At 32.4% G+C, this 138,365-nt stretch overlaps 9 protein-coding genes and 1 long non-coding RNA gene across 20 annotated transcripts; 5 read left to right on the forward strand and 5 right to left on the reverse strand.

The window, feature by feature from the left end:
• Positions 1-12,288: 12,288 nt before the first annotated feature.
• LOC114391426 lies at positions 12,289-14,236 on the reverse strand. The gene is made up of 3 exons (XR_003662163.1): positions 14,103-14,236; positions 13,039-13,186; positions 12,289-12,774 (listed from the first exon to the last, which is right to left on the reverse strand). It is a non-coding gene; the product is annotated as an uncharacterized LOC114391426 (long non-coding RNA).
• A 2,739-nt stretch (positions 14,237-16,975) lies between these two features.
• On the forward strand, positions 16,976-18,371 carry LOC114391425 (GDP-fucose transporter 1). The gene has a single exon (XM_028352432.1). The coding sequence runs from the start codon at positions 17,171-17,173 to the stop codon at positions 18,224-18,226; it is 1,056 nt and encodes a 351-aa protein (XP_028208233.1). The 5' UTR covers positions 16,976-17,170; the 3' UTR covers positions 18,227-18,371.
• A 3,146-nt stretch (positions 18,372-21,517) lies between these two features.
• LOC114391423 (protein argonaute PNH1-like) lies at positions 21,518-39,403 on the reverse strand. 5 transcript variants are annotated; one of them, XM_028352429.1, is made up of 24 exons: positions 39,182-39,403; positions 37,873-38,016; positions 28,449-28,718; positions 28,099-28,307; positions 27,809-27,955; positions 27,540-27,673; positions 27,288-27,397; positions 26,802-26,908; positions 26,573-26,711; positions 26,371-26,487; positions 26,034-26,141; positions 25,871-25,942; positions 25,637-25,759; positions 25,268-25,427; positions 24,789-24,910; positions 24,489-24,626; positions 24,277-24,419; positions 23,641-23,703; positions 23,416-23,479; positions 23,204-23,339; positions 22,744-22,817; positions 22,432-22,526; positions 22,319-22,350; positions 21,518-21,921 (listed from the first exon to the last, which is right to left on the reverse strand). In XM_028352429.1, the coding sequence occupies exons 3-24, from the start codon at positions 28,698-28,700 to the stop codon at positions 21,755-21,757; spliced, it is 2,712 nt and encodes a 903-aa protein (XP_028208230.1). In that variant the 5' UTR covers positions 28,701-28,718; positions 37,873-38,016; positions 39,182-39,403; the 3' UTR covers positions 21,518-21,754. The 5 variants fall into 5 exon arrangements, with proteins under 5 accessions (XP_028208230.1, XP_028208229.1, XP_028208228.1 ...); XM_028352428.1 differs by having other exon boundaries at positions 38,772-39,403; XM_028352427.1 differs by having other exon boundaries at positions 38,358-39,403.
• A 12,754-nt stretch (positions 39,404-52,157) lies between these two features.
• LOC114392138 (glycine-rich RNA-binding protein RZ1B-like) lies at positions 52,158-55,989 on the forward strand. The gene is made up of 9 exons (XM_028353177.1): positions 52,158-52,434; positions 52,575-52,673; positions 52,798-53,270; positions 53,381-53,447; positions 53,587-53,640; positions 53,964-54,032; positions 54,152-54,217; positions 54,310-54,378; positions 55,613-55,989. Exons 1-9 carry the CDS (start codon positions 52,324-52,326, stop codon positions 55,700-55,702), a joined length of 1,098 nt encoding a protein of 365 aa, XP_028208978.1. The 5' UTR covers positions 52,158-52,323; the 3' UTR covers positions 55,703-55,989.
• Positions 55,990-57,553: 1,564 nt separating this feature from the next.
• LOC114392940 (myb family transcription factor EFM-like) lies at positions 57,554-60,983 on the reverse strand. Its single transcript, XM_028354204.1, has 4 exons — positions 60,304-60,983; positions 59,185-59,814; positions 58,523-58,599; positions 57,554-58,308 (listed from the first exon to the last, which is right to left on the reverse strand). Exons 1-4 carry the CDS (start codon positions 60,491-60,493, stop codon positions 57,847-57,849), a joined length of 1,359 nt encoding a protein of 452 aa, XP_028210005.1. The 5' UTR covers positions 60,494-60,983; the 3' UTR covers positions 57,554-57,846.
• A 3,671-nt stretch (positions 60,984-64,654) lies between these two features.
• LOC114393290 (structural maintenance of chromosomes protein 1-like) lies at positions 64,655-68,906 on the forward strand. Of its 2 annotated transcripts, XR_003662524.1 has the most exons (7): positions 64,655-65,358; positions 65,666-65,737; positions 65,917-66,012; positions 67,145-67,234; positions 67,347-67,448; positions 67,681-67,793; positions 68,796-68,906. XR_003662524.1 is itself a non-coding variant. In XM_028354569.1 (6 exons), exons 1-6 carry the CDS (start codon positions 65,290-65,292, stop codon positions 67,690-67,692), a joined length of 441 nt encoding a protein of 146 aa, XP_028210370.1. In that variant the 5' UTR covers positions 64,655-65,289; the 3' UTR covers positions 67,693-67,812. The 2 variants fall into 2 exon arrangements, 1 of the variants encoding a protein (XP_028210370.1); XM_028354569.1 differs by lacking the exon at positions 68,796-68,906 and having other exon boundaries at positions 67,681-67,812.
• Positions 68,907-84,879: 15,973 nt separating this feature from the next.
• LOC114393282 (probable inactive receptor kinase At2g26730) lies at positions 84,880-88,931 on the reverse strand. Of its 2 annotated transcripts, XR_003662523.1 has the most exons (3): positions 87,485-88,931; positions 85,748-86,474; positions 84,880-85,617 (listed from the first exon to the last, which is right to left on the reverse strand). XR_003662523.1 is itself a non-coding variant. In XM_028354559.1 (2 exons), exons 1-2 carry the CDS (start codon positions 88,767-88,769, stop codon positions 85,807-85,809), a joined length of 1,953 nt encoding a protein of 650 aa, XP_028210360.1. In that variant the 5' UTR covers positions 88,770-88,931; the 3' UTR covers positions 85,477-85,806. The 2 variants fall into 2 exon arrangements, 1 of the variants encoding a protein (XP_028210360.1); XM_028354559.1 differs by having other exon boundaries at positions 85,477-86,474.
• Positions 88,932-92,541: 3,610 nt separating this feature from the next.
• On the forward strand, positions 92,542-99,274 carry LOC114393284 (sodium/pyruvate cotransporter BASS2, chloroplastic). Of its 2 annotated transcripts, XM_028354560.1 has the most exons (13): positions 92,542-93,021; positions 93,106-93,223; positions 94,540-94,660; positions 94,751-94,792; positions 94,878-94,991; positions 95,069-95,131; positions 96,128-96,255; positions 97,030-97,111; positions 97,433-97,484; positions 97,606-97,703; positions 97,835-97,993; positions 98,806-98,895; positions 99,002-99,274. In XM_028354560.1, the coding sequence occupies exons 1-13, from the start codon at positions 92,910-92,912 to the stop codon at positions 99,077-99,079; spliced, it is 1,257 nt and encodes a 418-aa protein (XP_028210361.1). In that variant the 5' UTR covers positions 92,542-92,909; the 3' UTR covers positions 99,080-99,274. The 2 variants fall into 2 exon arrangements, with proteins under 2 accessions (XP_028210361.1, XP_028210362.1); XM_028354561.1 differs by lacking the exons at positions 92,542-93,021; positions 93,106-93,223 and adding an exon at positions 94,235-94,311.
• Positions 99,275-103,784: 4,510 nt separating this feature from the next.
• Positions 103,785-112,757, forward strand: LOC114392967 (transcriptional corepressor LEUNIG-like). Of its 3 annotated transcripts, none has more exons than XM_028354224.1 (18): positions 103,785-103,934; positions 104,729-104,826; positions 104,932-105,062; positions 105,532-105,816; positions 105,905-105,996; positions 106,110-106,197; positions 106,291-106,366; positions 107,694-107,743; positions 108,410-108,709; positions 108,841-108,996; positions 109,086-109,325; positions 109,573-109,672; positions 109,824-109,933; positions 110,160-110,309; positions 110,667-110,819; positions 110,916-111,032; positions 111,743-111,946; positions 112,044-112,757. In XM_028354224.1, the coding sequence occupies exons 1-18, from the start codon at positions 103,903-103,905 to the stop codon at positions 112,185-112,187; spliced, it is 2,526 nt and encodes an 841-aa protein (XP_028210025.1). In that variant the 5' UTR covers positions 103,785-103,902; the 3' UTR covers positions 112,188-112,757. The 3 variants fall into 3 exon arrangements, with proteins under 3 accessions (XP_028210025.1, XP_028210027.1, XP_028210026.1); XM_028354226.1 differs by having other exon boundaries at positions 112,123-112,757; XM_028354225.1 differs by having other exon boundaries at positions 105,562-105,816.
• A 988-nt stretch (positions 112,758-113,745) lies between these two features.
• On the reverse strand, positions 113,746-124,960 carry LOC114393815 (ABC transporter G family member 32-like). Of its 2 annotated transcripts, XM_028355272.1 has the most exons (24): positions 124,495-124,959; positions 124,267-124,387; positions 124,072-124,160; positions 122,606-122,690; positions 121,642-121,801; positions 121,485-121,561; positions 121,351-121,404; positions 120,328-120,418; positions 119,937-120,238; positions 119,571-119,852; positions 118,964-119,280; positions 118,714-118,874; positions 118,524-118,627; positions 118,238-118,397; positions 117,989-118,108; positions 117,800-117,891; positions 117,384-117,716; positions 116,984-117,274; positions 116,564-116,647; positions 116,331-116,464; positions 116,029-116,256; positions 115,316-115,487; positions 114,969-115,223; positions 113,746-114,289 (listed from the first exon to the last, which is right to left on the reverse strand). In XM_028355272.1, exons 1-24 carry the CDS (start codon positions 124,767-124,769, stop codon positions 114,020-114,022), a joined length of 4,257 nt encoding a protein of 1,418 aa, XP_028211073.1. In that variant the 5' UTR covers positions 124,770-124,959; the 3' UTR covers positions 113,746-114,019. The 2 variants fall into 2 exon arrangements, 1 of the variants encoding a protein (XP_028211073.1); XR_003662609.1 differs by lacking the exons at positions 113,746-114,289; positions 114,969-115,223 and having other exon boundaries at positions 115,355-115,487; positions 115,923-116,256; positions 124,495-124,960.
• Between the last annotated feature and the right edge of the window lie 13,405 nt (positions 124,961-138,365).

Consider the following 138,365-nt stretch of genomic DNA (forward strand, 5'->3'; position numbering starts at 1 on the left):
TACCATTCTTAGTGTAAGAGGACATAATTCTCATCCGATCATGGCTCAATGTGTCAGAGGATGCAATCCTAGGAGTTGATCAATCATTAACCAAATATTGGTCAAGAATCAAAGATTCATATAATAACAACGAAAAATGCATCCAGTTTTCAAAGAGGGAAGATACATCATTAAAATCTAGATGGAATCAAATGCACCCTACAATTTAGAAGTTTATAGGCTGTTACAAACAAGCATTCGGTAAAAAAAGAAGTGAGAATTCAGAGAAGGACATTATGGCTTTTGCATGTAAGGTTTTCTAGCAGGATGTAGGTAAAAAATTTGAAATTGAGCATGCTTGGCTATGTTGAAAGGTGAACCAAAATAACATGCATAATTTATGGATAACTCTTAAAAAAGAAGCAAGGTTTATGCTCCGGGTGCATACTTGTCTTCTTTTAACCTGGAGATGCCCATTGAAGTCGATGAATATGATACAACATCACCAATATCCCACCCAACAGGACAAAAGACATAAAAAAGGAAGACTAAATCAAAAGAAGCTACAATCGCTAGTCCCAATCTCGATTTGTCTGGCATAGAAAGTGCAATGAAGGAGGAAAATTCCAAATACAACAAACTTATTGAGTTAAGGAGGCTCAAGAAAGGTGCATGGAGTATGAAATTCTCATGAAAGACAAGTCTAACATGTCTGAAAATCAACGCCAAGATCACAAAAAGTATTGTGACTATCTTAGGCAGAAACGAGGATTTTAAATGAATAATTAATTTTAGTTGTCTATGCTAATATTGTCTTTGTTAGTTATTTTTAGTTGTCTATGTTAATGTTGTTTTTTTTAGTTAATTTTAGTTGATTTAAATTTAGTTGTTATGTATTATGTACCTCTAGCTATTAATAAAACTAGCCGTTACAAAACTAGTCATTACTAAACTAATCATTACAAAACTAGCCGCTATAAAACTAGCCAATACAAAACTAGTCGTTGTGAATGATGGTATATAATTTTTCAATCTTTTCTCATTCTCGCATCTTATCCTAAAATTACACAATCTTCTTAACTGATTTCCAACATGTAAGTTAGCCATACAATGGATTCAAACATCAATTTTGATACGCTTTTGGATCAAATCATAGATGAAGAACTTGAAGACAACACCGATGAAGAAGTCATAAGGTTGATACTTCAGAGCCAGCAATAAGTTGACACCACTTGGCGTAGACAAAGAAGAAGAGTGGTGAATCAGAATCGCAATAAAGGATATAATCGATTGTTCAGTGATTATTTCTCACCAAATTCTGTATACACAAATACTCAATTCTGAAGAAGGTTTTGCATGCAAAGGTATCTGTTTCTTCGATTTGTGGAGGCCTTCACCAATCATGATGAGTATTTCCAAATGAGGGTAGATGCAAAGCGTAGAAACGACTTATCACCGTTGCAGAAGTGCATTGGTGTTCTTCGTATATTAGCTTATGGCTTACCCGTTGACAGTGTGAATGAGTATATTCAGATTGCTGAAATTACTGTTGTGGAGTGCTTACAGAGATTTGTATCAGACATCTGTGCAATATTTGGGGATGAATACCTAAGGAGGCCAAATGACGAAGACACTAGAAGACTACTACAAATGGGAGCAATATGTGGCTTTTCAGGTATGTTAGGTTCCATTGATTATATGCACTGTGAATGGAAAAATTATCCAGTTGCATAGAAAGTTCAATTTTGTCATGGTGATCATGACATCCAATAATTATTCTTGAAATCGTGACATCACAAGACTTGTGGATTTGACATACATGTTTTGGTACCATGAGTTCAAATAATGTCATTACTGTGTTAAATGCATCTAATGTGTTTGATGAAGTTTTGTTAGGATGCACGCTTGCGATGCAATATGCAGTGAATGAAACCTAGTATGACATGGGGTACTATCTAGCGGATGACATTTACCTAGAATTTGCTACATTTGTGAATACCATCTCAATGCCAAAAGGAGAAAAGAGAAAATTATTTGTAGAACGACAAGAATCAATAAGAAAGGATGTAGAGTGCTCCAATCTCGATTCATAATTATATGTGGTTTGTCAAGTTTTTGGGATGCTCATACAATGAAGAATATAATTTATGCATGTATCATATTACATAACATGATTGTCGAGAACGAATGACACACATATCAAAATCATATTGATTACGATAGTGAAGGTAATGACATGTCGACAAATAAAATATATTCGGGTGCTTACCCTAATTTCATATTGACATACCTCCAAAGGAGAGCAAATGTTCGTCATAGAAAAAAATAGTGTCAACTTTAGGTAGATTTGGTTAAACATATTTGAGAACGTTTTAGAAAACAAAATAATGAAAAATTAGTTTTATGTAATGTTATGTATTTCCCATCGTTATGTTTTATCTTCAATATGATTGTGTTTAATTATTTAAAAGTGTGAGTTTAATAATTTAATAATTCAAAATTTGAATTAACTATTTTATTTCAACCATAATTAAGTGAAAATAAAGAAAATATATAAGTGTAAGTTTAATTATTTAATAATTTAAAATTTGAATTTATTATTTTATTTCAACCATAATTAAGTGAAAATAAGAAAATATAAAAGTGTAAGTTTGATTATTTAATAATTCAAAATTTGAATTAATTATTTTATTTCAACCATAATTAATTAAAAATAAAAAAATATAAAAGTGTGAGTTTCTTAAAGTTTCTTAAAATTTCTTATCATTATAATAAAATTATGTATAGATTTCTTATAATGACATGACAATATGCGGATCACAAAAAATACTTTGAGAACAAAAAAGTAACTTAATAAATTCACTTAAAAAATTATCATTAAAAATGTTTTTAACTGAGTTTAATTTCTTGATCTGCTCACTTAATTTTGGTATGAATGAATGTGAATTTAAATATTCAATTACAATATATGTATTGTTTTTTTTTAATGAAAGATGTAATGATGCAGCTTTATTGATAACGACAACAAACTTTTAAAGTGCAATATGTATTAAATTAAAAAATTTGTTAACAAGCACTTTAAGGTATTAATGAGAAGATCTTGAGCAAAAACTAAAAGTCATGTTAAAATATAATGGAGGGAGTATATTAATAATATATTTTTATAAAAATGATTTTAAATATCTTAATTAATATTTAAGACAGTAAATAACAAATACTTCAAGGTAATGGTGGTAGTTGTTATTGTATGTGTTAGCATGTGGCATTATATTATATTTGCAGTAACCTGTTTTTATAACTGGTATCTAATTAATCTTTTCTTAGAGCATCTTCATCCTAATATCAATTATTTGGTTGGGTTTTACATGTAAACATAGCTCATTTTTACTCTTCTCAATAAAAAAAAAACTCATATTTATATTTCTATTTTTTTAACCAAAAAATTAACATGGCCCCACCATTTTCAATTTGAAAATCTGTGCTAATTTGAGAAACTCCAAAGAGAACCAATATCGCTGCATCCCTGGTATCAGTTTGGAATCAATACTTGTTTCCTCAAATACCGTGCACAGATTGTCAATGCATATATTCTTACTGTCGACTCTCTTTTTTTAAATAAAATAATATTTTAGATAATGATTTCATGTTTTAGCCAAAGATAAATTTTATATATTGATTAAGAAATTCAAATATCAAATTAAATCAAATCACTTATATCAAAACTTATGAAACATGAACAACAAACATGACATGAATACAAATATATTGAAACATGACTGGAGTTTAAAATATAGAATATGGTCGGGAACACCACACATATAATCAATATGATAAAAATCTAAATTAATAATCTTTTTATTTAGATCACTTGTATCATATATATTAAATAATTATATTCAAGTCGAATAAAATTATTATAGGTGACAATCTTTCAAGTATTTTAATATTTATATATTTATCTTAAAATAAATTGTTATTTATAATTTTCAAATGATAATAAGTCTAAAATAAAAATACAAAGAGACATTACTCTACAATCCAAGAACTTTCAATAATACCAAATAAACCTACTCATAAAAAAATACCAAAAAACCTGATTTAAGGAACATATATAAGGACACAACAATAGAAAAAGAAGCGTTGGAAACACATGGTGGGTTGCTAATCCATCCTTGCTATAGGATCACGTATCTTCTTGTTTTTCTAGATTTAACTTCATATATATATCTTCCTACTCCACATTGTTTTATACAAAAGGAGTACCACTTTTTATTTTTGGCGATAGCATAGGCACAAAAATATCGTAGCACGGGACAAATAACTACTAGTAATTGGTAAGAAAAATAACATAGCACGAATATGCGAAGTGTGGCTTGCGATCGATCTTTTACGTTGGGGACCTTAACGTACCCTTTCTGCTGTAGATGTAGACTCAAATGTCCTCACGCTTCTTCTCCCATTAGCTCCCAAACCATTTCATGTTTACATAGATTCGATATTGTTAACTTTATGAGATTTAGCATGTGCTTCGTAAGCTGCCACTTAGGCATCCAACTAGGATTTGTTCTCTCGTGTCTGACGCACACTCATCAACGTTTGGCCGAATTTATCCACGTGCCTATCTCCTGCATTCAAAAGCATCAAAGCATATCCAAATTTGTTGGCATAAATGGTTTGACTTTTTGTTCTTTTAACCAAGATGTGTAGTTGGATTTTCAACTTAGACATAATGTCACAATCAATGGTATCGTTTTATTTCAAAATGGATCAATTCAATAGAAGAAAGATTAATTAAATATTAAATAAGAAGTCTTATATATCTCCGGATTAGACTATAATTAAAAAAAAAAGCATCAAAGCATTTAACCTTAACATTTCCAATCACTATATATACTACAACAGCCTCTGCCCTTTCATTCATCGATTAATTAATAAGAAAGTGAACCCATATTTTAATTTGGTACTTTAATATCCTTTCTATTTTAAACCATCCTTTTGCTTTTACTTTTCTTTTTTTAGTAGGAAGTAAAAATGGGGCCTCTGGTTCACACAAATTTGCATGACGAAGATGTTGTTTACTATGATCAAGAATGGTGTGCTTACCAACCCATAACTCTGTTCGACGGAGAACGATGACGATAATGGTTACGATGATTATGCTCCTGCAGCATCAAAGATATTTAAGATCAGATATTTGTGACATGCACCAGTCACGACTGAAGCTGTCTGTATGAAAACCCTAGCTAGCCTGTGTCTTTAATTAGATCGAGTTAGGTAGAGGAAGAACTAAGAAGAAACATATATATGTAGAAGTTTTCTAAAGATCGGGTTAGTAATTCTAGTTATTGCCATAGTTTATAGTGTGCCTTAATGCAATTAATTATAAAATAATCATATCAGATTAGTGAGTCATTTGGCCGAGAAGGAGTTATGTTACTTGTATACTGAAGTTATACCATGATAGTTAGTACTATATAGTACGGATATGAGAAAGAATTACAAATAATTGATAATGCATGCATGTTTGACTGCTTAAGTTTTCATCAAATAGTTACAATGTGCGAGAAATAATTTGAAAGTGAGGTGATTAATTACCATGATATCATTGATCTAACTAAAAAAATCACGAAATCACACCTGGAAAGCATTATGGACGTGCATAAGGTTACCGACTTTTTTTAATTTCCTTATGCAGGGTGGTTGAATAAACTAATTAATAAACTATAAACTAATTATGTAATTCAGCTATACTAATTTAATACTGTTTTTAGTTTATCGAATCATTAACAATATACTCGTATAATTTTTCAAGAGTAATATTATATAATTATTAATTGTTGCATTGATAAGATATATTTAATAAAATCATAAATATTTCTAAGAAAACCAACAACTAATGAATGCTTGATAACTGATCACCCCAAATATATAATAACTATCGCATAATGTCGCCATTCATTTTATTTATAAACTAGTAGACGTCTCCACAATCGCAGTAAAAAAAAACAGAAGAAGACACCACAATCATCTTTACTCACAGAATATTTATTGTTTTGGGTGTTGTAAGCTAGCTTTCGTTTTTATATTATATTATGCATAAATCTAATAGCTAGGATTAATTAGTTTAATAATCAAAACAGTTAGCTAGTGCTCATAAGGTCAGGTACTTGTCTTTTTCGACGAGAACGAACCCTTTAATAATGTTTTTCATGTTGATGTACTTACATCAAATATTTTTATTTTATCATTTAATTTTGTTTATAATAAGCTTTACTTTACTAACAAATACATAAGATTTTTTTTTTTATGGAAACAAATGCATAAGTTATATCACCTTTTTTTGGAAGCAAAATATATATCACTCAAGAGTAAAACAATTTACCCTAATGTAATAAAATGAGTTTCATATATAATTAATGTTAAAAGTTAGCATCAATAAAGAACATAATTTTTTTAAAACATATTTAGTGTCTTTGAATCTTTAGGTATCCTTACAAACTTTAATCTTTTTAATCAAGTCTTTATATTACAAATTAACATTAAGAATAAAATACTTAATTAAGCATGTTAGTAATTAAGTTCAACTTATCCTCGATCTCTTTTAAGATAAATATATGAGTTTATTGATGAGAACATTTATTAAAAGAAATAAGTATTAATGGTTGTTTTTTTTTTCTTAGGTTGCAAAATGGTTTAGAAATTTGAATATACAATATTAGTTCTTCCCATATCTTGTGCCACATTAAGTTACTGTATCCCAAAGTTTGTAAAGTTGTTTGAACAATTAAAAGCTAATTTGATGTTTAGATTTTAATTTTTCAAATCAACAATTGGTGGTCTAGTTAAGTTCCCAATTCTTCCTAGTGGCAAAGGTATTGTCAATGCAAGAAACACTCTGAAACAAGCAATTTGATGAGTTCGAGAGAACAGCTTAATAGGCACAAACTTACCAATTAGGATGTCTCGTTTCATGTTTGTAGTAAGGATCGTTATCAGGTTATTTTCGAGATGAATTTGATTGGTAAGTGCCTAAATTTTCTATGATCGTGGGATGCAATTATTAACCTGCCGTTAGATTCTCTTCAAAATCACTGTTTAATTTCCACCACTACTCTTCATGCTGTCCTTTACTTTTTGTATCATGTTTGATAATGGAACTTACTTTTGTTCTCTGTTTTCCCCGGCCATCAGCAACACGCTGAAGCCTTTTCTAAGTTATATTTGAACTTACAAATTAAGGAATGCAACACGAATTCAACATCAAGGTAGGCAGATGAGACTTTTCTTGATGAGGATGTTGCAATTAGAGATGTTAGGAACCAAATAACGCCAACATGGTCAAAATAGTCCCTGTTTTATATATATATATATATATATATATAAGTCCAAAGTCTAATATTGTGTATTTGGAAGCCATTGAGAAGTAAAGAATCATGTCTGAAATTAAAAGTTATAACTACTAGTACTAGCCCTCCCTCCAGTAAACTTATACATGAAAAAACTACATCTTAGATGTGGAACCAAATAAGTTGTAAAAATATCAGGTGACATACCTTTCCAACGCAATTAATAATAATAATAATAATAACTTGCTTAAAAAACTCACTAGGATAAGAACCTTGTTAATTAATTCCAACATGATACTTTTGGTGCAGATAACAAATGATCAAATCGAACTAATTCCTCTTGTCGCCGCATTCCACTGGCTACAGAAACAGGCCGAAAAGGGAAGGAAAGAAACAATATATATAAAAAAAAAAACCCACTAATTCACCTAAAGAAAGATTCCATGCTAATTAATTAATATAGGCATAGAGCTAAATACAACATTAAAAGGCAAGCCACTAGTCTAAACTCAAAATCATCCCCTTGCTGCCCCTAATCTTACACTTTAAATGACCCAACCTTTCGTTGAAGGATTCGCTATGCTATTGCTACCATGCAAGGCTCCAACACCACCATTATGTTGACATTCCTGGCTGGTATCTCCAACAATTTTGCTGAGTTGTGTCAATTGGATTTCCTACGTGGCTGGAAAATATAGCACCACACATCCTGGGACAGGGTCATGCTCACACCCCAAGCATAAATCCACACACTTCCCTCGTGCCTTGCTTGTGCCAAAACGAGGTCCACACTAACCATTCCCCTTCCCCTTATATAAACATCGACTCTCTTCCCTACACTCTAACTCAACTTACACCACTAGTCTCTCATTCCTTCCATTTCTTCTATCCTAGCCCCTAGTTCAAAATTCCAATCCATCACACTAGTCTAAAAAAATGTCATTCACTTCCAAGGTCATTGCCCCGTGGTGCAAGAAACATGGGAATGATGATGTTGTCGATGCTCCTGCTGCCACAACTTTCATTGGAGGAAATGTTTGCAATTGGCATGGAGATTTTGTAAGTTTTGTCCCTATTGCATACATGGAGGGCGACGACGATGACGACGGTGGTTATGACTATGCTCCAGCAGCATAAGCTACATATATGTTTGGTTACCTAGTACGCTATCCAACTTGTACTGACTGACATATTATAATAGAATGTCTGCTTCTATTCTTAATTATAAGTTTGGTGCCAATTGAAAGCGGTTAAGTCAGAAAATTACGTGTTAGGTGACTTTATGTTGATGTGTAGGCATGCACTATCAATTATTTAACAGCTAGGTTTGTTATCCAGAATGAGACACTGAGATGTCGATTAAATATGAATGTGTTGCTGATGAAATGTAGTTGATTAATTTATGTTATCCACCATAACTTGCATCGTCGTCTTGATTTGACAATCTAGATGCCATAAATTAGCTAATTTAGTTTCCTTTCCGTCTTAAGTTTCTCAACCATTAATTTGTTTTTCATTATGCATGAATATGAAGTTGCTTTTAAAGGAACTTCTAATATACACTCTTTTTCATTTTATTTTTACCCTGTTTCGATATTTTTATTTCCATCCCTTTATCAGATGAAAAAGATTTTCAATATATACTAATAATTAAAATTACGATAAAATAATACCTATTTGTACAATAAAATATAAATTATTAAGCCTTAATTGTTAATTTTCAAGTCATCTAGCAAGAATTTACTTTATATATCAAGGAGTGGAACGCTTGTAACCAAATGAAATGCTTTTATTTATTTTTAAATGCAATGTTTTAAAAATCAAACCAAAATGGTGAAGACACTAGTTTATGATTTTTTGGTTAAATTACGGTCGAATTGATAGTAATTGAATTTATATTTTTTAATATTATAGTAGTAAAACATTTTAATTAATAAAATAATATAAGATTATGAGAATTTAGGATCTAATGTATTGTAAATTAATATAGATTATTAAATTATATGTTTTATAAAATAAAGTTATAATAATTGAAAATAATTTATACTTATATGAAATTTTTAAATGCATGTTTTAAATTATTTTAAAAATATTTTATATTGTATTAAAAAAATAATAAAGCAAATCGGTTTTATGTACGGTTTTTTTATTGGTTTAAGACTAATTTTATTTACCTGTTCTTACCAGCTATGAGATGCTTAGTTTTTTTTTAATCATCCAGCTAGTCACTAAATAAGTTATTAGTTTGATTAAATAAATCGATCAGTCTAATGTGATTTTTAAAACAATAATCAATAAAAAAATATGCTAGAATGTTACAGCCGCCATTGACAAATAATAACATGTACATGATATTTGATCTTGGTTTAATGACTTAATTCTTCAACAAAATAATGTTGGCAAAGGAAAAATAAGCTAATGTCACCAATCGTATGAGTTATGAAAGACCTGAATAGTAGCGTGGCCTATTTTTCTTGTAGAAAACTGAAAAGGAACATACTAAAAGTACATATAAAATTATGAGCAGAAAGAAGAGAAAAATATAAAGAATACAAATGATGAGATTAAAAAAAAAAAATAGAGAAACTAAATAAATTAGAAAGAATCGTTGAAATTGGAGCGTCATGAGTTGTGAGTTGTAGCAACGTTCCCGTGGTTGCGAAACAAGTACGGCAAGCACGACGTCGTGCTTAAGTTAGAAGATATAAAGACCTTGTTTGGCAAGAGAAAAAAGGCAAAAAAAGATCGACACGAAGTCAAAAGCACTTCGTTAACGCAACGAAAATTATTTAGATCTAAATTTGAAACTTGAAAGTATAAATATTTTAAAAGATTATATACAATGTATAACAGTTTTATAGGATTAATAAGTTATAAATATACATACTACAATATTTTAAATTATTGATAATATAAAGTTTTTATTCTAATAAAGTATAATCATTAAACTCTAAATTTAATTTAAAAAAATTTCTAATTATATTAATAAATAAAAATATTTTAAATATATATTATTTAAATAGACACAATAGTAAATAAAATTAACAGCACTTTTGATTTATCAATTCAATCTCTCCAAGTATTATAATTGTACAACTTTAATATATTTATGGATTAACATTTATTAATCACTACTATAATAACATTTTTTAACGATGGTAATTTGGACTTTCAATGACGATTTTTTACCATCATTATAATCAACTTCATTAAAAGTAAATTTCAATTAATGACGATTCTAAAAAACATCATCGTCAAAAATGTAAATTTTGTAGACAATTCTAATATAATAACCATCTTAGAAAGTTTGTTAGACTTTGTATTCTAAGATGACCATGATATAATAATCGTCTTAAGCTGACATTCTTAGACGATTGTTTAAGAATTGTCTTAGAAGAACAGATATTCTAAAACGGTTGTTTAAGAATTGTCTAAAAAGGTATGAAGTCTTTTTTTACACCTCTAAAGCACACTTGAGACACTCAATGTAGCTAGAGCATAAAAACAAATAATATGCTAAAAAGTTGATATCATAAATGTATTGATTATCATAGCATCATTCCATGAATGTGAGCCAAACATAACACAACTTTCTTACTTTTCAACCCAATATTGTTGTAAACTTCTAATAACTCTACTTTAAAGGGACCAAAATAAAATCATCCAAATAAACTCTACTTTAGTCATATCTATAATGGATATGGGATTTCAACAACAATTAATGATGAGAAATTTATTCACAAAATTTATCATGCACCAAAGGAAATAACACTAAAACCAATTTCTCATCTTATGTTGAAGACAAACTTCTATAATGATGAGTAATTTATTCACAAAATTTATCATGCACCAAAAATTGCAAAATCATCTAATGAATTTCAAAACATTTTCTCCTTTATTCTTCCTTAATAAAGCCACTCAAATTCTTTCTCCCTTTTTTTTTACCCTTAGAGTTAATTTTTGTTTCACAGTGACTCATGGTTTTATTCCGGGGACAAACATCGTTATTTCGGTTGTGCTAGACTTTTGTTGCCACCTACAACGTGCACATGGTGCTCTTTCAATTGTTATATTGGTAGGTCAGCCCTTGTAGAAATTAATGTCTATGATTAATACCCCCCAAAAAAACACTACTAGGTTAATCTCTACTAGGTTTGAAGACCCTAAACTTTCTCACCAACCAACCAAACACAAACACTGTTTTAGAGAGCGGAAAAAATCGTAAGGACACCTATCTACGAAGATCAGCATCGCACTAGCAGTGGCTTTGTTTTTGACAAGAAAGTGAAACTTTCTCTGCATTTTTGTTACCACCAGTGGCCTTGGGAATCTTAATCCTTAACTTCTTCTGGATGGTCCTGCAAGGAATGACGTACGAGGTTGCAATTACAGATTAAACTAGCCTAGAAGAACCAATTGGAGTTGAGCACAAAGAGTATGAGGTTAGTGGAGTAGGGACGTGCGTGCAGCGGAAACAATTTAAACATGCCATCTACAGGAGAAAAAATAGTGATCATTTAATAAATAATATTTGAAAGCATGCTATATACTCCCTCCCATTATAATTGTAAGTTTTAGATTATTTTGCACACATAAAAAAACTAATAAATGAATAAAAGAATCAAAGTGAATGTCAGAAAATCAAATCATCTCACCCAAATCTCACCCTGCACATCTAGATTCTTTTATAATCATTTTACGCTCAAACTCCAAAAGAAATTAAAAAATATCACAAAAGGAACTAGAAAAGGAAGCAAAATCCAAGAGAGAGAAAAGATGAAAATGAATTTGAAGCTAACTAACACATATAATTAGGAAAACCTAGGGATTTTAAAATTTAAGGAAACTAAAACTACAGGAGACCAAAATAATTCCTTCCCAAAAATTAAAAGTTCTATTAAGAACTTCAATGACAAGTTATCACGAATGCCAATATGACAAATTATCATGATAATAATACATTATAAACAATATTTTTTTTCTTCTGAACAAAGCAAATGAAAGGAAATCTATATATGATGTGATTTCCAAGAAAAATAATGCCAAATTCTCATTTAGGCCTTGTATTAAAGTAAATCACAAATATAAAGATATTAGGGAGTTCTACACCATAAGATATGCAAGAAAGCAATACAAAGATAACAATGATTTAATGCAATTCTCATGTGCTGATGTGCATCAAAATGAATTGAATGAAAATATCCAAACATGCCTGAAGTTTCTTTGCAATGGCCAGAAAAGGTTGTACGTCGCCTCTAGTTCCAACCACAAGTATGACAATTTGTAACCATGGAACAGATTTTTTTGATTTTGAACTAAGACTTCCACTCACTGTTGACTCGACAAAAGATTGGAGCTCTAACAATTCTGGAGCAACAGATGCACTCATTTCTATATCAACTTCAACAGTGCCATCATTTTGTATCTTTACTAGGTTAGTCGTCAGTTGCTGAGTGGCAAAACAATAAAGTGTTATGAACATGCAAATAATTTGGAAGCTCTGATGCATAAATCACAAATACAGTTAAACATTTCAAGAATAAAGCTACAAATCACATATTTCAAATAACCTAACCACATGTCAAGATTGAACAGAACAGTCAAAGAAATATTAATATAAACTTTTTGGTGAAACTTACCCCAACTAGAATAAAAATAAACAAACACGACTTTGGAACTTAAGATCATCCACAGACAAAAATAATTGCAATACCTTCGCCCTCTCAGACAGCTTGTCCAATATTGTGTCCTGCCTAGGGAATCCCTCTTTCCTGTCATTGATCTAGAAAGAAAAATCTCATCACCAACTATAAGTGGGTTCCTCTCAGTTCCAACAGGGGATGTGATGCAATGTTCCAAACCTTCAGGAACAGAATTGGACATACAAGACGTATAAAATTAATCTTCCAAAAGAAGCAAGTTAGAAACAGTAGTCCGTGAGGGCAGGACCAATAGCATTTGACCAAGATAGGAGGTGAGCACACAATTATTTTAAAAGGAAATAAAGCTATTAAGGTCGAAACTAATTTCAATGGAACTCGGTATTTTAGATTTAAACTTGTGAAACTGTTAGGATCCATGGATAGAAAACAAAGAACAGAAAAGATAGATTTTTATTTCCTGATAAAAAATGAATAGAACGAGGAGAAAGATCTCTCCTCCAAGAGGAGTCTCTCTTTCCCAAAGGGTTTAGGGTTTCCCTTTTCTACAACAACAAAGCTAATGCTCAGTTTTCAATCGATACAAAAGAGAATGTCACCACTCTTTTCTACCCCTTTCTTTCCACCCTCTCTTACTAACTACCTATTTTCTTAACTAACTGTTGGTGCTTGGGAATCTCTAACAGAAACTAAAAATACAATGGAAACTACATATTTCATAAATATGAAAGTGTCAATCTGGATAAGACCTTACACAAAAGGCAACTAACTTAGACTCAAGAAATGCATAAAGGCTTTCGAAGAAGAGGCTCAATGAATAATCTTGTAAAGCTAGGACATATTTTTTTATCTACATATGAATCTCCCCTTCTTCCCTCCTCAGACAAGGCAACTAAATTCACAAGATTTTTTAGAATTATACAGTGCTCTGGAGTTAGCTTTCCTTCAAGCTAAATCAATAAAGCATTCATCAGATAACAATAGAACCTAAAGCAATGCCTATTTGACAGTCATAGTCATAATCAACTACTTAACACAAGAAACTATAAAACTAACTAGCACAAATTCAAAAAGAAAATTCCAAAATAAACACAAAGCATAGGCTAAATAATTTTACCAAAGCATAGTTCCTTGCACAAGTCTATCATATCCTCTGCTGACTAAAAATTTTGTCCAGACTTTTGAGGAGATTGAAAGTCCAGATCATATCTTTTACCTATATCAGGGAAAAGGCATATACCCAACAGTAGAATCTGGTTAAAATTATTCAAAGATAAAAGGTGTCCAAAAAGTAGTAGGTGTTAGGTTGTTAGCAACTTAGCATTAGAAAAAGAAGAAACCAATCAACAGTGAAATATTATAATATTTTGTAGCAAATTTCCATATAAATTAATTATCTAGTATTAATATTAAAAAAAACTTAAATGATAGTTTAAAGGCTACTTAAGTGATGGTGAGAGATAGAGATAATTGCAAAAAAAAAAAGGAATTGAATGAGAAATCTGGCTTATAATAAGCTCAAATAGTTTGTATATATCAAATATAATTAGCTAGAACTTGTGGAGACTAGAAGTGCAATGCAATTCTACATAGTTTATTTGTTTATTTATTTATCAGCAAATTAAAATTCATATAGAAATTGAAAGATAAGCCATAACACAAGGAATGTCATATAACCAATCACCTTAAGTCCTTTACATTTATACTTTAGTTTATAAACTAGTCGATATGTCCCATTCAATCAATACAGAGAATTAATCACATATATAGCCGTTGTTTATTTCAGGTAAATCTCGATCATAACCAATTTCATACATCAATTTTTTTTCACCTTCTTGCCTATGAGAGAGAAGAAATGAATAGAAGGGTTGAACTGATCATGATTCAAAATCCTGGTTAGAGCACTACAGGTATATAGTGTAATTCAAACCTGTTTCCCACGATCCCATGAAGACTTATAATTAACTTATCCTCCTCAGGTGTAAACCCGTCTTTTCTAATATCGGGTCTTAAATAATTAATCCATCTCATGCGACAACTCTTGCCACACCTTAGAAGCCCTAAAAACCCAATTAAGCACAGATGAGAAATATTACATGTACAAGACTTGTACGCTTCAAATTCAATCATTGAAATTGAGGGCAGTTCTATCATCATCAAGAAATTAAGAGGGCTGAGCAAATAGAAATTCTGAAGTACCCAGAAATAATTTAAAAATTTTAGTATATTTATTGAGAAACACACACACTCTCTGTCCTTTGGTGTGTACAAATACATTTAATTATTGATTAAAAAATAATTGTACCAAAATTCTTAGATTAGATTTATTTGATTAAAAAGAGAAATCACTACTACAAGAATGGAGAACAAGAAGTGCATTTATAATACTCCATTTGGTATTCAAACCATTGGTAAGATGGTTATTCTGAATAGTAGACTCCAAATTAGGCACAAGCTCCGACCACAAATTTTGCTTAACAAAATCAACACCAGAAATGGCATGGAACTGCAACCACTAGACATGGCAAGAAAATTCATACCCGTGGGTACCCGCCCGAATCTGTCCCGACTTTGACGGGTAATACCCGAGTTGACCGGGTATGGGTTCGGGTTCGGGTTTTCTCCGATAACCAAAAGTCGGATACAGGTATGGGTATGAGATTACTAGACCCGTCTCGACCCCGAATCCGAACCCGTCCCGTCACTTAAAATTTTTAGAATTTTTTGCATAATTTAATAAAAAGCCATAGAATTTTTATTAATAGTTAATTTTATTTTAGAATTTGTACATAATTTAATATTATTTTCTTAATTATTTTTGTAGACACACGCGCTATAGTAAATTTATTAATATATAAGTAGTTAAAAATAAATGTTTAACAATCAATTTATTTTTTCTAAAATCAAATTTTTAATATTTTTTTACAAAAAAAATATTTTTCTAATTTGAATGGTATATGGGACGGGGTCAGGGATACCCGATACCCGACGGGTACGGGGATGAGACAATAAACTTAAACCCGTCAGGTATCGGGTACGGGGATATGTTGAGGAGTTGGGGTAAGGGATTGGGGATACAATACTCGTACCCGCCCCGCCCCGCCTCATTGCCATGTCTAGCAACCAAAGAATCACTACAGTTCGTAAGAAACTAGAAAGCAGAATTTACATGCATACCACTTCGACTAAAATTTTGAGAATGGACAACTCAACTTGAAGCAACGCTTGCATCAGTTGCTCCTTGAACTTCTTGCTCACGTTGGAAGGCTTGACGCTGGTGCTATCGATAGTGCGACGAGTGAGGTTCTTTAGATAGGTAGCAGCAACGATTTTCTAACCTTGATTTCCTACACCTGTTCGCGAAACACGAAACAAGAATTATTGCGAAACACGATTTTCTTTAGATATGTTCACAAGAATTATAGTAGACTGCAAATTAGGCACAAGCTCCGACCACAAATTTTGCTTAACAAAATCAACAGCAGCAATGGCATGGAACTGCGGCAAGAAAATCCGTACCCGTGGATACCCGCCCGAATCTGTCTTGGCTTTGACGGGTAATACCCGAGTTGACCGGGTATGGGTTCGGGTTCGGATTTTCTTCGATGTGGATATGAGATTATTAGACCCGTCTCGACCCCGAACCCGAACCCACCCCATCACTTAAAATCTTTAGAATTTTTGCATAATTTAATAAAAAGCCATAGAATTTTTATTAATAGTTAATTTTATTTTAGAATTTTTACATAATTTAATATTATTTTCTTAACTATTTTTGTAGACACACACTTTTATTTAATATCTTTGCTTCCAATTTTGTATATTATTTTACAAAATAAATAATAATCCTTGACAATAATAATAAAAATATAGAAAATATTGAATAAAATAATATAAAAATATTAAATAAAAACTTATTTAAATTCATTAAAAACTAATTTAAAAAATTAGGATATTTTGAAGGTGGAAATTGATTTACCAATTGAAATAAATGAGGCTTTTGGGTTGTTTTGTGTCTCTTTCTCTTGAGATAAGATTTGAGTTTGGGCATGTGTGAGCTGTGGCTTTGCAGGGAAGAAGAGTGTCAGTAGAAAATAAATGTCCTCTTCCCAGGGACACTCTCTATTTCACAGATCTATATCTAAGTGTCGGTGATCCCCTTTCTCCTTCCTTCTCTGAGAGACAATGACAATGACGTGGGCGCGATTCGATTCGTGGAAGCAGCAATACTACACCACAAGCGGCGTGGTGGTAGGTTACGCAGTATGCTCCAGCCTCCTGGCCATCATCAACAAATACGCCATCACCAAATTCAACTACCCAGGCCTCTTAACCGCGCTCCAGTACCTCACCTCCGCACTCGGCGTCTACGTCTTTGGGAAATTAGGGTTTCTCCACCACGACCCCTTCACCCTCCCCACCGCCAAAAAATTCTTCCCCGCCGCCCTCGTCTTCTACCTCGCCATCTTCACCAACACCAATCTTCTCCGCCATGCCAACGTCGACACCTTCATCGTCTTCCGATCCCTCACCCCTCTCCTCGTCGCCCTCGCCGACACCGTCTTCCGCAGCCAGCCCTGCCCCTCCAACCTCACCTTCCTCTCCCTCCTCGTCATCCTCGCCGGCGCCTTCGGCTACGTCGCCACCGACTCCGCCTTCACCCTCACCGCCTACTCCTGGGCCTTCGCCTACCTCATCACCATCACCACCGAGATGGTCTACATCAAGCACATGGTCATGAGCCTCGGCCTCAACACATGGGGCTTCGTCTTCTACAACAACCTCCTCTCTCTTATGATGGCTCCCTTTTTCTCCTTCGTCACCGGCGAGAACGTCGAGATTATCGCCGCGGTTAGATCCGGCGGCCTTTTCGACCCCGCCGCCTTCTACGCCGTCTCCCTGTCTTGCCTCTTCGGCTTGCTCATTAGTTTCTTCGGGTTCGCGGCCAGGAGGGCCGTTTCCGCCACCGCGTTCACCGTCACCGGCGTGGTGAACAAGTTTCTCACTGTGGCGATCAATGTACTTATTTGGGATAAGCATGCTAGCCCCATTGGTTTGGTTTGCTTGTTTTTTACCATTGTTGGTGGGATTCTTTACCAGCAGTCTGTGACTGGGCTTGGGAGTGCTCCGGCCCAGCCCAAACAGTTGGATACTGAAAGCAACAAAGGTGGTGGCGAAGATGATGACGATGGTGATTTGACAGGTGAGAGTGATGGCTTGATTAAAGCTACTTCTATATAAGCATTTGTACTATTTATTTTCACGTTTAAGCTGTAATGCCTGTATAATTATTGTCTTATTTCAGCAACATTAGGAAAGAAATTATATGCAATGTGAGGTGTATTGTTTTCAGAAGGATATCTATGGAATTTTAATTTTGCTTCCATCCTTTCTTGTTTTCGGTTTTAAATCTATGTCTATCTTTTTGCTCTTTGATTTCCATGGTCCTAGACTTCATCAGCACGACAATTATTAAGGGTTGGGCATGATTAAGATGTACTATACAATCATTTACATGTCTATGGCCATGTTTGAATAAACTTCTCCATGAACACTTATAGAAGAAAAAAATTAAAAAGGTATAATGAATTGAGCTTCTTCCCTAAGCTAAAATCAATTTATGCACTTAGCTTTTATAGAAGTTCTCTTATTTAACTTCTTCCAAAAGCTGGAATGCGCAAGTTGATTTTAACTTACGAGAGAAGTTCAATTCATTTTACTTTTTTATTTTCTTTTTCTATAGGTGTTTATGGAGTAGTTTATCTCAGTAGTAGTGTCTTTGTTTAAACGGTTGGGATAGTGAGTTCATTACAGGGTGCACTGTCATGCTTCTGCCCTTGAACAGAGTGTGATATTCAGATGTGCAAAGAAGGTTATTTCTTATCTGCTTCAACTTTCAAAATAGATTATGTTTATCTGGTCATTTTTATTGAATATTATAATGATCATATTTCGTAACTGTGAACTTATAAATTATAGGAGAAGTTAAATTTATAGGTCTATCGCTTAGCTTCTCTCTAAAAGCTGGTTTTAACTAATGCATAAACTAATTTTAATTTATAGAAGTTTAATCCATTTTACCACCTTATTTTATTATTCTATAAGTGTTTATTTGAAAAATTTATCCAAATAGAACCTTAATGTACTTTAACCAATGTTTCAACTTTCAACTTATAATTATGCTCCTTGTGAATTTCTATTATGTGATTCAACACACCTTGATGCTAAGGTGCAATCCCACAACTTAAGTACAACCATCTTTGGAAAGGAAAATAGGTGGTCTTTCTTTTTTCCTATTGTTAAAACAAAACACAAAGAAGTGTAGTACAGTAGCCCAATCGCTCAAATAAATGTTTGGATTTAGCAAATCTATCTGAATGTTATGTCACATGGTTTAGGGACTATATATAATGACATATTCAACTCACATATAGTTTAAAATTTTGCTGTCTTTTGGCCTACCTTGCAGCCAATGCCAATGGTTTCTATTGTTGCTCCTGACTTTACAATTGAAGTTGCTACCTGCATCTTAAATTCTTCTTAGGATGGTGTTTGATTTGATCAATTACTTGGTAACCTAGTTGAAAATAGAATAATAATACACAAATCATTCTTCAATTTAAACACATCTCATTCTCTCTATCTTTTTCTTCATGTTACATCATAAATTCTATCATATCTATATTTTTTCTTTTTTTTTTGGTCTCTCTATAGGTTGAATAACACATTAGTTGGCCATCAAACATTGTCCTTCACAATTACACGACAAAATTACTTTGGCAAGTGCTCTTTCATCGAGTACCTTTTACCTTTATAGTCGTTGGACCCGTGGACCGACACCCTAAGCGCTTGTTTGATTTCTTTGTCTCTTATTTTAAAATCAATTTTTTTTAAAACAAATTCGCATTACCCAACAATCATTTTCTTATTCAGGTATATTAAGTTTAAAATTATTAAGGGTTGGACATGATGAAGATGTACTATACAATCACTCAATTTTGATAAGTGTTGAAATGTTGAATTACCGAACCTCATTGGCCGTCTTTTGGATAAGGAAATCTGTGAAGAGCTTGTTTCCACCAGTGATAAGTGATAGTATTAGATTTTACTATGCCGTGGTCCAGTACTCCAGTACTTCTTACGAAAGCTTGGTTTCATTTCATGAAATGCTATTCAAATTTCATGAGTAATTTGAAGGAAATGTTGCCCCTTGTTACATGCCACTGGCTGCTGTCCTTTTCTCTTGAGGTGTTGCACTGATGACGTGGAAATAATACGACGAAATTCTCATTGAGCATGAAGGTTTTCTGACAAGAGGATTCAGCTCCAAATCGATTATCTCTGTTTACATTAAATACCATTTTGAGTTCTTAGATATTTTTTGTGAGTCTCATAATATCACATGATATAAGAATTTGTCATTTTTTACTTTAATAATAAAATTCAATTTAAGTTATTGGATTTTATTTGCACAGACAAACAAACAAAATTTTTCTTCTTTCTCAAATGGTATTAAAAAACAATTTATTTTTTTTGAAAAAAATGGAGTTCTTGAGAATTTTTTCCTTGAAATCCAACCTCAAACATAAAAACACCCTTGAACAAGAATAATAGTAAATATGATAAATAGGAGTTCTTGGGCTAAAAAATTCAGCTCAAGAACCCTTATTAAAGATGCATTAAAGTTCGACACAAAAGTCACTATGAATGGGAGAGTTTAGTTTAAAATTGGGTAGAATTGTGGATTTTGTGCCCATGGTTTGATTGGGTAGCTAACACATGTGCATGATTCGATTGGGTCATGGATGCCGTGAAACAATTTATATATACTACTGTAATCTTTGATAGACCTTGATTCTGATTGAAGAGGCTTAATTAATTAGGATAATTTGTGTGAGAATTGGGCATTTAAATCTTCATTTTATTGGTCGATTTAACTTGCATACGTTCGATTAGACTTGAGAGGTTGCGTATTCTAGTTTTATTTTATCTTCATTTTTTTCAGGTTTTCTCAGTATTGAAGCCTGATGTCACAGATTTACTGTCCTGAGTCTCTTTCGAAGAAAATTGATTTCATCAAGGTTTGAAGATTACAGCGCATATCGAGAGAAGAAAATTTAGGTGATGAAATGGTTCCTTGTTCCTATTCCAACGTGGTGGTGTTCTGCATATTCAAATGGTGCATGTTGTGGTCTTAAATAATGACGTGAGGTTTTTGAGGGGAAAATGCTGTGTGGGTGTTCTAAAATGAAGGTTCTCCATAGGCAAAGTGGTTGGTTGACAAAGTTCACTAGAACATCCACATAATATTTTCCTCTAAAACCACGGTCATATTTATAAGAGCGCAACATGCACTGGAACATGAACAAGGAACTGCTGTACATCGCCTAAATATCCTTCTCTTAATCTGCGATGGAATCTCTGAGCCCTAACGAAACAATTTTCTACGAAAGAGACTTTGAGTAGTAGTAGATCAGTGACCCTAAGCTTCAAATCCTTAAGCTCAAAATATATAGAGATAGGGCCAGCACATGTCTTGAAGCTCGAAAACCGATACACAAATAATTTCTACATAAGTTATTACCTTCCCTAAGCACTAGAAATACTGAAAAACAACCTAGACTTTGTCAAAATTTTCCATGCGGAGAATTATGAATTATGAACACGTTAGGTTGTACATATTGAGCTTTCTGAGCTCTGCTAATTTAATTTCCTTTTCCTACATATGCTGCTGTTTCTCTACTTAGATGTCTCTCTATTTTGTCTCATTCAACAATAAAACATTACATTCTTCACCTTCTCTTTCAGAGCAGGTAGTGGCCGAACTGACTCATCTTTTGACCTTGCACCTCGAGATTTAGCAATTTCATGGACATTAGGTTCCATGTAGAATCGAGCTCTGTAAGCTGCCAAATGAGCATAGTACGCAGGAGGCACTGTACACATATAGTAGACAAATTACATTTCATAGGGGTAATTAACTTGCTACATGAAACCAACATCACAGAAAATCCACAAATGCTGACTTTTTATATATTGATAAGTAGAGATAGTCTCACGCACGGACACTCCTCACACACATCTCATGTAAATATTTTCTATAAATTATTAAGTGCATGTTTGAATTAAAGTTTGCAAACTGAGTTTGCAAAAGCAACCTATGTCTTGTTTCTTTGAAACTAAGAGTACTTTCAAAAGTATGTTCAACACTCAAAAGTACTTTTTGAATGGTTAACCAAACATGCCCTCACTCATTTCAACATTATGTACAAGTACTTATAACAGGTAGACGATTATACAATTACTTAGGTTAAGCAAAAGCCAAACACTTACCTACAGAAACTGATCGTGTACATCTTGCATAGCTACAATCAAAATAATGAGGTTATTTCATCACAAGAATAATGGAGCAACAAATTTAAGATGATGTGAGAGAGGTTTTTTACGTGTAGCACAAGTTGTTGGTCAGAGATTGGATCTCATCAGCAGTGAAATTGTTCTCGTCCCACAGAACATGATAATGAGCTGGTCTACTTGTACCCTGTAAATTGCATTAATGTAAATCCGATACAAATATTATTCTTTAACATGTCATTTCTTTACACCCTACCCCAATATCCTATTTGTATGGTTATGAGAAGAGATGAAAACCTCTTTCCCCTTTTATACATACAAATGGGGTGTAAATAAATTTTGTACAGGAACAAAATCGAAGTTTAAGCCGTAGATAAATTATAGGAGTACTGTAATTATCATACCTGAATTCCCGCATGACTGCATAAATAGAAGTCGAATTCCGTAGGATGACAGATCTTAGAATCCACCACAGTACCTACATTAACCAATCACAGATGTTTCAACTCTCTGGGACTAATAATTACATTGCTGGCAGATGCAATTGGAGAGTATTCCAAATAGAGTAATGTTATTAATACTTCAAAATTTTACGACAAATTATACACAAGGGAGAGAGATAGGAAGAGAAGAGAGGGAAGTATGTGATAAGATAGGTGATGAAATGGAAAGAAAAAATGTGTAGAAATTATTATGAAAATTTGTTGTATGAGTATTGAGTATCATTATTCTTTGAAATCTACAATTCTGAGATGACCCTTTGACAAGCTATCTAGGCATATTTCCTCTTAGATTTTCACAGATATCCTTTGGTTGGTGATATGCACTAATGATAGAAAATGACAGAAGTTAAAAAAAAAATACCAGGTAAGATATTCCCACTCTTATCAGTGCTATTTCTGTCGTCATGATTGTTTGAGAAGAGTCTAGTGTGATGTCGCTTTTGAACCACAACAAATGTTACCGGAGGTTGGTAACTAGGTTCCAAAGATGCACAAGCCTACACATTAAGAAATTAAGCATTGGGAAATGTCATAATAAATATAAATAAATATAACTGTAATTTGTCCAAGTACCTTACGGATGGCATCAAGCTCATACAACAAAACCTGGTAGAACTGTCCTTCACTTACCCCATCCCTGTAAATATTGGACAACATTATAAATAATAAAGGCACTCCTCCATTATCCTATTTGGATAACTGTAATATGTCCAAATCACTGCCTCTCATCTCATCCCTAATCTCCTTTGCAAGAACAACTTTAAAAAAAATAAAAATATCAGAACAGATCACTCTTACCTGTAAAATATTATCCTCAATGGTTTTTGTCCGGTTGCCTTCTTAAAAGAGAGTAACAGCTCTCTGCAGTAGCACAGAATAGAGTGATCCAATAAGGCAGAAGATGTTGAATAAATTACAGGTAATAAATGCAAAACCATTATCCTTTCCCTTGTAGTCAATAATTGAACAGACAAGCAATCACTCAAGTGAAAAGGAGAAGCTTAAAGCAAGCAAGAACGAAAATCTTTCTCATAAGACAATTTAAACAATGTTGACAAAAGCTTATGAGAAAGATTTTGTCAACATTAATAGGCAACATTGTTTAAAACCATTTCATAAGCTTTTGTCAACATTGTTTAAATTGCCTTATGAGAAAGATTTTCGTTCTTGCTTGCTTTAAGGCAATTTAAAACCATTTTCATAAGCTTTTGTCAGCATTGTTTAAATTAATAGGCAAACATGACCTTCCACATTGTTTAATACAAGCAAGAACAAAAGCCTATGAAAATGTTTCTCATAAGGCAATTTAATCAAGTCAATAACTAAGGGAAATCTTATTGTTCTAAAAGAAAATAAAAAAGACATAAAAATAATTGGCAAACATGACCTTCCGCTTAATCCAATTATGAAAATGGTCAGGCTGCTACTAAGTACCTGATCATGCCACCATAAACTATACCATGATGAGGATCCTTCCAACATTTAAAAAGATCTTGAATGAGTTCCTCACGATGAGGCTGAGCGCATACCAATCCTGCGTACTTTGTTACTTCCGGCCAGTCCTGGGAGGCTACAACCTGAATAACAGTGATTAGAAAACCAAATGTATGGCCAGCTATAAGGTAAAGGACTTTGGAAATACTTACAGCAGCAATGGATGGACAAGGGTCCTCTCCAGATTCTGGATGTGTTACATCTGCTCCAAAAATTATTGTTGGAATGTCACTAACCAATGGGATCCTCCAACTTAGGGCATCCAAAAGTACTGTGTTCCTTCCTCCCATCTAAAAGTATATTTAAGGAAATATTAAGTGAAAAATGAAAAAATAAATTAAGGCCGGCGAATATGTAGAAATGAATATTCCTGAGTAGCAGGTAACCACTCTCTTACTTTGGAATGTAATTTTGATAGATAATTTAAATTTTATTATAAGATAATAACAGACCTTGACATTGATCTTTAGTGCCACATTTGCCAAATACTGCCTATTGATCTTGAATACGTGTTTTGTAAGACAGCACTGAGAAATCAACCCCAGATCGGTTTCACAGATTCTTTTGAGATCGCCTGAAAGAGGAATTTGTTTTTTAAGTGTGAGCATGCTACGCAGAAAAAGTGGGATGAAATATGTAAAAGATATGCTCAGCATCTTTTTTCTTGGAAACATGAGGAGAAGTATATTCATCAGGAGAAGAAAAAAAGAATCTGAAACAAATAAAGTTGAGAGTGAAGTAGAAGTAAGATACTAGAACCTCTTTAGTGCGCAAGAATTCCCATTTTCATAGGCATAAAACAATGAAAGCTGAAAACGTAGTAGTAATGTACTAGAACCTCTTAACATTTAATATACACCTCTATCATGGTAGCTATGATCATGAAGTGATGCTAATGGACTGGACGTATTGGAGTGACTTGGAATCATACCATACAGAGAGCCATTGTTGTCTGGAAGAATGGCAATCAACAACTCTAGTTCTTTCCCACCAAGTTTATCAAGTACAGCAGAATGTACATACTTCAAGGCTTTCTTTACCAGATCAGGTTTTGCTGAATATATTGGAATCACAGGGTCTTGACTAAATTCCTGTGAAAAGAAAAGAAAAAATGTATGCTACAAGTGTACATAATAAATTTTTTTTTATAAGCAACATCATAAATTGATAATGATATAGAATAACAAGAAAGTGTGGTTCTGATTAGAAAAGTGATCTGAACTGTGCTAGTGCTGTTCAAACAAGCTGTCTCTAATATATAACTTCTTAATAAAGGTATAACCAAAATTTGAAACTTTACCATGCCTGAGATTTGGCATATTTGAACTAACTGTTGGCAAAACCCGCGAGCAGTACTTTCTTGGATACTTCGTGAGAAATTAATACAAGCCCAATATCTTACAGTGCTTCCGTTTATAACTTTCTGCATTGAAATAACTAGAATAACATTCGGCTGGGAACAAGTAGTTTTTATTTTTTTTTCACTAAATTTTTTTTTATACTGTAACTATAATCTTTTAATGTATGAGCTAACCTTGTTCATCATGTTCCATTGACCAACTTGTGGCAGGTATTCTTTCTCCCTTCCAGTCTCGTGATATTTCAACTATGAAGAGAGAAGAGCCAAAATGTACAATCAGGACTAGGAGAATGCCAAAAGCTATCTATGATTGACCAATTTAACTAAAGACAATTACCCATGGAGCAGGAAGAACCCGAGCCTCAACTGATGCAAGCTTGCTGTCAATGCTGATCCCAAACTCCTTGGCATAGGGATTATACTCATAATCATTTTGGTGAATTGTCTGCTAGTATATTGGGAAAGTTACAGATTAATTAAACTCAACCAAACCAACAATATAAAATTTTCTTTTTGTAAAGTGAATAGATGATTGAAAAGGACAAGTTAAAACAATTGCAATTTATCACACGTCATGGCAATTCAGTTTCCAATTCATTTTGACAAACAAAAAATAAAAGAAAAAAGAAGAAAATAAAGGTTGGAGAGTGATATCAAGAATCCATGACAATGACCTGTAGAATATCTGTCTCTTGTTCACGTGGTCTCTGGCATGAGACCTTTAGCAGAGAAGTTATCTGCTTTTCGTTAAGCCCTTTTGTATATCTCTGACCCCCAACTATCTTGCATGCCTGGGACAAGTTTCACATGAAATGTTCATTGAAAAATAAAGTACTAAGAATGAAATGGGTTCAATAAATTGAAAGAAGAACTTACCTCCATAGGCAAATAGTTCACCTTCTTTTGGCTTCCTACTTGAAGGCAGGGTAGATGAGAATATATGATTGTATATCCATACATTTCTTGAAAGTAATCAACTACTGATTTCATGTTCATTTTCTCATCGACGGGGAAACTGTTAGGAGGAAAAGAGAATCATTTCTTGAGAGGTCCTATCTAAAAAAATTGAGGTCCATTTTGTAATGCAAAATTTACAAAGCCATACTTAAGCTCCCTTGTAGGCTGTGATGTCAATCCTGTAATCCTGTACTTCCTTCGAAAACTTCCTCTATGTGTAACCTCAACTTTCACACCTCTTAAGGCCTTCTTAATCTACATTAGTGACACCACAAAGATTATTTGGTTGTTAGATCTGGCTTAAATGTTTCTCATGATTTAGGAGCTTGAAACATTACCAGTTAAATTCTTAAATAGCCTAGAAAATGCACTTGGAGCAGAATAAGAAATTTTCTTTGCATCACATTTATTAACATGTCATTGGAATACAAGGGCTCTTGACCTTGCAGGATATATTACTTTCCATTTTAAATTCAAATTTGAAACACCAAAATTTCTTTACTGAAACTATCATTGTCAAGACTTAGTGGAGACATAGGGCGTGCAAGCATAACCTATTTTGTATAACTTGTGTAGTTAATAGTGTCTGTAAATACAAAGATTGCTAGCTGTCATAGTCAAATAAATTCCATACCTTGACACGATCTGCATCTGACAATGGCTTTGAGAGCACATCTTTTCCCAAAATTTGAGCAACAAAGTCAATTACAGGAAGTGGTTCAATAAACGCCATTGATGACATGTCTGAGAGAAGAGCAAAAGCAATATAAATAAAAGGGGAAAAAAAGGCTTTTTAGTATTGACTGTTGACAAACTAAAATGAGTGACTATTAAAAATCTTCAAATAAAAGGAAAAATACATGAAGAAGATAAGGTAGAACTTCACCAATATTAAGTGACAATCCCATCTGAGTTGGCCTTATACTCTGATAGAAGCCGCACCACGATTCCAGGCCACCACCTAGCTGCTGTGGTTTTCTTAAATCCGGAGAATATAGAAACCTCCCAATTGACACGTAGCTAAGCAATGCGATGTAATGCAAGCAAATTAAGATGTCAGAAACAAGAACATAACCAGTAGCAACTAGCAATAGTCTCATTCAATTCAAAAGGAGGCAATGGATATAATGTTGAAAGAACAACCACAAAATGCACCTCTGAGCTGCAAGCTCCCTCAATACAGTGTCAATGACAGTAAGTGCTTCTTGTGGAGTGTCCACTTGCTTGCCACTCAGAAGCTCACGTAACTGATTCATGCTAACACGAGCTGCAAACCTGATCACCACTTCAAATTCTCTTTCCCTGCCAAGAATGATTGAAACTCATTTCATTTGTTTACTTAAACCCAAAAGAACAGTTTCCAAATCCTTTTTTTTTGGTGAGCAGTCAGGAATAAAAATATTTTTTGAAGATAACATGACATAGTTACTTGAACAAATCATCACCTGGTAGAACCAGTGCCCTCATCATCCTCTCTCAATAGTATGGTGAACTCTTTGTATGCAAAAGAAAGCAAGCCAGCAGTGTAGAGATTTCTTCCTCCATCATAAACAGGAAGCTTCATTGCCAAATCAGTGTTCCTGTGAAGCCTCACTAACTCAGCTATGATGGCTTTGCTTGTTTTACGAGAAGTAACCTCAGGTGTTATTTTAACCTTCACAAAACACACATGAAGACAACTTAAGCAAAAAATCCTTGACACAAATCAAATTATTATTAGTCTGTTTACTTTGCATGATGAGTTTTATTGTTCTAGATTTTCTTTTGTAACCAAAAAGTTGGACCTTAGACTTACATTGTAATGGCTCAAGTCAGATGCGGATATATCTGCCAGGAAGTGGTTGGCTTTGACCAGACACTTTGTCCCCAGCTGGCCATAGCCAGGCCTTGCAGGAAACACAAGACTTTTGCAAGCAGAGGAAACCAATTGTGTGTCTTGTAATTTCTCTTGTTTGCATTGGTTTCTTCTTCTATCTCTTCTTCTAAAATCCTTGGGTTTCTGCACTGCCCTCCTAGATTTCACTTGATCCTCCACTGGATCCTTCATTGCACTTGCCAAGTAGTTCTGAAGAAAATAAGGAAACAAACTTAACTTTTATCTCAAAGTGGAGTTGGAGGACCTAGAGATAAACTGAAAGAGTGAAAAGGTTTTATGGCAAAACAGGTTCCACGTTTTTACTGAGAGTGAGTGAGAACCATAACTCACAAGTCACAACTTATGCACTTGTCTTGAAGAAAGACTAGAGTTTAAAGAAAGTACAAGAGTGGGAAAGTCATGAAGAGGCCTTGTAACGGCTGAAAGCTGAAAAGAAGGGAAAATATAAAGAAAGAAAGAAGAAAGGCATGGCATGGCATCAAATCTCGACAGTGTTTCATCTTCCCCTAGGCGCTGTACATTCTCTGAAACTGAAAGTGAAAAGATGGGGAGAAAAATAAAGTGACGTGCATACATGCAAAAGAACCAACAATCAATCTCATATAATTTTTTTCTAATAACCATCGTTGTCCCCATTGGAACAATGTGATGGCCTAATTTTGATTTACCTCTCTTCCATGTTTATGGGCATAATAATATAAACTTTGTTCTCAAGTCCTCACCACCACCACCACTTTCCTTAAAAAAATTAATGTTCCATAAGCTCAAAGCCATATGATTGGCCAAAGAAATTGTAAAGAAAATAAACTGCCTGTGATGGACTATAGACTATAGTTAATTATTTGTAGGGAGGGGGGGTTGATACTACAAGTCCAAGGAGCCTTTAAATTTGGTGGTCCCAAAAGGATGTTTGAATTTTACCCTACTCCAAGTTCTTGGCAGGACAGTTTGTAAGATTGCATGTATAAGTACCCTTTTCAGTGACCACTAAGGAGCTTTAACTCCTTCCCAAGTTGAATTACAACGACACAACACAACACAAGGGAGTAGCAGCAAGCAAGGAGTCAAAACAAAATTTGAAGCTTGCTTGCTTGTGCTTAGATATCCGGACAGTAGTGTGCATGAACTTGCCATAATGGCTTTCTGCCAAATGCCAATGTCAGTTGTACGTGCACCAAAGGGTAAATGCTGCAAACTATTGCAAAAAATAAAATTGGATTTTGGCACTTTTCTCTCTTTGTTTTTGTGGCCTTTTGGAATGGGAGATGGGGGGAACTAGGCATAGCCAAGAATGTTACAAGTGATAGTAACGCTCTTCAACTATTTCGGATCATTACAAAGACACCAAGAACAATCATGTGTCCTGTCCCTTTCACACGACAGATAGAACATCCCAACCAAAAAATAAATACTTTACTAAGAAAAAAATAAAGAAAGAAAGCAAAGTTTGAATATAAATGAACTAACTAGACTACCCCATGTGAAGACTTTCATGCCCTTATTAATTCCTGAACCAAACATCACTGTATTGCAACCAGCAAAGGTTTCGCATTTTGTTCCTATGATGATACTATTGTTGCTGAGAAAGAAACAGAAATATTATTGTTATTGAATGGATTGGTAAGGGGCATTAATTTGCATACTGATGATGTTGTGGCCTATCTGACTGCTTCTTTGGTCAATGTCATTTGATTTCTTTCGATTTTGTCACATCTAAGCTGTAAAATTTTCCACTGGGGAAAGCCAGGGCCCCCCTCCTCCAACCTTGGTTCTCTCTAATTTTTGGATGCTAAGTCCATTTCTCCCAAATTATTTCCAACTTACTACATATCTTTGAAGAGCTCTTACATTTATAATTTATAATATATGAAATTTAAACCAAATAATATGCTATAAAGAGATAGGTCAAGATCACATGTCTCAACTATGTAATAATTTCTTCAAAACCACATGTATCCTTGGTTAAAAAATAATTTTGTTCAAGTCAATAAACTTTTTTTTAATTACCGTAGTTAGACTCTTTGTCTTCTTGGTAAAACCCTTAAGTATTCTCATAAACTTAGATTCCACTATATGACTAATCATTAACTTAATACTTAGTTACACTTAAAAAATTTCATTCATTCTTAAAAATATATTATGTGAAAACCCAATAAATAAACATTGTTAATGGTTATCTCAAATTGAATTTTTATTTTTTTATCTACATCAATAACTTTTTAAACATTCTTATTACTTTAGAGTTTTTCCCAACTTCTTTCATGGATTGTTTGGCTGTATATGGGAAACACGGTTACCAAAATCTCTTAGTTTGTTTAATAAAAATGGAAGCATGGAACTATAGTGATGGCAAAAATATTTATATAAATGGATATTGGCAGATAAAATATGTAACCGATAAAAGATGAATAAGTAAATGAGTACTCTCTATAATTTAAACGAATAATATAGCTATAGTAGTTAATAAACCCCTTTCAAAAAGAAAGAAAAAAAGTTAGTAAACCTTTTCTCCTACACCTTGCGACCCCAAACTACACCTCACTTACAATTGTTTTCACCATATCACGTGACCATAGACAAAAGAAATGAATTAGATGTAAGTAATAGTCAGAAAAAACATTTGTTAATGTAATTGTTGTTATTATAAACATTAAGTGTATTATTACTAGCAGGTGTTTAAGGTATGAGAAAGACGATGGTCATTTCATCTTTCCATTTTCTATTTTTTTATAAAAAAAAATAGTATATATGATTTTCTATTAAAAAATTTAACCAGTGGTTGAAAGCCAAGAGATCATTATTAGAAATTATTAACCATTAGGTAGCTAACACTTAATTAGCAGAAGAATTCTTTGTAACAATACTTGAATTTTGGAGTAGCGAAGGCTTGAATAGTTCAGAGGATGTCTTAAATTAAAACATCGTTGTCACTATTATACATAAAAATAATAATACTTGAATTTTGGATTTATAATTAAGGTTTTTTTATTTTATCTACTTTTCTTTACTCTTTTTTAATCTACTTTTGTTTACCCAATCAAGATGGTTTGTGTATAAAAAAAATAATTAAAATGGTTTTGTATAATCTAATCTACTTTTGTTCACTCGTATAATATCTAATCAACATTTTTCTCATCACAAATGAACAAAACTTATTTCCTCGTCTTTTATCAATGTTCAATAAATTCTTATGCTACCTTAAATTTTAACATTTTTTTTGACAAATTTTTATGTATCAATGCTTTTTTTTCAAAACCCTGAATTCCATAATCGTGCAACGCATGGAATTAACATCCAGATTTTTTTTTTCACCAAAAAAAGATCCAGATAGTTTCAAAAGAAAATGCTCTCAACGCTTTTTTTTGTTGCTATCACAAACATACTCACTGATAGAGTGATCATAATAATGGTAATAATCAACTAGACTTTGTTTTATTAATAAAATAATCAACTAAACTTATGCCTCTCCACTCTGTTCATTAGTGTTATTTTATTTAGTTTTTGCATGTGTAAAATTTTCATGTTTAAACTTTAAAAACCAACAAAAAAAAGACTCAATATTGACCAGTACTTTCACAGTGCACATGCTAAAAACGAACTAATGTTATTAATATTTATAAAAAAAAATGCAAACTCAGGTGTCATTATGTCACTGTCCTCTGATAATTTGTATATGATATACATTGTCCTTTGCTTGCCCGATTGAGCACCAACTCCTTCACCTAAGGCGATCTTACTAAGATCATGATCGAATAAAAAGATTCCTGGGCGAGATTCGTTGAACCCAGGGTAAGGAGGGAAGGATCATATTCATAGATAAGACAAAATGTGGGGTAAAGGAAAAAAAACAAAAAGTAGAAAGTGAGAAGATTTTTTTAAGTTGTTTTGAGAATACATATCAAATCTTGATCAGGTGATTTTTTAAGTAATTATATAATATTAAATTTTGATCTTTCATATATTATTATATGATATAAATTTACTCTTCTCACTCTCATTTCTTGTATAAAAATATCCTCTCATTATATATGCCTTATTCATGCATGATTGTTTGATCTAATAAATTTATTTTCCTCGAGTCTAATACTTTTTCTCTCTTTCTTTTGCCTTTTATTTTCTTGTATATATAAAAGAGCAAAAGTTTTTTTTATCAATGTATATCTTTCTCTCTTTTTTTCATTCTATTATTTTTTTTTTTAAGTTCTAAACGAAGTGAAGAGTAAAAATCCATAATTATTTCCAAAAGATCAAGTTATGAGTATGTTTGGATAGATTTTTCATAAACAATTATAGAAGAAGAAAATAAAAAAGATAAAAAAATTAAAAATTTATTCACAAGTTAAAATTAACTTATAGAAAGGTTAATTTATAGAAATTTATTTTAATTTATTTATAAACTAATTTTAACTTATAAAAAAACTTTTTTATTTTTTTATCGTATAAGTGCTACTAAAGAAATTTATCTAAAGAGACCTTATATATTTGTCCCTAACGAAATTATACCAATCAAGTTAACCTTTTATTTCTTATAAAAATTAGCCTTTTATTTATTTACTTTATCAGCAGTCAACCTTTTTTTAAACCTTTTTTTAATCATATGGCTATGTGTGATATAAGTGATGACCAAGAATTCAGAGTTAACTTTCATTTATCTTATGCGCAGATTCAATTTCCCTAATGTTAAATTACTAAATCCATTTTTGTTAGGCAACATTTCCCATAGATCTATGGTACCCGGTATATTAAAGTAGTTGCACCTAGGAAAATCCATTTTGCATTTTAAGTCCCTAGGTAAACTTTTATTGACAATCCTAATTCTAAATATTTTATATTTTTATCTCCATTTTATAATATTTACGGGCTCGTTCTTTTTTAACTTTACTTTTTTATTCATAAAACTCACATGTAAAATTTTACTTAATAAAAACAATCTCAGTTTCATTCAAATTAATGAGATGTTTTTCTAAAGGATTAATGACATGTTAATAAGTATATATTTGGATTCTCATCCATAAATCATGACGCACATCTCAATAAAAATTTGGGTCAAATTCAGTCAAAATAAATGAAAACTACGTTGAGTAACTTCACTCCCCCATAGCGTTAAACTAGACACATGGTAATATATTTTATCTTCTAAAGTATATATTTTACAAAATCTATAATTAAGTATGCAATATCCTGCTTCCTATACCACGCTACTCAAGCAACCACCGAGCTCTAATAGCCAACAATATCCATTGAACATTAAAATCCTTTAACCACATATATCCCAAATTTTGAAGTAGAATAAACCGGGAGGCCTTCCCTTTTCTAACTTCTAAGGACTTCAAAATATGATCTTTATTATGTCCTCTTTAAACACTACACTAGCCTATGAGTGTTTTCAAAAGGCAATATATAGGATGCATAGAAGATGTAATTAGATCAGTCTCGCGAGTCAGTCTACCACAATGGGAACTTTTAAAAAATGACAAAGATTTCCGTTTTAAAGATTTGTGATTGGATCACTCATGGTGAATTTGTGAGTAAAAATTTAAGTTTAATTTCTGTATAATACATTTTTAGAGCAGGATAAATAACTTTAAATATAATTAAATTTTAAATTAAAAATTCATCTCATAACTAATAAAAAAGATTAAAACTTATAAAAATATATTGGAGTCTTATCGAAAAATCAAATTAAGGTGGTTAAAAAAATATGTTTTGAAATACCTCTTTATCCCACTTGGTTATAGTTGAACAACAAGGTGACTTATGGAATCTTATGAAGGAGGCAAGGTTTTACCTGTTTGGGTGGAGAAAGGTTTTAAATTTTCATGACTCAGGAAGCCTTAAACCAAGAAGGGTGATCCAATCTCTAAAAATACTTTAAGAGAAAAAAAAAATGAAATTGACTTTTCCCTATGGGCTAAAATTATATATTTTTTCTTCTTTTCTTATCTTAGAAGAGTTTCGTAGATAAGTTTATATAAATTAAAAACCTCAAATACACCCAACTGGACATTTTTTGTTTTTGTTTTTAACTTTAGTTCGGTGAGACTCATCTCATTTTCTATATGTAAAATAAGCAAGCATTAAACTCTAACTAAGTATATATGAACTGTAATGATCAGAACAAACAAGATATGCCTTTGAATTTTGATGACAGTGTTCCCTAAGGCTCCCTCTATGCCTCTATCTACCAACACACATTCAGTCATTTATCAGTGGCTGTGTGTTGGTAGGGTAACACACAACATCCAAATTAACTAGTTATCCTCTGTACAAGGGTACGGAGATTTTTAAGAATTAAGACATGTTAGTATTTACGTTTTTTTATTTATTTATAAAAAGTTAAGTATTTTACGTTATTTTTTAAATAATATAATACAGCAATTCATATTATGATATTGTGACACATTTTAAATTTAAAATTAAAAAATAATAATTTTAAAACAAGTCTTTGTCAACAAGTTTTTCAAAAGTATTGAAGGAGCATTTAATATATCGTTAAAAGATTCCAATTACTTTTACAAAATTAATGTTTTTATTTTTAGCATAATGATTTTTCTATTAAATACTTTATTTTGTATTTAGTATCTTAAAAATGCTTTTTAATTTGTCGTACGTGTTTGAACATCTATTATTGATTTTAACATTTTATAAGATAGAATGAAGCCTTAAATACCCTGACTTTAAAATTTCAGCCAAAGTATATGTTTATTTCATCTTGGGTGTTTACAACGTCTACACCAATATATAAAATATATAAAAAAGATACAATTTTGTATAACTGTGTTTTCTTCACATTTTTAGATTATTTTATTTTTATTTTTAATAATATCAAAGTAAAAATAATAATTAATCATCTCTAATGTAGATTAAAACTGATCTACTAAACAAAATTAGATAACCATCCACTAACTATTTTCTATTTTTATTAGAAAATTTTACCTTTAAATTATTTCTTAAATTTTAATTTTTTCTTTTAACTTATATTAACTTTCCATTATTTTTATAGTATTAGTTTTTTTTATTCTATCATTTTTATTGACATTAAAAAAAGGACTGGTGTAAATTATATTCATCTTAATAAGGAGGCGCATATTTTAAAATAAAAGGAAAATATAATTTAAAAAGTTCTTTCCATAGAAGAATATAATTTACTTTTTTAAGTATAATGGAATTTATATTTATATTATATTTAAAAGCAGCTGTCTAGTATTTATGTCATGCGAACTTCTGATTCTGACTTTTAACCATTTTGGACTTTGACTTTGTTATTTGACAAGGATTGACACACTTTTAATTATAGAATTTATATAATCAATGCTTCTAGAAGTCTAAAGACAAATATTATTTATTGTATTTACATCATTTTATCTCTTTTACGAATACTTATTAAAATTACATTTTTTTTCTCTCCTTGCCTTTTTCTTTTGTCTAGAAAAATATATACACTTCAAAAAATATGTTTTTTTTATGAATTTATTTAATATTAAGTTTTACTTTAAAGATAATTCTTTAATAATTATATGCATGAATTTGTACAATAATAATAATAATAAATTCAGATATAAATAATGAAAAATATAATTTGAGAAATTAATAAAATATTTATAAAAACATAAATCAAATAATAATAAAATAATAATATATGTATACATAACGAATATTTTACAAAAATAAAATAAAAATAATGAATAATACTTGGACATTAGTATTTATTTAATTTATATTTTTTATAATATATTTTAATTGTAAATGTCAAAATTTTATAATTATATGTAAAGTAATATATATATATATGATCAGATGGTTTTTAAAATTTTAAATATTTAATTTAGGTTAAATTGTTATATTTAGTGAATTTTTTTTAATAAATAACTAAATATTTAAAATTTCAATATTACAAGTTATTTAAACAATATATTTGAAAATATTAAATTCACTCAACTACCAATGTTTCAGAGCAATCATTTACAAGATAATTTTTAGAAGAATAAATGAGTAAATTTTTTTATAAAATACATTGTTTAAATCGGAATTCACCCGAGTATTATATTGTAAAAAATAATTAAGTGAAAATATTCGAAAGATTAATTTCAACTACACAAATATGAATCATAAATATCATTAATATTTAAATACATGAAAAGAGAAAAATAAATATTTTGATAAATAAATTAAATCTAATTTAATATATATTTTTTAATTTTCTATTTGGTGTATAAGTTTAAAAATCTTAAATACAAATGGTTAAATACTTTCATTACTTAAAAATAAATCAATTTTGTTTTAAATATAATAAATGTTTATATTTTTAAGTGAAAAGTATCTTGTTATTTCCTTAACATATACACTTGTTTTATAAGATAAAAATAATTACTATATTTTATTATTTGTGAACTAAAAGTTACTTAAATTTTATTTTAACAAGAATTTAAAGATCATGTTTTAATTTTCTTATGTAAAATGTGAAAGTAATCAATACTTAGTTATTTTATTAACTGTAATGATTATTAACTCTTATATATATCTTAAATATTTATATTTTTAACATTTTCTCATTACCAGTATGGTTTTATCTTAAATTCCGTTAATTTTTATAATAAAATACTTTCAGTTAAGTTAAAAAAATATAATTAACACATTTTATGTTTTAATTATTTTAAATTGAATTTTACCGTGAGATAGGGGGGATTTGGATTCCCTTTTGATAAAATCAGAGAGACTGTATTTTAAAAAGTGTTTAAGGTTGAATTTATGAAAATAACTTATAAACAGGCTGATCCAATGTTATCAGATTAAGATCGATTATCAACTCGAAATATTAGATCAGGAGTGGATCCAATAAATCATCAATTGATTCATATGACCCAGACAGTCACCAGACTCTCATCTTTCATCACATAATTCTTAAGGTCTAACCTTGTGAATGTGTGTATTTTCTGACAGTCGAGAAACCGGATCCGAGATAGGGTGGGTATATGCTAGTTCGGGAAGAATATTATTAATATTATTAACCAAAAAAAGCTGTGGACACTTATTGCAATAATGAAAAAATGACTAAATGAGACCCTACACTAGTACTATCCCATTACCCATGCAGACAAACAAGAAAGATAAAAGGGAAAGAATCCTTTCAGGAAAATCATACATAAAACCAGCAGTGTCTTACTAGTTACTGGGTTGTGGACTTTGAGTGAAGTGAAACTATGGACATGAAGCAAGTTGGTATATTGGGTGCCAAAATTTATAAAAGAAATACTATTGTTTTAACTTAAGAATACTACTATTAAATGACTATTCTGAAATGAATATGAAAGAAGGGTGAGAGCAGTTAGTAGAAAAAGCAAACCTTGTGCTTTACGCCATGTATATATCCGTGCGGATTGTTGTAACTGCTGCCTTTGCTTTTAATGCCTGCAACAACTGTGTCTGTGTGCTCCAACTACGCCAACTTCAACTATGAACTGAACCTTTCCACTTCACCTTAATTTCCCTGCTTGCAATCAACACACATAAATGGGTTATACTATAACAAACAGACTTTCAATTAAAAAGGGTTTATTTGAAAGACATGTTGTGAACCGCAGCTAGCTAGCTATAGGCCACCAAAACGTTTGACCCTATAGTAGCCACATGCACACGCTAGCACTGCTTTCAATTATTTTCAGCTAGCTGCCATAGACTGTTAGTGTAGTGGATGACATTACATTTAAAGCCAGCTAAGCTAAAACTGGTTTAAGTTAGTTTCCAAACACTAGCTTCTTTAAAGAAAATACATTGGTATGGGAATGGGATATTGGTGAAGCAATGAAGCTATATATATATATATGCTACCTCTATAGCTCTGAATCTGATAGTCTGAACCAATGTTGAAAACTTCGTTCATACAAAGGTAACTACTAGAGTCTAGAGTACTTTGTTTTCTTATTTGGATTCAGTGAAACTAAAGCAAAACTAAATGCCCAAGCAGGATTCCGATTATAGATGTTGCAACAGAACAAAAACAACCTCAAAAGGCAATGTTTCTGAGTAATGATGGGAAAGCAAGAAAAGTTAAATTAAAACAAGACTATAATATAATACTTCACCATGCATGAACATAATAATAAATTAATTGATGACAAATTGCAAGGGAGTTAATGAGATTTTGAATGCTTTTAAGGGAAATCAAAGAAAAAAGGCGAGCTTGGAACATATATAGCTAGGGTGCAAGAAAGAGGAAGCAAACATAGATTTTGGGGACCAGACCAGGTGCTTATAGAGGGAACTCTTGCCTTTCTGCGATTGATAAAGCATGTATGAAAGAACAATACTCTAAGAAAAAGAGTCCTCACTGTTCACTGCCTTTAAGAAAGGAGCATCAGAAGAGAAACGAGTTTTGAAATTAAAGCGTGCCACTGATTATTAGTATTAAAAGGGGAATACTATGAAACCTTTTTTACCTTTTAGGAACCATAAAAGAAAGCATGATATTAATAGTATTATAAAAGAATAATTACAGAAAGGAGGATTTTAATGGTAGCAGAGTAAGAATAAATATCACTAGTATTATCCATATAATATAATAATTAATGGTAAGGTTTGAGATTCCAAAAATACACACAACACAAGAGAAAATTTAAGAAAGGAAGGGTTGGCAGTGGCTAAGTGGTGCCTACTATGCTGCAAAGGTTAAATTCATTGCACTTGTAGCTTCAGCCAACAATTGCTTTTATTATTGGGTGTAAAGAAAGAGATCATATATGAGAAACAATGAAAGGAGTAAAAGAAAAGAAAAGAAAGGTTGGGTTGTGTCAGCTTCTTTGACGGAAATATGACCGGTCGGAAATTCGAGATTCCGGGGACTAAGTGTCAGTAAAGTGAGAAGAGAGGGTGAAGCACATTTACATGTGCATTGCTGGGTCGAACTTTTATAAAGGAAAAAGAACCAGCCTGGGCACTGCCTACGAGGGCCTCACCCCACCCTCCTTTCAACCCAAATCATTTCCTCCTTTGCCTTTTTTTTTTATTTTTAATTAAAAATAACCTCCCAATAAAAAAATATGCTTAAACATATTTTTGGTATTGTTAGGTTACTGTTTTTTCATATCTGATATATGTAAGTTTTTTTTTTATAAAAAAATAGTCCTTATTTAATTTTGATTTCTATTTTCTTTCATTTTTAGTTTTTATAAGTTTATGTTTTTTAAATTTTAGTTTTTAAGATTTTTATTTTTTTTATTTATAATCATAGTAAGTTCGCACTTACGTGTAGAAAACAAAATTAGAAAAATAAAAAATTTTAAAAAATTAAAAATAAATAAAATATCTTACAAAAATCAAAATTGGAAAAATATAAACTTAAAGAGACTAAAATGAATGAAAAAATTTATAGAAACCAAAATAAATAAAAAATACAAACTTACAAAGATCAAAAACATATTTAAACTTAAAACAAGACATAAAGTTATGAATAATGGTTCAATGAAATTGATAATAGAAAGTAAAATGAAAGAAAAAAATGTAATAAAAAAGGTGAAATGATATTTTAGGTTATTGATGGAAAAGAAAGATTTTTTTTCTTCCATCTTATTTAGTTGTATAAAAAACGAAAAGAGAATATATATATATATATATATATATATATATATATATATATATATATATATATATATATATTAAACGAGTCATGAAATAAATAAATAAGGGTATTTTTGTTTTGTTGTAAAATTATAGAAACTCTCCCTTCTTTTTCATCCACTCTCGTGAGAAGATAAAAATGTCATGGGATCCCCTTACAAGAATTCTTCCTTCTTTTGTGTCTTTTTTTTTCGATATATGCCTTCTTTTGTATGTATCTTTCAACCAAATAAAGGAAGGATTAATAATTTGAGAGTTTTCCTTCCTTCTTTAATTTAGTCCACCCCTACTTTTTTTTTCGTATTAAGCAAAGCTTCAAAGAGAAAAACAGATAGAGAAATATATATAAATATAATAAGTAATATGACATGATATAAAAATATAGATAAAAAGAAGAAGAATGTCAATTGGATGTATTGTGCAGGTGTCCATACATTGTTACATTAAAGTTTAAACTTATACTTCATTTTAGGATGCATGGAGTGTAAGGAAAATAGACAAAAACTGGAAGAAGAAGAAGAAGAAAGAAGAAAAATAAACGTAAACTGAGGTGATAAAAAATTATAGATTTGAAAAAATGAGGTGAAAAAGAAAATAAAAAAAAATGAATGTATGTTGATTTTTTTTTGTTACATTGTAAAGAAAGTAAAAAATTAGCAAAATAAGAAAACTAAGTAATATGCATAATGTCTTGTCATTTGCTAAAATGTTGCCGACGTACGTACGTACTTTTCTCTTGTCTCAAGTATAAAGATAAAAAACACATAACATGCTAACTACTAACTACTAACTACTTTTAACTTAATTGTATTAATTCTAATTAATTTTTGTTTAATTTATTTTTCATTATAACTTATATTAAGGATAAGAAGCAGAAACTATAACATCAATTAAATGAAAAATATTTTAAAAATAATAATGTTAAATAAAATAAAATTACTTGAAATTTTCATGAGACAAAAAAAACATGTATTTTTCTTATATTTAAAATCGAAGGGAGTAAAAGATACCCTCTTATATTTAATTTAACAACATTTTTAAATGCTATTAAAAACTAATTATGTTGTAGTGATTGTTACTAAAGATAAAGATGTAAAAATAATAATTAATAAAGCATGCACAATTATTTGTGAGTGTTACTGCTATACTTATTTTGTATTTTTTTTTCTTATAATATGAGTAAATTTGACAAAAGAGGGATCCTATGCGTGAGGGGAGAAACCAAACTCCTCTTCTACAAATTATTGACTCTTTTCTTTCTCATTATTTGTTTTTTACCTCTCAAATATGGATGTTACGTAAGATATGCATGAAGTAATGTGAAGGATTTGTAATTTATTGGGTCAGACAAGCTGGATGATTAGACGAGACTATAGTTGCATTATTTACACAAGCTAGAGAAAAAAAAGTTATCATATGCAGGTTTGATTTGATCGGTTACACTATTAGCATATGTTTGGATATTTGTTTAAGGGTGAAAGAATCACATTTGAAATGTGAAAATTATAATTATTATCTTTTAAACATTACATCTAAAAATGCGAAACTCATTATATTTAAATTTTAGACTGAATTTTTGGCAACTTCGATCCACTCAACCAAAACTAAGTTATGAGGATTGGCCTCAACGAACAAAATAAGAAGAGCTGTTGTCTTAAGAACACAACACAAGTTAATCCGTTACATATTATACTTAAACTAGAAACAATATTTTGCAAATGCCTAGCAAAAAATATATAAAATAAAATGATCATAATTCATCACAAAATTATAAGATTGTTAGCGAAACTTTTCTGAAATGAGCTTTAGCCCATTTGATGCTAATGTACAACACCTAAAACATGATTCTTAAATAAATCAGCAAGGGATAAAAAAAGTTCACCCATTTGTTTTGTTGTTCGTAAAAAAAGTTCTACCATTTAAATCCCATAATGGCATGCTAAAGAGGTAAACCTTAAAATTTTCCGAAAAGTTATGAAAACAAATTATTTAAATTATAGATTAAAATATAATTTCTATTTTCCTATTTTTAAAAACATGTGATTTTAATCTATTTATTTTTTAATTGAGATATTTTATTCTCTATTTTTAAAAAATCTGTTATTTTAGTCTCTTTACTCAATGTCAGACTTATTGATTTGTATTTTTTTAATTTTTTTAATAAATTAAAATTATTAATAATTAAATAATTAAAAAACATTAGTCATGCATAACAAATAAACACTCTCATTCAATGTTTATAAAAAAACATAAATCGATGTTTAAAACTGGACACAAAAATTAAAATTATAAATTTTTAAAAATTGAAAAATGAAATATCTCACTTAAAAAATAGAGATCAGAATCATAAATATTTTAAAAATAAAAGATAAAATATCTTAATTAAAAAATAAAGAAACTAAAAACATAAATTCAAGAAAAGAGGAAGACAAATATTACATTTTAACCTAAATTATAACATGTCATTTATTGATGTATTTAATTAAAATTAAAAATAAAAAAACAACATTTTAATTTAAGATTGATCAAAATTTAAATTGATCTAAGATAGAAATTAAGATATATTTGATTGAATGTAATATATAAAGATTTAAATTAAAATTAATTTTACATGATAGTAGTAGTATTTAAAAGAAAAATAATAATAAATGAAAATTGACAGAAATCAATTGGGAATAAAGAAGGTACGCACTTTTGAAGTCAAAGGGAGAAATGATTGTGTTTCTTTTATAAGGATGTGGAATGTTGCACGCAGCTTGACCCACCAAAACGGGAGAATGATTGACAAAACGTTGCAATGCATGTCCATAAAGGCCAGAATGATTATCGGGTTCGGGGGTATCCATCAATCTCACCATAACAGTACTGATTTAGATGCTCTTTCGTTCAAAGCACCACTTGAGTAATTAGCTAGGGTTCAAATATCTAACACCATTTAAGTACTTAATTCGCTCTGTGAATTCTAGTAATTTATTTATCTCTTAATTAAAAAGGACCATTACTTTTGTAATAGGTTAAAGACCATTTACGTTATGAACTATTTTTTTCCAGACAAATCATCACAACAGTGTTTTTAACCTTTAACCACTTTTTTATGATTTATTTGAAAGAAAAGAAAAAAATAATATATGAGAAAAATATTATATTTTTTGATAAAACTCATATCTTTTATACTTTATTTTAATTTATTTTTTTATTTTTATTTTTTCTATTTGCATTCCCTAAACCAAATACATCATTCGTGGCATTCTTTTGCCTTATTACACATCCAACATATATATAGTGGGTTACCTCTGTATTACCTTATGAATGGTGATTGATATTAGAATTAAGATGCATGTACCTCCTATCTAATCAACCGAACATAAGTAGTGGTAAATTTAGCCTGTTAATTTTCTCATAATCCACTAATTAGAGACCTGTATTAAACTAACCAATAAAGAAACCAATCCCTACACAATTACATTATATAGATGATAAAGTGAATTATAACAATCTAGCTCGTGTAGCACCAATACTGACAAAGAACCAGCTGTATTAAGGAATATTTGGAAAAACAGAAAATATAACACATCCATACTTAAAAAAAAAAAACAGATTTCAACCCCTAAACCTGTAAAAAACAGAACTAGCCAGTGTTGTGCATTCCTAAAAAATTCACAACATAACAAGATATTTTGAAACATCAAAACCATTTTTATTTTGGCTTAATTGTAAAAACAATTCCCTTGTTTATCCCGACTCACTAAATTAGTTTCCTATAATTTAATTCACCACCAATTGAGTTTCTTATTTTATTTTTTTTTCAATTTGATTATTTGAGTCTCCAATCCAAAATTGGACGTTGATTGTTAATGGGGATGGTCACGAGTCATAAAAAAATTATGACACGTGACAGTCAACATCAAATTTCGAGGCTGGAGATTCAAATAGCCAGATTGAAAAACAAAGGGGACTCAATTGGTGAATTAAATTATAGGAAAATCGATCTAGTGAGTTGGTATAAATAAGAGAACTATTTTTTACAGTTAAGCCTTTTATTTTATTTTTTTCTCAACAAAAGGGATGTAGAAGATTCTTGGATGATATATATTTTAACTTAGGGAGGGGCTCAAACACCATAACACTAAATCGTGCTAGTGCCAATGAGTATGAACTAGCAGAATCTGTCTACTCGTCTAGATTCATTCCTAGAACAACGATCCATCCTTTTTAAATAATTAGATTCATGACATCAAATATTTACGATTCATATTTGATTATATGATTTAAATTTAATCCTCTCGCTCTCATATAAAATGACTTCTTCTCATATGATATGTCTTTTATATATATATATATAAAGAAAGAGAACATATTACATGAGAATGACCATCTTATGTGAGAATAAAAATGATTAATCTTAACAGTTATATTAAAATGAAATGTCAAAATTAAAATATTTTAGATTTAAATTAAAGTTTTATTTAACCATAAATCTTTAAAAGATTTACCAAATAAGAAATTCAATATCTTAAAGATTTAATTTATATTCTTTATCAAAGAAAAAAATAATTTATGTCAAAATCGTTACCACAATAATCACCACCATCGTGATCGTCGCCACTAACATGATCTCTGTCACCACGGGCGATGGTGGTGGTGACAACGACCAAAGATCATATTAGTGGTCGTGACAACGATCATAATAGTGAGGAGGGTAGTAATGGTGAAAATAGTCATGGTGGTGGTAGTTGACGGTGGTTGTGGTGACAATTATAACAGTTGTGACGGAAACGATCATGATAATGGTGATAATAGATTTGAGATATTACAGGATGTCATAAATTAAATCTTTAAGATATTTTAATTTTTGTTTGATAAATCTTTTAGAGATTTTACAAGAAACTTTAATTTGAATTTAAAATATTTTAATATTAACTTTTTATTTTAATTTAACGGTTGAGATTTATTATTCTCATTCTCACATAAGATGACCATTCTTATATATATATATATATATAATGATGGTTTTCATCCGTTAGATCAAAATGAAATGTCAAGATTAAAATATTTTTAATTTAAATTAAAACCTAATTTAATCATAGAATTTCTATAAGATTTACCAAACAGACAATTAAATATTTTAAAGAATTAATTTACGTCAAAATCATCATCACAACTATCACCATGATTGTCATCATGATCACCATCATTGTTACCAACATAATGACGATGGCGACAACGGCAATGACAGCCATGTTGATGGCAATGATGTTGGTCATGATGACAATTATTGTGATAGTTGTGCTGATAATCTTAACATAAATTAAAATTTTAAAATATTTAATTTTCTGTTTAATAAATTTTATAAGGATTTTATGATTAAATAAGGCTTTAATTTGAATTTAAAATGTTCTAATTTTAACTTTTTATTTTAATCTAACGAATAAAAATGACCATTGTCATTTTCACATAAAATGATCATTCTCATATGATATGTCATTTGTATAAACATACATGTTTTTATATTTATTAACTATTTTAATTGCTAATTTACCAAACACTTCAAATTTAATTAGTTAACTAATCCCCTATTAGCTATAAGCTCCTCCACTTTCAAGTGATCCATCTTCTATCATTGTTAATTTTAAGCCATATGCTACAGCCTAAAAGTTAACTTATCCACCATCCGTTAGTTATTACCAAACAAATCATTTAAAAAATCTAAATATTTTAATAATGTATCAATCTATCATTAAGTGATAATATGAGAATTATCCGTGCATTGAAGTTATTCTATATTTTTTATACATAAGTTATTGTATATTTGAATTACTTAGTTTTGGAAACAGTTTTTATGATAAAAATCAATAAAATTGTAATTATAAGTATAAAATGAGAAACTACGAACACAAAAAAAAAAAAAAACTTTAAGAGTGATAATGATTAAATGATGTCACCGCCATTGTCTAGCTAGATAGATGGGCTATATACTGAGAAAGAGAGTTAAGAGAGATAGTTAGATAGGAAAGAAGAGGATAATGTTAATTTTGTGACATCCTATAACCCAATATATATATTTATATAATATTATATATGAAAATGTATAAGTAATTAAAATAATTTTATTTAATAAATATAAAGGAGTTCACGTAAGTAAAAATTTCACATTCGCATTAATCATCAAATTAAAAACATATCAAATAAGGGTATGAACACATCTCCGACCTAAAACAAGGTTGTCCAAAACTCCAAATGAACTAAAGACTCATCATATGAAACAAAATGATAAAGACTATGTGTCCAGAACTTCATGCAATTAATATAGAATCCTATGTCCCAATGTCACATCCTACCAGAGCATTGTGTTTCACTGTCCTCTAGCATGGGATTCTCTATAGTCATCCACCTAACCATATGCTCCTATTAACATAAAGTTCGAGATTATCACAGGACCCAAATACAAATAACACACAGAGAGTGAATTATCATATTTAATAGCTCATGTCACTCCAACACTTATCGCCTAACATCACATGTCAACACTACACGTCTCACACATTTTCACATCATTCATGTACTAAAGGATCAAAACATAATATCACTCAACCAATCAATATCAATCAATACACAAGCTTATGCAATAAATATACCAAGACTCAATCTTATATGCAATGTGTTATCATGTTAGTGAAAAATCTCGTCGAGCGCCCAGGAGTACATGACAAGACAAACCACACACTAGTAAGTCAAGTTACTCTCACTAGGTAAAATCATAGGGAGACCAGTCAGAGTCACTCTATTTTGCTCTTGCTCCCACCGACAATGAAAAATTGTAGGGTTGTAACTCTTGCTCTCACCAACAATTTTCCATGGAGTAACTCTTACCAACCTGAATTTCCTGATTCTGGATTGAGTTTTGATTAACTTCGAAGCTAGCTTGGGATGTTTCCATGAATTGCATAAACACATTCTCCAGATTAGAAAGTTTTTTTTTTCTTCATATTGATTGTAAGGGTGTAACTCTTGTCCCCACCAAGAATTTTCCATGGAGTAGAGATAATAATTGTTATTGAAATGTTCTCCTCCACAAAACTCACAATTTACGAGTGGTGGGTGACTGACCCCTAATCGTGTGCTTTCAAGATGCTTAGTCCACCTCCTTATAATATCTTCCATGGATCAAGTTTTTCTGAGGTTCCACCCTGCAAGCATAGACTCACAAGAAAAAGATATTTCTTTTTTTTTTTTTTGTAAAAAATATAAGAGTGAAGAAAGAAAAATTGAAAAATAGTTTTTTTTTGAAAAAATAAAAATAAAAAGTTAAAAGATAAAAACTTATTGCTTTAAAATTGGAATATGCAAACAGCCAAGTTGGAAAAACAAAGTCCCCGACAACGACACCAAAAACTTGTTAACTCGTTGACAAGTGCACCAATTTGTCTCAAGTAGTAAAATACTCGAAAATCTGAGTGTCGAATCCATAAAAACTTTATTTGTACTTAGATTAATGCAAACCCAATTTAAAGATAATGGTAAAAAATGAATTCAGAATTTAAAATATGTTGGGGCCTAGCATGCCTAACTACCATTGATATATTATTAATATTTTTCGCTATTTAATGCTTTTCCAATTTCCACCACATCTACTAAGACACTCAATAATGATCTCTCACGATGAAGAGACTAATTTATCTATTATCTCCCAAATATCTTTGCAAAGATAGAATATTAAATCGCATGAAGCATAGAGTTGTATGCAGAGGAAAAACAAAGTCATTGTATCCCTAGCAATGAATTGTTTAGATGCCATTTCCTAGATCTTTAGAAATTATCATTTCCCAATGTATAACCCCTAAAACTAATGCATGGATGATCAAGCCACACAACAACAATAAAGCATAGGAAAGAAACAATAAAAAAATGGTATTGCATTAAATAGATAATAGGGAAACATTACGTTATAAGGGCATTTGGTTGCTAGGCTCCCAATAATTGGGTTTTAGCCTCTCATTGTCATGAGAGACTTTACATTTTAGGGACTAATGTGGATAGAAGAAGAAGGATGGATAGAGGAGGAGATGGAGATAATGGACATAGATAAAGGGCTTCCCCTATTTGAGATACTCAGACTTAGGATTTATTCATTAGATAACTCTAAGTCTCGGTGTCTCGATTTGTAGGTGTGTACGGATTGGTATCTCAGTGTGTCTTTTTCCTTTATTTCCTACTCTTTTTTATAGGCTTAAGGTAGCTTAATTTCCACGCGACCGCGTGCTTAGCACGGGTTTTTGCACTAAGCGCGCCTTTGGGCTTCTTCGGAGGCCTTCTTTGTATTAAACTGAGTTGGCCGCTAAGCGAGGAGACGTGTTGGGCTTGTCTTGTACGCTAATCGAGCTATCCCAATCTTCAGCTTTTTCTTCACGTTTTTGCATCAATTTTCCTCTAAAGCACTTGAAATTTTCTTCTTTTTATTCCTGCTGGTAAAAAATTATAATGATATTAATTTCTTCATTATTTCATTAAAAACAACAGTAAAGTGAAGAAATTGTAATCATTCTTAGCCAAAATTGACTATCAAATTAACTCAAATTTCGCAATTATTAGCAAACATTCCAGAATAAATCCTAATTTGATCCTCTAAGGATCCTTACACATGTTCATTGTAACCCTAATTGCGATAAACTCATCTCTTACCTCTAAGCGGATTCACGTGTGTAGTCTGGTAGCGATAGCGATGTCTCTAGCGGTTCCCTAAGATTCCTCAAGCTTTTGGTTGCTCTACTAGGATTTCCAAGCGTTAGAGAGAAGGAGAAGAGATTAGAGCCTCCATTTCATTGTCTCCGTGTGATGAATGTTTCTCTTACCAAAGACATTATTTCAGAAATCTCTATGGTGGGGATGTGAAAAAATGAGTTTTGATCCTGTTGTTCAAATTTAACAATAATCCAACAGTTAATGAATCAAGGATATTAGTTTTATTGAGAAATGTTTGAGTGTAAGTAGGAAAAAGAGAACTACGTGCGAGAGACATTTCTCTCACCACAAATATTATTTCGAAAATCCCAATGGTGGGGACGTGTAAACATGAGTTCCAAACGTGGTGTTTAAATTTCGAGATGATTCAACGATCGACGAGTCTGAGGTTATAGTTTTACTGAGACAAGTTTGAGTGTTTCGGGAAGAAGAAAGAGTTTTGAGAGAAAAGAAAGGAAATAAGAATTTGAAAGAAGAGAGAGCATAAAGATGTATCATAATTATAAAAACTGATCTAATATATTTCTATTTATAACTAGGTATTCTTAGCTTATTATTTACTTTATTTTATTATTTTATAAAAAAGAATTCTATTTTACCTTTTATCAAATGAATAAATAAAACATCATTTTTATTTTTTAAGAACATATATTATTTTATTTACCTTAAAACTATTATTTTAATTAATAAAACTATTTTTCCTTGTTTATTTAATTAATTAATTTTTTTTATTTTTTAAAATCTTTATTTATTTTTTTTGTTTTATGAAAAATGAGATGTTACAAATTTTGTGGTGCTTAATTTATGGTGGCCTCTGTGCTGGCTTTTGCAAAGTGGTAATGTTAATTGAAATTAATTTTAGTTCATCCTATGCTAATAGCCACCAACCACAAGTTTTAAAACCAGAGGCCTACTACCAGCATCATGTCATTACACTCGGAGGAGGGGAAGGAAAGGTGTACTTATTTATATAAAGGACAAATGCTAAAGGCATTGGTCTTTTAAACTTTTTGTCCTGATTAATTTATTGGTAAAGTTTGTGTAATGATTTACACCAAGCAAACGAACAAGGCAACATGCATATATGTAAAATCGCTCTCAGTATCAGGTGGGTGGTTATCCATATCATAGTTGCAATCATTCTGGTACATGTCGTGCTTTGAATAACATATGAAGTTAAAGAAAGCCTTGCTTTGCATTGATTACCTCAACTTATTGGCCTTTCTTTATGCTCATCATTTCTCACTTTAACAAAAGAGATAGAATGCAACAAAAGCAAGAGTACTTGTGGGACAGGGCAAACTGTTGATCTAGTATATTCTACAATTTTATTTTTAGGGGTCTATGACTATGACTATGAGTTGAGCAACTTGTGTTGGGTATCAAATGTTCTCTCAAATGACCAAAGAGTAAGAATTTCAGAACTTACACTACATATTACATATAGGCTATCACCCTCAACTAACAGCTAAAGTTGAGGAGTGTTTATATTTAGATACTCATAAATTTTAAACATCTAATTAAAATCTTTGTTTTCTCTTTATCTTTTTTCTATCAAATCATATCATATATCATATTTATATTTATCTTTCTTCTCTCTTTTTCTTCCTCAAGGTCTCACATAACACATGAGTATCTATGTATATTTATTCAAAATTGACCGTTTAGTCGGATAAATCATAAAATAGAGCTACTAACTATGAACACAAAGGATACTAACGGAAAGAAAGCTAAATGGTGTTCATAAGTTAATAAATTAGTCTAATTAACGTATATGGCAAAACACACATTTTTTTAGCAAAAGTTTAAATGAGTTGGATTTGGAGGATTCACTAGGTTCATAACAGTTTTAGGGTTCACTAAACACTTACAACGCTACTTACATATGGCTCACCAATAAAATCCTCACATCAACAAAATGGTGTAGTGCCCAAGGCTCGTGTTATTTCTTTTTATTTATTTAGGAGTAATATGCTATCACTTTATTCTAAATCGAGGTATGCTATCACTTTATTTAGGTGTTGGGTGGTGGTATTTATGTGGAGCGGTGGTGTTGGGTGGTTGGGTGGAGGGGTAGTTTTGTCTGTTTGGGTGTTTTAGAATATGCAAGAAGCAAAAAGAGAGGTGTTGGAAGTAAAAGCCGTGAAGCTTCCGTTCCATTCCACTACCAGAAATAGCCCACAATATTTTGGCCCAGACTACAGAACATTCTTAGTAGGGAATAATACACAGAGTCCATCATCAGCACAGAAATGATACCCATGGTCTTCAGTTTAGAATATTCATCATGCAGCCCTAAGGAGGGTCTCTTGAGTTTGAAGTGAGGAGAGGAATATATATATATATATATATGAACAAAAACAAAACAATTTATATAATATTGTTTTTCTTTATTATTTATAACTGATAATAAAAGAAATAAGAAGTTTTGGTTATCCTTTTTAAAACTAAATTACCCCCACAATTACCACTCATTTTATAAAAGTAACTACACATTCCCATTTTCTACCTAACTTCATTTATTTCTCTCTTTTATTTTATGTTTTATCGTTGAGAAAGATAGAGATGCACGAAATATCTCCCTTTCCCCTAAGTAATTACAATATTTTCCTGTGAACTAAAATTTAGCTATTTATTTATAATTAAAATTTTAAAATAAAGGAACAATAACCAAATCTAAGGTAATAAAACATTTGACCAAAAGTACACTGAAACTATTATTTAAATCAGAAGTATTTGCAGCTGTAAAATGCACGACTATGTCCCTTAACATTTGACCAAAAGTACACTGAAACTATTATTTAAATCAGAAGTATTTGCAGCTGTAAAATGCACGACTATGTCCCTTATCATTGGTTGCTTAATGCTCACACAAAACTGCTTAAAATTGACCGCCAAAAAATGTTGCTCGGGTAACTATGCTTTCATCTACTATTGTGTAAGTCGTTAACGAACGAATTGACATAAACATTTTTTTTTTTACACGAAGAAAGTAAAAGACAGCAAAAACAAAAACAAAAACAAAAGAAACGCAAACATTTTTTTTCCTGCTTCGAGATAAGCATGCTTTAAGTGTATGCTTGATCAATTTTAATTTTATAAACAATTATTTTTTAAAATACTCATACCATTACACATTTAGTTTTTTTAATGCAATTATATATTCAGGATATGAAATCAAATTTTTTTGTTAACCTAAAGTAATCCCTGATTTACACTCTTTAATTTTAAAAATATAATAATACTGAGTAGGAAGTCTTTATTTACAAATTACAAGACTTGATTAGACATTTGAAAATTGAAATAGAATTTGAGTGAAGTAGAAAGTGGGGGTTGACTGAGTAAGGATTTATTATGGGATAGTGAGGAGCAAGAAGGTTGAAGCAAAGAAGTGAAGTGATAGAATGCAAAGAGAATAAGGTAAGGTAGCAGAAAAGGAAAAATGACAATGGACGATGATAGCTCCATATATGTAGGGGGCCTTCCCTACGACGCCACCGAACAAACCATTCGCACAGTCTTCAATTTGTATGGCGCCATCCTTGATGTTAAGGTCCACTTTTCTAACTCTTATCTCTTTTAGGGTTTTAACCAACTTACTGTTTCGCCACTTTATTTATCTGATTCCTTTCACAAATAATCAATTCCACTCATTGGGTTTCCGTTTTAATTGCCAACTTTTTTTTCCTTCAGATAATCAACGACCAACGCACTAGGGGCAAGTGCTATTGTTTTGTTACTTTCACAAATCCTAGGTCTGCAATTGATGCCATCAACGACATGAATGGCAGAGTATGTAATTTAATAGTTTATCTTCTTTTAGATGTTATAGGGTCGTTAATGTTTGGTTATGAATTGTCATATTGTGCTTAGCTTATGAGTTTTAGGTATTTGACACTGTGTTGTTCTGAATCAGACCATTGACGGGCGTGTGATTAAAGTTAATGGGGTGAGGGCTCGTGGGGGCAGGTCAAATTTTGGCAGAGAACGTTATTATTATCAAAATGATGAGAGGAAGGGAGATTGGGATTGTGGTAGAGACCGAGAGCGAGATTATGATCATGATAATAATGATAGGGATGGATATAGGAATCGGAGCAGCGATTGGACTCGAGACTGTGATAAGTCTAGAGACCGTGATCAGGATAGGGATAGAAGGTTTGAGCATATTCATGATTATGATCAAGCTAGGGATGCTATGTTAGATAATGTCTGGAACCCAGAGGAAGATAGAATTGAAAATGAACAAGAACATAGCAGGGGACATGACAGAGATGTGGATAGAGAACACAGCATAGATTTGAATATAGTCAGGAAAATGGATAGGACCAGTGATCCTGATAGAAGTTTTGATGAGGATAAAAAAGATCAGTCAAGGAGAAACAATGAGTAAGATTTCTATCCATTTTCGTTGACATATGTTGATTTCCAACTATTTTTCTTTAGTTGACTTCTGGTGCATGCATCTTCTGCTGGACTTATTAGTGTTCTTCCCGCAGCTTGAATGTTTCAAATCAACATAGCATGGATCTTTCGTCAGATTCAGCTGGTACTCACAATGATCAGGTAATGTGAACGTGTGTGTGGATTCTGAGATGTGAGGATTTCCGAATTTGCTTGTTCAGATTGCATAATGGCATAAAATAAATTGAATCTGATTGTGTTACATTTTTTGTTTTGTTTTAATTCTTTGTGTGGACCTCAGGTAGAAGCTCAATTAGAGAGGTCAACTCAACAGCTTGATCAACTAAAAAAGGAGGTTTGTAATCTCTTTAAAGCTAATCTGATTCACATGAATGAATGATAATTTTTTTTTTAAATGATCAAGTCTACACTAGTATGCAGCTTTATGATAGTGTGACAAATGTTTTGTTCTGAACAATTGCATTTTCTGGAGGTGCATACTAATGCATGCAAAGACTTCACAGAATCCCAATGTTTACTAGTTACTACATGCTGAGTTGGGATATAACTTTAAAAGTCTTTCAATTCTAACTAAGAAGTCCTCTAGCCCTCTATATGTTATTTTTACCACTTCTATGTGTTGATGATGCTGGAAAGTGGAAGTTCTTGACTTGTCAGGTTTCTCAGATGGAAGAGGGATTGGAAGAGAAAAGACTCCATGTTAAGGAATTACAAAAGCAATCTAAGGTACCTTCTCTCTTATTTTCCATGCATCACATTTGGAACTTACTTTATTGCTTGTCCTTACTCTGAAGTCAGAACACAAAATATGTATTATGTTCTGACCTGGAAGATATTTACTGCAGAAACTGGAGGATGCACTGATCAATGCAAAGAAAAACTCTTCATATCATCAGATGCAGTTGATGAAGGTCAGTGATACATTAGATACTTGCAGTCTCTATACTAATATTAAATTCATGAATGCTATTGCTAACATTGGGTTTGGGCAATTGATGTTCAGCTGCATAAATGTTTTCTGCAAGTAAATGATTGCACAGAAGGACTAAGAACTACCGAAAAAGAACTTCAGGTTTGTGTCTTAACACCACATAATTCTGATTTATATACGAATTTGCAAAGTATGTCCTGTGTTTTTTAAAAAAATGAATACATTATACATTGTGATCTTGAATTCTATTTTTTCAAGTTCATATGATTTTGTGCATTCTGTTTCTGTGTAATGAATTTTATTTAGACATATATGACAAATGCTCCCTTTATAAAATGTTCAAATTGTTGTGCTTGCTTGAATATTTTCTGTCAACGACTCAACATTATAGTGCAATTGTATGAAAGATATATCTCAATATTTTTTTTCTGTTGTTTCATTTTGTTTTTGCTCCCTTTATTTTTTTTAAATTTCTTTTATCTTTTCCATGATATATCTTTTAAATTAAATATGGTATTTTTCTTTTTTCTTTTTAAATTGCTACATTGCGGGAAAAAGACATGCAATTTATTTTTGAATAAGGAATTTTAGTAAAGAAAGTTATAGAAGTATAAATGTACAGGATAAGATATCCTAGGGAAGGGTGGGGTACACTCACTATTAATTAAGCTTTGGACCCAAAGTGAAGGAATATGTTTTTAGTCCCTGGGTATAGCTAAATTTGATTTTAGACCTCCATTTTTTTTTTAGTTTTGATCATCATCAATTTTAAAATTTTGAAACCAGTCCCTTTCACTACTCAGTGATCATATGATATGACATGCATCTATACATGCCACCTCATAATGGTTGTTTACATGACTTGTACAGGTGCATGTTACATCATCACTAAATAATAACAGATCATTTTTAAAAAATGAAATGAAGTTTGAGGACCAAAACCAACAATTTTTTTAGGACTAAAATCAAGCTTAACCATAGTTACAAGGATTAAAAATATGTTTAAGTCCAAAACAAAACTATTTTATGCCATAAATTTTACAGTGGCAAAAAAATGGAGAAATTGAAATACATGTGTGAACTTATAAAGAAAAATGCAGTAGCAACTTGCAGGAAATGAATTCCTTATTATCAAGAAAATGGCTGAAATAGGTCTCTGTTGAGATTTGAAAGATCTCTGATGTTTGCTCATCATTATTGTTTTGAAATTATGAATATGGTCTGATGTGGTGTTGCCTTAAATTAGCAGAGTTCAGTTGTTCCTATAATTCCAGTTGCTTTCTTGCCTTTCTTCTCAATCTCCACATGTCCCAAATGGTTGTGATGAAATTGTGCAGGTAGTATGACTAAGTATTTTCTTTTTTGCGGCTTGCAGGCTCTAATTGTGACAGCAATGTCAGAGATTGATGGTGATGAATTAAAGGATAGACAACTAACAAATGGAAGTCTTGATGGTAGATTGTAATATATCTTTCGGAGGTTCAGATTTTGTTATTGATGCTTAAAATGGGTTTAGCATAGAATACCTTAATGTTATATGGAGAAGAAAAAAAGGCTGGATAAATTCTCTTTTTATTTTTCCTTTTCGATTCCACTCCAGTCTCTACTAAATAGCATTAATAGAGTTTTGTTTATACTGTGAAGTTGTTGGTAAACATTGTAACTTCATGTGTCATAAATTTTCACTAGAGAAAACAAGCTGACTTTTTGAACTCCACTGGATTGAATTGCATGACCTGACGTTTCTGACCATCTGTGCATGTGCTTCTCTGCTTGGTCAGCGGGAGTTTGGGGGCTCTAATTGGTTCTGTTGCACGGCACAGTTTATAGAGTGGAAAATGTTTTTTGGTATAATGGTAAATGTTAATACTAAAGATTGAACTTCTAACATCCTGTAAGCTACCTTTTCACCAATATGGATTTTTATTTTAAGTGCTGAAGAATCCTTGGGAATTGTTATGCACACCATTTGTTTTGTTGGTACACCCAGCACAACATATGTAATTTCCATATTGTCCTTTGTATGAATCCGGAAACCAATTACGGAAGGACAATATGGAAATTACATATGTTGTGCGTTGAGTGTACCAACAAAACGAATGGTGCGCGTAGCAATTCCCAGAATCCTTTGTATGAAAAATTTGCGTGATTTGGGTTAATTAATTATAAATCAGCCATGTCTAGTTTGGTGGTTTATTCAGCCAAAAAAAAAAAAATGAATAACATGGACTTGGTATAAAATAGATTCAGTGGGTAACATGGACATGGTATGATAGTAAGCAAATTGTATATTACCCAAGATGATTAGTAGCAGGGGAAGTCGACACTCTAAGCAATCTTTATGTTGATTATATCTGAACATAAAAATAAAATATATCACTGGACGTTGCAATGGCTCCCCGAACATTAACGAGGTAATCAACCAATATACCTTGTAGGCCGAGGACAACTAATGTAAAAAAAACAAAAGTTCTGTTTTAATTTTTCAAAACCAATGAACCCATGGCAGTTGCTTCCTGCACTTCCCGAAATGCTTCCTGCACCTATTATGACATTAAGTAAAACTTGTGTGCTTGAAAAAGACCCCTACTAGTTGGAAAGATAATACTCCTCCAGTGCTTGAATAGTTGTATGAGATTGTGATCCTGTCCTTTTCTTTGTGTTGAATACAAGGGGCCTAAGCCCATTCTACTTTTAAAAGTGAGCCTGTTACTTTTTCCAACAACAAAGAAATTACACAACCACTGGCATGTAAATATTTTTAGCATCCAAAACCCGAGAATTCAAGTCCGTGCACAATTTGCTTTACAAAAAAACTCAGTTAGTCCTTAGATCAACAGAGTATGAAAATTAATCCCTAAACAAAAAGGTGTCCAGAAGTTAAATATCAATTACTAACTAAATGAGACATTAACATATCATTTCGCTGGAGGCAGATTAGATAACTTTAATAAAATTAAAAGACAAATTTGAGTGTGATTTTTTTGGAAACTTTTATAACTGTTTTTTTTAAAAAAAATTAAAATTGCAGTTTTATATTGATAACTCATACAATAAAAGTTAATTTTCATTATAAAAATAAATTTTTAATTTTAATTAGATAACAATATTCTAAACACTCAATAAAATGTGCCTAAATTTGTCTTTCTTTCTTCCTTTTATTTTAGTTCTTAAAATTCCTTCTACTCTCCCAAATAGTCCACATAAACGTAACACTGGGAAATCCTTTTATAGAGCATAGCCTTCGGTCACGGACAATGATATTATTGTGAAACTTAAGGGCAACCTTGTAACCCAGAAAATGCCAAGAGTATCAGAATCCAATTCTTCCCTCCATGTAGTACTAGTGTGCCAATACATAACACTATAACAGCATCAATACTTTACATACGGTAAAGAACAAAAAAAAAAAACAAAACAAAACAAATGTCCACCTTTATGCCTCTTTTACCCTCTGCAGTACCACAGAAACATATGCAAAAAGTACAGCTAAGGATATTTTGTTCTACTTAGTTTGTTTTTTTTTTTCCCATTTTTGTTGAACAATAATGAATAGTAGTTGAACATGCATCGGTTATGGGATGCAAGCAAAACCCTAATTCTAAAACCCTAGAACTTGAGAGTGATCTCACTCCCATTGCTCCCTTTACTAATCCCTTTCCTCTCCCCTTCATTCTCCCCCTTCCAGCTGCTACTCTCCGACTTCCCATCCTCAATACTCTCCGATCGCTCTCCGTTGCTGGGAACGTCGGATTCCGGCGAGCCTTGGCCGTGCGGTGCCGCCTTGTACATGTGCAGGTGGTGCAGAGCGTTGTGGTGCGGCGGAGGCGGCGGAAGCAGCGGCTGTGGCGGCGCCGTGGTGTAGAAGTCTTGTGGCATGGGAGTGGCAGCGCAGTAATGTGGCGGCGGCGCGTGGGAGGTAGGGTGGGCGCCGTAGAGAGTAGGGGTGGCTGTGTGTGCTGCCGTGGCATATTCCGGTGGGACCCAGATTCCGCCGAGGACCACAAGCTGTGGTGCTGCTCCAACCGCTTGAGGACTTGGACTGGGTCTTCTTGTGTGAAGCCTATATTTCTGTTAACAAAATAAATAAGAAATGGAATTATAGATTAATAATTTGTGTCAGAAAAAGAAAGAAACAGAAACAAAACTAACTACAAAATGTTGGTTTGGGAATGCAGAATGGTACGTCATGGTGGCCATGATAATAGTACAACTACAACAACAAAGATGCCTGTGTCTGTCACATGCACAGTTGAACAGAAAAATGAAAAATGTAACATTTTACCTGCAAATGGCTTTTAACTTCATCATTGGTCAAACCGTCAACCTTCATCAACTCCCTTATCTGCTTTGGGGTCGCCACTGTGTCAACAAATCAATTCATTATGAGATTCTGAATCAAAATTAAGGACCCTTCTTAGTTCTTAGTGCATGTTTGATTGTTTATTTCTGGCTTTTTTTTTATCAAAAATTATTTTTGGAGATTCAGAAACCTATTTATCACCTATATAAAATAGAGAAGACTATAAATATGATAGCAAATATAAAATGACAGGAAGAGAAATAAAAAAAAATCATAAATGTTAATTTAGAAAAGTGGGGTATTAAAAAGTATTGTTCTATTTTTATTGCTTAACTTTTAAAAAAATATTTCTTAAAATTAAGTATTTGATTAAAATTTACAAAATTCAATTTAATTTTTTTATTTTATAAATTGATTTTGCAAAAACCTTCTAATATCTTTTATTTCAAACTAAGTTAAAAAAAAAAACTCAGTTTAGAATAAATCTAACTAAACATCAAACAGGAACTTTTTCAGGTTTACTTTTTGAAACAGAAACAGAAACAGACTATCGGTGTTCCAACTGAAAGCAAAACATGTCCTAATGAGTTACCAAACAAGTGCTTGATCATATATATTTTTATCTAAGCTTATCACTTATGTACCTTGTGATCCACCAAGCATTTGAAGGGCATTAACAAATCTTCGGTGCAGGTCTGGTGACCAACACCTTCTAGCTTTCCTATGAGTTTGTGCACTGCTAGTGGTTGTGGTTGTTGTTGCATGAGACGATGCAACTGGGCTACCACCTTTTCCTTGATCAACCACAGTTCCATCACTTCCCGAATTCTCCTTCTTACTCTGGCACGAAACTCCCTTAATTTCTACCTCTGGACGTAATTTCTTGTCCTCCATTTCTTTCTCCGCATAGGCAAGAGCCAGTTCAGGAAGAGGCCGCAATGTAGAGCCCTGGCAAGAGTTTCTTTCTTTGGAGAATGGAAGAAAGGCTCCTCCACCGTTCCTCTGTTTGTTGTCTAGAGCCAGCTTTGGACTTATGCTGAAGCCTATATCAGATTCTTTAGGTGTTGTGATTGTTGGTTGTTGTTTTGTTCCTTCACTTGCTTGGCTCCATAATTGTGCAGATGTCATCCAATTTGCCTTGTCAGACATGTTTGTTGCCTTCTCTGAGCTTTGATCTGAGGCTAAGTGCTTCATGGGTATGAATTCTTCGAGAACTGGCTTTGTTCCATGGTTTACTTTATAGGCCTGTAGTTGCTGCCTTGAAGCTTCCATGGCTGTTCCAACCAAAAATAATTGTGTGCCTAGTTAGTTAACTAAATTGCTTGGTGTGCACAAAAGAATATTATTGGGGAAAAAAATATGCATATGGTTGCATGTTATTTCCACCCTTAATGATTAATATCTGATCACTATCTAAATAGCATTCAAATAAATCAATTAAAGTAGACAAATATGTACGTGATTAAAGGTGGAAAAAAAGAGGAGAAATTTACCAAAGAGATGCCAGAATAGAAGAAGATGATTTGAAGATAATAAAGTTTGATCATATATAAATACTAGACTTTATTAGAAAAATCTGAATGAGAAAAAAAATCTGATCGAGTTTGTTAGTGTTATATCTATTTATCTATATTTAATTTAGAATTGATAGCTTGAATCTTTAAGGTTTTGGATTCTGTATGTTTGATTAGTTTATTGGGGGATGGGATTTTGAATTTAGTTTTGGTGTGGATGTTTATAAAAGGGTTATTTCAATTCTGTACCGTTGGTGAGAAGTTGCATGCAGAGAGGAAGCTCGCGCTTGAAAGCATCAATCTTGAGACGTTCTTCCTCCAAGCGAGAGAGGAATTCTTCAAGCTTGTAGGTCTGATCAGTCTGATCTCCAAATGATTTGAGTAGCAAGGAATAGCTCTGAGGCTTGCAATCAAGGCTTAGTTCTGAGGGTGATTCCATTCTTTAAATTCACGTGTATAGCTATAACCAACTTATTAGCAAGTTCACACAGTGTGAGAGTGAGATATGTTCATGCCAAAGTAGGAACAGGTTGGTATGTGGGAACAAACAAGAGCAAAAGAGGGTCTTTGGCTTCTTCCTTTGTGATATGAGAGAGAGAGAGAGAGAGAAAGGGTGGTAATGTTGTTTCTGAAACACAAGGAGGATCGAGGGAGGATCGTCTTCTTTTTAGAGGTGAGTTCAATGGGAATAAAGCAGGTTTAAGAGAGAGAAAAGAAAAAGAATGGGATAAAGCAGAGGGAAGTAACTTCCTACAAAGAACCAGTGCAAAACAAAAAATAAAAAATAAAAAGAAGTGTAAAAAATAAAAATAAAAATGAGAGAAGGAATCAGAGAGTCTGACATTAGAGGGTCATGTGCTTAGAGCCTGGTTTTAGAACCTCTGGGTGTTCTTTGTACGAATTCAAAATCACTAATACAAAAGGTGATTCTTCTTACTGTTACCCCCTTTTTTTTTTCTTTAGTACTCCTTTCTCTCTTTTTTTTTATCCCTCGTTGTACTCCTTTTATTTTGGCTTTCTTTTCATACGAGCTATGCCTATGCGCAAAATGAGACTCAGATTCTCCAACAATTTCAAATCAAGATCTCATTAACGGTGTATTATCTTTGTTGCTTTTCTTCTTTTCACCAGAGTTTTTTTTTGCTTTACCGGATATATCCATGAATTTTTTGCTTCAAAAGTCTTTGGGATTAAGTACAAGGACAAGGATATATGCATGGATGCATGTCATGTATCAAAGAGGTCTTATTCCATCTTAAGCAGAGATTAATTAAATATAAAAAAGGGATAAATTTATCATTTATAAATATGATTGCCTTTATGGATTAAATGAACATAATATATATATATATATATATATATATATATATATATATATAAGATTATGTTAGTTCTAACTATGGTATATTATGTTATGGTTGTATTTTGTTATAGCTGATCATCCTCGAGGAATGATCAGAAAAATCATTTTATGAAACTAACATGCATGCATGGATGCAGATGTTGGCCACTTGTAGTGCAACATAGGTCTTGTGGGTATCCATTCATACCCGTGTATTCAATTGCTGTTTCAGCAGCAATAATTAATGAATCTATCATGATTAATTAATCAAAAGACATTGAATTGTGGGGGAGCATATACCATCAACATAATTCTTACCAACACAGTGAATAAAGAGAAAGGGAGAAAAGGAGAGGGAAAGCACATATTCAAATAGGTTTTAGTATCAAACAACCTTGCAACTTTCTCATTGAGTCCAAAAAGTTGCATAATTGTCATGAATTTGAGTGCATTCAGGGAAGGGGAGGAATATCTAATCTAAAAAACGAGACACTCACCATATAGAATAAAATATTTGCCTCCAAGAAAGGAATATCTTATTAGTTCCAATTCTGCGACTCTAAATTAAGTGAACACAACCCACGAAGCTTAAAGGGGAGAAGAAAAAAAAAATCACCCTCCAAAAGAGTGATAAAGGAGCCCAGCAGAGGAGAATCTTCTTCTGCTACTATCTTTAATGAAGTGGGTAAGAAGCTAAGAAGATTCTCTTTTACATGTAAAAAAGAATTTTCGTTATTTTGGTTGGAAAGCCAGGTGCAGAAACGCCAATTACTATAGGGTCGAACGAGGGTTTTGAAAACTTCTTAAGTTGATTGATTGGATCACGTCTAATTTAATTGATTCCTTGCGGGTTTCACACAAACAATAAAACGGTACTTTTTTCATAAAAATAATTAGCAATTAGGCATCCTCTGCTGCACCTTAATTTTTACAAAACTTGGTAATTTGCAGGAAGAGATTATTAAAAGGTACAAAATATACAAAGGTGGTTATTTTTCTTACTTAAAATTTTATGGTATATGTGGGTTTGGTTAATGGTAATAAACATATGTATTATTTTGGATATTTGGTTATGATAATTTTTCTTATTTAGTATAAATTAATAACATTTCTCTCATCAATTCCTTAAGCATTAATTTATGAAACTCATTCATTTCAAACCTATTCTGAAAATTTCATCTAATATATGTGGTAATTATAACTATATGAACAATAAATTATTAAGGCCACAATCAACAATCATTTAATTACAAATTGTAAAGTCAAAACTTCATCAATAATACATATGTTTTTAAAGTGTTTGAAATAGTTTCAATGAAGGAATATGTATATGATACTCATTTAACATTCCTAAATTAAATTAATGTAGTGTATAAAAGTATTCAAAGAAAAGTTCGTACTTTATTCATATTAATTATTCCAAATGCATAATTAAATTAAAGAAATTAAAAAATATGAAAAAAAAGATTGATTATAAGAACATAATTCTTGTAAAATACTTAGTTAACTGTACAAATTATTAAGTTGACTAGCTAGCATTTAGCAATGCATAATACGTGTTTGAATTTATATACTATAATTAATTAAAATAGATAATAAATATTACCATATATCATATATGTATTGTAGTTTTGTTTCAAAAGTACGTCGTTCACTATCTTCTTTAAATATCTATGACTTTATTTGGATATATTAATTTAGATAATTAAATTCTTTTGTTAAATATCATTCTAGCTATAATCATGTTAGAGAGAGAAAACATGATATATATTACAATATCCCCACTCTTCAATGATATGAGAAATTCAAAATCATTTTGTTTATGTTGCCCTACAAGTGCTCTTTATGATATTAAATTGATAGTAACTAACATATCATAACAATGTATACATTGATATAGTAATTAGTTTACCAATTACAAAAAATCTGAATATAATGTAATATATATATGAACTGATTATTACTCGTGTTTGCAATATATGTTTTGGATCAAGTACTTACAACTAGCTAAAAATTTAGGCTAACTTAAATATATTTTTTGTTTATGTACTTTTTTAAAAATATTTTAATCCTTATAAATAATGTTTGTTTTATTTTTTATTCTTTAAATAATATTTTGTTTTTATTATTCAAAATATTTTTATTATTATTTAAAGCATTATCAAAACAAATATATTTTTAAGTATTAAAATGAAAAAAAAACACTAAATTATAAAAATAAAAGATATATTTAAACCTAAAATTTGTATATTGTTAATTACAACAAATTTTTTCTACTTAATTAACATCGCTGTAATCCCTTTTCTTCCCATATTTCACCATCCAATTAATACATTCTCCAGAATCTTGGAATCTTTAAACCATCTCTCTACCTTCAAAAATCTATGTCAATATATTACCTCTACCATGGACAAAATTTAACAAGAAAATATTGAAATCAACTCTCATCATGCTTTATCGCTCCAAGTCCTCAACAACACACACTACTGCCCATACATGTGGGAAAACTAACCACAAGGGGATCATATCTTTAAGGGGGGGAAGGGATCATATCTCGCACAAATCCTCAAATACCACTTGTTAGATTAAACAGCACTATCCCAAAACTATAGTTGCTACTTGGAATTATAATTTCTACTTAAAGGCATTAATAACATCCTAGTTCATTTCAGTCCTAACTGAGCTTGCAAAATGCTAAGGCAGAAGGGAGAATCACAACTAACATTACCCATAAAAATCTTTACATCTCATGCTTCATAGGATGCATCAACAAAAGATTGTGTGATTTTTCAATTAAAAAAAAAGGAAATTAAAACAGTGTGCCTGTGTGAAAGTGAGAGGAAGAGTGCATCAAATTCCACGAGCTTTCAATAAAAATGGTTGGTTGCTTTCTAACTTCAGTCTTCTTGTACAAGCTAAACTCCAACTCACACCTTTTCTTCGGATTCTTCCTTTGATTTTATTTTTTTTCCTCACTCAAGAAAAGAAAAGAAAAAAAGTACATAAAAAAAAACATAATAACAAAGAATAGAGATTATCCTCGAGACGCGTGTCCATAATATTCTTTCCTATCGTCCACTACTAAAAAAGCTACAATTTACGACGTTGATTCTAAATCGGTTCTAGAGAACCGTCTTAAAAAGGTTCGTGGTGGCATTTTTGTAATAAAATGAAACATAACAACGACGTTTGTGAAGAACCGGCTTTGATGAGGTATGCGAAATGGCAAAATGGTAATTTTGTATTCTGGTACAAAGACGGTTTTGTCCAAAAAACCGTCTTTGTTAGGTTAATATCTCGTTCATATATATTGGATAGTACTCAGTACTATTGCTAACCCGAGAAACCCTAGCTAGCTGCCGCGCGTGCTCCCGCTCTGCCTTTGGTTCCGTTTCCTCCGCGCAGGAAGGCCAGCTCTGTGGCGGTTCTCGTAAGTTGCTGCTTCAACTGCTTCCCGATGAAATCTTCCTTTGTCGACCTCTCCATGGAGAACAAATCGACGTCTCCCTCGGAACGAGAACGAACGAGAACTAAATGAAGAGAGGAGTACATGCCCTGTTTTTTTGTGTTCCGAAATAGAGGAATATGAAGGTGGAACAGTAACCGGCAAGGAAGTAGTTAAAAACAGGGATTGGGAGATGAATGAAAGTGCCCGTCGATTGAATTTTTCATTTTCGTTTTTGTTTGGTTTGATGCTGATTTTTTTTTATTTGTGGTTGCGTTTCTATTTGGGATTCGCTGATTATACTAAGTATTTTTATAGAATGGTTAGGTAGAGATTTTCCTTCGTTGATATTATTGTGATTAATTGTGCTTGGAAGGTTGTGCAGATCTAATTCCAAAGCTGGAAGGTTGTGCCATGTGCACTTGTGCAGTTTTGATTTGATCCTAGCATGTTATACATGGATAGGGACGATTCTGCAATACCCCTTAATACCTCAATTAGATACTCATATTTTCAGGTGATGTTGACATAAATATGATCAAATTAGTTACCAATTTACAGTTCTAAAGTATTGTAACAATTACATAACTGATCTAGCATTTGCTTTATATTTATCTCTCATAACATAAAGTTATCATGCACTTTGGTAATTAACAAAGGAAAATGGTAAACGTACAGTCTTGCATTTGCTTTATATTTATTTTCTTTTTGAGAAATCTTCCTACTTCAATTGTGTTGATGCTGAGATCTTTCAATTGATTGTAGTTTCTTTTACATTTACAATTTATTTTTTTTCTCTCTTATTTCTATGTTAAATTTATTAGGTTACATCCACGCACTATACCATAGAGGCCCAAAAGGAGCATTACAAATTCAAGAAACTGGAGAATTATATGGTAAATATATCATAAAAGTTTTAGCAGATTTTTTAGTTCATTATATTTCTCTTTTAGTATGCTGGTGAAAATTTGTTAGATGGTTGGAAGAAGCTTGAAATTTAGACTTGCTACCTATTTTGTAATAATGATAAATGTTGTTGCTTAGCTCTTGTTTCAAACTTTGTTTGCTCGCTCAGGTTTTGCCAAATATGGCTTCAATAAAAGATACCAATGCCATTTCATACAATCTTTGTGGTTTGGTTAGGATGGCTAGTGGTGATCTGAAAGTGAAGGTATGCATCTCTTCTTCATGTAATTATTTTAGTAACAATTTCATGTTAAAATTAAAGTTGGTCTTTTCTATCTTTTGGTCACAAGCTTTGAGAGTGAAGTTCTGAACCTGTGAACTAAAAAAATTTGTGATATATTTTTATGGTTGTCAACAATAGATTTTTTTATCAACTGAATTTGAGATCCCAAAATGCATTAACCATGTATTAGCAAAAATCGGATAATATAAATGGGATAGCCAGATAAAAAATTACTATTGATTTTGTAGGCAAATACTCATGAGCTTTAATGTAAATAGTATGTATATATATATATATATATATATATATATATATATATATATATATAGTAAAAGAATTTTAATTTGTTAAAAATAACTATGAATATATTTTTAGTTTACTTTTAAAAGTGTTTGTCCAACGATAATATATATGGGTGGGTTTGTTTAAATTTAGTTCTTGAAATGGATCCATTTTGGACTTATAATTCATTTTAAATGGACCCATCTTGGACTTATAAATGAACTTGGGTGTGTACGTACAGATATGGTGAGTATTGGAGTGGAGGATTGCACACTTGTTGGAAAATTGATGAAGATAAAATGTGCTTAGCTAAGAACATATTGTCAACGGAGTTAAAAAAATGCTCTTTTATTAAATAAAAATTATAAAAAAATTACAAAATTATAAATAAGATTTATTAAATAAAGAGTAAGACTTGTACACTTTTATAATTTTTAATAAATTTTAGTGAAGGAATAAGATCATGCGTGTAGGTTATGTTTTCTAAAATAAAAATTGTGTATGTTATTTTAAATTGAAACTATCATTAATTAAGTTGAACCTTTTAAGATTCAAATTAATAAAGTTCCTTGCTTCCCCCTAATTAACCTCACTTCTCAACCTTCAATTTCTCTCTCTAATTGCAGTGTGAACTTCGATTTGGTTCAATTTCACTTGCTAGCTTTTTAATTGCTTTGGTTTCACTTTCACTTTAGAACTTCGATTTTACTTACGGACTTTTGAATTGCTTTGGTTTAACTTGCGACCTTTTGAATTGCTTCGATTTGGCTTGCGAACTTTTGAACTGCGTGGATTTATTTCACTTGTGAACTTCTAATTGCTTCGATTTCAGAGTTTCTCCGCCGTGGTGGGACCTAACGGGAGCGGGAAGAGCAACGTCATCGATGCGATGCTGTTTGTGTTCGGGAAGCGAGCCAAGCAGGTGTGATTGTAGAATGTTCTAGAAACTAATGAGTGTTTTGGAATTGGAGTGTTCTTTTTATTTTTTTAAAATGTTTTTTTTTAAAATTTGGAAACTGATGTGGTTGTTGCAGATGCGGCTGAACAAAGTTTCGGAGTTAATACACAATTCCACCAATCACCAGAATTTGGATAGTGCAGGGGTTTCAGTTCATTTTCAAGAGATTGTGGATTCGGTAGCTTTTCTTATTATTATTAATCTTATTTTTCAATATAGATGTATTGGCTATATGGTGAAATCAAGTTTACAAGTGCAATTTAAACTTGATTTAAAAAAGAATCATAACCTAAGTAGGTTGAAATAGAAGAAATGCGTCATTCCCTTCCAGTTCATAGTTGTTAATCATGAATGACTAAGCTAGCAAATACAGGGTGAAACACATGTACAAACTCACTTTTCCAAAACAGGGAACCAGGTAAACTTGGGAACCACACGAGATCAAATTATGTCCGAGAGAAAAAGGAGACAGCTAATGGCTGAGAGATTCATAGCGTTTTCATCTATTATACCTGGCTTGAAGGTCAGTGCTTAAATCTCTGCATCACTTTGCAGTATTATTTTATCGTTAAACACTTCAAAATACAATATTTCTATGGAAAATGTTTCCAATTTTTTGCCTGTGATCCAAGGTAGAAGGATGACAAATAGAGAGGTAAAAATAAAAGAATGAGGGGAAATTGTTGGTTGATGGATATGTAGTGAAAAAAAAATAAGGTTAGAAATAATTTGTAAGAGAAGTTGCTGGGTGAATAAAATAGTGTAGAGAGATTGAGAGACGGATAAAAAAAATAAAAGAGATCCAGAGTAATAGATACCGAAAGTATATGCTTAGTAATAATTGAGCTAGGTTAGGCTAAGTTTGACTAGTTTAACACCTAAGTGAAAGTTATTGGTTTTAACTTTCTATAGTTTCTCAATTGGCCTTAAGCATTATTTGTTAGCGAACATTTTTAACCAAATTAACAAATTAATATTTGATAATAAAAAGAAATAAAACTTGCATATCTTTAATTTACAATCACACACTGCATTCCTATGTATAAAATAATTTTTTAATGAAAAAATAGAATTTTTAATGCAATCATAACTTTTTAAGACAAAAATGGCTTAATAAGCAAAATTTGGACAAATTTTCTGTATTTTGCTCGTTTGTAATAATTTTTTTAGAGTTATCTTATGAGATATATAAGTATATTTGGCAGGTTTGTGAAAAAACTTATTAAAATAGGTAGTTTAACGTTTGTTTATAATTTATTTTCAATTTAATTAAGTTTAAATAAACTTTCTAATATAAGTGAAAAATAGTTCCTAACTTATAAGCTTAGTTACAATTTTTTGTCTCAAAATTTGAATCAATCAATTCAATATCAATACAAAATTAAATGGGGTTAGGTGGGGAATGATTTAAATATTCTTAATGGAACTCTTATTAAACAATAATGATGGTATTATATCCGATTAATGTTCTTATCTTTGCATTGCATATATATATAGTCGTAATTAATCATATTGCAACATTCAGGTACTGTCATCTAAATTTCAAGTCTGCATTGTATTAGATGTGTTGTTGTTGCTGGATGTATTGGTTACATATTAGTGTTATCTATAAATTGAATGATTTTATATGTCTACAAATTGTATGTTTATTAAGTAATTAAATCATTTTATAATTGTTTAAATTTTGTTACACTATGTAATTAAAAGTAACAGCTTTTAAAGCTACCAGCCAACACAAAAAAAAAAGTTATCTAAGACGGTTCTAACAGAACCGTCGTAGTATATCTTAAAAACTAAGGCGGTCGTGTGAATAGCCGTCATAGAATTTCAACAGCAAAAATGCTATTCTAAGACGGTTATTCGAATAACCGTCTTAATTTCTAGGACATACTACGACGGTTCTTTTAAAACCGTTTTAGAATGTTAAACTTTTTAAGACGATTGTTGAATAACCGTCTTAGAATCCGCATGTTAAATATGTCATTTTAAGACGGGTATAGGATGTAAACCGTCTTTGTATCTATTATATTTTAAGACGGTTATTCAATAACCGTCTTAGAAAATGCTACTTTCTATGACGGTTTATAAACCGTCGTTGTAAATGCATTATGATATTACGACGCTGGCTTCTATGACGGTTCAAAACCGTCGTCAAAGGGCTTGAATAACCGACTTAAAATACCGTTATTATAGTAGTGGTCCTTCCTCTGAATATCCCTTTTGCGTGGCCCATTTGCGGTTTCTGTCAGAATATTCCTCCCTTCTGCCATTTTCCTTATCGTTCCTGCTTCTACATGCTTTTATTTGTTATATTCTTTTTTTTATTATTTATTATGCATCTTACATTTCACCTAATCTTCTTTACTTATTTTATATCTCACAAAAACAAAAAACCATCAACTAAATTTATGAATTTTGTATATTGCCTGTTTTACTACACATAGATAATGGTTCCTCTTCCAAATAAAAATAATAATAATAATAAAATACACATTTGGGTCAGCATATCATGTGTTTCAATGCAAAATTTAATATTAAACTTAATTTTATATATGCATGTCGATTACGTTGAACAAACGTAACATTTTATTTTCCTTAAACGCTTTATTTGTATTGAAACAATTATAAATCAAACACACACAAAACCAAAGAAGGAACCAACCTTATCACACTAAAGTTTTCCAACTTACCCGCCATAACACGTGATCTCTGCAATAGAATATGAAAATCTTGTCCATATTTTTTCAGGTTGTTTTTTCTATTTGAAGTCACTACTTGATGGTGGACAAATAATTCTTCAATTATTCTCTTTGGAACATTAAAACTCAAATATCACCTTTTATCAATCTTACAAAATATCTCGAGAGAAAACATATTCATTTTATTTTTTGTAATGACTAATGACCAGTGGCTGTATACATAAACACACATAATGTTGGAATTAAGGGTGATTAAGCATGTGTTAACCTGTTGGATTAACCCACCCTACCCGCAGCATAAAAGGGGTTGAAAAGCGAGTCGTAACAGATTTTGACTTACTTTTGATGGTTTTAGTTAATATTGACTGCTCCTAACATGCACTTTTCATTTTTGTAATACTTTTTTTTTTATCTTTCTAAATAAATATATTTTGTTAGGTTAGATCTCAAATTTAAAAATAATATATAATAAAAGGTTGAAAACATTTTTTATGGTTTATCAAGTTACTATAAAAATTATTAGATATAAATATATTAATGTAAAAAGTAAATTAATATGAGAAAATATATTACATTGATAATTTATATAAATATTATGCACATATTAATTATATTATTATTGTAATTGTACAATATTTTTAATTAAGAAATAAAAATTGGACTAAGGTTATATTTGATAAGACATTTTTATTAGTTTCTAGTTTTTTTAATAGTTAAAACGTTCATTTAATTGTTTGATAAACAAATTCTTTTTAGTAGTTTCTAGCATTTTTTTAAATGTTACTTGAAGTAACATTTTTAAAAATGTTAGTTTTTAACTTTTAATTTTTTATATTTTCTTTTTTTTATCTTTAATATATTTATCAAAATTTCTACTTACCACGATTTTATTGTTTTTTATTCATTTTATATTTTTCAGCTATTTCAATGATTAATTTCACTAAATATTTATAATTCAATAAGTTAATTTTTCAACTTCTAACTCGTTTTTCAGGTTTTGGTTAGCTTTTCAACTAATTTTTTCAAACATAGCCCAATATGTGTTGTCCCTTTGTCATGGAATGGTGTGATGGATTAAAGCAAGGCAATAAATTTTCAAATCGTGATTTTAATTATTTATTCAACTCAATGCTAAAGTATAAACATGGTGTGACATGATTAATAAATAATGTTATCTCTTAAATATGTAATTATGGATTTGATCTTTGGCTCGTGTTTATGTTGAAAAAGATTAACTCATTAAATAAATCTTAGTAATTTGGGATATTAATCATTAGTTTTCAACTAAAGAATATAATTGGTTCATAATAAAAATATTGAAGTATGTGCCTTTGGATCAAAAATCCTCTCCAATACAAGATGTGTCAGGTATGAGAGGGAAAGACACATTTTTTTTTCTTTCTTATTGGACATATAGAAGAAATACACTTAATTTGAGCCTCCATGGTCTCAGCCGCCCATTACGGATTAGTCAGGTTTAGTTGACATTAATTTGAGCCTCCAGACTCAAATTACATAAGAGTTATATATAGAGGGAAAGTCACAAGTTCGACTCCTATTTGAATCATTGATTTTAAATTAATTCATAAAACATATTTTTGAAATTAAAAAAAAAACACTTACATATAAATTATAGGAATTACGTAATCTATAAAAGAAAAATATGTAAGGACAGTTTTAAAATTTTCTTTTATGCTGGGTGCACAAACAATATGTCTGATGCACCTAGCAACACCCTAGACTTGATTGTAAAGCCCAACCCAATGATCTATTACTAATGGACCCACATTCTATTTTTACAACCGTATCTGACTTTCCCTCACGGTGCGTTTCTGAACTTTATCTTCAGTTTAATTCTCGAACTACGAGAAAAAAAAATCTGCATGCTCATTCGATATTTTTCTTTCTAACATTTTAATTCTTAACCTCTTCAAAAAATTTCTCCCCCTCCCAAATCAAATAGAGAAGGAAAAAAATAGAGGAAACTATCATATGAATATATTTTATTTTTTTCTTTAAATTTTAGGAAAGAGAGAAGGGAATGATGCTTTGTCTTTGCGTCAAAAGCTTGAAAAAGAAAAAAAAAAAAGCAAAAGGAAAAATAAAACAGTAAGTCTTAGACAAAGAATGCTGTTGGTAGATCATTGCTTCATGGTAAAGAATGAAGTTTTCTGTATAACTAGTGAACAAAGGGATGCCTCCTTTTAACGACAATTATAGCACTTCTAAAGCTAAAAATAATAAGCATATATAGTACCACTTGCATTGCTTATATGTTTTTCCTTCCTACACACCCATTATGCAGGCAAGCATACAAAATTAAAAGGGTAACTAGAACTAAATTAACCGTGATATTATAAGCTGGAACCCTAGTGTTCAGATGTAGTGTATCCCACGCGCTTTTTCTATGCATATTTTAATTTGGAATATTGATCTTTGCACGTTACTTTTTTCTTATGATTAATTTTTGCTTTCTTTTAGTCTAAGGTTGGGAGAGAATTTAGATAGAAGTTTATATATTCTAGTTTTGATAGCAATCCTTGTGAATCATTTTTCGTTTTGTGTGAGTTGCTCAAATTCTTGTATTAGAGACTCAACATATGATCAAATATTATTTAATTCATACGTAAGAACTAAGAAAAAAAAACATTACTGAGAAGAGTGTTGTTAACAAAATAATTAATAATTAACATTTGTTAATAAAAAAATGAGTGATATTATATTATTTTTTTAACTGACTCGTTTTTAATCTTATATATATGTACCTGCAAAGTGACATATAGACTCCTAAACCGTTGATTTGTGCGTATAAACTAAAGAAATGGGCATGTTCATAAATTAATTAACTGAAACAAAAAATGCAAATGCAAGAACAACTAGTGTGGTCTAAGATACTTGAATAATGTTCATAAATTAATAAAAACACAGTTGATTAAGTAGAAGCATGAATATATTCCTTAATTTGAATCCAATTATCTATAGAAAGTTGTAGTTCATACAATATAGTCATCAAATTGAATTTCAAAATTCTATTGAAGTTGGATAAAAAGAGGATGGTATTATATGAGAACTAAAAAAGGGATAAGCGAATGGACTTTAAGTAAGATTATATTAAAGAAAGATATTCTCGTGGGCTTTGCGGAAAGCCGAGGAAAGGTACGTCTACGGGTCGAAGGAATTTGCATATTTATGAGATGAGAATCGCTGAGGACTGGACTTGTTGATTGATTAAATAAATAAAATAAAAATAAAAAAGTATATTACAAAACAGGATTATGCTACTAAAAATTCCTTATTTCAGTTGAGCATTGATTCTCAGCTCTGTTAGGCATCCAAAAAACAAACTAATTCAATTATTATTCACTGTTTTTATTTTAAAATCATAGCCAGCTGTTTGCATGTTTAGCTTATATGCTCGTATGTCTGCATGGTTTATCTTCAACCCTCATTTTTTCAACCTGGTTTCTGCTTCTTAATCAACTCATTTTCAATTGTTTTTAGTTTAAGCTCAATAATGTAATCAGTTTAAATTAAACTGAGTTGGACTATCAATTTGATTACAGTTTGAAGCCTATCAACTCCAATATCCCATCAAATTAATGTTTGTTCAGATGACAACTGAAATTATATTTTAGGATACTGAACATATAATTTTTTTGACATAAGTATAAATCTTTAATTTATTTATCATTTAGGCAAAATTATAAATTTAGTATCTCATTTTATCTTCAATTTCGTAGTTTGTCCTCCAGTAAAATTGTTCACGAATTTTGTCCTCGCAATGTTAGTCCATCAGTCCACAATTAGAGTTGACGGTTACAAAGGAATGTTCACCACCACATGTCACATTCTTATTGGATGATGACGATCATGTGTCATGTTCTGATTGATCAATAAAAATAACAATGTATTTCATCTTCTATGGAGTTGACATCCAATCATAACATGACATGGGAAGTTATCATCGAACATAACACGTGACAGTCAACATTCTTTTGTAACAGTCAACGTTCAATTGTGGGTTGAAGGACCAATATTGCGTGATTTGATTAAATATGATGATAAAATTCATAAATAATTTTATCGGAGGACAAAATCCGAAATTAGAGACAAAATAGAGGACCAAAAATATAATCTTGCCTATCATTTAAGTTTAAGACTCACAAAGCATAAGCATGCTTATATTACTTTAAAAAAATATATTCTCACTGTAAAAAACAATTTTATTTTACTATCCAGACAAATAATTTTTTCTAATTTTACTTTAAAAATATTATTTAAAACACAAATTAATTTCCGGATATCTAAATCAAACAAACCCTTAATTTTATTATTATTTTTTTATAACATCACTTATTATATCTCTATCACTTTCTCTCTTTGTTTGTTTCCTTTTTCTTCATATCTCTCTCCTTTTCCCGGTGGACATGCATTTATATTTATTTATTTGGATTGGAAATCTTGTCATCAGATCCTAACCATATTTGAAAATTTTACTAAATTCCTTCAAAATTAATGATATTCAACTCGTGAACAAATTAACCTAGAATAAAAATAACTCCAAATCCCGTAACTTACATGTGAGTGTCTATAAGATATCCAATGAGACATTTCCGTCTTTATCAAGATCTAGCAAAAATGTTTTACAAACTATATTTGGTAGACAAATTGGATGAATATTGTACATCATATATCAGAGCAATATATCACACGGCAAATATGGCGACACAGGACCAGCCTGTATCTGTTATAGTTGTACACAGAATTAGAACTTCAGTGTTTGACCATGGATAAGAATAAATGTGCATATAATTAAATAAATAAATATATAATAGCATCTGAAGCATAAGAGAGAGTGGAGGATGGAATAGAATCACGTTGGTCGGCCTCTATTGAAAAGATGAACTTGTTGTAAAGAGAAAAGCTACACTATAATTCAGAGTATTGGCGAAGACTGGAATTTTGAACACTACGTTAAAATAATTGTTGACTCACCATTATTGATTTGTCAACAGAAAGTAGACTAACTACGTCAAACATCGTTGTCAAAACAAAATTCTGCACTTATGTATGTAGTCCACACTGAGGTTGAGTTTTGTAGGAAAGTTCATGTATCTTTGTTTTTCCACCTTTCTATTTAGGTGCGATTTGTGCAGTAACAACTTCTATCTTGATGAGTTTTTTAAAGCTGTAAATATATGAATATGATCAGGATGAGATAAAAGTCAGTTCATATATATATGCTCTATCCTTAGATGCCAGTGGGTCACAAAGGTTGAAGAGAAGTTTCATGTCAAAGTAGTATAGATCGATGAATATTGAAAAAAATGATATCATGTGATGGACAAAAAGTTGTATATAGAGAAAGAAATAATTATTTGTAACCAGATCATTTTTGTTTTTTCTTTTGAAACCATTGTAACCAGATCTTTTAAAAATTGTAAAATCCTACAAACACTATTCTTCGCGCACTTTCTATGAAATTTATGCAGATAGTAGTAATAAATTGTGTTAATTTTACATTCTATATTGATTCGCATTTAAGGGTAAGCGCTTATTTAATAATCTCTTATTACATGAGAGCTTAGGCCATAAAATATATTTAAAAGAGCAACATTATATCCTCTTAGTGTGTCTGTATTTATCTTCCTACAAATTTCAACATATTAATTGAAGGAATATTAAATGAAAAATTAAATGTATTTAATATCTAAAAAAAAAATGTAACAGGTACTCTATTTAGTAATTAGAAAAATGTTAATGGGCACGAGAAATCAATGCTTGGGGTCTTCTCCAAGCTATCCTGGACACGAGAAATCAATGCAACAAAAGTCGTCTTCCAACCAGACTGCAAGAGTGCAAGGTCCTTGTTGATAGTCTACACTCTAATCAATATGATTTCTCTGAATCTCACATTCTAGTTGATAGATGTAGAGCGATGTTGAATGTAATTTCAGACTCATTGATAAGTTTTACTAGGAGACAAACAAATCAAGTATATCATTCTCTTATAAAGGCTTCTCAGTTTTTACTTTGTTTATCAATTTGATTATGTTCTAAATTGTATCTTTCATCTTATTTTTATTGAAATGAAATAGTCCTATTTGTCTCCAATTTTTTTTTAAATGGTATTTATAGAAAAAGACCTAGAAATAAAAGAAAAACTTTAATTAGCCTAATATTTTCAATTTTAATGACGAATGCCCAACTTTCGGAAATTTTAATGTTCCTTACATGAGCTTCTGTTTAATACATGGTAAAAGATGTTATAAATGGGTCCATTAAACTGAAGCGACACGGTCCAACTCAGAAAGCAAACAAAAATGTGAGGCCCATGAAATAAAGCACCTCGTAATCGCATGAACAGCTTCAGATATTTGTCAATTGTTTTCTGCACTCCCCAAATTATTTCCTGCACTTCCTATATTGATTCTTGAAGCAATATGGAAAGTGCAGAAAAAAACACCCCAAATATTTAATTGTATGTGGCCGAAACTTCACATTAGTCTACACTCTACAGGGCGCAAGCAAAGATGTACCATGTTGGTCCCGAAATTTTGTTCAGTCAATAAGTATGCTTTTCTTTTTTTTAAGCAAGTTGTTTGTATGTACGATATTTTTCTCTTAATTTTAGAAATAAATAATTAAAAATAAAAGAGTACTAAATAAAGAAATATAACTTAGATACTGTAGGACTACCCAAAATTAATTTACTGGCTAGTCTCACTTCATTACTAAGGCTGAACCTTTGTTCTTATGATAACTACATTAGATCGAGATCCTTTTTCAGACCCATATTTTAATTTAATGGTGTAATGGTTCAAATTTCCCTTCCATTTCTGAAATCATTGTAGCTCGAAATCATTGAAGTCTAATTTTCTAGAGTAATTCTACCATGCACCATTCCCAAATTGGTGCATTTATGCATCTAGTTTTGTTTTTTTCCCTTATATTTTGGGTGTCCTGGGTTTTAAAATGGTTTTTGGTGCCAAATCAATCTGTAGGTGCATATGCATGCACACTATTTTTAAGGTGCATGTTAGAAAGAGTCACTTTTCTCTATTCTAAGTTGCAACTTATCTAGCATTTTTTTTTTCTTAACATGATTATCCTCGATTAAAAGTGATTTTGCTTTAACAACCAAACATCCTAAATTTGAGTCAAATATAATTTGACAAAAATGAACTTGGTTCACCATGATTCACTTTATTAGCTAGTGTAGTGCCTTAATTTATATCACGCCGAAGACAAATACTGGAGGAGGGCTTAGAGCTTTTCAAATATATTTTGTCTGAACTTCAAATGGATTCTGCAGAATAGACACCTTATAGTTACTATTTAACCAAATCCTTCGTTTACAGTTTAAGTTTATTTGAGTAAATGGATAAATTTCTAGAGTGACTAGAAAATTCATCTCAAAGAAAGAAACTTATGTGGCATATTATCATCAGAAGATGGTGTACCCAAATATTAGGGACAAGGAGGTACATTAAAAGCTCTACGGGGTGGACTCGTTTCCCTCCAAGGCAGGCATGGATCTATATCAGTTCAGAGAATCTTGTGTTTCCAAATTTATCTTCAAAATTGCTTGCCACAAATTATAATGCACTTTTATGGTCCACACTCACTGCGTTTAATTTTTTCCTGGAAATGAAGGTGATTTAGCTGTACTGGAAGAAGGACATGTTCTAGCAGAAAAAGACTATGTATGTTCTGCAAGGCATTGGTTTTCGGTGGTGTGTAGTCACTGCATGTAAACGGATAGGTAGGGACAAAACCTTGCAGTTTTTCGAAATTGACAAGCCACGATTTTAATTTAACATTTTATAAAATGTATATATATTTTTCCTTGCTACCCTTTGTCTCGGGGACTTTTCCTAGTCACTAAAATTGTCCTATTGGAGATTTTTTATCATGTGTGTGTGAAGCAATGAAGGAATCCAACTCTTTTTTAAAATATCATTTATTGTTTCATAGAGCAAAGAATTGCAGTTCTCTTCCACCTGTTATTAATAAAGAATTGGTTCAGAAATTTAACTCAGTTTTTGTCTTCGAATTGACTTGCATTTGGCAGTTTAGCTGCATGAACGTACCTTCTAATTGATACTAAAGGCCCGGGATTCTATTTCTCTATGAGCTTGAACTTGATACACAAGCATTTTCGACAGGTATACATGAACTCTTATAAGTCTCTGTCAAAAAAAAAAAAAACTCTTGTAAGTCGGTCTCAGACACTTATATCATCATGTTTGATTTAAAAGAAATAGAGATATATAAGAGAGAAAAAAAATTAAATTGTATAATTTTTTATCTTATTTACTTTAAAACTTTGGAAGAGAGAGTAATGAAGAGATTAAAATCCCTTTCCTATATTATTCGCTCCCCCCACCCACCCATATTATTGGAAATTTTGAAAAGAAGAAAAAATGTTTAAAAATATTTGAATCATGTGCAGGCTAAAATGTATTTTAACATTTTTAAAAAATCTAATTTACCCTCATTGTGTAAATATTATTCTAGGAACCCTTCGTGGATGCTGCTTAACCCGTAAAGAGATTCTTCTTCCATGACCCTGTAAGCCTCGCTGCCTCAGTGTTGAGTGTTAACATGCTTTTGATATTACGAAAGCCCCTTCTTAATGTTTATAAGCACTGCGCCATAAGTACAGATTTGACATAATTAGTATTACCAAGTGTTGAAGAGAATATATATAATCAGTATGTTGGCCATGCACGTTCCATGTTTCAATTTTGTTTTAAATTATTATTATTTATCGATCAAAAGTTACAAATGCTGTGAAGATATAACAGGAAAAAGAACATCTCCTTACAAATCAAATAAGAGAAAGGTTATTTTCTTTTCTTTTTTCTTTTAAACTACATGTATATAAATATTTTTGAAACTGGATTAGTTTTTTAACTACCAGTAAAAAGGGATGTTTAAGATTTTAAATTTGCAGAGGTTGAGTGGAATTTTGAGTGTAGGACATATAGGTGTAGTGCATTCTTAATTAATTTGGTACTGTAAATAGAAATTAAATTAAAATATGCTACAAATCAAATTAATAACATGTAAAGAAGTTAACAATCAACATGGGATATCGATAAAAATCAAATCAATGACATTTATACTATTATCAAATTAAAATATGCTAGTCAAAATAACATTTAAGTTACTAAATTGCCTTACCAAACGCAGAAATTAATTTAATAAGTTTTTACGGGACTAAATTAAGAATCTATGACATAATACTAAATTATATGTTTAAAGAAAAAAAATCTAAGAAAACTAATATGTCTAATGAGATAGTATTGTCCAAACAAATGCTTGCCCGAGTGGGTGAACCAAAACACGTGTCTTTCCTCCCAGAATCATATCTATTTGGCATTTCGGAATGAAGTAATATATCCTTTCCCTAAACTTTTTACAATAAATAAAGTTTGTTCTGTGAACACCAATAATTTGAGCGAGTAGATTGTTTCATGTGCAAGCAAAGTCCACAGGCTGGCAGTCATAGTTCAAAATATTTTAAATTCTATCGGATCTTAACTAAGAGTATGTTTAGACTAAAAACCATCTAATTTATACAAGAATTCTGTATGGAAATGATTGGCCTGTTCCCGCCGTTGAACTTTGAGGAGATCCTAACACATACGCACACATGCACTAATGCACTCTTAAATGTAGCCTTGACCCAATGCTACTTCGGTTGTTAAGCTGTTACTATATATATAGTAAAATAAATGTTCATCGTGCTTTTTGTGATAATGATCTTAATGATTAAACTATATTCCTTATAAGGGTTCTCTTTTCTACCTTGTAATAAATCCAACTACAGTAAACAACAGTTGACTAGGATTTGTATTCAAAACAATTACGGGATAATTTGATTTTTCTTTTAATTCCGTGTATTTCCTTCTACTAATCCTTCTAATTCAAATTTGCTTTAATTTACTCAGAGATGGCCTTTGCAACTCCATTATTGTCTATGTTTCTCAAACATATATACTTGGACGGCAAGAAAGCTATTGTACTGTCCTGGTCGTTGATGATAACCTCAATGTATTGGAGAATAATTAAGGTTTAATTTCACTTTTAGTTTATTATGTTTTGTAGTTATTTTATTTTAATATATTAAATTTTAAAAGTTTTATTATAATTTTTTATGTTTTTGAAATGTATCGTTTTGTTTTTTTTTCTCAATTTTTCGTTTGAAAAGTTACTGTTTTGTTAATTTTTAAATTTGAAAAAATGACAAAAATTATATATTTTGAAAATATAAAGAATCATAACGAAAATTTTAAAACTTAATATAACAAAGTGAAACATAATAAACCAAAAGTGACAATTAATCCAAATTTAAACTAGAAGTTAACAACGTAACTTTTTGTAAGGTCTGTGAGTAAAGATCTCCATTGTTGGGCAAAGTTGGGTCGGGTAAATACAATATTTCCCATCTAACATTTTCAAACAGGTTAGTCAAAGACGAGCAATGCAAAGAGGGATCAAATGGTGTGTTTCATTGGAAGATGATTCTGATTGGCCAAACTGATCAAACCTCATCCACAATCAAGTGTTATCGATCTTCGTCTTCGCCAACACGTTGCTGTCCATAGTGGCAATGAGACGATTGTTGATATTAGGTGAGACGACAATTCTGACCACTTAGGGTAGTTGTGGTGGAGATAGAAGCGGAGGCGGGCAACAATCTTTTTGGACTGACAACAAGACACAAAACGATGGAAGAAGAATAAACCCTTACCTATTGTGATTGAAAATTATTGGTGAATGAAATTATTATTATTATTAAATAATTAAATTGAACGAAAAAAATAATAATAATAATGTGAAAGTGAATGTTGTTGTTTGTAGTTTTAAATTTATTTTTTCTTCATTTACTTAGTGTTTTTATTTTTTAAAATAAAAATGACTTGTGACAATTTTTAGTTGTCATTATGTTAACTATTTTAAAATTTAAAACACTAATGGACACTGACTTTCTAACAAAAAATTAAAAAAAAGACCAAAATGATGCATTCCAAAAACATTAAGGATCGAAATAAAATTTTTAAAATATAATGTATCAAAATAAAATATTTGTAAAATACAATAGACCAAAAGTGACATTAAACTATTTTAAAATTTAAAAATTAACAGAACACTAACGTTTTTAACAAACAATTAAAAAAATATATCAAATTGATACATTTTAAAAATATAAAGGATCAAAATAAGACTTTTAAAATTTAATATATCAAAACGAAATAAGTGCAAAACATAATGGATCAAAAGTGACATTAAACCAATAATTAATGTATTTTGGAAGAGATATAAGGTTGGTGTAATGATGAAAGAAAAAAAAAAGAAAAAAGATTGCGAGTTTGAATCACTCCTTTAACAATAATTAATAATATTAATAATTAATATTCACTAATAAAAAAATAATGTATTTTGAAGTTGCGTGAGTAATTCATGACCTGACTTTAATCTCCAGCATTGCAAAAAAAATTAAGTTAATGTATTGAAATTAATTTGGACATGGTTTTTGCAGGGGAAAAAAAGTAATTTATCTTATTTTATAATTGATGGTATAAACATAAATTCAGAGGAATTGCATAACATTAATCCTCATCTGTCGACAATGCCAGCTAAAGTAAAAAAGAAAAAGGGTCGCACCTTGCGGTTTTTGTGGGCTCATTTGGTCTGGCTGGTTCACACTTTATCACCCAAAAGGCGAAATTAACCCTATGAGTTTCTAAAAGTGCATTTTTGACTGTGAAATGTGAAACCGACAAGAATGGCACTTAGGAAGGAATTACGTGAAACGACTTTACATACACACTTATCATACATACGGTTTGAATAGTTAAAGTGGTTTGCAATGAAACTCAAGAAGTGAATCACCATCAAGTGTTCATCCAATGCTGTGATGACAAGCTCTCATTAACGCACCGTACCAAAAGGCTTTTGCTTTATATAGAATCTAAATTCTCGAGGCAAGTCTCTAATTACTTTATGATCTATAGACATACTTTTTCCTTGTATGAGCCGCAAAATAATAGCGTTTGTGAATATGAATTGAATAAGCAGCCAAATATACCACAGGGATTCTCTATCGTATATTTAATATAGCTTAATGTCACTAATCATTTTAAAACTATTCTTTTCCTGAGTAGTTACACTATTTCATTATAAGCCATTTGGCATGTTACTTTTCTTCGTTTGCCTAACTCATCACATCTTAATCCATAAATGTTAATTAAATACATTTGATGATAAGTTTAATGCATTTTTAAAATGACATAAACTAATATAAATAATAACTTTTTTTAGTAATTCATTAAAATAAAGTTAATTCAAAATTTAAACTCTGATATCGCATTATATCCATTAGTCATATGTCATTCATCTCAAATTAATCTTTTGTTTCACTTGGTGGAGACAATATATTGAATGTTGTATTCTATAGTCGGTTCTATTTAAAATAAAAATTATACTCTCTAAGTTAAGTATTCCAATTTATATAAATAATTTGTTTGATCTAACATATCTAATTTAAAGTAGTTGCGTTGAATGGACTTTTCATTTCTGATATATTAATTGGTTTATAAATACTCTGTATAAGAGATATCCCGAAATCCTATTACTTTAGTCGTCTAAACCTAAAAAGTCTCCATTGTGGGACTCAAAAGTAAAGGGGAAAATAAAATATCAAACTCCGTACAAAAACTTGTAAACAAATATTTTAACGTAGAAGTTAAGCCTGGAGAAGGTATTTTGAATGTTGATTTAAAGGAAAGATGAACAAGTAGTTATTTCTCATAGCTAGTCTACTACGCCACACCATATAAAGAAAGAGGGTTTGTTTTTATAGTACAAGTAAATTTCAACAAACTTTTATAAGTATGAGAAATAGAAGAAAAAAAAATGCAGAATATGTATCAGTCGAATTTGAATTCAGTCCACCCTCATCATGGATCTAGTTTACACCTCGTACTTGCACCGAGTCGGTGTATTTGGTGAAGGTAATATGAAAATAAGGAACAAATGGCAATCACTTATGACACTTACATTCACGCAATCAGACATAATTATATCCTCTAAAATTTAGCACTACTAGAAAAATGTTAAATAGCGACCGAAATCAGCAACCAACAAATAAGTAACTAAATTGGTTACAAATGACAATGAATGTCATATAAAAGAGTATAAGAAGAGAGAGGTAAACCTAACCCTACTCTCACTCCTACATCCTTAATGCTCACTCTCTAAGTTAAGCGTTGAAATTATTTTGTAGGAACTCCCGACACCTAAGGAGGACGCCAGTGGGTAATGGGGAGAAGGTGCTAACTTGAAGACTTAAAAGACCGTCGACAGTCGCACTGAAGCAGATTCATAGTCGATCAAAGTATTACAATTTCTTGATAATTACATATAAAATGAGTGCAAGGATGAAAAGAGATGAGGAAAGAAAATACTAATATTATAAAAAAATATATTATATAAATAGTATAACTCATAAAAGTGACAATAATTTAATTGATTTAGCACACAATAGAAGTATTGTCCAAAGCCACTTGAACAAATTATTGATAGTATAATTATTCAACCCTATAAATTGGATGTTCTATATCACTATAAGTCCATCTTTTAATTAACACAGTTGGGGTTACCTTTCCCACGGTTGCGTAATATATAGTAGTATATCTATCTATCGCACATGTAAACTTGTTTTGTCAACTCAGGGGATGATACATTAATGCTTCACTTATTTTGTTTTCTTGGATAGCCTTATCATACAATACATGTAGACTTGGTTGTCAACGTAGAGGATGATGCATTAATGCTTCATAGCCTTATTATTGATATTGACAATGTGAGAAGTAACTCTTTGGAGTTTGGACCATAATAAATTATGAGAACTAGAACAAGTTAAATTAATCATCTGAATTAGGACAAAGATTAAAGCTAGCCGACACACATGACAAAACACAACAACCACAATCAAAGTGATGAAAGGAACAGTTCATTTTGCGCCCGAACATTGTGTCTTTGCCGATGAGGGATGTGACTCTAACGCGAGTGAAACTTTTCAGTACGGACGTATATAAAAACTGAACTCAAATTTCCGTAACATATGGGGCGCTTATAAAGTAACTCTTAACTGTGAATCAAATCCTTTTTAAATGAAAACAAATACAATCTCACCTGAATTTTACAATCGAAGATGAGTTCAATACGAAGATAAGTCAATCAAATTATTCATTTTCTTATTAGAATATTTAGGTTTCATGCTAGCAACCAAGTCTCTGAACATATACCTAATTGTATTTTTTATCTTGTCTTGAATTAAATACAATAAGTATATTTCCTTAAAGCATTATTCATATATTAGACACATAAAAATACATTCAGTTCATTTATAACATTTAAAAAAAAACTTTAAAATTATCTAGCTATGCCCTTATTTACACGTCCAAAAAAGGACAATTACGACCATTGCCATTTTTTCCCACGTGTCAGCTTCTAGGTCTGAATGTGAACAGAAAGCGACGGAACAAATTGCTAGGCATTAGCACGTCCAGTTGCTTGCCAACATATATGTCGACAACAGGAACAGTTCTTTTTCCAAAGGTTCAGGTCACTGGTAATATAGAAACTAGTTTTTAATAATAAAAATTGTTTATTAAAAATTATGGTGAGCGAGTGATTAAAAACTGGTTTCCAGATTACCTCTGTCCGAATGTCCCTTAGATTGAGAATTCTGTTACTAATCCTAATTCTAATACAGGTGCATATCATACGTAAATGAAGAGGAGAAAAAACAGCAATCATAGGACAAATTAAGAACATGTGAAACACGCATGTGGTTGGTACGTAAGGAAGATGTGTTTAGAGTGCAAAAAGGGATTAAGGGAACAAGAAGCTCTGCGAAGGAAAGGTTAGTCTACTGATCGAATAACTTACCAGTTGATAAAAATAAACTCTTTAAAAACACAAGGATTTTACGCCCAAGGGATAGATTAGATTATTTAGAGGGGTCCATAATCTCATGCATCGACGGCTCTCAAACCATGGTTGGGTCAAACGCTCTTCTTTATTTGTCAGAACTCCCACTCCAGCCAGCCTGTTCTCCACCCTTTTTCCTCACAAATGGACACCCACACCAAGGGCAACCATGTAATTTCTCACTAAATTTCTTTCCCACCACTTCCGGTGCCCATGTGAGTTACCAACACGTGAATTCAGACCACACTCGCACCACCATAGCCACAATCCCATCAATCATCTGAGGTCAATGCTGATTTCATTCATAATTGATCAAAAGCTGGTTTGGTTTAGTACCCTGCTGCGTCATCGATGAACAAGTGACGTGGATACACAATTTTTGCAATGATTTTGCAACAACAGCCCTCCTCGCTAGGTCAAAAAAAAGGATGCACAAGCTGACCTCGTAGTAAACATACGACAGTCGTATCTAGACGAATTGAAAAGGATAAAGCTTGATTTGGGACAAAGGATAACAATTATAAATAATAACTTGAAGAAATTAAGAAATGAGGTAAATTTCATGAAATGGTCAATCTGAATCGGTTCATTGAACTCACTCCCCCCCTCCGACTGCACGAACAATTTTCAAACTACCACCTGTAAAAATCATTGGAATTTAATAAAAGAAAAAAAAATGAGAGGGAAAAAATAGACAGGAACTGGGCCAGTGAAGAAAGAAAGACGCGCGCCATAATTCACAATATTTTTTGTAAGAACGACCCACCACCTTGTGTTGTCCTTTCCTCTTTTTTGAATTTTCATTCAATCAACAAGTCTAGTAATTTGTTAAGGTGTGAGTGACCTAGGTGGAGTCCTTGACTCTGGGGGTGGTGTGTGACCCTCGGATCCTTTGGAAGGGTCATCAGAAGATTGTCTCAAGCCATCATCTGTCTCGCCACGGTTAATGTCCTCAATCATACGCACCACGTCTTGCATGCTAGGCCTCTGATCCGGCACAACGGAAACGCACGCCATAGCAATTTGCAACAGTTGAACCATCTCCTCCTCGATGTTTTGGAACCTCATGAGCTCCGCATCGAACACTTCTGCGGTCCATTCTTCACGCACAACTGACTGAACCCACCTGGGAAGATCAATGCCCTCTTCCCCGAGCGAGGCTTGGTTTGGCGCTTTTCCCGTTAGAAGCTCCAGCAGCAACACTCCCAAGCTGTACACGTCGGACTTGAAGCTCACCTTCCGGGTTTCGACCACTTCGGGTGCCCGGTATCCCGCCACACGGTTTGACGGGGCTCCGTTTCCGAACAAGGGGTTGAGGCCGAAGTCCGAAACGCCGGCATCATGGTCGGGTCCCCGGAGGAGGATGTTGGAAGATTTGATGTTGCCGTGGACCACCTTGCCTGCCACATGGAGGCATGTCAGCCCTCTTGCTGCTCCTAGGGCTATTTTCATTCGGCTGTCCCAGTCGAGTGGTGTTCGCCCAGACCCTCTGCTCCCTGTAATAACAATATCAATGCTAATGTAGTTAGTCAAGTGATTGTCATTTCCCTATCTATATATACTAATTAAACACGTAAACATAATAATGCTCTTTTTATCCTTCCCTTTTTAGCCGTATATCATATCACCATGCAATAATTTCATCACAACACATAAATCTAAATGTGAAAGACATGAGCAAGAATCAGAGGTCGTGGTTTGTGGGAATTTTCTTTTGCTTGGACTCAAATCAACCGTTTCAAAAGCAAACAAAGCAGCATGCTCGCGGTCCAAAATGACTGTGTTCTTTATTAGGTAGCTAGGAAGGAAGGAATTACACGTTTTCTTTCTTTATAAATAATGTCGGTGAGACCACGCTGGTAATGGTATCTCATGAGTGCGTGTTGTTGGGGGGGAATGGCAAATTAAAGAAAGACAGCCTCACTCATAAGTAGAGAATGTTTGCTCCAGAAGCATAAGCGCAACAGCGCACTCTACGCTGCTTCAGAAACTTACCATTTACGATTACACTTCCAATTAAACAATCCTCCCCCATTGATTAATTTAATATTAATATAATTAACATGATGCCACTAATAATACAGTAACACACGGACTACCCACCTCCATTATCATCTTAGAAAGCAGCCCACTGCCCACATAAACGCTAATCACACAACAAACACTTCACTATAATACCAGCACACGATTAAAATATTCCCAAATTTAAAATAATCTTAATTCCGCGACAACAACAGCTGGAGCAGCAATTCAGCTAAATTAATTAAATACCCACAAAAAAAAATAATGTCAATTCCTCCAAGACAAAGGAATATTCAATTTCCCGTATGAACACAACGAAATGCCGGAAAGGCCAAGAGCAAACAAATTAAACCTAGTATTCCTACACTAGAACAATCAAATTGCATGAATTCAATAATTAACTATAAGCACACACAATTAAGCAGCAAGGAAAATTCATCAAACAGAAACGAATTAGAGATTTCAACAACAGATAACATCGTACCGTGTAGCAGCGCAGACAAGCTCCCAGCGGACATGTAATCATAAACGAGCAATTTCTCGTCCTTGGAGAAGTAGAAGGCTCTGAGAGGAACCACATTCTCGTGCTTAATATTCCCCAGAACCTCCATTTGCGTCTCGAACTCTTTCTTCGTCACCACAACATCCTTCAGCCTCTTCACCACCACGGTGGTTCCTTCCTCCAGCACCGCCTTATACGAAGTCCCCACGCTACCCTTCCCCAACACCTCCGCCGAAGCCCTCAACAAATCCTCCAAATCGAAACTGTAAATTCCCCCTTCGAAGAACACAAGCTTGTTCCTCTCCACCTCCGCCGAACCCCCGGTGATATCATCCTTCGACGACGACGTCCCCGCCTCCGCCGGCACGCTATGCTCCTCCACCACCGCCTTCGGCGGCTTCGCGGGCTGTCTTCGCCGCCGCCGGAGACACAGCAACAGCAGCAGCAGCAACAACGCCAAGCCAAGAACGGACCCCACAACGATTGCAACAATGGCGCCGGTGGAGAGCTTCTTGGACTTCTTACGTGTCTTCACCGGGGTTGAATTCTCCGACGGAGACGGCGCCGGCGCCGGGAAGAAAGGAGTACAGTCCTTCAACGGCGGTCCGCAGAGATCTATGTTTCCGACGAAGGAAGTTTCCGGAAACGCAGAGAGTGTCTCGGGGATTGAACCGTTGAGATTGTTATATGAAACATTGAAGTTAACAAGCCTGAGAGTGATGCTAGGGATTTTACCGGAGAAATGGTTGCGTTCTAAGAAGAGGCCAGTGAGGTGGGTTAAGTTGTTAACAGAGAAAGGGATTTGGCCGGTGAAATTGTTGGAGGAAAGATCCAAGCGAGCCAAGCGAGTGAGGCGAGTGAGACTCGGAGGGAACTCGCCGGAGAATTGGTTCTTCTGGAGGTAGAGGCTGCGGAGGAAAATGAGGTTGGAGAAATCGGAAGGGATCTCGCCGGTGAGGGCGTTGGAGCGGAGGCTGAGGATCCGAAGCTGGGTTAAGCGGCCGAGTGTACCGGGTGGGACCCGACCCACTAAATCGACGGCGGGTAAACGGAGCGAGTAGACGAAGGAGCGTGACGCGTCGCATTTCACGCCCACCCAGTCGCACGCGGATTCCGAAGCGTTCCATTGGAGACGGTTCGAGTGTGGGGTTTGGGAGAGGAAAGAGAGGAGGGCTTGCTTGTCCTGAGTCGGCTCCGAGTTCACTCGGACACTCGAACTCAGCTGCAGCAGGAACAAAACAACAACAACAGTAATGAACAACGCCATTGGGTAATGGATAGGGGGGGATTGGTTTGTTGAATCGGAATTAAAGAACAAGATGGAAGAGGAATGGGACACTGCTTACCCGGCGAAATGCCATAAGAAAAGGAGTGGTGGGGAATTCTGGAGTTTGGGAAAAAAGGCTAAAGAGGTTTTTCTTATGTAAATCTGTTTATGTAGTAACAAGGTTCAATGGTACTAGTACAAGAAAAAAAAAAAAAAAAAAACCACTGTTCCTGCCGCTGGTACTAAAACTCCTTACGTTTTTAACTCTAACGATGTGGTTTTAGTTTTACAACGCTTTTCTTTTCTTCTTTTTTTTTTTCACCGCTCCTGTTATATCCCAGGCGCTTTTGTCTCCCGTGTATACACGGTTATTTTTTCTTACCAAGGTTAATTATGGTGGATTGAGAAAAGAGGAGGGGAAGGAAAATTCCTAATATGACCGGCTTCAAAGCAAACGTCGCATTCAAGGGGACTAACAACTGCTTTAATTTAATGTTCTTTCTTTATTTTTAATTACTTTGGCATTGGTATGCCAAAGAGGCAAAACAAAAGGACAATAAAAACAAAGAGGGTGTTTTGTCGCTGATGTGTTATAGGTTAGAGGCTCATAGTAAGATTTTGGGAGGGTTAAAACTTTAACCAAGGTGTAAAGATTGTGAGAGAGGAATGGCTTCTCTCTTCTTTTTTTTTCTCTTTACTTTTGGGTCCACACACTGTGAAACGTATGTGTGGCGTGGCTAAACGGATGAAATGTGGGTCTGGTTTCACCAAGCCGTTTGGGTCCGTCAAAAGGTGGAATTGGCTTCTTGAAGATATTATGAGCAACTCTTAATACAACTCAGATAATTAATCTTCTAGTTTTGAATGAACGTTGAGCTTTGACTTGCTTAGATGGTCGGTGATCAACCATTTTGATTAGAATTGATTGAAATTAATTAGGAAGTGGACAGTTACGCTTTAGGTTTGAATTGACCACAACAATGTCAGTGTAATGCGGTCGTATTAAATGGCTCAATAAGCATTCATTTGTGCATTTAATGAATTATCGGACGCGTTTCATTTTACATTTAAGAATGTCTCAAATTATATTCATTTTTTTATATTAACATTGAATACTTTTCCTTCAAATTTTAATGAAATTTAATACTAATTTTAATCTCTCTTATTTAAATTTAATATTTTTTTCTTTCTATATCACCTTTAATCTTCAAAGTTAACGCCGTTAATGTTACCCCTAACGTTGCTAACGGTGTTTGGTTGGTGACATTTTCAAATACAATTTCCTTCCATTTGGAACTTCAAAAAGATTTGTAATTTGATTAAAACTAACGCATACTACTACTAATAATTTTTTACTACCACAAAATAAAGTTTTACTTTTGTAAAGCAATTTCAAATTCATTTACACAAACCCGAATCACCTATGAGAATTAAGCGTGAGCATGACCCAACTTAACTGGACCTAGACCTGAGGGTGATTTGGACACGTTCAAGTTTTGAAAATAGATTTTGTGCATTTTTTTTAGACATAATCAAGTTATATTTTGAATTGTCCCAACCTAGTTTAGTGTCTAATATTATATTAAAAAGTATATTTTTTTAAAAATTGTGTATTATTAATAATTTTTTAATTTAATGTATAATATTTTGTATAATATGATATTTTATTTATAATAAAATTGTTTGTTTTGAAATATATCTTAAAATAAGTTGCATCCTTCTTTTATTCTAAGATTGCACATTTTTTTTATTTCTATAATAATCCTCTAACTATTTTTTTGTACAATAATTACATTGAAGTTCGAAATTATAATCTCATAAATACTACACTAATTTCTTACCACTAGATTGATCCTAGTTGTTTAATCCCTTAATTCTTTTAAAATACATTATACTTGACACTATTCTATTAACTTCCTTAATTGTTTAAAAGTATTATATCATGTGTCCTATAAAAAAAAGTCACTGTAAACCTTGAAATTACAAAGAGTTTGTGCAATGTTACCAAAGTTAGTATTATTATAATTTACTCTAAAATTTATTTTATGACTCTAACTTTTCCTGCCCCCTCCTCCCTTTTTTCAATTTTATGATTGGGCTGGTTGCTTTTATGTGTCTGTTTTGAGGAAAATGATAAAGTAAGATACGCTTGAACTCAATCAGTATCAAAAGCGTCTTCAACTAATCAGTATGGCAATAATTCGAGACATTAGGTATTCAAAACTTTCTATATTTTATTATTTTATCTTCACCAACATATATTTAATCAAAGGTGGGGTTTGCAAGCCATATCCGTGTGTACTGTGTAGCTTTCACCTTTCTTTTCTTAAGAACAGAACTACTACATAAACTAGATAGCAAAAGAATAAGATTTGATCACTATAGGCAAATGGCAGCGAAGTACATTAATGATGTCGGTAAATGGAATATTATTGGACCTATTCCAAGTCATCAAGCTACACCTTGGATCTTTTTCATCTTATGTTTCCACCCAATAGCCGTATGCCACACAAACTATTACTTGTTGTTTTCCATGTGTTCTTATAAATTTGCACATGCCAAGCAATGCTGCCATGCGGAAATATCTTCTAGAGCACTGCCCTTTGTAGGGAGAAAATAAATAATTTCTTCGGGAAAAAGCCTGATCTCTCGTTTCCGAATAACTCGTATAACTGTTCACAAGAAAAAAATTGAAAAGAATGGATATGGTATTTATGAAAGTATTTGTCTATTTCTGCCCATGCTAACCCAAATTGTGGTAGTGTCACTGTCGACTCATTTCATGGGTGACTGTGGTGTGAATATGATAACATCACATATTTCACGGTCTACATGTACATAGATTGTAGGCTGAGTTTTTTTTTTTCTTTTGTTCTAAAAAATGTGGTGGGAAACTTAAAGTTTCAGGGATTAGAGCAACATGAATAAACCCCCTATTCAAGGGAATGTTTTTCGTAGGAATCTCCTTGGAGTATCCCTATACACACTCAAATCTTACGGATCTAGAACGCTTCCACTGAGTCAAATTCCTTTGGGTGAAATCGGAAGAGTTTGGCACTCTATCCTTCAACATATGTCAAGTGAATGACACAACAAAAATAAATAATAAAAATATTGAATTGAGTCATAAAGTGGGCCTAAGGATTAGTCTAAACAACCCATAATTAAGGTAATATCAAATTCTTAAAGGGTGTTGCTATTAGTTTCTACAAGAATTATTGGCCCAACCAAATACACAACGAAATCGTTATTTTTTTAAGTCGAAAATAAATACACAACAAAAAATGTAATTTAATGTACAAAATTTCAAGCTAAATCATGATTTCATTTCAAATTTTAGATGCGAAATCACGTCTTCATTATGTCTTTTTAAGTTGACACAAATACACAGTCAAATTGTGTTTCTGCATACAAAATTTAAAAACAAAAACATGATTCCGTTTCAAATTTTATATGTGAAAACACGTGTATACAAATTTAAAAATATGTATCACCTTCCGTTGTAGTGTAAGAGATGCGAACAAAATATAAAATGAAAACAGTTGTTGCATATAAAATCTAAAACGGATACAATTTTTATTTTATATTTTGTTTGCACCCATGCAAACGTGATTGCGTGAGAAAGATATTCGGAAAAAAACAGTTTCAGCTGTTTGATAGGTTTGAGACCCAGAAGACCAGGGGAAAAAAAAAGAGCAGTGCACCAAAAAGACCCAAAAGACATGGACACGCGCGTTAATGGAGACAGGGCAACAAAAGACATGGGTCTCGCGTTTCCTTTCCCAGCCTGTAGCAAACTAGTCACCCATCAAATCATAGACATAGTCGAAGTCGCAAAATTCGTCCTTATTATAGTTATAGTTATAGTAATAGTAGTACATAGTTTGAAAATTTGATAGGGACGAAGCACGGGATTTTGGTGATAATACGATATCCATTGGTTTCCACGACATCCTCAAACACCCAAAATTGACATTCTCACGACTCATGGACAGTGGAGTGTGGAGTGTACAGTGTAGTAAATTCCCAACTTCCAAGGCCCTACTTCGCTTTCTGCCTCTGAATATCAAAAGTACACACAACAGAATCCACACCCTTTTCAGCTAAAACCTCCAATTACCCCGTTGCTGCATCCAAACCATGTCTACCATCATTCTCAGAGACCATAGAGTAGCAGCAGGGGCGTATGATGCACTGCTTAAGCCAAGCTTTCGTACACCCACTTGGAAGAAGCTTCATAATTCCCATCTGGGTATGCTTCTTTGGAACATGGTTTCTCTTGTCTCTTTCCTTCCCATTTTGATAAGTTTCGTATTCCTTTTTGTCTTTATGGAAGTGAAAGGCCACTTTTATCTAACCAAGAGTGGAGGAAGCTGTGCAATTCGAAGAAAGTTGCGGGGTCCAGTTGTTGCTGTTTTAGAACTTCCCTTAAGCCTTCAAGCGTCCAGAAGAAGGTATTTCTTTTTATATCAACCTCTGATTCGAGAGTTCGTATATGATTATTGAAGAATGGTGTACAAGCTATAGTTATACTATTGGTGCCAAATGCTGTTGACTGTTGACTGTAGTGAGAGTCATGGAGATGGAGGTGTTGTGGTATGACAATGTCCTGAAAGGAATGCCTAATTTTTTGGCAGTTGACTTCTGAGGACGGATTTGAAGGAATGGAATCAATATTGTCACTTCTACATTACTTGCGGGCTATGATGAAATTTAAATTCTTTTCAGAGAAGCCACGTATGTAGGCCCCCCCTGTGTGTTAGAATTAAAAATCTGTTTGGCTTATCTCAGAATAATTTGCAAAAGTGTGAAACTTTACAGCTATTATCTTAGAGCAGTTAGGGGAGCTTCTTTTTGCCATTATTGGGTGGAATTGTGTATGAAGTTTTTCAATCATGAGTTTAGGAAAGGTGTCAAATATTCCGTTAAGCTATTCTATGGATGCCTAATCTGTTTTGCACATGCATGAAATTATTGATTGGATTTACTTGCAAGTAAAGATTTGTGCCTTGGAAAAGCTCTTTATTCCTATTTTAAAGTAGGAATGGGGGAGGGAGAAAAGGAGGAAAATTGGAAAAGGCTAAACATCACAGTTAGTGGTCGCTGTACACAATTGTGAAATGAAAATTTGTAGCAATGCTCTACTTTTCAGCCGACAATGATATCCAAGGAATTAAAGTCATGCTTGATTTCTTATAATGAAAATGAAGTTATATTAGATTCCTTATGGTAAAAATGAAATGAGTCACATTGATTGTTTGAGATTCCTAATTCCTGTGTTACAGACTATAAACTGAGTTGTCAATTTACTATGCTTTATTTTGGGCAAGATGGTCAATGCTTTTCCCATCGACTCTCCATTGGATTCTCAAGTCATTTACCTTGCATGACAGCACTAAGTTACTAGACCTCGGAACAAATTGTTTTATAGAGGAATGTATAAGAGCTTAGTGTGAAAAAAGGCTGGTAAATCTTGATATCCTGATTTGTATGAAATATTTGTAGTGAGTGATGAAGCTACAATTTCTATGAAGAAGAAATGGTATAGGCTTGTATTGAAAAAAAAAAAAAAAAAAGAACTCAAGCCCCCTTTCACATTTCCAAAAGTTGCTTTTATTGATGAGTGTTGGAATAGCAATTTGCTAATGATTAATAACATATAAGCACAATCTGGTGTTGGCAAATCTTTTTATCTATTTTCTGGTGCTTGAACATTGACTTTCGCTTTCTTGATTTGAAGTGCTAATGACTTGTTTGTTGCTATGTTTAGGAACTCTAAAATATTGTGCAATGCTACAACAGACATTTCTGGTGATATTCCTGAAAGTGCTGGTGAGCTGAGCCAGTACGAGAAAGTGATTGAAATATTAACAGCTCTTTTTCCTGTGTGGGTGAGTCCATATCTTCTTCAATATAGTATGTAATTTTTTTCTAATTTCTTGGTCTGTGGTTTGAGAGTTTGCTAACTTACATATGGGCAGGTCATCTTGGGGGCCATCGTCGGCATTTACAAACCAACTGCTGTAATTACTCTGATTTTTTCAGCTACGTACATGGTTGATTGGAAATATGTTCATTAACTGCTGTCAAGTTATGTCTCTATTCCAGGTAACTTGGTTGGCGACAGATCTTTTTAGTCTTGGCTTTGGTTTCCTCATCCTCTCTATGGGCTTGACATTGACATTTGAGGATTTCAGACGGTGTCTGCGAAATCCGTGGACTGTAAGGGACAATAACTGATATTTAAAGTTTTTTTATTTGTTTCTCCTTTTAAAATATTATTGATTTTGTTTTTGCAGGTGGGTGTAGGGTTTCTTGCACAATATTTAATTAAACCCATGCTAGGCTTTGCCATTGCAATGGTACTTTTGTCATTGCCTGAGCACTTCCATGCTTCACTGTCTCTTTGCTTTGTTTAGATCAGTTCTTGAAATATGTTATGCCCTCTTAATTGTTATATTGCCTCCTAAGATTGTTGTCAAGACGCAAACATTATGTCAATGGTAATGATTGAGTATTTTATAGTGAATTCCACATTTTATATTATCTTTTGATTAGTAGTTGTTTAATTAGAGAATTAAAGATATCTTTCTGTTAAGATGAAAATGATTATATTGGGCACTTGTTGGTTGTTTTTCCCTTAATTCTGTTGTCTCCAACAGTAAGCTGAGACAAAGTCTATGCTATATTTCCAAGTTATTCTATATCTTAGACAAGGTTAACCCTACCAATTCTAGTGCACTGGCAGAGTTATCTTTCATGACATGATAAAATTTCCAAACCTAAGAAAAAAAATTGAATTTTTAGATAAACATACAGATGCCATGGAGCTTAACATAAACTAAGCATGTTACTTCTTGATGTCATTTTTTTGTATGAATCCAAGATTAGATTTCTTTGAAGGATAATGACATAGAACCTGGCTAAGAGTGGCAGATAATTTTGGGCCGTATAATCATATAATTAAGAATTTTATTTATGTGATTATCAGGGTTCCTTTTCAATTTATTATCCTTATTAAGTTATAAGATCGATGATAATCATGGTGAAGACATTTGTAGTTTCCATGGATATGGGTGTAGGACTTAGTATAGCTATTTATTTAAGGCAAGTTTGGGATCTGCAATGGCTTGTTTTGATTACTGGTTAAAGATACTGTAGTTCAGTGTTATTGTTGTTCTGTCTGTCACTTACATTTACTAATCTTATTCTTGTTTATCTGTCTAAAGAATTTGTGCTTTCATAATTAGATCCTAAAGTTTGTAAGATTGATAATTTATGTTAAACTAGCTGTTGTGTTTTGCATCATAAGAATGTATATCATGCATAATCCTCTAACATCAATCTTTGATTCCCAGACTCTAAAACTTTCAGCTCCTCTTGCAACTGGTCTTATTTTGGTCGCATGTTGTCCTGGATGTCAGGCATCAAATGTTGCAACATTCATAGCCAAGGGAAATGTTGCACTCTCTGTTCTTATGACAACGTATGTTAACATGCATTTCCTTGTTTGTTTATCTTTGTATTTTATGTTCTACTCGAAGTTTCATATTTTTGCTCATAGATACTGTTGCTTTTAAAAATATTGGTGATTTCTGTAATCTATATTCTTGCTTACTACTTACACTTCTAAAAGACATTGTTTAGGCTCCTGTCTCTCTTCCAATCTGTAATTTTTGTCATTTTTTAGTTGAAAAATCAGTTTTATATTTGGTTAAAGATTGATATCATAAATAATCTAGAATTAACGAATGCATTAAAGTCAGTAATACTAATTTCATATTCGTCATTGGCTGTAACCTAAAAACTGAGTTTCTAGTCCTTGTAGAAATTACTTTCAAAATGTGTGCTTCTTATCACTTGAAAGGAGAAATGGAAGATTTTGGATCAATATGTTGCTCTAATTGGAGCTCATGATTTGTTCAATTTTGGCATTTCAAGGTTAGAAACGTAGAATACAATTTGAAACATGAAGAACCTGTGCACTGTCATCTCTGAATGCAAAACAATTCAACGTAAATATCCTCTTTAAACAGCCAGTGCTGAATGATACGAGAACAATATGCAAGTACTAAATGCTTGATATGGTTGCAATGGTGTCATGTTATACCTAGAAGAAATTATTTTGGCTTTTTATCATTTTGTGTATTTTTTAGCAGCAGCAAAGTTACCTGGTGTATATTGATGCTGCTGATTAAGAGAACTGTCATTTTCAGAAATTAGGTTTCAGAGAAATTTAAAGATGTTATTCATTCTACAGGTGTTCAACTATTGGAGCTATTATAATGACCCCACTCCTTACAAAGCTTCTTGCCGGTCAACTCGTTCCAGTTGATGCTGTTGTAAGTTGTTGCTTGCATATTTTTTGGCTTGGAAAGAATGTCGAAGAAGTCTTCATTTAAATTTTATAATACCAGCTTTCTGTTGGCAAGCTTTTAGGAAAATAAAGCATAGTTGACACTTGATAGTACTAATCATACTTTCTCCTAAGTCCTAATCAAGTGAATTTATATATTGGATTTTGAATAGGATACCTTGTCTTTCTTCATTACATTCTCAGTATTTTTCTGTTTCTTCTGGGATTTTCACATCATTTCTGTTGAACAAATCCTCTTGTATTTATTATTTTCACTCGTGGAGTGAAGCTGTTATCTCTTTTGCAGGGCCTGGCACTTAGTACCTTTCAGGTTGTTTTAGTCCCAACGATTGTGGGAGGTAAGAGATGAATCTTTCAAGTTATATGTGAGTTTGTTGGTTTATAACATGTCTTTATTTGGTTTATGATTTCACTTGTAAAGATAAGGATGATCTTTAATATCTTTGCTTTATCTGGCAGTTTTGGCAAATGAGCTTTTTCCCAAGTTCACTTCAAAGATAATCACCGTTACTCCTTTGATAGGAGTCATTTTGACCACTCTCCTTTGTGCAAGCCCAGTAAGTTGACTAAGTTCAAGAAGATGAAGTTCATCAACAGTGTCCTCTGATAGCTAGCAGTTTACTTCATTTTAAGTTATCATTGGTTGTTCTAGCTTTGGATGGAAATTTGACTTGTATTAACTTTTCAGATTGGGCTAGCTTCAGACGTATTAAAAGCTCAAGGAGCACAACTAGTATTGCCAGTTGTTTTCCTACATGCTGCTTCATTTGCTCTTGGATATTGGGTTTCAAGAATATCATTTGGTGAATCCTCGTCACGCACTGTATCTATAGAGTGTGGGATGCAGGTAAACCTGTTCATCATACCTCAATATCTCATTGTTAAATTGTTTTCCTAGGTTGAGTACATTTCTAACATCTGAAAAAATTGTGAATCATTCCACTTTTCCCGATTCATGTTGCTTTTGTTGATTATGTATCAATTCATCTGGAATTGGCATCTTAGCATACAGAAATGCATTCATTCATAGCGTATATAAATGAGTTGGGAAATGATTCTGTTCTTGATACAATCTGATTATGTAGAAGGTATTTGAGCTCTCATACCAAGAGAAGCCTGAAACCCACTGCTAGTTGGACTGATCGATTGAGGATAGACATGCCTCTTATCTTTAGGCCAAACATAGTCATTTCTAAAGGTCACACTCGATAAATAGGCGTGACCCCCTTTGATCGTGTCAGGTCACACATAGGAGAGCTTATTGATGTTTCTTGAGTTCTTAACCAACTTTACGACTCCTGAGTGTGTATGTTCTCAGATGTGAACACTAGTGTTTCTTTGTGTTTGTCTATTATCAAATTGCAGAAAATGGACATTAAAGCACACATGTGGACTTTCCAGATCTTGAGTAGTATAGTGCTTTAGGAGAGAACAAAAAATTATCAGATCTATATAGATTAATAATGCGAGATGACATTGAATTGTGTTTCTGGTGAAGGGTTGATCAGTGTCAGTGATACACATCTGTATTCTCAATACATGTTTGAACTTTTACTATGCTTCATAGATCTCTCTTATCAAAACCAAGTAACTCCTCCAAGTAATGTTCTATGCTTGATCATTTTGTCTAACCTTATATATTTACTTTTTTATCTGCAGAGCTCTGCATTTGGATTTTTGCTTGCTCAGAGGCACTTTACAAACCCTCTTGTAGCTGTTCCTTCAGCTGTTAGTGTTGTCTGCATGGCGGTAAGATAGGATATTTATCCTGCTCTTAAGACTTTTTTTTTGTTTTTTTCTTGTAGAAGGATTTGGAAATCTCCATCAATGAATATTTTTCACTGTTTTCATGCAGCTTGGTGGGAGTGCTCTTGCTGTGTTTTGGACGAACAGACCAATTCCCCTCGATGACAAAGATGACTTCAAGAAATGAAAATGTGTAACTTCTATGCATATTTTCTTTTGTAGGAAAAATTTTTTATTAGTTGTTTGAGAAAAAAAATGATTTCTGAATTCACTTTAGTAGTCACTCACACATGTTAGAACATTAAGAATTTAGGATGAGTCTATAACAGGGAGTGTGGCAACCCCTTACTTTGAGAATCGCACTGCGATTTTTACTTTTTTAGTTTTTATAGTTTGAAAATAATTTTTTTAGTCCCTATAATTTATATTTTAATTCTCTTTTAGTTTTTTGTAATTTAAAAATATTTTTTTTAGTCCGTATAATTTACATTTTAATTCTCTTTTAGTTCTTTGTAGTTTAAAAATATTCTTTTTAGTCCCTATAATTTATATTTTAATTCTCTTTTAATCCATGTAATTTGAAAATTATAAGGACTAAAAAGTAAGAATCATGAAATTACATGAACTAAAAATATCATTTTCAAAACTACAGGAATTAAAAGAGAATTAAAATATAAACGATAAAAACTGAAAATACCATTTTCAAATTTTTAAGCTTAAGAAAATTTGTCTAAATATAATACAAAAATTAAAGAACATTAATGTACTTTTTAATTACAAATTAATAATTAGAATTACACTAACATACGTAAGTATATGTAATAAAGCAAAAAATATTAAAATCTTAATTACTTTTTTTATTAGTTATAATAATATACTTTTTATTCACTTTGGATAAATAGTTCTCTTTTATTTTAACTTAAGAAAAAATATTTTTAATTTATTTAATGTAATTGAGATATATAAAAATTAATTTTAACTGAATATTTTATATTAGAATAAGTGTATAATATGAACAATTAATTGTCAATATAAAGCAAACTAAATATAAATCTTGGTTTTCTAACTTGAGATAAAAGAAAAATAAAGCTCTTGCACTAACTTGATATTGATATATTTATTTTAGAACATTAAAAGAACTTTTAAACACAAAATTGAAGCATAGTATGCCTTTGTCGAGAAAATTACATAGTTTATAAATTAGTTTTTTTTTTATAAAAAAAGTCATATTATTTAGTTAAAAATAAGTGTTTATTTAAAAACCTTTTTTTAAGTCATTAACTTAAAAATACTATTTTAAAAGTTATACGCTACACTAGTCTTAAAATAAATTGAAAATGTTGTTTTAAAAGATAAATTTAATGCAACTCTTAGTCATACAGAAAAGTAATAAATATATTTATTATTATTTTTTAAAAATATTTAAGAATGAAAAAAAATAAAATTATTATACTTGTAAGACATTGAATGAATAAAATAAATATATTATAAAAAAATACAACCCAGTCCCAGGGTGTGTGATGACATGTAATTTGTATGGGATTTTAAATTTACATATAAATTAAGAATACGATAAATTACTTTAATATTCTTTGAGATTTTTTTAATTGCACACAATATCTCTTTTTATTTAACATTTACAAAAACATTTTTATAGGAATAGTTTAAAATTATTATTGTTTTATTTAGGTACGTAGCTAGGCAGGGATGGATTTAGGAACTGGTCAAAGGGGGCTCAGTTTTTTTCTTCTCTCTTTATAATGAATATTGATATTTAAAAAAATATTTATTATTTTATTGATATTTAATGCCATAATTTTATTTTATAATTTATTGAAATTTTAAAAATATATTTAAATGCCAAATTAAAAAACAGTTGCCATTAGCTGTGATTAAAAAAATTAAAACATTTAAGTTCAAAATAATTATAACAATAGTTGTAGTTAGAATTAATTCTTTTAAAACATAAAAAAGTAAATAAACATTCAATTATATTATAATTATGTATTAAAAAATAGGTTTAATATGTTGAAATTAATTAATTAGCAGTTATGTATTTGTTTTATTTGATTAGTTTTAGATATTAACTAAGTTTACCAAGTTTTTAGGAGGTTGTTGCAGCACTTTGCACGTTGTTGCAGCACTCTGCACATTGCACTTATTTTCCCCGTTTATAGCTTTGCCGTTTAGATGTATCTTGCCTATTTATTGGCCGATTGATTATTAAATAAAATGAATTAATTTTCTACTCGACAGTTATGTATTTGTTTTATTTGATTAGTTTTAGATATGAACTAAGTTTACCAAGTTTTTAGGATTGCAGCACTATGCACATTGCACTTATTTTCCCGTTTGTAGCTTTGCAATTTCTTTGCAGTAGTTTAGATGTATCTTGCCTATTTATTGGCTGATTGATTATTGAATAAAATGAGTTAATTTTCTCCTCATCTTAGAGTAACATAATCATAATTTTTTAGTTTAATCATTGACGAAAATAATTATTAATCAGATTTTACTAATCAACTGGATGGTTAACAAAAAAATACAAAATAACTTTCACTAAAAGCCAAATTTTAATATGGATCGATCCTTTGATGAGATAAAATAAAAAAGGTGAGATTCGATTTAGTTTAGATATATTATAATTATAATTAAAAGTGTAGAAAGAATTGGGATGATGCTTTTTCAGAACTTGAGAAGTGCAATGAATCAGAATCAGGCAAATAAATTTCCTTATTATACGTGCAATCATTCGAGACACCTTGGGTAGATGAAGTTCTAGTTTTTCATGATGTTGCCTTAATGCATAATTACATGTGTTATTTCATGGTCTTTCTCTTGCATGGAACTCGAGTTATGCAACGGTAGAATGCGAATTATACTCATTGTTAGCTTTGCAACTGATTTCTCTTGGTGTTACAATGCATCACTTGTATGCTCCTATTATGAACAAGATTTGTGCCTCTAAGCAAAAGCCTTGGCAATTAATGTGTCATTATGTGTATAGGGAGCCAAACAGTGTGCAGATTGGCTTTCAAAGAAAGTTTCATCTTCATTTGATCCCATGATTACATTGACATCTTGTCCAGCTCCTTTAAGGCCTTTGTTATTAGTTGATGCTCTTTGTTTTCCTTCGTTGAGGATGTAATTTCCTATTTTGTTTTCGTACTTTTCAGGTGATAAAAAAAATCAAAATGCATTACAGTATTTCTCTTTATATAATTTCATTTGATGTGTATATTATCTCAATCACTTCAATTTTTATTACAATCAAACTTCTCTCTCTTTGATATAAATTTTGTTATTAGTATTAAGAGAGCTGTTGCTAGGTCTTTAAGGATCCCTTAGTTTGTCGTTTGTGTTGTCCTTAGTAAATAAATAAGAGTCGATGATAAAATTTATTTATTTTAAACGTTTCATCAATATTTTTTTTTTCCTTTCACATTATATCATTCATCATATTTTTATTTATGTTTCTTTTTTCACTCTCTCCAAGGGAGGGTTTGATAACCCATAAATTTATACTTTTCCAAAAAGTCTACATTAAGAAACTATTATTATTAAGTTTGATATGTAACTAATAAAAGAAATCTTTTATAAAATTGATTTATGATAATCAATTTTAATCCATTTTCCCACAGAAATATTCCTAAAGAAAGAGGTGAGAATCCAAGTTTCTGGAGTAGAAAAAAAGTTTTAATTATACAAAATGATTACATTATCATTTTTTACCATTACAAATTAGTAATTAGTGATTATTTTTTTAACAAAAATAGAAATTACCAAAAGCTCATTAATTCTCAAGTTCTACATATTGAAAATATATTTTTTATTATTAAAATGTAAAAGACAAATATAACCTTATGAAATGTAAAAGTTTGAAAATATATATCTACTCATGTTTTAGAAGAAAAAATGATTTCACTAATATTTACATTATTTTAGAGAATAATTTATATTTTTTAAAAATTATTTTAAAAGATTATTTGACAGAAACAAATTATACCAAACATGATAAAATATGAAAACAAATACAAAAAAAAAGTTTATAGAGACATGAATAGAGATTTATTTAAATGAGTAATGTTATACTTTATACAATATTTTGATAAAATATTAAATAAAAATAGGATGAATATTTTAAAAATAGAAAAATATATATTTTGTTTAAAATAATAAAACATTATAACAAAATTTAAACTTATTTTATTTAAATGAAATAAAAGGCATGCATCCATTAAGAATGACGAAATTCCGAACAAACCTTTTCGAATGTCGTAGCATGGGTACTGTTGCGTGGGAAACAAGGATGTGCTGTGACCCGTGGATAAAGACAAAACCTAAAAAAATAAAACAAAATCCCTAACTGAAAATCAGAAAATCAATTTTTTAAGGTGTATCAGTGGATACAGAAGATGAAGTGGATATTATATTAAAGAAAATCACACCTTTTTGAAATAAAAATAAAAAAGTATATTTTAAAATTTTAAAATTAATATTATAATAATATAGTCTAAGACATGTAATACACGTGTAATCCCTCATTCATTCATGCAATACTGCATAATGAATTAAAATAAAAACTAATATTAGTAATTAGACTTTAATTTATTATTACTTTTTAAAAAGGTCATTTTATATTAATAATTAAAATTTAATTTTAATATATGCAAGTGCTAGTTTTTTTATCATATATCAAAATTTTTAATTAAATGAAATTAAGTAATTTTTACTAATAAACATTTGAATTAGTTTATTTATAGAAAACAAATAATCTGTACATACTTTCTTCATTTAACTTTTTTGAAAATTTTTAAAAAAAAAACAAGAGTTATTATTTTGATATTGTTTGTTCCTGAAAAATCTAAGCAAACCTTTTTGTCTCTCTCTCTCACTGTGTAGCGGGAAACATATTTTTCTGACGCAGTCTCCATAGCCATACACTGCATATAGCTTCTACCTGCTCATCATCGCCAAGATCAGATTTTTACGCGTTTCAGAGCTCAAACCATGTCTAATCCCAACTGGGAAGCGGATAAAATGTACGGAAAGCACTGACTTTTTCAACTTGCCACCTTCCTTTTTCTTTTTTCTTTTGACCCACTTACTTCTTCCTATTTGATTTCTCTCTTTTGGGTTTTCTTCAGTTTCTTGTGTTGGTGGCGTCTCTGCTCGCCGCTTCTTCCCTCGTGTTTTTGTTTTAGGTTTTAGGTTTTTCGTGTGATCATGTTGGTGTGTTGAGTTTTTGGGTTTTCTTGCACCCCCCGTTCTGTTACCTCTTCATAGCTGATTGTGTTGTAAGCCTTACGCATTATCTGCGTTTTTTTTGCTGTCTTTCGTCTCTCGTTTGATTTGCTTCTGCATTTCACTCCAAGCTTTGATTTTTTTTTTCTTCTTTCGGTTTTCAGTTTGGAGTAGCTCATATGTAAATGTATATACGCACCCCTTGGCATTTAGCCTGCATTTGTTTTTTATTTTTTAGTTCTTAGTAAGATTGATGTCAATTTAAAATCTTGTAGTTATCAACTATTCTATGCATGGTGTGTTTTAACCTTTATGGCTTTTTTGTTTTACCAGCAATCACATTATTTGGTTGTTGCTGCTGCTGCTGCTGCTGCTGCTGTTGTTGTTGTTGTTGTTGTTGTGCGTGTCTCTGTTATGTCACTTTCAAAATGAGAAATGCTTATTGGTGCAGGCGAATGTTGTGTGCAGTGGATGTTTTGTGTTTGTTAGACCTGGCATTGTCTTGCTGATTGCTATCACTTTGATTATTTTATTATAGTTTTTCTCAACATTTCTAATTAGCTACCATTTTTTTGGGGGGGTTGGCGAGCAGGTTAGATTTGTATATTCACGATTATCTCACGAAGAGACAATTACATGCTACTGCAAGAATATTTCAGGCCGAAGGAAATGTTTCAACGGATCCTATTGGTAAGATAATGCATATAGGCTTTCTTAGGGGAAAGAAATTAGGTATATGCAAATGCAAATGCTCTTCTAATTTATTGAATTTGACTTTTTGGCTACATGCTCCAGTTATAGATGCACCTAGTGGTTTTCTTTTTGAGTGGTGGTCTGTCTTCTGGGACATATATATTGCCAGGGCAAATCAGAAGCTCCAAGATACAGCTCAGAAGCACCAAGAAGCAGCAGTATCTTACAGTAAGGTGTGAATTTATTTTTTTAATGTACATCAATTATTTTTTCCCCCTATTTTCCATGATTAATTCCTTGCTATCCTTCTTAATATTTAGTACTCATTTTTATCTTCCTGCTTCTAGTACTGCTAAATGGGAACCAAGGTTAAGTGTGTGCTTCTTGATGACACTCTTTCTTTTGTACATATACCTATATGATTTTTAAAAATCTGATGAAGCATGTGTATGTGTGTGTATTAATGTAACAGTCCATGATTTGGTATTTATTATTTACTAGCCATTGTTTTCATTGCAATTCTATTTTCTATAGTTTTAAGATGATGAAGATTGTAGACATTGACATCTGTCGTGTTAAGTTATTGGGTCACTGTCAAAACAAGAACTAGATGTTTGTTTCAATATCTCTGGTTAGCCCTTATTTATGTAGTACAGGCCATAAATCATAAATGTCAGCTTAGTATAAATTTGAAAATGACAGAGTCAACAAATTAAGGCTCGACTAATGCAGAAGCAACTGGAGCAAGAGCTTCAGAATACAAACCAGAATCAGCAAATGCAATTCTTATTGCAAAGACATGCTCAGCAGCAGCAGCAACGTCTGCGTGGAACTCAACTTATTAGTGGCAGTGCTAGCTGTCCTATTAGCAGTGATCCTTTGATGAGGCAGAACCGGGCAACTTCTAATGCTAATACAACAAAAACTTATGAAGACAGGTTGAAGCTTCCACTTCAGAAAGATGCCTTAGATGACACAAGCATTCAGGTATCTAGTCTGTCTGGGAGTATAACATGGCCCTGCTGTTTTTATATGATTATAGTCACATGTTTGCACTATTTATTATATTATGCAGCAAAAAGTAATTGATGATGTTGCTCAGCTTCTAAACCCAAACCATGCCTTATTGTTGAAAGCAGCAGCAACAACTGGTGAACAGGCTACAGGGTGCGTACCAATTGTTTTCTTTGATGAGAACACTTATTATTCATGTCTTCTTATTCTTGATTGCCTATCTCAATTTGGGCTGAATTTGCTAGTTGTCAAATTTCTGTTTGTAGACAGACATTGCTCAGTGCACCTAGTATTTTACAGGGGGATATTCAGCATGTCCAAAATCTGAACCAGAAGCTTCCAGGGTCTACACAAGTAATTCTGAACATCGTTATTGTCTCGATTTGTATACAACCCCATTTCTAATTTATAATATTTTGTATTTACTAGTCTTGGCTCCTGAAACAGGACTTAAACAGTGATATGAATGCAATGATGAGGTCTCAAGCTGTTGTTTCAGAAGGATCCTTTATCAGTTGTCATGGTACTCATTTTGTTGTTTCAAATTTAACTTATTGTTTCTAAATTTACTTTCACTTGTTAGTGTTTCAATATACAGACTTGGTAAGTTCAATAAGGAGCCTTTGAAGATATTCAATCTTTGTTAATTTTCAGCCAGTTCTGACACTCTTTTTTGTTTGGAAGTCAAGCTATTTGTTTTATTCCTGTTGACTGAACATGATTGTACATAATACCTGTGCTTATGAAGAGTTACTTGGAACTTTTCTTTCACGAGGATATAAATTGTGTTTGGACACTGAAGACATGCAAAATATTTGAATATTGGGTATGGATACATCAATTGGAAAAATTATTTGACTGAATAACTTAATTTGTTCTGGTATTTGTTCAAAAACATATGTTGGAAGTCAGAATCTTGGTCATGATTCAAAGCTTTTGAATGGCTGAGCCTGAGGCAATTGCATCATTAGCTTAGGTGTCTTTAGATCTGTAATTGACTTCAATCTAGTTTTCTTTAGCTTTCTTTTCTCAACCAACATCGTCTGCGAATGCACCTCCTTTGTTGTCGCATATGTAATTTGATTTATAGTTTATTCCTCCCTCCCAAAAATTATCAATTCGAATTAACATAATTACAATATAGTTTAGGGCTTCTCTTTTTAAAGTCTATATATTTAATAATTATTTTCTTTGGTTATTGGTCACATTGTTAAAGTAAAAAAAATAGTATATTTCTAAAAACCTGTTACATCGTACCAGAGATAAGAAATCATTCACTGGTAGACCTTCCCTTGGCATGCTAAGCTTTTGGGTGATATGGTTTTCTGAACATAAGTCCGTTTGGTCAAATGGAAAAGTAGAAATTGTGATGCAAGATAAAAGTTATAGATTTCCAAAGTCTAAATCCAATTATCTCCTTTCACGCGGTTCTTGTGCCTTAAAATTGTAACTGTAAATGGACTTTAAGGAACTTTACTTATTAAATGACATGCTGTTGTTTTCTAAGTTAAAGACATCATAAATATAATTATGTAATAAGAATGTGATGCATGATTTTATGCTCCTCATTACTATGAACATATCTTCCTTGTCTTTTTAAGGAAAATCTAAATCAATTCAATATTTTTCACAGGTTTTTCTATGGTTTTTAAGCTATTGGACTGAATACCTCAACACGAATATGTCAGCTTTGATATCTTTAAATACTTAACTTTCCCTACTATGGATCATAGTTGCTTTATATGCCATCTTAATAGCAATTTCTGTTAGATTTGTATTTTATTGTAATTGTGATGGTTTGATTTTAGAATTTGCATTTGATTTTTGGTCGACAATTATTCTCATTTTAGGTTCAAATCAAGGTGGTAGCAATTTGACTCTTAAAGGATGGCCTCTAGCAGTAAGACTCGCTTTGACCTAATTCTTCCTAACAAAATTAGAACTATGATGCTGTTTATATGTTGTTTCCTGAGTCCATCTTTCTTGGATCATTGATTTGTCAAATTCAAATTTCAAACAATAAATCTTAATATATTAGGGAATATATTAGGGAATAGCATGTAGTGCATACGTTCGATGTTGCTATGTTTATTGGATTACATTGATAGATGACATTGTCTTTTTCAACATAAGAATGATTACTATCTTTGTCTAGGAATTCATTTTAAGGTTGAAGATTGGACACTTTCCTTAGAAAATAGTATTGTGCTATTGAAGCAAACTCTCTTTTAAATCCCTAACAATAGAGGGGCATTACCTGTCTGGTTCAATGGTAGGGGAAGCCTCTCTAATTGGCTTGGGCATAACTTCACTGTTGGCCTCTGTTAAAGTTTTAACTTTTAATATGAGATGTCATTGTAAAATTGAAATTGCCAAAATTGGCTGTGATATAGATATTTAGTTCACTAAGTATTGTGCTTTAAATTTCATCATTGAGGAAATGTAAAATAACAATACAAGGCTATCTCTCTCTTCCTTTTTTCTTTCATCTAGGTAATGTAGGTACATCAATGTTCTTTCTACTGTCCAAGCAATCCTATTTATGATTTGATCGTAACTATTTTAGGGACTGGATGAGCTCCGCTCAGGATTTCTCCAGCCGAATAATTTGATGCAGTCTTCACAATCTTTCCATCAACTTTCTGTACGGCAGCAACTTATGCTTCAGGCACAACAAAATTTGATTTCTCCTTCTGCCAGTGATTTTGAGAGCAGAAGACTCAGGATGCTTGTTAATGATCAAAACATGGCTCTTTTGAAAGATGGCCAATCAAATTCTTTAGGTGATTTAATTCCTGATAACAGGTCACCCGCTCAAGTTGGTTCCTCAGTGCTGCCTCATCCTGACTCAGATATGTTCCTTAAGGTATCACCTAGACACCTACACCTGTGCCTGATTTGGATTAACTTCTCCACCACTTTGAATGTATTCCATCAGAAATTGTTGCCTCTGGACTTCCCCAAAGTATTCATTATATAGTAAATTGTCTTTTACAGCAACAAATTCAAAAGAGTAGTCAGCAGCATCAACAATGTTCACAGCACCCTCTTTCAAGCCATCAGTCTGAATCTCTCCAGAAGCAAGAAAAAAATGGTCCTGGAACCATGACTGTAGAGGGCAATGTGTCCAATACCTTACAAGGAAACAACCAGGTTTTCATCTGCTGCTTTTGAACAGTATTTACTGACTGCAATGCATATCCAGGTCTTTTAATCAGTTTGATTGCATGTGTTACTTTAAGGTTTCCATAAGTAAAACAGGGCGGAAGAGAAAACCAGCATCATCTTCTGGTCCTGCCAATAGTTCTGGAACTGCAAACACTACAGGACCACCTATCAGTTCACCTAAAACACCATCTACACAAACACCTGCAGACATGATGACAGTGTCAACTCTGCAACAGAATGTTCCTTCCTCTAAGTCATCATTTATGTTTGGTACTGATGGTTTGGGCCCACTTACGTCAGCACAGAATCAATTGGTCAGTGTCTCCTTCATAAGTATTTTCTTGGATTACTTATATGCATTGCACAGAATCAATTGATTTGCGATATCCTAATATTGCACCCAGTTTTATTGAGAACTTCTATTTCTATCTTTGTCACATGGAATGCTTTTTATCTATGCTACAATAACTGACTGAAAAAAATAAGGTTTCTAAGCATGGAAATATCTAGGCACTCTAAAAAACTACATGACAGCTAGGCAATTGAATTATTATTTTGCAGGCTGATATGGATCACCTTGTGGGTGATGGATGTTTGGGCGACAATGTTGAGTCATTCTTATCTCCTGATGATACAGATGTTAGCAAAAAAATTGGCAAAGGTGTGATAAATCTGATAGATGAATTATCTGCCCTCTCTTTTCCCCCTTCCAAAAATATCTCAATCCAATAGGCATTTTGTGGTTTGGATCTTTTATATGACTATATGCAAAAACCTAAATTTTTTAATTCAAATGGTTCACTGTTCCTTAGAAATCTCATTCAAGGATATCAAGCATATAGGGGCAAGTTTGCATAAAGTTGAGTGTTGTCACTTCTCATCAGATGGAAAACTTCTTGCTACAGGTGGCCACGATAATAAGGTAAGTGCTAGATTGATCCAAGTATCCAACTTAGCAATGAAATAACCTCCATTTCAGTAGAAATGTTGCATTTAGTGGTTGTTAGAAGAAACTTTTGTTTTTTTATTTGAATTTGTTGTGGTGAAATTTTGTGGTTATGAATCTTGGACTCTATTTGTTGGTTTGACAAGTGAACCAGCCAGGTAATAACATTGATGAAATCATTTTTCTGCTTTGTGTGGTACAGGCTTCTTTGTGGTGCACAGAATTGTTTAACCTGAAATCTACACTTGAAGAGCACAGTGAATGGATAACTGATGTTCGATTTTGTCCAAGCATGTTGCGTGTTGCTACATCCTCAGCAGACAAAACTGTTAGGGTTTGGGATGTTGATAATGTAAGTCATGATTATAATTGGTTAAATTCAATTCTCTTTTTTCAAAGTTCAGTTAATTTGATTTAATAAAGAAGTTGAGAATTTTCTTATGATGTACAATTTATGTTGTGAACTCACTAATATAGATCAATTGGAGAAGATTTTAGCGGTTAGCTTTAATAATGCAACTGTGTGGTGAAAGTTGACTTTGTTGGTATTAGTGTGGAAAGTTGACTAGCTTAAAAAAAAATTATTTTCATTTCTTTAGTCTAAGGGGTGCATCAGAGATTTTTCTTACATAAATTTAGATGCTATTAATTAGGTGACACTTTCTTTTATTTTTCTCATATAATTGATGGAATTTTGATTGCTTTGCAGCCAAGTTATTCTCTTCGTACATTCACAGGACATGCAACAACTGTGATGTCACTAGATTTTCACCCTAGCAAAGATGACCTTATTTGCTCTTGTGACAATAGTGAGATAAGATACTGGAGTATTAAAAATGGTAGTTGTACTGGGGTTTTCAAGGTATGGAATCTAAAATAAGTTGTGAAGCTCATCCTAATTCTCAATGTATTGCTATAATTTGATTGCAAATAACTTAATTTTCCAATATTTTATCAGGGTGGTGCAACTCAGATGAGATTTCAACCTTGCTTGGGAAGGCTTCTTGCAGCTGCAGTGGATAATTTCGTATCCATTTTTGATGTGGAAACCCTGGGTTGCAGACTTAAATTACAGGTCAGCTGCAAATTTTGTTTATAGTATTCTTATTTACTTGTATTTCTGATGCTAAGTTTTAATCAATCATAAACAACGCTAGAACTTCCTTCTTGATAATTATTGATTACAAACCTACACTCTCTCCAGTATTAGATTATTTTGCTATTTACCTAAAGATAGATTCATTTTACCGTGTATTATGTAAAAACTTAAAATTATATTAAGTCCTCTTTAATATTAATGTAATGACTTGACTGTATAATTTACATCATTTTTTGGTTTCGTTAAGCTTCAGTTTTTTCAAATATATAATATAATTTGTTTTATATTATTTAGTCATTCCAATTGTAATTGCCTGTATGAAAGATTTATTTTATATTGTATACAATATAAAAAACTCAAATTATACTAAGTCCTCTTCAATAATATCTATCACATTATTAAATTAAATGTTCAATATTAAATAATAATAATAATTATTATTAGTTGTTTGAATATATGTAAAGGCATGTGCAATGCACAGGTGGAGAGCAAGTACAATACAAAACAATAATGTCTAATTCCATTCTGTTTTGTTCGTGTCCCGAACATTACTTTAGTTATTTTTCTCAAAATGATCTAGAATTTATCCATTGATGCCATCTTTCTCTCTTTTTTTCTCCCCCTCCTCGGAGTGAAACTCTTGACCATTGATTATTTACCAATCTTGTTCTGGTACTCCATTTTAGGGCCATAATAATCTTGTCCGATCTGTGTGCTGGGATTTGTCTGGAAAATTTTTGGCTTCTCTCAGTGATGATATGGTTAGAGTATGGAATGTTGCGTCCGGTGGCAAAGGGGAATGCATTCACGAGTTGAAAGATTGTAGGAACAAATTCAGCACCTGTGTTTTCCATCCCTTCTATCCTTTGCTGGTCATTGGCTGCCATGAGGTATAAGTTGTTTATCTTCTGTCTTGTAATTATTATTATATCAGACAGAACAAAACATGTTATTATATTTTTGAATGTGGAATCATGGGGATTTCAGACTATTGAGCTGTGGGACTTCGGTGATAACAAGACAATGACTCTGCATGCACATGACGATGTTGTATCTTCCTTGGCAGTATCGAATGTTACTGGATTGGTGGCTTCAACTAGTCATGACAAGCATTTCAAGATCTGGAAGTGACTAGCTCTTTGCCTCGTGGTATTCACAATGTAGATAGATATTCCTTCAGGCTTCACCAAACACACTAGGTTTTTTTTTGTTGCTTCTTCCTCATATTCTATATAGGTCATATTTAACAGTGAAAGGGATGTTTTGGATTTTGGCCTGGTCCCTGATTTTCTGATACCAGCCATACGACCCTTCTGAAAAGTTTTTCCCTACATTTTGGTTTAAAAATAGAAAAAGGGTATACAATGAAAATGGTAAAAACCCTAAAATACATATACTGATGCATGTTTTGGAATTTTACTTGGGAAATATCTTGCTTTTTTAGCCCCCGCTCTCTTGATCCTATTTATATTTTTTTGATTACGTCTGAAATGAAAGTGTTCTTGGGAGAGGATCATTGCTATTTAGTCATCAAGTTGTTTATGGAAAGAAATAATGCATGTATATTGAGTAACATGTTATTCAGCCAATTATGTTTGATTCTCCATTTAGTGGAAGAAATGGACATCTCTAGTCCCTAACAGCTTCTACTGACACGTGTATAAAAAATGATCAATGGTGGAAATTATTTATTTATTGAGATTTAAAAGAGAAGGAATGAAAAAGGGGATGCACTTTGTTGAATCTCGTCTACAGGATATTTAAAATAGATTTTATGAAGTATATTTTTTACATTGCCTTTATTTTAGTTTTAGTAAAAGCTTTCTTTTGGTATCAGTGCGTTTAGGTAAATGCACAGCATAGGTTAGATTGACGGTGTATGAGTATTGTGTTATGACTTCAGTCTTCAAGTTCAAGGTTGTTGGTGACCTGTTGTGGTCCTTGTTACACCCATTGGTTAGATTTGGTGGCCAATTTTATTGTGAATGCCATTATATCATCATTATTTAAGAAATATTAAGTTAGAAACTTATTTATTTTATTAGTGATAATAACGATATCCGTAGCACTATGATTAAATGAAGAGAAAAAAAGACTGTAGAACAAGAAATATAAAGCTTTTTACCATACGATTAATTTTAAAATCAGCACATCTAACAATTTGAATTTACTAAAGGAGTCTACTTTTATAAGGAGTGATCTTTGTTTTCCTCGTTTCCTGTTGTTTTACTTTTTTATGCATAAAAAAATTGTACAATAAACATGATCAAAATATAACCTTGAAAAGATAATTGGGTCATTGGGTTAATTCAAGTTGAAAAGATAATTTTTTTAAAGAAAAAGATAAATTTACAAAGTAAATACTTTTTCCAACCTACAAAAATAAATTATATTGTTAATAGTTTTATTAAATGCAATCACTTTCACTATAGTGATATCTCATTAATAAACTTCATAATAAATTAAAAGTACAAAAAAATCATTAATACAGTTGAAAGTGATTAACTATTTGTCATAATTAGAATTATTAAAATATTATTATATAAATAACTGAAAGTGATATTTTTACTAGATAAAGAATAAGGAAATAGAAAAGTATGACTTCGGACAAGATAAAGAGAGAATATATATATATATAAATATATATATATATATATATATATATATATTATTCACTTTCACCAAAATCTGTCATTACTAACCAGTAATCTGACTTCATATCTAACAGAATCCCTATAAACCAATAATACGTCACCTTACAACTAATTTGTCCCTGAATTATGTAAAACAAAAATAATTTGGATAATGTATTCTTATTAGTTTACAAACCCTAAAAGCACACTAGTGCTATGCTATAAATATAATCATATCGCTATACAGATGTCACGCTTATTTTTATGAGGTATTGAAAAACTGATATAATTTGGTTACAATATCTCTAGTGGCTAGCAAGTCTCATCCCATCATCTCCTTTGGAAATTGAAGGATTTAATTGCAAATGAAAATATAACTCCAAAAAATATGCAGAAGCCCGCCACCATAACAGCAGTAACGCACAAGAAATCATGCCTGTACCCAAACACGTGTTTGAGTACCTCTCTTATAGTCATCGAGTTTCCATCAGAGAGCTTCACTAAATGAGTATCGCCACCATACTGTGAAGTTAGCAGACCATACAGACTCCATGCTACAGGGTTTGCCCAGTAATACCATCTCCACCAAATAGGGATCCTCTGAGAAATTAAAGAAGCAGAAAAGTTATTAGATGACAGATTTAAGTACACAAGTTGATGTATTTTTCTCTCCACGTATAATAATATGCCAATCAAAGTAGCAAGAGAATATCAAAGAATAATGGATCTGCCTAAAAGTTGCATCATACAATTATAAAAGAAACAAAACAGCAATACATATTCAAACATTCTCTGGAGTATGGATCTTGTGTAATTGCCATGTGAAATTAGATGATTTGTTTTACGTGGAACTGTTTTGTTTGATTAGAACAAAACACTAACACTTTAGTTAAATAAAACTCTCAAAGAATCACAGAAAACATCAAGTTGATAGTTATTTATGAGTAAAATCCCTTAAAACTTTTCGGTATATCAGTTTAGTTGAAATATTTTACATCATTATAATACCTGATGATAAATTTTTTACATCAAAATAGTCTAGAAGTTATTGTTTATTGGGAGCAAATGGATGAATGCAGTCAATGACAAAAATTTAGTATTTTGATAACTTTTCAAGGACAAAAGTCGGGATTAATTTTTATTTACTAAAATGGATCTACTATAATAGAAATTCTCCTTAATGCATTTCATGCTCCGGCATTTTTTGTAACATTGATTCTAGAGTGACCTAAATAAGCCAACACTCCAGAAAGAAGCAATGAAGTATCAGTTTCCATACCTTGTGAGGAATCATAAAACCACTGAAAAGGTTCCACAACATATAAAATGGAGCAGCAATGATGGCAGCAACGTTATGATTTGGTGTGACAGCCGTTGTCATCATTCCATAGAAGGTAAAATATAACATCGTAAAATACATGAAGAATAAGTACCAAATGAACCGATCAAAAGTCCAGAGAAAGGAAGCCATGGAATAGAATATTGAAGAGTATATAATAGCTTGTGCGAACACATAAGGGAACTCAATCACAACCTGCACATTGTAGGATAAAAAGTGACTCAACTTACGGAAACCTGCTATTTCCATGCACTAATTCTAAATGAATGTTATATCTGAAAAAATACCTGAGCAAATGCAAATGATAAAGCCGAATACATCCCTGCAGCTCTTTCTCTATAAGAAACAAATCTTTCCACAGAAACAACAGGCTGAACAGCTGTGCCATTTGTTATACCAATGAAGAGGATTGCCGAATACATCGATCCCATGGCATTGAATAGATCTTGCTGCGTTTCCCTGCAAAAGTAATAACATGGTTGTTACATAAAGTCTGATGGTTAAAAAACAGAAAGGACAAAACTTAAATGCAGTACCATAGGTGATGTTGGTACTGTTCTCCAATCAGAATTGTAGTTTCACCTCGATAATAGGCACTAACATTTAATAGAATCCTTATAGAGGAGATTATCAAGATGAAACTCCAAATCTTTTGGTACAACATCTAAGTTCTGTCCAAAGAATCTAACCATGCCATGAATATCCAGACAAGATGTCTTCACGATGTTCTAACTAAAACTTATTCAACAAGATGTCTGTCAATTGCTCATGTCTAGCAGGGCTGTCTTAATATATGTTTACACATTTATGGGATACATCATAGGTCCTTACTTCTATCAGGAAAACATTGCAGAGATGTACCTAATGATTAAAATAAATGGAAGAGAGAAGGACCTTTTAGCACCAAATTTGAAACATTGCGTGGCTTCCCAAATTTGAAACAGAATGTTACTTGGAATTGAAGATCCATAGAAGAAAAGAAAAATGAAGAGAGAAGGACCTTTTAGCACCAAATCTCCAGCATATTGACCCAAGCATCAATGAGATTATGACAGTGTAAAAAAAGCGAACAGCAGTGTACTGAGGGTTACGCCAGTAACAAAGATTTTGCTTCCATAGACAAGTTAGGAACTGCTCAAAAGATGACCGGCAATACTTGGTTGGAAAATGCAATTCTTTTGAATTACCACTAGGCTTGCTCAACCTTTCAACCAACTCTTGGTTATATCTGAAGAAAAACATGGTATGTTTATATAAATAAAAAAATCATGTACAAAATTTACCGCCAAAAAATGTACATACTGATATAAACTTGATTTTCTGTAGATTTCTGCAAAGTCCACTCCCAATCTGTTTTCTTCAACTGAAGAAGTAGCCTCCAGCATCCACGTAGCAGGGTTATATCCAGACCTGATCTTTGGAACTCCTTCGATTGCCTACATAGATAATTGATATTATGAATAATTGAGGATTGCTTTATCACCATTCCACCATATACCACTTGTTCAGTGAAAGCTAAGCTTGCATCAACTGACCTCGAAATAACTAATTAGTTCACTCGATTTAGGGCCAAGTGGACCAGCATAAATGAGCTCTCCTCCCCTTTTCATAAACAGAAGCTGTAAAAGTTGGTATTTCGTCAGACTAGTGAAGAGAAAGCAAGTTTAAAAGAGAAATTCAAATAGAAAAATAATATATGATGCTCTCTTCGAAACCACCAATCATTTCATTATAGACAGGACCAGGAAAACTGGAACATACAACAGCTACGGGCATATGTTACTCGTACACAAACAAAATAGAAAGAAATTACAGTTTAACTATATAATAATGTCAACAAAAAAGTAAGTTGCTCCATGAGAGAGAGACAATATGTTGCCTATTGGTCATAAGTACAACTCCAAATATCCATGTTAATAAGGAATGCTTGAAAAGCCCTCTCGTAAAGAGAATACCTCATCAAAGGATTCAAATATGTCTATGCTAGGCTGATGGATCGTGCACACAATTGTTCGCCCAGTATTCACTATATTCCTCACAGTTCTCATCACAATGGCTGCAGCCCGGGCATCCAATCCAGAAGTGGGTTCATCCATGAAGACTATAGAAGGATTGGCAACCAATTCAACAGCTATAGTCAATCTTTTTCGCTGTTCAGTTGACAGACCATCAATTCCAGGTAGGCCCACTAGTGCTCCACTTAACGGAGTGAGCTCCACAAGCTCCATTACCTCCTCAACGAAGGCCTGGTAATCAAAACTCTCCAGAAGTTATTTATTTTTAATCAACAGAATACCAAAATGTATTGCATGTCTATCCCTATAATATGCAAAAAGGCAATACTATGTCTCCCACCTTTTGTGTCTCGAAGTCAACGTCTGAAGATAATCGAAGCCAAGCAGAGAACAGTAAGGATTCCCAGACAGTCAAACAAGGGGAATGAACGTCAGTTTGCTCACAGTAACCGGAAATTCTTGCAAAAGAGTCTTGCCTTTTGGGATAGCCAGATATATATACACTCCCTTCTATGACTCCACCAGTTTTTCTGCCAGCTAACACATCCATCAGCGTCGTTTTTCCGGCACCACTTACTCCAACCAATGCTGTCAACACACCAGGTCTAAAGGCTCCGGTAACATTAACAAGAAGCTGTAGCTTGTCCTCTACTATCCCTTGTTGTTTCAATTCCTGAAGCAATAATTGAATAAAATAGCATTTCATGTACCATAAATTAAATTTTATAAATTAAAAGGAATGATCGGTTTATATACCAAAGGGACATCCACATAGTAATTGATATTGCTGAAAGCCATGGAAAGTGGTTGAAATGGGAGAACCATTCCCCTTTGCTTAAAATGCTTTCCTGAGAATATATGACAATTGGATGAAATGTCACGTCCCAGCTATTTAGTAACGGTCAAGTACCACACACACACACACATAATTCATAATTTACAAACCACTTGATGCCGAACGCTGCAAGTACTCTCTCAGCTCTATAACAACACTTTCACCTTTTCTTCTCTTTTCTCTTTCTTGCAGCTCATCCTTTGAAACTACAGCTTGTTGTCTTCCCAAGGCTGAAGAAAATATTAGGGAAATAAGATATATAGAAATACTCCTCTAAACAAAAGTTAATTTTGGCCTATGAAGCACAGATATATGGCACCGCAACAATAGAAAAAGGCTTTATACAGAATGTGCCTTACGATTAAGGTAAGCCAAGAAGATTGTAAATAGAATGTTGAACAAAATTGTGTATCCAACCATTGCCCCAAGACCAATCCAATACCAATAGTTTTCTGCATACAAACTTCGCTCTTTTAATACTGCCTCACCCAATGAATAGGTAGTCTGATTTCCAGCTTTCTGTAAAGAAATTAAATAGTGAGTACATTTTCAACGCAGTAAGGAAATTAGCATTATCATCTGCATTTCCCAAATATTTACAATGGTTCTGAAAGAAACACATTATAATAACATGAAGGCTTATACCTTATCCCAAGAATGTCCAAGGAACTCGTTCACAGAAGCTGAGTTTTGTGCATACATCAATGGAGAAATCCAAAAACCCCATATCCACCAAACAGGTATACGGTCTGCCCAAAAATGAGATATAAAGTCAGAAAAATTACTTTTCCAAACCGAATTTAGAAACACAAAAATATTGAAATTGATGTTCGACCTCTTGAAATTATATATCCGCCAAGAGCCATTACAACCAACATGGCAAAGGATCCAAAGGTATTGGATACTATCATATTCCGGCCCAAGGATCCTATCAAACGAAACAGACCTATAGACATCTGGTGCAGGAAGAAAAAAAGCAAGAACTGCCGCAAAAATCTGCAGGTCCAGTAGTACACAAAATAGTCGCTTAAAAGAAACTCTAAGAATAAATGAAATTGAAATCACAAAGTGAACATAAGAGATACCTAGTAAATGCAGGATCATATCCACTTGCATAGTAAGAGACCGTCACCCAGCATCCAGCCTCTATCAGGGAAGTTGGGATACTAAGGAACCAAGAAGGAAGTGTATATGCCCAGCTAGGATAGAAATGCAAATCTCTGTGCTTGTAAAGAACTGGAAGCTTTGCAACTAACATTGACACCTCGGTAAAACCATTGAAAAGAATAATAACCATAGAGAAGTACAGTGCCCCAAGATATAAGCCTCCATCGTCAATTGTATTATGGTGCATCGTTGTTCGGAAGAAAACACTCATTGTAATTAAGGCAACCAAAAGCAGCTGGAATTAGTAAATAAGGGTCAAGATCAGCTACATAAACCTTACATTGTTACATCCATCTTAGAACCAATTAAAAGTCAAACGTTACAGTCACATATAGGAAAAAAAAAAAGAATTCGAGATGGCTAAAACAAGTTTTCACAAGTTAAAGAAAGAATTGTCTAGTTTAAGAGACCACAAGAATTATTGTTTTTTTCTTGAGGTGATTTTTATCACGAGAATTAGTTTAGAAATCTATAAATCATTAACTCTTTTATGCTTTAACAGTATATTTATACCGGTAGGATTACCTGAACAAATTTAAAAACATAGATAAATGAGTTCCGCTTCATAAGAAGCTTCTGCCACTGGTAATTAGTCTTGAGAAGTTCGAGCCTTTTCGCGCCATAGCTAACAGTTGCCAAGGCAGCTGGATGATTATAGCGTCTATCGAAAGGTAAATTTAGTTGCTCAGACAAAATCCTTCCCTCACGATACAAGGAAAATGCTTCAGCGAATTTCCCAACAGGTACGTATCGGTAAGGGCGATCGGGAACGGACCAGTACTGCTCTTGGTCCTTCTTAGACGTAACCTGTTGACAAGAATTTGAAGTATCAGGTGAACCGTCACTAAAACCAACTATAGTGGAAACATAAATTCCATTATGGCTACTCACTTCTTGTAAGAAATCTGCTACATTTTTTCGCTCAGGACAACTGAATCCCATTTGTTTGAAAAAATCAACAGCAGCTTCACGGGGACCCTGATATACAATCTGACCCTCGCACAAAAGAATAACATCATCAAACAATTCATAGGTCTCTGGAGCTGGTTGAAGAAGGGATACAATTGTGGTCCCATCAAGTGCACGGGTTGAATGCTTAAGATATCTGATAATTTGATAAGTAGTTGAACTATCAAGACCAGTTGATATCTCATCCATGAACAGCACTCTTGCTGGACCAATTAATAATTCACCTGTAAATCACACATAAACTGATTAGCATATACCGAACACATCTAACATGCTAGTACACAAGACAAAGTAATGCATGTCCTTCCTTAACCTGTTGTAAGCCGCTTCTTTTGCCCCCCTGAGATGCCCTTGAGCATTTCATCTCCCACTAATGTGTCACCACATATGTCCAAACCTAATATCTTTGTGAAAAATATTTTAGTACTTGGGAGTTCGGAAGATCCAAAAACAACAAAAAATGAAATAACGATATAATAATTCAGACATAAGACACGGATACTAGTGGCTAATGAATCTTCATTGAGATTACTTGCTGAAAAAGTTAAGCTGTTTCACATTGGGCCTTAGTGGATAATTTTGTATTACAATGTTAATTTTACTGATTTGACAAATACTCATAAGATGCGGCATCTTCATAGTCAACATTCGACAATGTTAGTATAATAACTGATAGAATGAAAGGACAACATAATTTAATAGACAGGTTAAGGAATCAAACTAAATTTTTTAAAACTTATAGATCAAACTGAAATAAAAGATATAGAAAAGAAATCAATTTTTTATTTTTGCCTGTTATATTTTTTACATTATTTAACATTTTATTTTGAGATTTGCTAAAATAGACTTATTTTTTAAAATAAGTATTTTAGCGAATTATAATTTTGATTTTCTTAAAATATCTAATATGTTGCTTACTAAAATAGTAGTACCAAATGTCTGTAGAGTTTGATAACATATACTAGATTTAATGTGAGTATTTTAGTTAACTTGTTGTGGCTCAGTTTGTGAATCGTGAGTCGTCACAAAAACATGATCCAAGGCTAGCTAAAGAATTTTGGCCTAATCCAAGCTTTGTTAATCCACCTTTCAATTTTGGCTCGTAATCCAAGCTAATAATCCACCACTCTTTCCCTAATTCTTCTTATGCGCACCTTTCTCACTTCATACACACTCACGTATTGTATCCAACAGAATAATTATTTTGCATAACGAATTCCATTAATAAAAAATGTTTCAAAATAAATCCCTAGCCAAAAATATTTCAGGACCTCAGGTCGCAATCACAAGAAAATTCGTTGTGCATTCAAGAGTAACAACAGTACTTAGAGAATACCTTCATGATGTACTCCACCACAAGATTTGTTTCCTGTCCCCCGAGAGCTAATGACTACAAAAATAAACTAGAGTAGATTAATTTGTATCCATAAATAAAGTTTATAAATTTTAGAAAAGAAAATGAAAAGGTACCTTCATGAACAGATCAAGATCTTCATCTGGTTTTATTCCAGCATTCTTTTCTCTTCTGGCAAGTTCCAGCAACATATCTGGTAAGAGTCCAAAATTTAGTAATTAGCATATAAAGTGCAAATTGAATATATGTTAACACAATCACGTAAAAGCATACCAAATTTAAATCCAACGCCTTGACAGCGACCAGCAAACTGGAGAGTTTCTCTCACGGTCATCTCTGCCACATGCCGATCTTGTTGGCTAACATAGGCAGAGGTTCTCTGAGGAACGAACTCTTTCAGGCTATGTCCATTGTATGTAATGTTCCCTGACATCTTCGAAGGGCATAAATACATATATGAGATGGGGGGAAGAACCAAGGTTTAAATCCAAAATGGAGCATAGCAACTATTGGCCATTACCCCTTTGGTCAATTAAGCTATTTATATTTATTACCAAGTATGAATCAAATAGAGAAGGCATTTATCGGCTTTTTTATCCAGTTGTGTATAATGAAAATAAAATTCCTTTAATAATATAACTATAGAAGTATTTACTTACATCAGTTACATGATGTAAGTTGATAATGAAAAGGTCAACTTTGAAGAGGAATTTTACAAAGCCATTGTCGACTTCTTCAATAAAAAGAATAAAATAATAATAATAATAATAATAATAAGTCAACCATAATAACAATGTCGACTTTACCTTCGCCATTGATTTTGTAATCAACTTACACCATGCAAATAAATACTTTTGTAGTTGCAATATTAATGTACAATTTTTTTTCCATTACACCCTAACTGGGTAAACAAGCCAGCTTCCATTAGGACCAATGCAATTTACTAAATCCTGCTATTCTGTATACGCAAACTCTGTTTTATAGATATTAGATAACTCCAAACAGGCTGCAGAAAATCCTTCAGAATGAGTCTCCGGTTATTAGGACTTCGGAACGTGGTTCTTATTAATTCCAATCTCCAAGCAACCTATTAATTCATTCTTAGTTGCGGGTACTCAGTTAAAGCTTAAACAGCATGTCTGGCAAAAATTTCCGATACTATTGGCATAGTAGTTGGGCGTCCAGCCATAGAGAAACCCCATTTTAATTTTGTTAATCCAATTGGAAAACTTAGTACCTGCAACCCAGGTCCTAGCCTACCAGCAAGAGCTAATAGTAGTGTTGTTTTTCCAGAGCTTGGCGGACCCAACAGCAACGTTAGCCTGCAAGAATAACAAACCAAACATGCAAAAAAATTACATTTTGATTTTGAAAAAATTACTATTAAAATAGTATTTAATACAGTACTTGACAACGATAAAAACAAAATTTTTGCCAACAAAGATTAAAAATAAAAAATGACAACTTTATGTGCCTGCCTGTGTAACACCATGCATGTAACGAATGCAATTATCGGGTAAATGAAGTTGAAAAATATTCATCAATTTTGAATAAAATATAAGTAGTAAAACAATGTTTCTGGAATCAATTAATTTGTTGTACCAAAAACGAGAAATTGATTCGTTAATTTTTGGATTTTATCCATGTAAATTTTCTTTGAATGAGAGTAGTAGTTGAATGAAAAAAGTCGCCCTTTTTGTCCTTTTGATATGTCAAACAGTCAAAATGCAGTTAACGCTAGGTTGAACTATTGTCTCAGCAGTCAACAGAAAACAACAGAAAAAAAAAATAAAAAAGGCAATGTTGAACCTACCGTGGTGACTTAAACCCTGCATTTACCTAATGAGCAGTAGTTAATTGATGAATATGCTAAGAAACTTTTATGAATTTAATGATGATGGATAATTATAAAATAAGTTTATATTATCATTCTATTTTAAATCATCAATGATATAAATTTATTATACTTATGATTAAATAACTATATAAATTATTTTACATTATTTATACATAGCTTATTTTCTCTAAAACTTTATTATTCTCATTTTTTTGCTTTATTAGTAGTTTTTTATTGACAAAGATTAATTATTAATTTTTTGTTACCAAGAAAAAATAAAACTTTCAACATTTTCTTTCTTTTTTTTTCTTTCATTTTATCACTAAATTAACCTTATTATTCTACTTTATTAATAATTTTTTTCTTTTATCTTTTTCTCTCTCTATATGCCTCGAGGAGATGAAATAGTAAAATGAACAAAAATAAAAATAACAAACAAAAATGAGTGAAAATAAATTATAAATAAATAAATAAGAGATAAAAAAGAGACATAAAGAGATATGTGAAATAAGTAAGAAATAATAGAGGAGCCTCATTTTTTTTTTAACCCAACTTAATTTTATTCTTTCCCATCTAATTTCTCTCAAACCAAACAGGTTGTATGTGTATATTAGCATATGAGCAAGGGGAGTCCAACACTAAATTTAGGTTTGACTTTAAAAAAAAAGATTTGTAAGACGTGAAATTGACTATCTAAATAATTAAATTAACTCATTTTTATAATTTTAAGCAACGAGAATGAGAATAATTGACTGTTTTACGAGACAAAATCAGATAAGTCACATATAGCCCTACTCGTCTACACAAATGGGTGCATGAACTATTTTTCTTTGCCTAATAAAGTAAAATAACTTGTAAACCCTGACCTTGAAGGTTTAATAATCCCACTGATATCTGCTAGAATTGTCAATTTGCTTCTCTTTCTTCTGTACATCCGCAACTGTCTTAAAAGAGCCTAATGACAAAACGGAAACACATCAGAACTACGTCCAAAACAAACTAATAAACAAATATATACATAACATAATCCAGATCAAAGCAAGGAAAAAAGAAAGCAGCACCTCAGTCATATTACAAATGAAATTGGGAATCGTTGGCAGAGCTCTGCTACCGACATGTACGTAAGTCTCAACGGTCAAGTCCTGAAATCGAACTTCGATTTTCGGAAAATGCAAACCTACTCTGCAGAGACCAGAATCGTGTACAGCACAATCAATATAACGTAATTGACGCAATTGCTTTAGAATCGCAAGTCATGTTAATTACTCAGAGAGAGAGAGAGAGATTACGCGTCAAATCGGCTTCTCATGCGTTGGAAGAACCTCTCAGGATCATTGTCGACACAGTCAACGAGCCTTTCAAGAAGAAGGCGCTGCTCCTGCGCCTGGAGATCTCTGACGTCGATCTCCTTGATGTCGCCAATGACATTCTTGAAGATTCCGCGGCGCGCTCGCTTGTACGTGGGAAGCCTCTCGAGCGCCGCCCAGCGCAACGCTTCCTCGTCCTCAGTTTCCTCCCTGAACGACGACGATCTGGCGAAGGCGTTCTCGGCGGAGTTCCACATTGCGGCCTCTCCTTCCTGGCTGGGAAACTGCACCGCTTCTACTACTACTACAAGTTGTTGTTGTTGTGGTTGTTTTTAGCGTTGGTTAGTAGTAGGTGGTTGGGACTTGAGAGTCTGCATTAATGGCCGCACCTTCTCTTTCATCCTTCTCCACAGACTGAGTTGGTGCCTTCGTTAAAGTGCAACATAGTGTCTGCGTGCTGTTAGAGGACCCTCATTTAATGGCCGCGGGAAAGACAAGCCAAGGGGTTTCTACAGTTTCCACACGCGCTCCTACTCCTACTCGCTCTCTCACAGAGGGGCATCGTCGTAATTTTCAATATTCCGTTATAACAACCCAACAACACATTGCATACTAACGTGACGTGATGCTGCCCAGTACTGTGCGGAATTGCTGACCTGGTCGGGTTACTTTTTTGCAAAACGGTTATACACTGCGTCGTTTTGCTATGGACATACGCTGATTTGCTTTTCTCGTTTTGGGAAAATAATTGACACTTGAAGATGCACAACTTGCTGCTTCCACTAATTGGTCATTTTTATTTTTTAGTAGAATTACTTTTTTATAATTATAATTTTTTTATCCATAAAATTTGAATTCAAGGCTGATTCCACTCAAATCAATATCATTGAAAAAGTGTATGAGTTTTGTTCAAATTATTTTTACATCTTTTTTATTGAAAATTATATGTGTTTTCCTATTTTATGAATGAGGACTACATGGGTTATTGCTCTTGTGACAAAAAAAAAAAAACTACATGTGAAAATAAGTCACACCAATCTAGGTTTTAGTAGGCTTGAGTTTAGTTTAAAAAAACAAAGTTGAGACTGTCATATTAACTATTTTAAATATATATATATATATATATATATATATATATATATAAGAGTCTATCTTATGATAAGGCTTATTAAAAAGCCAATACACTTATGGCAGGTCTATCAGCTTAAATAAGTGTATTAATAAAATTATACAAGTTTTATCTCATTATGTGTAATATAATAATGCTATATGCATATAAATAGGTTGGTCTATAAGATTTAATAGATCTTTTAAGGCATGAGGCCTAATTTATTTGTTTTCCTCAACTAAATAATTTTTATTTTTTGTTGAGTTTTTAATTTATTTTAATTGAGTATTCTAATGAATGTATCATATTAAATATTTTTTTGACATATATATATCATATTAAATACTAAACATATAACTCGAGGTCAATACTACAACCATCTCTGTATTATTAATTTGAAATTTAAATTTATTAATTAGATTTTTTGGGTCACCAATTTCTTAGCTAGATCTATGTACAATCAAAGTTGGTTGTTTACAAATTTGGTCTTGCACTAAATTAATTATGTAATTTCATAATTCATTTATTATAAGAAAATCCAGACCATAGCTTATGTCCTAATACACGTGTCATCAATGTTTATATTTGTCGTATTAATGTGATGAACAAGTATATATATTTTTTTGGTAGAAAGATAAACAACTATATGACTTAATATAATAAAAAAATACATAAATAACCTTTTGACCTTATAAATACGGGATATTAATTTTAGTCTTTCTAAAGATTTTTTTTTTAATTTTAGTCCCTTTATAAAAAAAATATTTAGTTTTTGCAGTCAAGTAAATTATAAAGGTATTAATTGATGATGTAACAAAAGTATTGATAGTCCCATGATTTATTTTTCTAGCAAGATAATTATATATATATATATATATATATATATATATATATATATATATATTATTCTTGAATTCTTGCCTATTACAAATCGTTAATTATGACAAATTAGTTGATGATGATTTAAAAATGCAATTAAAAAAAATACATATGATTATCTTGTCAGACTTATTAGTGTGTAACAAGTCAATAGACTATCAACATCATTATTATGTTTGTTGATATGTTACTTGAAAAATACTAAAACAAAAAAAAGTTTGAAATACTAAAATAAAAAAAAATTATAGGAGCAAAGGATTATTTCAACCTTTAAAATATCACAAATTGATAATGTTTTAAAGGTTGAAATTATAGGATCAAAGGATTATTTGGTTTTAGTTTTTGCATTCAAGTGAATTATAAAAGTGTTAATTGATGATGTAACAAAAATATTGATAGTCCCATGATTTGTTTTTCTAGTAAGATAATCACATATATTTTTTTTATTCTTGAATCCTTGTCTATTGTAAACCGTTAATTATGACATATTAGTTGATGATGATTTAAAAATGCAATTAAAAAAAATACATGTGATTGTATTATCAGATTTCTTAGCATGTAACAAGTCAATGGACTATAAATATCATTATTATGCTTGTTGATATGTTACTTAACAATGCCAACAACTAGAAAAATACTAAAACAAAAAAAGCTTGAAATATAAAATAATAAAAAAATTATAAGAGCAAAGGATTATTTCAACCTTTAAACCATCGCAAATTATATCCAAAACTTCATCCACTTTTTTATTATTAAATTTTTTTTTAAAAATAATCCTAACTTTTAATCAGTGTATTTGGTTGACCGGTTTCACAACTTTTAATGTACTCAAACAAAGAAGGATGTGTCTTGTGGATTGGCTTCAACTAGGATTTGAACATTTTGGTGTGTGCAACAAGTATTTACATATTTGGATTAAAGTTTATCATCTTAAGTTTTAAGTTTGGGATAAATTTAAGTTCACAAATTTAGGTGCGTTTGAATTTTTAGTGGAAGAATTTTAGAAGTACTTTTGAAAGTAAAATGAATTTGAAATTATTTTTGATTATTCATCAAAAGTATATTTGAGAGTAATTTTGTTCATAGAAATTCAGTTTGAGAAAAGTAAAACTTGAGATATTTTTAGAAACTCAATTTGAGAGGAGTAAGGAAATGTATCTACAGGTTTTTTTTATAAAAAATCATAACGGGCAATTGGCTCTGGTGTATATTTAGCTATGTCTCGTGTTTACATTAACACTATGTTGGTTAATTTTGAAAATCGAGATAATCCTGGATAAATCTGAAGTCGTGTATAAACACTTTCAGATTGAATCAAATTTCGGGGTTCAACCAAAATTGTTCAATCGGATAAAATCAGAAGATTATAATTCAAGAGTTTTGTTTTGGTCTTGTGAGTTTTTTACATAGTTATGCTTTCTGAACCAGAATGATTATTTATAATCAAAGAACCGGTAGTTTTTGGCGGTTGATGGAAGTTATTTATTTTTAAAAAATTGCCGTTAATGGAAGTTTTAGTAACTTCCATGTAACTTCCAACCGTTGATGGAAGTTAGTAACTTCCATGTAACTTCCAACCTTTTGCCTAAACCGAACATCTCGTTATTACATTAAAACAAGCGTGCACTCTTATTTTAACATAATAAAGAGATCAATTACACTAAAATGTCCAACAAACCTCCCCCATTTTAGTGTAATTACCGATCAAATCACCAAAGTCATAACATACCACAAACTACTGCATAGATGAAATATCGTGACGATTGAATTTCATCTTAGCAAATTACACGTTTCAAATATTCGAATATCAGGGTGTCACTAAGGATTGAACCCTTTCTATTCATAATGAATACATGAAGATAATCTGCACAATAGTTTATAACATTACTCTTGCTCGACACTAGTTTTACTAGCCTGTGTCCCTATCCTTCATAAGCATATCAAAGCCAAGTCCCAGCTTCTTGAAGCGGCTAAACTTCATGCTTATATAGGTAGTCCTTTTCTTTCTTGCACCTGTAAATGCAATTTTTCAAAAGAACCATTGAGAAGTTATACTTCAACCTCCTTAACTTACAGAACCGAACACATTCCTTTTGGGATACTTTCGATGATGTGTTCCAATCTCTACATGTTAAGCTTTCCACATTGAATTCAGCACCTAATGTCATATTAGATGGGAATTGGGTATCTTAACATAAGATATTTCAGATGGACTTTAATCCTAATCCCACAGCCGACCTTTTTACGAGATCTCTACTTAACCCTTTGGTTAAATGATCGGCCAAATTATGCTGAGTTCTCACAAACTCCACTGATATCACACCATGCATGATTAACTCCTGAACCATGTTGTGTCTAACACCCAAGTGTCTAGACTTCCCATTATACACTTGACTATATGCCTTAGCCAAAGTTGCCTGACTATCACACCTGATAGACATGGGAGGTATAGGTTTGGGCCACAATGGAATCTCATAGATTAGATTTCTTAGCCACTCAGCTTCTTTACCAGCAGCTGCTAAAGCTACAAATTCAGATTCCATTGTTGAATTTGTAATGCAGGTCTGTTTATTGGATGCCCAAGAGATAGCACCTCCTCCAAGGAGGAATACCCAACCACTTGTGGATGAATAATCCTCCATATTGGTTATCCAACTTGCATCAGAGTAACCTTCAATAACCGAAGGAAATCCAGTATATGTCAAACCATAGTCAATGGTTCCCTTTAAGTACTTGAATACTCTATTCATAGCTTGCCAATGATGAGAACTAGGATTACTTGTAAACCTACTGAGTTTAGCAACAACATAAGCTATATCAGGCCTAGTACTAATCATTGCATACATGAGTGATCCTATCGCCCTTGAGTATTCAAGTTGAGACACTGCTACACCTTTATTAGGTAATAGCTTCAGGTTAGGATCAATGGGAGTACTTACCGGAGAACAATCTTTAAAATTAAATTTCTCCAATATCTTCTCAATATAATGTGATTGAGAGATGGAAATACCATTGTTTCCACGTTTGATCTTTATTCCTAAGATCACATCCGCCTCCCCCATATCTTTCATATCAAACTTAGAAGACAAAAATGCCTTAGTTTCATCAACTTGATCTTGGTCGGTACCAAAGATCAACATGTCGTCTACATACAGACAAATGATAACTCCTTTGCCATGAGTATCAAACTTGCTGTATAGACATTTATCTGCTTGGTTTATAACAAAACCACTAGACAACACAACCTCATCAAATTTTTGATGCCATTGCTTAGGCGCTTGTTTCAAGCCATAAAGAGATTTCATCAGTTTACACACCTTATTTTCATTTCCTGGCATAACAAACCCTTCAGGTTGTTTCATGTATATCTCTTCATCCAATTCACCATTTAAGAATGCAGTTTTCACATCCATTTGGTGAATCATCAGATTGTGGATAGCAGCAAGTGCTAACAACAGTCTAATAGTGGATATCCTAGCAACAGGAGCATATGTATCGAAAAAATCAATACCCTCCTTTTGCCTAAAGCCTTGGATAACCAATCTGGCTTTGTACTTGTCAACAGTACCATCCACTTTCATCTTTCTCCTAAAGATCATCTTACATCCTAATGGCTTACATCCAGGAGGTAAGTCAACCAATTTCCATGTATTATTTTGCATGATGGAATCCATCTCACTTTGGATTGCTTCTTTCCAGAATACAGCATCCCTTGAAGCCATTGCTTCACTAAAAGTCTTTGGGTCTTCCTCAACATTAAGGCAATATTGATATTGAAATTCAATATCATTCCTTGACCCTTCAACCAAATAGAGTTGAAAGTCATCACCAAATGACTTAGCCTTTCTTACTCTCGTACTCTTTCTAGTTTCAGTACTAGTTGAAGGTATATCCTCAATATTAACTGAGACTTTCGACATGGAATTCATGTCCTTTGGCCTAGGTATAGATGTAAACCTTTGTTCATCAAAGATAGCATCCCGTGACTCTATAACCGAGTTCACAGCAACAGAATCATTAGATTCTAGCACATAGAATCTATATGCTTTAGAATGTTCAGCATATCCAATAAATATGCAATCTATACCTCTTTCACCTATGGTTTTCCTTTTAGGTTCTGTAAGCCTGACTACAGCCCTACATCCCCAAATTTTGAGATAACTCAAATTTGGTGTCTTTTTGTGCCAAAGTTCATATGGGGTAACCTTATTCCTTTTGTTAGGAATTCGGTTCAACAAGTAACAGGCTGTCAACATAGCCTCACCCCAAAATCCTTCACTTAAACCCGAATAGGATAACATGGAATTCACCATTTCTTTCAAGGTTCTATTCTTCCTTTCGGCTACACCATTCTGTTGTGGTGTATAGGGAGCTGTAGTTTGATGTATTATTCCAGTAGATTGAAAATAAACCGGATCATAATACTCACCTCCCCTATCCGTACGAAGAGTTTTGATTAGCCCATTTTGATGAAGTTCTACCTCTTTCTTATAAATTTTAAATTTATCAAGAGCTTCATCTTTTGTATTTAATAAATATACATAACAATACCTTGATGCATCATCAATAAAAGTAACAAGATATTTTTTATGACCTAATGATGGAGTAGCATGCAAATCACACAAATCACTATGAATAAGGTCTAAGACTTTAGTCTCACTTTTAACATCCTTAAAAGGTTTCCTAGTGATCTTGGTCAACATGCAAGTTTTGCATTTTTCAATGTTCATATCAAAAGGAGGAATCATACTTGTTTTTGACATATCTTTTAATCTTTTGTAATGAACATGTCCTAATCTAGCATGCCAAATTTCTGATTTTGTCATATTAGTTATAGAACTACACGAGGCCATACAAACAGATTCATGAACAAAAGGAACATCAATGTTTAATTTAAACATTCCATTACAACGATAACCAAATCCAACAAACGAACCATGTCTTGACAAGATGTACTTGTCACTTTCAAGTACTTGCTTGAAACCACAATTATTTAAAACCATACCATACAATAAGTTCTTACGAATACCAGGTACAAATAAGACATTATCCAAATACAAACTTTTTCCGGAAGTAAAAACTAAATTCACACAACCTAATCCTAGGATTGGTTCAGTTGCAACATTGCCCATCTTCACAATAGAGCCATCATCGATTGGTCTAAATTCCTTGAACCAACGACGATCTTTGCACACATGGCTTGTTGCTCCCGAATCAAACCACCAAGCAACGTCATCATCCTGCACATAGAATGCATCAGATATTAGTGATACATAATTTGAATTCGTATTCGAATTAAAATTATTCACTACAATCTGACCTTGTTGCTTTTCAGGATCATTAGACCCACTTGGACCAGCCTTGTTCTTTCCTTTGAACACCCGGCAATCCCTCTTTAAATGACCAGGTTTCCCACACTTCCAACATGACAATTTTGTCTGTTTGTTTGGACCTTTGTTCTTATTTCCTTGAAATTTTCGTTTATTACCTTTAGCATTGTAATTTTGCTTAACTGTTCCACTTTCCTCTACCATATTAACGGAAGAGGAACCTGCTATGGTTTTATCATTGACTTTGTCAATTTCCTGAGCCCTCAGCGACTCCTCAATCATGAAATGACTACCGAGTTGAACCAGAGTCAACTCTTCCTTCTTATGTTTCAAGGTATGCTTGAAGTCTTTCCAAGAAGAAGGCAGTTTATCAATTATAGATGAAACTGCAATGGATTCATCCATTTTCAAATCATGTTGAGTAAACTGACCCAAAATCCGCAGCAGTTCATTATATTGTTCCATAACAGGCCTCGAATCAATCATTTTGTAATTAAAGAAATTACTAACTAAGAATTTGTTACTTGAGGCATCTTCTGCCATATACTTGGATTCAAGAGAGTCCCATAATTCCTTAGCAGACTCAACATTTTGATAAATATCAAAGAGAGAGTCAGACATACCGTTCAGAATGTGTCCACGACAAATGTAATCGTCGTTCTCCCATTTCGAACGCTTCCTTGTTTGATCCAGAGTTTCGCCTTCCATATACACCGGCATTGGTGTACTCAGCACATACACCACATTCAATGTTGTCAAGAGAAAGTGCATCTTCTTCTGCCATCTTCTGAAATCCTGCCCTTCAAACTTGTCCAACTTTGCAAACTTGCTTGTCATCTTCGAACTATCGTTCGTCATCTCGAAAGATTTGATTCAATCTTTTGTTGGTTAATTTTGAAAATCGAGATAATCCTGGATAAATCTGAAGTCGTGTATAAACACTTTCAGATTGAATCAAATTTCGGGGTTCAACCAAAATTGTTCAATCGGATAAAATCAGAAGATTATAATTCAAGAGTTTTGTTTTGGTCTTGTGAGTTTTTTACATAGTTATGCTTTCTGAACCAGAATGATTATTTATAATCAAAGAACCGGTAGTTTTTGGCGGTTGATGGAAGTTATTTATTTTTAAAAAATTGCCGTTAATGGAAGTTTTAGTAACTTCCATGTAACTTCCAACCGTTGATGGAAGTTAGTAACTTCCATGTAACTTCCAACCTTTTGCCTAAACCGAACATCTCGTTATTACATTAAAACAAGCGTGCACTCTTATTTTAACATAATAAAGAGATCAATTACACTAAAATGTCCAACACACTATTCGTTATATTTATTTAAATATCATTTCTTTAAAGTTTAAACAATATGGTTTTATTTAAGCAATGTATTAATTTTAAGACTTTAGCGAATCGTATCATTGAAATCCCATTAGTTTTTATTGTTTAGTCTCAATTTTAATAATTAACCTATCTGAAATTTAGAAAATGTACAAAGGAGTAAGGACTCAATAATAATTTCTTTAATCTTTTAACCAGTGAATTTACTTTTGTTGTCACCTACGGAATTGTATAATATTCTTTAGCCACAATTGTAAAACCTAACTATTGATATATTATGCTCACTCATGAAATCCTTTACAATATTCGCAGTTGTAGAACGTAGTAAAAACGCTTGCCACTAAGTCCAATAGCAATATGAAGCGTAAACAACATACAACCCACCACTGCCACGGTAATAAATAACCTATACTGTGAAATCTATTTGTTGTATTGAGTTTTCATGAATACCTTGGAATTAATTGATGGGAAAATTATTGTTGAATCTCATTCTTTTTCAACGGTTCACATGGGCAATGAAGGTTGCCTTTTTTTCTAACTAGTGTATGCCCTTTGTTTTCTTTATTTGATCGAAAAACGTTAATCGTTAATATTGTTAGCTTTTATTAATGAGAGAATTTAAATTACGTAACCTCTTTCTTTTGTATTCTTTTTTTTTCATCACCAGATCAATCTTAAATCCCCATGTATGATCTTTGGTGAGCTTATGAGCATGTCCAGTGCAATCATATTAGAATAAAGGCCAATTCCTTAGCTAATCTTAGTCATGCTACCTTACTTGAGTTTCATTTTTTTGAGGTAGCTTCGGATATAAAATATATTAGCTTTCAGTTATTAGTTGATAAATCAGCCATTGGGACTTCTAGCTTCTTAGTTTTTTCCTCTTTGTCTCCAAAAAAAAAAGTGTAGGTCTTTGTCGTACGTCCAAAAGTTTGGTAGATTTGATTTAATCTTCCTCTATTTTGCAAGGGAGTATGGTCACCCACTTGAAAGTAGTGTCTTGTTCCTTATACGATAAATGCAGAGATGGGTCTTGTTCCTTGAGTTGGGGATCTCTTGTGGACTATTCAGAGATGTATTAGGTCGACTAGTTTGTTGATTTCCAAGAAATTAAAGAAGGCGAGAAACAAGTAGTTGTCGCAAAGATCACAATGTACACTTTGAAAGGGATGGTTTAACCCTCTTTGCCTTTTCTAATTACGATTAGTTTAAAGGGATTAATCCTATCAGTATTTGTTTCTTAAACTCATCATCATTAGTTTTGCTGTGTTAAATTTTATGTTCATTTCATATTATTTGTTTTTTAATGTAATCTATAGTTTTAAAAACGCTTAAATAATATTTGGGTTCCAAAAATAAGAGTTTTTTTATATTTATTTTAGTCTTTCATGTTTGCATGATGTTTTCCTCCACGTTATATGATCAAGAGTTTCCCTCTCTTGACAAAAAGATAGATCCAGTGACAAAAGTTTCACCCAAGCCCTACATAATTTCGATAAAAGTAGGGCCAGAAGGAAAGCTCAAACGCCCTAGCCAGGCCGAAGAAGTCTTAAACTGGCAGACAGATAATGCCCAGCTCAAAATCATCTCTTAAAAAAGATAGATGAGAAGATTGACAAGATATGTACCCAAGTGAGCACAAACAATCAAAAACTACAATATTAAAAAGCAATACCATCAACTTTCCAAATAGATTGCTCGCCTGGAAGAAGAATGGAGAAAGACCACTTTTGGGGCAGCGTCTGATGCCAAAGAAAGAGAAATAAGGAGACTTAAAGCTCAAGTCCAGGATCTAGATCGATACATAGAGTCGTCAAAGATGACAGAAAAACAAAAGTCTGTCTTAGATCCGTATTCCTTTTTAACCCCTCCTTCCCCTACTTTCTATTCTCCATTTCTAAACCCTCCATATTATTTCTTTCCCAAAGCTAGCCAATCTTGATCTTTGCCCACAGCTTCAGCTTATAAGAAAAAACCAGAAACTCCAAAGAAAGAATCTACAAGATTAAATATCTCTTCCCCAGCTGAATCTCCCACAAGAATGGGAGAAACTCAAAAGAATGACCCTCATGACTTTCAAGATTCTCAGGATCCATATTCCCAGTTTTCGATTCAACAAAAGCAAGAAGCCTCAGAAGGATCTGATGAAACTGAAACAGAATCTGAAAGATCTTCGTCAGAAACAGAAAAATCTTACTCCGGTGAAGAAGAAATTGGATACATGGACATCTCGAATATTTTGATGGCTCGCTCCACAGAAGAACCATTCTATGATTCTCCTGTAGAAGAAGAACCAGTGATTTCAAAGAGTTCATCCTCCAAGCCAGAACCAGTGATTTCAAAGAGTTCATCCTCCAAGCCAAATGCAGGACCCTGGTTTACCCTTGATGATACTCCCCCGAGGGAATGGAGAAAAAAACTCATCGAGATGGGAGCATGGTTGGACACAAAATTCATGAAAGATGTTGATCCTTACAAAGTGATTGAAGAATTTTGTTGTCGGCGGGAACATTGAAGGAATGGTACCACAATCTAGGAGCTGTGCGTCAATCAGTTCCATGAACTGGGATCTACCTCAATTGTTCTAAGAACTCTCCATCAAGAATTTATCGGAGAATGGAAAATCATTGAAAGAAAGATGAGGCAAGAATTCTTTGAGATGAGGTGTTGTTCTTAAAAAATAAAAGATTTAGACAAACACTTCCAAAGAATGAACCAGAGATTTTATCTTCTCAATGATCCGAGCCTAAAGAAGACATATGTGGCATCATTACAAGAAGAGATACAACCAGAGTTAAACAAGATGGTAGCAGCCGCCCAGATGGATTTTTTTCTACCATGTCTATGGGACAAATCCACCAATTTACTTTGGAGATCGTTCACAAATTATGCAGGCAACACCAGTATTTCTCAGACATCATGAACAGAAAAGCCAAGTATAACAGAGCTTGCAAAAAAAACCTTACTTGGAGATCAAATGCAGAGAGAAAACTTGTGATTGCTCATCGAAGAAAAAGAAAGCCTTACAAACTCACACAAAGGAGAAAAGAAGGCCATTGAAGTTTCTCAGGAGAAGTCAAAGGAGAGGAAAATCCAGGGGACAAAGATGTTTCATATGCAACCAGACAGGACATTTTGCAAAAAAATTGTCCTAAGAAGTCACAAAAGGCCATCAGACTAATCTCTCATCTCCAAGTCGGTGAATATGATGATATAGAATCTCTGTTGAAGAATCCTCAGCACCTCCAATCCCCATTTTCTCCATACAAGAAGAACAATCTATCAAGCCTGTGATTCCTCAACCATGTGTTGAAATTCAAGTGCTGGCAAAAAAGTTTGAAAGACCGATTAAGGTTATTGCCTTTATAGATACGGGAGCTCAAAGGACGATAATGGATCCAGATATTCTTCCACAAGAATATTGGAAAAATGAAGTAGCCTATTTTGTAGACGGAAAAGTTTTTAGAATTGACTTAGTGACACATGCTCCTATAGGCATCAAGTTTTTCCCTGATTGTATCATCTGGACCAAGGTGATTGGAAGCAAACTGCCTGATAGAGATCTCCTCATAGGGATAGATGTGTATGTGTATACTGCTGCCAATAAACTCCAAATACATTCTACTGGGATCAAATTCAAAAGAGAATTCAAGCCTTTTTCAAAAATCACAAGGCTCTTCTCTTGAGCAGAAGGTTGGAGAGTTTAAACAAAAGATTTCCTCCCTGTGTGCAGACAGTCATGAAGAGTTCAATCATCCATATCCTTTATGGAAAAACAGAGAATACTTTGTTGATTTACAATTCAAGCCAAATGAAGATATCAATCCAACAAAAGCAACTCATTCAGGGATGACACCTTCAGATCTTCAAGCAACCAGACAAGAATGCCATGATATGCTAAGGCAAGGATTGATTGAGCCAACTCAGTCAAACTGGGCATGCCAAGCTTTCTATGTAGAAAAGAAAGCTGAAAAATTAAGGGGAAAAAAAAGGTTAGTCATTGACGGTAAGCCTCTCAATCATTTTCTTATTAAAGATGATAAGTTTTCTATCCCAAAGGCTTCATCTCTCCCCACCTTGATCAGAGAATTAAACTTATTTTCAAAGTTTGATTTAAAATCAGGTTTTTGTCAACTTGGTCTAAAACCAGAAGATCGATACAAAACAACATTATGTATCCCAAATGCTCAGTATCGGTGGACAGTCCTACCTTTTGGTTTAAAAGTAGCACCCTCTCTCTTCCAGAAAGCCATGACCAAAATCTTTGAACCTATTCTAGAAAACACTCTTGTTTACGTAGATGATATTCTCCTTTTTTCAAAAGATATCGCCTCTCATAAAAAATTGTTGAATGAATTCTTTGAAATAGCTTATCAGCATGGGATCATGCTTTCAGAAAAAAAGATCCAACTTGCTCAATCCCAGATTGATTTCTTAGGGATGCATTTTTCCTAGGGTACCTACCAGCCTCAACCGCCTCACATAGCTCAAGAGCTGTTAAATTTTCCTGATGAAAATCTCACTGTTAAACAGATCCAACAATTCTTAGGAATTGTGAATTATATCCGAGATTTTATCCCCAGAGCAGCCCAATATACTAGTTCTTTATCCAAACTTTTGAAGAAAAACTCTTCTCCATGGTCAGAAGAACAGACGATAGCTATCAAAGAGCTCAAAAAGATTGCTCAAAATCCCCCAGCCTGGAAGATCCCTGGAACAGGCCGGAGAATATTACAAACTGATGCAAGTGATCATTATTGGGGAGCTATCATGATAGAACAAGAAGGAGAGAAGAATTATTATTGTGGACATGCTAGTGGACAATTCAAGGAAGCTGAAAAACACTATCACACCACATTCAAAGAAGCCTTGGCGGTAAAAAATGGAATAAAAAAATTTGATTTTCATTTGAGGGGACATCAGTTTCAGGTTCACATGGATAATTCATCATTTCCAAAAATTTTGGAGTTCAAAAACAAGATGCCGCCAGATCCTCAAATCTTAAGGCTCAAGGATTGGTTCTTTAGGTATAATTTTTGTGTGAAACACATCAAAGGGAAGAATAATTTGATTCCTGATTTCCTATCCAGACCAACCCACAAAATTGTTAAGGTAATAACCTCCACTCACTCCTTCCCACTGATATTCATGGCAAAACCATTATCTGAGACAACCAAGACTATTAAGATGTTCCCTCCA

The sequence above is a fragment of the Glycine soja genome, chromosome 17, assembly GCF_004193775.1.
Source record: "Glycine soja cultivar W05 chromosome 17, ASM419377v2, whole genome shotgun sequence".
NCBI classification, from domain to species: Eukaryota; Viridiplantae; Streptophyta; class Magnoliopsida; order Fabales; family Fabaceae; genus Glycine; species Glycine soja.

Bases quoted from the DNA above. Each gene is read 5' to 3' on its own strand.
- LOC114391425 (XM_028352432.1), top strand. From the start codon at position 17,171: ATGACAATGACGTGGGCGCGATTCGATTCGTGGAAGCAGCAATACTAC.
- LOC114391423 (XM_028352429.1), bottom strand. From the start codon at position 28,700: ATGAAGGATCCAGTGGAGGATCAAGTGAAATCTAGGAGGGCAGTGCAG. The intron at 28,308-28,448 runs GTAAGTCTAAGG...TGTTTTGTGAAG, and splicing joins CTGACTTGAGCCATTACAAT to GTTAAAATAACACCTGAGGT. The intron at 26,142-26,370 runs GTCATTGTCATG...ATATACTAGCAG, and splicing joins AAGAGACAGATATTCTACAG to ACAATTCACCAAAATGATTA.
- LOC114392138 (XM_028353177.1), top strand. From the start codon at position 52,324: ATGACAATGGACGATGATAGCTCCATATATGTAGGGGGCCTTCCCTAC. The intron at 53,448-53,586 runs GTAATGTGAACG...TGTGGACCTCAG, and splicing joins CTGGTACTCACAATGATCAG to GTAGAAGCTCAATTAGAGAG. The intron at 54,379-55,612 runs GTTTGTGTCTTA...TGCGGCTTGCAG, and splicing joins CTACCGAAAAAGAACTTCAG to GCTCTAATTGTGACAGCAAT.
- LOC114392940 (XM_028354204.1), bottom strand. From the start codon at position 60,493: ATGGAATCACCCTCAGAACTAAGCCTTGATTGCAAGCCTCAGAGCTAT. The intron at 59,815-60,303 runs GTACAGAATTGA...TGGTTGGAACAG, and splicing joins CATGCAACTTCTCACCAACG to CCATGGAAGCTTCAAGGCAG. The intron at 58,600-59,184 runs GTACATAAGTGA...TTGTTGACACAG, and splicing joins AATGCTTGGTGGATCACAAG to TGGCGACCCCAAAGCAGATA.
- LOC114393290 (XM_028354569.1), top strand. From the start codon at position 65,290: ATGTTATACATGGATAGGGACGATTCTGCAATACCCCTTAATACCTCA. The intron at 65,359-65,665 runs GTGATGTTGACA...TAAATTTATTAG, and splicing joins TTAGATACTCATATTTTCAG to GTTACATCCACGCACTATAC. The intron at 66,013-67,144 runs GTATGCATCTCT...CTTCGATTTCAG, and splicing joins GTGGTGATCTGAAAGTGAAG to AGTTTCTCCGCCGTGGTGGG.
- LOC114393282 (XM_028354559.1), bottom strand. From the start codon at position 88,769: ATGGCGTTGTTCATTACTGTTGTTGTTGTTTTGTTCCTGCTGCAGCTG. The intron at 86,475-87,484 runs GTACGATGTTAT...TTGTTATTACAG, and splicing joins CTTGTCTGCGCTGCTACACG to GGAGCAGAGGGTCTGGGCGA.
- LOC114393284 (XM_028354560.1), top strand. From the start codon at position 92,910: ATGTCTACCATCATTCTCAGAGACCATAGAGTAGCAGCAGGGGCGTAT. The intron at 97,485-97,605 runs GTAAGAGATGAA...TTTATCTGGCAG, and splicing joins AGTCCCAACGATTGTGGGAG to TTTTGGCAAATGAGCTTTTT. The intron at 98,896-99,001 runs GTAAGATAGGAT...GTTTTCATGCAG, and splicing joins TTAGTGTTGTCTGCATGGCG to CTTGGTGGGAGTGCTCTTGC.
- LOC114392967 (XM_028354224.1), top strand. From the start codon at position 103,903: ATGTCTAATCCCAACTGGGAAGCGGATAAAAT. The intron at 107,744-108,409 runs GTAAGACTCGCT...TAACTATTTTAG, and splicing joins TTAAAGGATGGCCTCTAGCA to GGACTGGATGAGCTCCGCTC. The intron at 110,310-110,666 runs GTAAGTCATGAT...ATTGCTTTGCAG, and splicing joins GGGTTTGGGATGTTGATAAT to CCAAGTTATTCTCTTCGTAC.
- LOC114393815 (XM_028355272.1), bottom strand. From the start codon at position 124,769: ATGTGGAACTCCGCCGAGAACGCCTTCGCCAGATCGTCGTCGTTCAGG. The intron at 119,853-119,936 runs GTGAGTAGCCAT...TCTTGTCAACAG, and splicing joins TAGCAGATTTCTTACAAGAA to GTTACGTCTAAGAAGGACCA. The intron at 115,224-115,315 runs GTATTTTTTCAG...TACAATGTGCAG, and splicing joins TATCATTTGCATTTGCTCAG to GTTGTGATTGAGTTCCCTTA.